This window comes from Trachinotus anak, unplaced genomic scaffold (genome assembly GCF_046630095.1).
Source record: "Trachinotus anak isolate AG129_WGS33_773 ecotype Australia unplaced genomic scaffold, CSIRO_AGI_Tana_v1 ptg000021l, whole genome shotgun sequence".
Taxonomy (NCBI): domain Eukaryota; kingdom Metazoa; phylum Chordata; class Actinopteri; order Carangiformes; family Carangidae; genus Trachinotus; species Trachinotus anak.
Genome location: NW_027273872.1, coordinates 18,409,049 through 18,532,448, shown reverse-complemented (window position 1 = coordinate 18,532,448; position 123,400 = coordinate 18,409,049). Strand labels below are relative to the sequence as shown.

Below are 123,400 nucleotides of genomic sequence, written 5' to 3'. Positions count from 1 at the left end.
CTTTTGAATGCATGAGCCATCTCTCACACTTAAACAACAAGAATAGGAGGGCTTTCGGTTATCTTCACAAACACACAAGAGCACTGACGTCCTGTTTCCTGCTGTCAGGTGAAAGGTCAGATAAACAGAGTGACAGTGGTGATACCTCCGGACCGCTCAATGTGCCTCAGGGGCATGCTGAAGCAGGAAGCTGCTGCCTCCTCTGCTGATTGGAAAAGTGGCACAATGAATTGCACCAGAGGGGGACCCATGATTTTTTTCCTGGCCACATCGGTATGGGTGCATAACAACTCACATATCCCACACTAGTCACTATCTTTAACTTATAGATGTAGGCTGTAATCAACTCAACCTCCTGAATTGAATACAGCCTCAATATTGAATATGAAGAGATTATGAGGAGAGCCTTTATGTTCAAATATTGTAGTTGGTGTTAATGTCCTCATTCTGTCTGTAAAAAGTAATTGTGCTGCTTCAAAAAGGGACATTTCATTATACATTCTATACATTTTTTATTGTAACGAGGTAAAAAAAAAAATTGTGGTAGGTAGCCGCAAGAAAGGCATTAAAAGTTAAAGCTGCACTAATCAATATTTTTATATTAAAAGGGGAAAAAACCACAAGGTTTACCATAAAAGCAGGTAGGTGGGTTCTAGTGGTGAACCCACAAAGAATAATGACCCAACTCTTCAGTTCCCCTCTACAGGGCACTTTAGCCTCTTTTAGCTAATTGTTTTGGATTTCTGTCCCACAACTTCAATGTTTTTGTTCATTCTCACCACTTTCAGTTGCTTGATTTTCAGCAGCAGGCAGCTGTTTCCAGTGGAAAAGCTCCAGTAAAACCCATCTGTCCTGCCCCAAACGGCAGATAACGTTAGCAACCGTCCCATGAACAAAGTGGAGCATTTAGCAGCTAAAGAGCCAGACATTTTCATCAGGAGCTGGTCGAGTGAGAGGAGAGAGAACCAACTTACAATAAATGCTTATATTTTTTTTTCTGTATCTGCTCAATTTTTTAGATAAGCAATTCTTTGATAATACATTCTCTAGATCAACTTCATAGTGTAAAATATCTCACTGTTGTGTTTCCTGCTTATTTTGCTGACTCCAAGTGGCCAGAAAACCAATTAAATCAGGTTTAAGTTTGTATAAGTTCTAGATAAATGATCAGACTCGAGCTCCAGGTACCATTTGCTTTGAGCTGGAAGGGTTCTCAGTCGTACTCAATGCATTAGCTTCATGGCTAACTAGTGGGTAAATAATATAGGTGTAAGCATACTGCTGCACTGCTCCTTCTTCTAACCAGGCAGACTGCCATAACCGTTGACTGATAGCGAGCATGACCTACAACTGATGAGAAATTTTGGCTGCCACATCAAAACAAAACAAAAAAGCCCTCTTGAAGAGAGACAGCTACTTCAAAGTAGTTTGGCACAGTGCATTGTAGTGCACGGGCCCGTGAGTGTGAACCTCTGCGAGAGAGTGCGTGGCCTGCATGCGTGCTCCACATCCTTCCTATGATAGTACCCGTGGATCTGTAATGTGTTTCCTGAGGATGGGCCGGATAGAGTGCTGGCACTTCAAGGACGGGTCCTTGAGTCCTCAGTTGTCTCTCAGGAGCCAGTAGGATTATAAACTCAAACCTTTTCATCTGACACAGCAGGGGTGATCATGCTATCCTGCATGGGGGCTATTGTTTGTTATTACTGTTGTCTAAATGCTTATGTGTGCAGTTTATTATTATATTGGCCACTCAAGTGTTTTCATACGTTTATGACATTATCTGTTTTATATTTATAATGAGATTCGGTAACTCCCAGGACGAAGCTTTGTTAGACTATCAGCACGATTTAGTGTGTTTATTTTCCTCTGAAGCCGAGGGCGCTGTGGGGCTGACACCAGGGGAACATTTTAATTACAACCATTCAATCACAACATTGTGTTTTAAGGTCAGAGAGGTGGATCGCCGTAAGGGATCTGGGGGGGGGGGACACATGCCCACAATAACATGAAATGATCCTGTGACTCCCTGTTATTCCACACACTCCTGACGTTAGGTTCACCGAGAATAACAGCACAGTCATATTGAGAAAAAATGTTTTTTCTCATACGCCTTATCAACAGCTGCTGTTTGATGGGTGGACGTGCTTTCAGCAGTTCTGAAGGCACAGTCAGACAACACTATCATCGCTGTTATGAATTTCCAAGTGGAGATACAGCACGTTATTGATTTCACAGCACACTCCTGGTGCTGGAAAGCAGAGTTGCCTTGAATGGATTATACTGGCCTGAATGGTTCTCCTGTGGCTCCAACACGGGTCTGATTGGAAGTCCAGTCAAAGCTGCAGGTACTTCAGACAGTTAACGAATGAAACACACACCTTTGCCCAGAACTTTGTCTATGTGCATGCGCATGTCCGTGCAATCACCCGAGTGCACCTTGTACCCTCTTTGACGTTTCATTTCTGAGTGTATATGGTACATGGGTTTTCAATTTTCAAAATCCTTCCCCTCTAAAATAAACAGGGCCGAGAGCAGCTCACCATGGGCATGTTGTGCTCTTAGTACATGATTTTCATTCACACTCTGAGGACTCCCTGAGGAGGATGGACACACACAGACAGACGTGGGGGCGGAGGGGGTGAACAGGTCTTGGAAAAAAAAACAGGAAAAACTTTGCACAGTTTAGTTTTATATTGGAGGCATCACTACATCTGACTCTTTGCAAGAATAATTACAGACTCTCAGAGAGCTTCTCCCAAGGCACCTCTGCTTAGCTTGTTGAACATCTAGAAGAATTTGTGTTCATAAGCACAAAAGATAACTTTTCTACCTCAAATTAATAGCAAACACTTGACCTGAACAGATCAAATTGCACTGACATTATGGTGTCAGAAGAGTTACAGACTAGACATATTACTTTGCAGACTAAAGAGCCAACTAAAGGTAATATTTTTCTGTTATTCCTCTAGAGCCTGTGTGTCTTTGCTGTTTATGTGGTATTTGTGTGCTTCCTAAGGTGACATGGCTTTATTCCTGCAGGCGCTTTTGAACATTTTCTGATGGTATTTTGTTTACCTGTGGAGCTATTTGGATGTCAGGAGGCATTTCAATGCCTTGAAATGCCCATGAAATGAAAATCAATATCAAACAATGTTGCACTGAAGCAACAAATGGAAATTTCACAGCTCTTATAAAGCATCATAAATTCTCACATTATTGAGTCTATTGTCCTTATTGCACTTTGTACTATTCTTTATTATCCTAATAGTCAAAAGTTTGAGAACATCCCCATTTTTCGAGTAGGTACTGAAATGTACAGCAATTGTATTTATTTCTACAATAGAAATCAAATATTGTTCAGAGAGTTCATCCCAACATTGTTGCAGAGGTTCCCACAAATGTGTTGAAGGTTGTTTTGTTTTCACCCTCCAGTTGTCCAGTTCATCCAAACCAGCTCCATGGGGTTTCAGTCTGGAGAGTGTGCTGATCGTCCATCATGTGAAACCACTGTCAAGTTATTTATTTGGGGTTTTAGGATGAACTCCTTTCCGACCATTTCTCACCATTCTGATGGCAGTGCACTGAACTCCTACAGTACAGTATTGTCCTGATGGTGCATCAGCAGGTGTAGAAACACAGCCTGTTCCAACACTGCCTTTGTACAGACAGTTTGTAAGCGATCAACAAAAGTTGGGCACCTGCAGGATTGTTTGCATCAACTTCATTAAGGCTTCATTTACTTCCATTACTGCAGGAAAGCTCTAAATGAACCAATTCCTTAATCCATGAAAAAGACTTGCTTTCTGCAGAAATGTACATGATTTTTCAGCTTTAGGTGACTAAAACTTTTTTTTTTTTTTTTTTCCAACATGGGCGTTTTACTGCTCACCTTTGTACCATGTGAAGTCATTGAGCTGCTGGAATTTAAATCAAAACTGAAAAAAAACAGTGTGTGTTCAAAAACTTCTGAGCAATGTGGCGCATGTATAACATGACTGCTATAGGTCTTTAACGCGGAGGATAAAACGAGTGGGATCTTGCAGGAAGGAAATTTGTCATGGATGTTAGAGAGACCCCCCCCCCCCTCCCATTACACTTACACAGACACACCCCGCACCCACCGACATGCACACCCCTCCGGTCCCGCTGCTGTTATGAACTGGATGGATGGGTGTGCATGTGCTCCAGTCACAAGCAAAGGAAAGGGAAATCATTGTAAATCCCATTCAGCGCCGTTTGCCTCGGTTTGACCAAAAAAAAAAAAAAAAAGACGTTTTTTTTTTCTCCCCCCTCTTTTCCTCCGCATTTCGACCCCGTCCTCCCTGTGTGCACAGCACAGACAGGCATCGATTGACCGAGATTCACCTGGGTTTCCCCCCCCCCCACCATCCGCGGACATTCATTCAAGCCACCTTTCCACTGTCTCCGCCGGAGTTAAAACTCAACATTTCTCTTTTATTTTTTTATTTTTTATTTTTAAAATCAGACACATTGCTCAAGCTTTCTGCACTTCTGGACCGGAGATCTGGAGATGAAGACAGACTTTACGTTTTTCTGTCGGACTTGGATTGGAATAGCATATGCCTCAGGTGAGGAGACTTTCACAGGGAGCCTGAAAGTTTTGAGCGCGCAGCTTTTTTATGAAGGGAGAGGTCGAGCTGACTGTTCGCACTGATTTGAAGTAAATCATTGATCCGGGGATGATTGAGCTTTTATTTTTTTAGGTTTTATTCGTGTTAAGATGAGAGCTTAGGGTGGATCCTGAACTTTGACTTTTCAGAATTTTACCTGCTTGTTTTCAAATAGTGTTTTCTCAGGATTGGGAGATTTCTTATGGAGTCACAGGAGTGCCATAACAACGATTTATGTGCTAAAAGAAACACAAACAGGAACAAATTAAAGAATAAACAAGGAGGCTAAGAACACAAATATGGTAATATAAAGAGACACTAAAAAAATACTAAAAAAAATGCCTTTAGCTATTGCTTTTGCTTGCTTTTTATTGCTTTTCCCTGTTGCTTCTGCTTTTTCCCTCTTGCTTTTGCTTTTTGGGGGCCAGGCAGTGAAACTGCGCAGGCACCCGTTGTGTTTCTACCTTTTCTTTTTCATCTTTTTCTTTTTTTTTTCTCTTCTGCCATAGGAGTCCAAGGCAGGCCCTTAAACCCTGTGGTAAAAAGTTATGAAATTTGGCACACTGGTTGGGAACAGTCCCGTGATGCTTTCCATCAAGTTTCATGTCTGTGCCTCAAGCACTCCAGCGCCACCAACAGGCCAAAGTTGGAGATGCTTTCACAAATGTAACTTTTTTTTCTTTTTTTTTAACCTCAAAAATGAGGTAGCATTGGTTGGTTCAAGTTGAGTTCAATGCACCAAATGAAGTCAATTTCTGCCACATTGCATTGTCTGCCATGTTGGATTTTATGCAAAGAGCTTTTTCGTTTCTCCTCGGACAAACTCCAATCTTCACTAAAATTGGTAGAGATCGTTTTCAGACCAAACCTCACAAAAGTTATCACATGGATTTTTTTTTATTTTTAAAAGCATTTGTCTGTCACAACCAAATGAAAATGGCAGCGAAGCTGACAAACGGATGTGAGTTCATATCTCAGCAATGCTTTTATATATGAAATTTAAAATGAATACATGAACTTTGGACCCATTGGTGCCATTTGACCTCTAGGTTGTGGTGCAATTAGAAAATTATAATTTGCCTTATGATTGTTTTTGTACTTGCCTTGAAATTCAAATTTTTGCGTCTGGTAATATCATAGAGGGACCTAAGGTTGAGACATGGCAACTTGTCAGGCCAACCTCATTAATGCGGGCGCCATTTTGGATTTTATCAAAAACTTTTTTTCACCACTCCTCGAACAAACTTTCCCCAATCTGTCTCCCTGTTGGTTTTGCTATTCCTTAAAGAGCCAAGCTGTCAATCCACTGGTTTAGGGCAGGTTTTCCTGCCAAGGTTTTTTTGCACTCATGAATGTAGCTTTAGCAGGTGTTTTGTGGCGCAGACATCAGAAAGTACACGTGGACTGCACATGCTCGGTGTGAATGCGCATTGCATGTGCATTAGCCCAACAAAGTCCGGTTCAAAAATTTCCTCCACATACAGAGCAAGTCTTAAAAGAACTTGTTGAACACCTCTTCCTCAGTCTGCTTCTGCCATTATGTTTCCCTACACAATTAAAAAAAAAACCACATTCACGCTACGCATTTGCAAGTCTGTGTCTACTGACTGTACTCCATCCAAAGTATTCATGTGTGCAGGAATCGACCACTCAGCCTGGGCAAGGAAAACCAAGCTTGGCCCTTCAAAGAATAGCAAAAGTAATTTTTATTTTATTTTTATTATATTTATTTTATTTTTATTTACACATTTTCTCATTTAGGCTACTTATTCTTTTATTTATAGCTGTTTATATTTCCATATTTATATTTCCTTTTTCAGATTTATTCTTTTTATGGCACTACTATGATTCCATAATTTATAAGTTATTTCAAAACTAATACATCACATTCAATCAAAATCGTGAAATCCATACACCTTAGCCTGTTTTAAATCTCCTCCGTTTGCAGTCACAATGAAAAATAAATTTTCATTAAATTTTTTAAAAGAGCAAAACCAAACCTGCATCACTCATAAATAATTGAAAGGTTGGGACTGAATTGATAACCCTGGGAGTCTGTATGGAAGTCTGCATGCAGACAGGCACTAGGGGGAGGCATGCTGTTGTTGTGTTTGTAAAAGAGGCAGCTGTTAATTGATAATGCTTAACTCAGGGGGAGTAAAAAACAAATGTTGCTATGTTGGTTTGAGTGACTTTACATTGCAGTGTTTGTAGGCCTATGTGGGTCAAAATTTTAGAGACAGAGTGGGAGGAACGCTGACTCATCTAGATCGGACACGTGATATGTGGAGAATGGAGGGGGGGGGGGTCATTTTATTTCTGCAAAGCAAGTGAAAGGTGAATGGATGCCACTCGCACCAAACACTTGTACAAACCAGCTTGTTTCAACAATTTCTGGGTTATTTTCAGTCTGACCTGCCTCCATAGATGCTTTTTAGTTTGGTTATGTGTCCAGAAAATTCACAACACAAATACAACTAATATGGCAAATTAAATGATTTAAAGCACGTTGTTTCCATTGCACTACTTTTATCATATACTTGAATGAAGGCCTCACTGATCGACTATATTATCTGGGAGTATGGCTGAGGTTGTTTGCAGTTTTGCTCAGTGACTGAATGTGTATGCTTGAGCTGTTCATCTCTGATTGGTGTTGAACAGCTGTTTGTAAAAAAAACGGGATACTTTTGAGACGAGCAGTCACCATATGGCGACCCAAATCATAACCGCGGGGTGGAGGGATGGCTCTCGCTCCTTTCATAAATATCACTGAGCTGTGCTGGGTGGGTCACATCATACATTTGGAGGAACAGATGAACTCTGTTTTTTTTTCGAGGAGTGAGGACTAATGGCATCACAAGATCCATTTCAGGGGAATCACTGCTCTCAGTAAACATTATTGAGCCTCTGTGATGATAGATTTTGTAATGTGCGACAAATGCTGTTGTGAAAACCAAGTCTGAGGTCTCTCCTCCTTTCACCTGGCCATATGTTCCTGTCAGGCTCTATCCAAACTTTTGCAGAACCCAAAACAAAGAGAAAACTCAGAAGAAATAAGAGTTTCTTTTTTACCCACAATGTGTATCTTGGAATTGTAAACCTCTGTCTGACAGTTCTGTAATAACACAAACCTGAGGCTACGTAAGGCTACGTGTGGTGTTTTCTGAGGAACCCCCACTTTTTCTCAGTTGATGCTGACAACATGAGGTGGACGCACAATATCATGGAGGCAGAGAGAACCATTAGCTTCATATCAGAGACGCACAATTTTCAATTACAGCCTCGCCGTATGTACCTGTGAGACCTGTGAGTGGCACATTAATGATGAGGGTGAAGAAAGAGGTGTGTGCGTGTGTGTGTGTAAGAGATAGAAAAACTGAAGCATGGGTGCTGCATTTCACCCTTTGTCTACATTCTGACGTTAATGATCTTTTGTTGAATAACTAGCAATAACTAGAATTTGAACAGTCTTGTTACATTAAATACTTCATCTCAGTCTCTGATTTGTATTCAACCTGAAGGGCTCCTGACCTCCCAAAACTTCTTTCAACAAAATATAAATGTGTGGCATTAAAATGACACTTCTGAGTTGGGGACTGATGCAAGAATGATGAGAGCACTGGCTTCCCATTATTATGGTCAGAGGAAAGATTGGAGGAGAGGAGCATTTATGGAGTTTCACAGTTTCACCCCGAGCCATTTTCTACCATCTTCCTGTCACGCTCGGTCTCTGGTTTGAATTATGGTGTTTCCAAAACATTTATTACACAGCTACAGAACTTCTGTCTTATTTAAGAAAAAAAGACATCTTGGTGCAGTTCACTGGTATCGGATACTGCTAACTTGAATTGTGAACCACTGATCTCCTCTTAATTTCAGTGTTTTTTGTTGCATCATAATTAGCTGTTAAAACATTTCAAGTCCAAGAGGCTACATATGAAAGCCGTGAATCTTTTTTTTTTTTTTAAAGCTGAGCTCGAGAGCAGTGATCTTTGGCTTACCCTAGGTCTTGGGTGCATAATGTTGATATTGCTTTTAGCAGAGTGTTTTCTGTACGCATACCTCTGCTTGATCAGATCATCCCAGAAATCTGACTCTCAATTTTTGGGTATTATTCTTGTCGTCCACTTATAGAGGTTGAGTTGTTTTAGCCAACAATAGCCCCCTATTCTCAGCGCTGATCTCAGGATTCAACCTCAGGACTCCAAGGAGCGGACCCTCCATGTCTGTCCTTGAGTATCTTGTTCTATCAGCTGGAGAGCAGCTCGGATGAGAGAGGAATGCTGCTGCTGTTGCTCCGTGTGGGAAGCGCTCTGCAGTAAAGTCCAAATAAATAGGGAGTCCGGTGCCTCACTCATCACTGGCATGGCGTAGTGAGGCCCCTTGGGCATTTCGATGTCTGGTCACTCACTTTCTCATCATGCTAAAGAAACATCACCCCAAATAGGGCGAGAGCTGAGAGATAAGCTCTTTTAACACCAGGAATCTGCAGCAGAAGCCAAATATGTGTCAAAGTTGGTGTTAGATACTTGATGAAAACCATCTGTGGTATTTTTGTTTTTAGATTTATGACCCCTCCATGTTTTCTGTGCCCAGCTTTTAGCGCTTGCCACATGGCTCTATAGATGGCAGTGTCAATCGGTTGGTTCACCTCTTGGGTCCATCCTGAAATATCTCACTAACTGCTGGATGGATTGCCATTAAATTTTATACATATGCTCATGATCCCAAGGGGTTTGACTCCACTACTTTCTGTGGTCCCTGAACTTTCCCTCTACATTTTAGGCTTTTAGTTAAATATCTTGATGGCTATCAGATAAATTGCGAATGGATGTTTTGCCATGAAATGAGGTACAGCCCTCAGGATGAATTATAATAACTTTGGTCACCTCGTTTTTACTCCAGCACTATAGTTAGGTCAACACTTGCACAATATGGTAGTTTATGACTGACTGACCTGAAAAACTAATGACATCCCCATTAGTCTCAACTGGACTGTGTTTGAGACCAATAAGCGAATGTTAGCATGCTAACATCATACCTGCTTAATGCCAGCATGTTAGTGTTGTTACCGTGAGGATGTTAGCATGCAGACACTAGCATTTAGCTGTGCCTACCTATAGCTGCTTGTTTGGCTGTGGACTATAGACAACCCTCTAGAGAGCCAGTGTTTAATGAGATATGAAAATCAACCCATTAGTAGACTTTTCAAACTTTCCTCAATTGTTAATTCCATCGCAGTTTTATCTTGTGTCATTGCTATGGTGTTAGCATGCTAACATCAGCATTTAGTTCAGACTCCAGGGGGTCGGGTTTTGCCAAAAAAAGAATTGGCTTGTGCGACCTGTTCAATCACATTGGTGGGCAAAAGTGTTTACAGCTGTTACAAACAACCACATTCATTAAAGAGAAGGGGTAATGCCATTTAAATATGAGGATAAAGATGTAGACAGTCTCTCCTGAAGGATATTCATAACATTGACTGGCACAGAAATAATTGTGTAAAGAAACCTTGGCTCCTTTCTCACCTTTGCACAGCTGGCCAATCGCGGTGTGAAATGGGTGTGTATGTCAGATTGTTGATTTTGGAAAGTTACAGAAATTGTCTCACACAACAACCCCCACCCATCCCGCCCTCCCATTCCCATTTCTGACGTTGTAAAAGCGTAGGGGGAGGGAGTTTTGGAAGCTGCTCGTCCATCAGACAAACAGCACTGATGAAGCACACTGGCAGCTTTAGTCTTGTTATAATGGCAGAGCTCTCTAAATGGTCCTCTCATTGCTCGACCCACTACCACAAAGGACAAGTAGGTGTTTGTACAATTATTGCCCCCTCATTCTGGCACACAGCAGCTTCTCAGTCCTTTCAGAATCAATAGGACTGTTGTCTTTCACTGTCAAAGTATGACTTGCCTATTAAAGACTGAGTTATGAAAGGGACTTTTTAAAGGTGTCCATTCACAATCATCCCTTCATGGTCATCTTCAGTGTCCTTACTGCGCAAATGAAATGTTAGGAACAGAACACTATCTTTTTGCTTCAACAATGCACAGTTTTCTTTTTCTTCTTTCTTAAAAAACTCTCCCACACTTGGAATAATTACCATGCAGAGAAGGTATAACCTATTGATTTCCTTTTTTCATTGCTGTCTCCGTCTTTTCCATTGAGTTCATGCGGACATGAGTTTCATATTGCGGTCAGCAGAGCACAAAGACAATCAGAAATTAATTTAAATTCCTCTCTCGTCTGAGTTTCACTCACTGAGTACTTGCACTGTGACTCTCTGAGTGTATTAACCCCCCTCATGAAGTGGTAAGAGTGTGCACAATTAAATATATGAGTGCTTTTACCTGCGAGATGAAATAAATTATGTATCGCTGCTGCTGTTAATTGAGACCAAAGATAATCATGAAGGACTGCTGCACAATTTTCTTTTCAGTTGACATCTTGGCGGCAACTACCGTTTCATTTGAGAGATAAGTGTATCACCAAATTAGAGTGTCCAGAATAATTAGTGGTTTTTAGTTCACTTCTACAAACACTTACCTTAGTTGACATGCCAATGCAAGGATAATTACATGAGGTCAGGCAGCTGTAACAGCCAGCCTAAGGACATTTATTGTAAGAAATGCTGTCAGACATTGGAGGGAAATTACATTTTGGCATCTCTTGCCTTTATTGGTTGATCATTCTACACACCCTGTGAAGGCAGAAACTGGATCCTGGACCATGGTGGCTCTTATGAGGATATTACAACACACCAAAGAGCCTGTGTTGCTTAGAAACAAGCATCAGTTAGAGCACTTATCTGATTAACAAGAACCGCCATCACTATTACACTCAAATTGCTGCTCAGTGTCAGCCAGCTGAGAGTTGAAAGTCCATGTTGGTCACTCATACCTCTTGCCTTGGCCATTGGAAGTTGGAAAGAGTCCAATGGCAAACCCTGAGGAAATTGCTAGCTTCTCTTCCTTTAGGCATTCAGCACCTTAATTGTTGACCCTGAACTCCATACTTTGACCTTGTTTTCTACAGCAGCTGCAGCAGTGATTTAGCTCACTGGGACGTCTGACATGGCAGCAGAGACTTGTTTATGGCCCAAATCTCCAGGAATTAGGTAACAAGCACAGTAATGGGGCTCCTCAAAGTTTGGCCTCTGAACAGTCGCAGCATGAGTTTTAGGAGAGTGCAAGTCATCACAGCAGGCCTGGATTGTGCTAATCTTTGGCTCTTGCTTGCACTCAAAAAGATGTTTTAGATGTTTCCCATCAGAAATGTCATCACCAGCAGCTAGGACAAAGCATTAAACAGAATATGTTCTGTTCCTTTCTCAGCAGGGGAAATAATTTCTCAATGATAAAAATGATGACATGCAAGAAATGGTTTGCCACAGAGGAAGCGCTTGAGTTGTCCGGTGTGCCTGTGAGGCAGGTACAGGAAGATTTAGTCAGGGACAGAGGTTTTAAAACATAGGAAGCAGGCCCAGATGGCTTGTTGCCGCATCCTTAATTTTGCACCCCTCCTCTGGCAGGATGTTGGAAAGGCCTAACTCCTTCACTAGTGGAGAGGACAGGGATGTCATCCTCCTCCATAGTAACAATGAAATCAAAGCTGGGCTGCCAGTCAGCCCGTCGCCTGGCTTTGGCCCGGCCTTGTCTCCAGATGACAGAGGAAGCGGAATTTATTTCTTTCAGAGAGAAAGAGGGGAGTATATTGTAGCCTGAGGCCGGCTGACTCCACATCCAGAGAGCAGGTCTGCTCCGTGGCCTGCCTGGCCTCCTGTCACTTGCCGGACATACGGGGTGCTTCTATTTCAGAGTGCTCTAGCCTTGGCCCTTTGCCAACTACTGTGTCACTGAAATAACTGCGTAGATGTACTGTCACCTACATATTTCTCTTCGACCTTAGAAACCTGCTGAAAAATGAGTAGTGCAGTTCCAGTCATTACATTTGCTGTTTCATTCAAGTCTGTTTAACCCTTGAGCGTCGGCTGAAAGGAAGTCAGGTGTATACAGTATATGGAACAATTCAATGGCTTCCCAGGTATTCCATCCATTCATACGGTATATAACCACACAACAACAGCAGAAGTACCTACTGTTATTACAATTCCTATTTCTGTGAAGACCTTCATATCTTTGAAGGACTCCCACGTCGCATCCTTTCTGCCAAACTGAGACTCTGAAAAAAGCTTTATTTGTTTACACAAGCCTCCTCTTTTCCTGTTCCTGTCACATGACTGATCAGAGACAAAACTACAGAGCAGTGAGGAAACACTTACGGCAACATCTCCTTCACTGTCCATGAAAAAGGGAAGTGGAAGAAGCGTGAACATGATAAAAACAACAGGAAATTTGCTCGCAATGAAAAACATTTTGCCGCTTTTCACACGAGCTTCAATGTGGACTGTGTCGTACCCACGGAGAGAGGAGCTCTCGTCTTCACGTGTACCTTCGATGCTCTCGACTCTCGCCTGCCTTCTATCTTTCTGCTTGTCAGAGAAGCTTTACATTTTTAACTGGCTTATGGGTGCCATATGGCAGCTACGCTTCTTCCCCCCTGTGTGTGTATGTGATTTATCTTTACGCACCAGGTGTCCTCCATAGGCCGGGTCGTCCAGTTCCAGTACTCTGACTGTGACAAAGCCACCAGTATGAGTCATGAAGAGAGCTTGGCAAAGGATGAGATGAGCCCACATATGCAGAAGCATTTAAATGGGTGAAATATCTACACCACAGTGTTTTCTCTCACTTAGTTCAGCAACTCTATATTTCATTTTACCATAACCCTTCACAAAACAAGCACACAATGCATTTGAATCGAAACTATCCTTGCCTTTGTAACTGCAGGGCTAGTGTATATTTTGTTGAAATTTTTCATTATTTCCATTTCACAGCATGAGAAAGATAAGGTGTACACACGTCTAGACACCAGTGGGGGCAGCAGAAGTGGATACAAGTGATTTGAGATGCACATTTGTTTGATTTATGTATTTCTACTGCAATTTTTAAAGAGTGGGCTGCAATATATTTTGCAGTTTTCCGTTTTATTACTTTGTAGGAGGTTTGCCTTATTTCGATAGGGTACAGCAAAGAATCAGACAGGAAATGTGAGGGCAGAGAAAGACTGGGTGACGTGCAGAAGATGTCCCTGGCTGGATTTGAGTTACAGTTACATAGAATGCTATTCGGTGTGCATATGATTTTGTAGTTTTAACGTGAAGCCTACGCGTGATAGGAAACCTGATGCAACTTCACTATGCATCTGCATATGTTTTGCAGGGCTGTCCAAAATAAAGCATCTCTCAGTGTTATTAATTCACATTTCCTGCATATTTCACAGGACTAAGTTGTTGCGAAATTCCTGCAGCAGATCTCTGCATCTCTTAGTATTTTGACCCCTGAAAAACCTAAGTACAGAGCTACTGAAGATGTTCCTCTGGCATGCTGTTTACCCATTTCAATTGACAAGTAGCCAATGGCACATCTTTCCCCTCTGTCAACCAGGTATGTGGGGCTGACACATCAAAGTGTAGCCTGATGCACATGCTGAGTGATCGGGCATAATTGTCCTTGAAAAATCCTGACTTCTGGCTCTTGGCTCACATATGTATATGTACATCTGACACTTCCATCACGAGAGAGGAATGCAGCACACAAAAGACACAAAGACCAGCTGTCTAATGCAGTGATCTTTATATGATCACATGGTTAGCATGTCTGAGAACACGACAAACCAAAGAGTTTTCACCCCTGAATGACTTTTTATCTACCCAAGCATTTATCATTTCCTCTCGTTTATTGCTGTTTTAAACAAATACCCGCCTGAAAAGTTGTTTTAGGCCACTCAAACCTGCATGTTTGCTTGGCACATCCAGCTGGAGCTGGTGCAGGATACACACACATGGCTCCCACAGTGAGAATGGGTTTTCACAACAACAGAGAAATCACATTTCTCAAGCACAATGTCAAGTTTTTACAAGGACATGTGCAGTGAGCTGTTTCCCTGAGACAAAACCATGTCAAAAAAGTCCCAGTGAAGAGTTCTTTTCTGAATCTTCAGTAATTGTTGAAGTCAGAGTTTAATTATTTGTGCAAATCTCCAGTGATGAGGGTCTCAGATATTGTGAGCGCAGTAAGCTGAATCACAAAGTTTTAGTAGGTTCATTGGAGTCATTGTCATTTCAAGTGCTTGTAATGAAGAAACTGGCTACAAGATTAATGCTTTACCGTCAGAGACTGTTGCAGCTTTTACGTGTCTGAAGGATGTTACACATCTAATTTTTTTGTGTTTATGCCCTGTGTAATAACATGATAACAAAGGAAGTAAATCAGCTTTGGAAATGCTTAGTTTTATTCTTTGTAGGTGAAAATGTGATTTAGCTTTTTGTTGGTGGAAGCTAATCACCCAAAGCTGCTGCTTATCTCTGCACCACCAGCTGGAATGCATGGGAAAAGAAGGGAACCAAGCTCAAATATTCTTTTGGCTCAGTGCCCCACGCTCACATTTGTACAAGGCAATCACCATCCATTGGATTTTTCAAGGCCTGGTAATCATTCTGAGCAAATGGATGTTGATCTGTCAGATGCTGCTGGCTACAGAAAATTATCTGCAAAACTTATTTGTTTTGGGTGTTTTATCAAATTTTCAACAAATCACATATATTTTACATTCCTAGTCATTTTGCATCCCATGCAGTTTTATACAGACTGTAGGTAAGTTTGAACCCAAGACTGAACTGAAACACTTAGTAGTGTTCTCATATCATTACTGCACCAGGCATTTTTGGGTTGAAGCTGCTGCCTTGTGTACAGATGGGTAACACAGTCTCCTTAAACCAGAGTTCGCAGCTGCAGCGCTGCTTACGCATTGTCCACCTAAATAACTGTCTGTGCTGACTCTCCTCCAGCTGAAACTGCTGTTCAGGAACAAAGCATGTACAATATATGGAGAATGTTAACCTTTTTTATTTAATGAGTAATAAGATAAAGTAGGTAACTGAGTGATATGAGTCATAACAATCTGTCATGAAACGCAGCATGAAAGGTCACGGCAGGAAAATGTGTTTATTATCAGGACAAGATATGTTATCAGTCATGAACTTGTATGAATTGACGTGTTTGGTTTTCTTTGGCATTCACTTCACATAGCTGTACATTGGAACAATGTGTGCTTTTAATTATATTTGACAGAATGCAAACAATTGCTAATGGGATTATATATTTTCTCAAATGTATGTCTTTATGTAGCTGACAGGCTGTCAGACCTCCATATCTGTTGTCTCACAGTTTGGAAACATGGTGTATATATTATATAGCACATCCATATGGAAGATATTGACATCTGGCACCAAACATTTTCATCATTGTGAAACACGGGGAAAGAAGCAGCAGCTCCTGGAGCGGCAAGGCCAAGGGTCACCTACAGTATCCAAGGCATAGAAATGCCCTCTTCCCACCTCTCATCAATCTGTTGTGTCCAAACAGCCGAGACCTCGGTGGCTGTTTTGGCCAGCAGCCATGTGTGCAACCCAGCACACATTAACTTACGACTTTGCACCACCTCCCTCAGCAGTTATCAGACAGCCACTTGAGATGACAAGTGATGTATAAGAGATCCAAAGTCTTGACAAATAATGTGGCACACATTAGCCTCAATCTCACCCTGGAAATAGACCGTGTCGGGAGTACTGAGCTGAGAGTACACCGGCATATTTGTTATGAATTGTATCAGTTTGAATGATCTACGAAATGTTCTGCTTGACTTCAAAGAGCTCTTAGCCTGGCTCCATGTGGGTGTAATGCCTTCTTTGCCCTCTGGTGTGAGACACTCTTGCTGCACTGTGATAGACATGTCAGTCAATCTTACTGTACATTGGAGCATTTCAAATAGCCAAAGGTAAAATCTTCCCTTTTATAGTAAATGTAACTCATCCAGGCCCCCCACACACCCACCCAAATACACCTCAACATCTTGATGTCTTGTCTCTCATGGTGTGCCAGTCAGTCGTGACATTTCAAAAAGATTTACAATTTGCCTTCTGTCTGTCAGTGTGTGCAATCTCTCAACAGATTGTGAGGGAAGCATCCATCACTGAGACTCAGCTACAGTTCAGCTTTAGCTCAGAGCTCATCACTCAGTCTGTACATCTGCCAGAGAGAAAAGTCATGTCGCCACACATCAGCTTGTGCACTGGATTCTGGATTATAGAACATTTTCCCTATTTTTCCTATATATATGTGTATGTGGGGCTATGTAGAACTGGTGTCCTTGTTAAAATCATAACTCAACTCAAATAATTCTGATGGCATAAGTTTAAATGGAGAAAGTCATTTCTGTGGTGGCGGTGGCGATTATTGCTTTCTGCCACGGTGTTTTATTCACTGGAGGGAGCCAAACTTCATCATTTTTATATTCGAAATGACAAAACAGGTCATTTGCCTTTGCCTTTAAAATGATCCATAGAAGTATTTTCTGATACTGTTCCCCCTTTTCCACAGGATGACATTATTTTTCAGTTCCTTTGAAAACTGTCCCATGAAGGTTTTCTGATCTGCCTCACATATGGTTAAGGTTTTGCTAAGTTTAATCAAGTACAACTACTTTGTTAAGGATAGGTAAAGGTTGTGGTCATGGTTAAAAGAACACAACATTGACTGTTGGCAGGGAACGGGATGCAAACAGTGGTCCCCAGGGTCAAAGTCTTTCACTTTGTATATCCAACCATCCACGCCGTCCCTCTGAAGACATTTAGGGGCCTTAAAGTCACATCGCTGAAACTTTTGCCTTCGTTATTGAAACAGCCACAGTGGTCACTTGGTCGTCAGGTCATCATGATGGCAACCTCTTTTAAATCAGTACTGATTTATTTCTCTGCTTGGGGCAATGCGACAAGCTGTAAACACAACACTGACATAAGCACCTTTTTGAGTCAAATACTCATTCATCTTTTAGCTCTGCTTTTGGTCTCAACTCCTGAAGAAATGACCGTAGCCGTTAAATGCTCCGCTGTGCTCACCAGCTTGTCGCTACCTTCGTCTGTTTGGTGCTACTGGAGAGTGAATTTATTAGAGCATTCAGCACTAATGACAGCAGTGAGAGTGAAGCGAAAAAGCTTTGTAGAGCTGAGGGCAACGTCAGAGTCACGTGATAATTCTCTGTGGGTTCATCGCTGTGAGCTGCCAATGTCATGGGGCGCGTTTAATCCATTGTTGAGCTCGGACTCAAGAGATTAACTAAATGCTCTCCTTCCTTAGCATGTGTGAAGGAAAACTGTTATTCCTAAAGTAGTAAAAATGTGGTCCTGACAGGGAAATAGCTCTTGGGGGTTGTTATTGGCCCCTGTGTGTTTCTCAGACACATCCCACTGTTTGGCTTCACAGCATTTCAGGTGTGAGGACAAAGCTGTGTTGTGTTGCGGTGGGGTGATGATGGGACTGAAGCTGGTGTTGCGTTCACATCTGAGCTGAGACAATATGTTGGGGAAACTTTGCTTGTGCTCTGGGGCAGAGTTAAGGATCTCTGAAAGTTTAGGGAAGGAATCCCCTGCTGTGAAGAGAGGATTCCTGCTGGGAAAGACTAAGGGACCGCCACCACTTCCCACTTAACAACAACACATTGTTTTGAATCAATATGGCAATAATAGCTGTCCTATTCCACATTCATCCAAGTGTTATTTTGTAGATAGAAACAGATGTTGCTTGATGGTTTTGTTGTCTCAACTGTAATCCACAGCAGAGATCATTTTGAGAAATATGATTATTTGCTCTGTGGCTGGAAGTTAAATGAGAATATTGATACCACTCTTAAGTCTGCACAGTAATTCTGAAGGTTCAGTCCGGAGCCAGTTAGCTTAGCTTAGCTTGGCATGAAGATTGGAGCTAACCTGGATCTATCTGCAGGTAACGAAATCTGCTTATTCCAGGAAGCCACTTTTTGTACCAATGCTAAGTACATTCTGTTTACCCCCAGACAGAGCCAGGCTAGCTGTCTCCCCCTATTTCCAGTCTTTTTGCTAAGCTAAGCTAACGTCCTGCTGATTGCAGCTTTATATTGAGCATTTGAATATTTCCCAAGATGTAAAATTATTCTGCTAAACTAAATAAAACACATTTGACAGTAAAAAAAATCATCAATGGTGGAAAGCTACTGGTAAAATATCTTTCTTAATCTTTATGAATTCTTTCTCATTAATGGTACAGTTTTATTGAAAACAAAACACTTTCAGTGATATAAATAACCAAATATCAAAAGTAAGCAAACGGGATTTCGATCAAAGGTAGGGTGAAGCAGGATGCGATGCAGCAGAAAAGTGGCCTTGAGTATTGTCATGCCACAGTGTAAAACAAAGGTCAGCTATATTCACCCTCATTTTTCATTGAAATCAAGTAGTTAGTTTCCTCTTTTTCCTTGGAGGGTGTTTAACGTCATTCTGGGTAATGTAGGAAATCTCCAACTGAAGTAGAAGGAAAAAAAACAGGTTGGAGGACAAATATAATTGAAGCCTTTTGATCTTGCCGTGTAAAAGTGTGTAATAATAATAACTGTATCTACTGTCACTTCACTGTACTCAAGACTGGCCACTCAGGGTTAAGGGTACCTTTTTGAGTTTCTGTCTGTTCGCAGTGTTGGAGAGAAACCCAGACTGATCAGTCCCCCTCCACTGGGACCAGCCTTTACTGTAAACATGATTAACAAAATATTTACATTAGAATAACTGCGCTCTATTGTGCTCCCTGGGCAGCAGGATGTGTTGGAGGAATGAGGTTTGTGTACAAGAATTGCAGCTGTCCACAGCTCTGGATTTTGATTGGCAGCAGGTCGTGACTGACTGTTATGAAATGGTTCTTGCTGCTTTCGGCGGCTGGTGCTGAAGTCTGTCTGTATAGCCAATTGTCTGTATTACACATGCTTGAAGATGTGTGAGTCGTGTAAAAATATGCATCTGATGCTCTGCTTTGCACATGCCACCTGACCCCAGACACTTTCCTTTGTTGGTGGAAGAGAGAGCGTATTCATTAATGGTATGAAAAGCACTGAATATTACTGCTCACTGCTCTGTTTGTCCTTGAATAGTTTTCCCTGCCTTATTAAACATGCAGTACATTAGATACTAGACACGTTGCTTTCAAATGATCATGATGATGGTTATCGTTTGCTTTAATAAATGCAAAGAAAGCCCCCCGAACCCTAATGCTAGTCCAAATGATATCCAGGTGGGGCATAAGTCATGGTGACACTTTTATATATATGATAGACTGTAGGTGGGGAGTCTGACTAAGCGCTAATAGCACCCTGAGGGGACTCGGGGAAGGTAATGACATTCTAGACCGGCTGTATTAACCAAGCAGAAGTCAATGTGAAGTAAATGCATTGGTAATGAATCAAGGGCCAATGGTGTTTGTGGCTATGTCAGAGGAGGAGGCAGGGATCTCAGAGCAACATCGCCTCATGAGTGGGCCATGATTTCTCTGTCTGGGTGTTCTCAGTGTGAGTACTTTACCGCAGATCGCCTTACAGCTTGTAAATGTAATGAACAACGTGCTATCTGAGCTGCCGTAGTGTTGGATTTCAGATTCCTGATGTGTTGACAGCCTGCCCAGCAGCTCTGTCAGATCCACTAGGTCCTGACTGACCCGTGTAACATGAATCTAATGCAGTTGCCGTGTTTGCTCCCTCAGGTCTGGTGATTGGCTTTTCTATGACTCCACCCATCCTTGACAGCTCCAGAGGCGACCTAGTGATTCCAGTCCACGAAACACTCACTATTACATGCAGGTACGTGTGTGTGTGTGTGTGTGTGTGTGTGTGTGTGTGTGTGTGTGTGTGTGTGTGTGCTGTTCTAGTGTGGGAGTGTGTACGTGCATGATGTGAAAAAAGTCAATATTGGTGGGCAGCAAAAACAAAAATCAGGCCTCTTTATCATTCGTTTGCAGTAAGTTGCAGTGGTGGCACAAAACTAAGTACATTTAACCAAGTAGTGAAGTACACATTTGAAATACTTGAGAACTTGAGTATTTTCATTTCATTTCACTTTATACTTCTACTACACAAGACATCAGAGAGAAATACATTTTTACTTCAGTATAATTATTTGACTGATATAGTTATTGGTTATATGCAAAACTTATAATGAGCTTGTAAAATTTGATGCACTGTTATATAGACTGAATTACCCAGCTGTATATAAAATAAGAGTTATTTTTAGTTCAAAAATCAAAACACTGTATGGGTGCAGTTTCTGAAATGTGAGAATTTGCTGCTTTTCTTTGTCTTAAGTTACAGTGGAAACAAATCAAGAACAAAACAAGCAGTTTGAAAATGTCACATTGGGCACTGGAAAATGATGATGGGCATTTCTCGATATTTTCTGACATTTTACAGACCAGTTAACTGATTGAAATTAATTTTCAGATCATTTGACAATAAAAATAATCATTAGTTGCAGCCCCATATGAAACAGTTAAAAATCAGTTAAAACATCCTCAAGCAACTACAAAAGAAAAGGCTGTTTAATGTTTAATGAACAAAAGCATAACACTAACAGGGGCCATTTTTTGGCATTGAGTACTTTTGATACTTCAAGTACTTTTAGGCACCAATAGCCAATACCCATTGTTCAACTTTCCCCCCCTGTAGCATTTCCAAGTGGTATTAATTTTGGCACTGGGGGAGCAAATATAAATTAGACCAAATCAAATATAAAGGAACATGGTAACTTTCACAACTGTTCATTTTAGAAAGGCTGCCGTCAGAAAATGTGCTCCTTAGATTATCAAATGGACAATGAATCAATCTTTGTTTCTGGGTGGCAGCAGTAGCGTTAGCAACATGGCTTTTACTGTCCAAAGCTGGAGACAACTGTAAGTATCCCAAATTAGAGACCCTGATCTCAGTGCTATGATAAAGACAGGTTTAATAAGTCGTCGGGACAACTGGGACAAATCCCGCTGGACAGTTTTTACCGTCTCTTCACCAGCCCTCTCTCCAGTCCCAGCAGATGTCTTATCTGCTGGGACTGGAGAGAGGGCTGGTAAAGAGACGGTAAAAACTGGGCTGAAACAAACATGGCTCTTTCCATAGAGTGAATGCCCGACCGAGGTTCACTCTTGTTTTTACCTCAGTTTCTGCCACTCTCTGTCTTCACCCTCTTTGCGTCCTCCAACTACGAACCTCTTTTTCTTTTGCTGAGTAGAGTTTCAACAGTGACGCTGGTTGTTCCAACATCCACCATTTCTTCTACCTGGAGAAAGCCACCAATGGCTACTGGGGAAAATAAAAGTCCTGTCCTCTTTTTGTTCAGGTTGCACAGTGACGCACTTCCTTTATGCTGTAAACTGAGCCTTTCTTTTTCCCGGGAGGTTTCTTACCTGGTGGCAGACAGAACTGCAAGGTGAAACCAATCTCAATGAAGATGGTGCAAAAAAAAAAAAAATACAGTCTATTGCCAATAGAAATAACATATTTAATGTAAGACTTTTACTTGTAATCGAGTATTTTCAAAGGGTGCTACTGTTATTTTACTACTTCCTTCATCAGTGATTCATTGTTATTAAAGAATTTCAGTCCAGTTTGCAAAGCATTTTTTCGCCTTGTGTTTCTGATGGAAAATAGTGAGTTTTAGCTATGAAGCCCAAAATTACAGGTTTTACTGAGAGGGCTTTAAAGTCTCTACAACATATGACACCCTTTATCCTTAGACGCTCAGTTTGAATAAAGAAAATCACACACGAAAACTCTGTTAACAAGAAAAAAAGTGGTGCTCTACATTTTCTAAAATAAAACGTCATGTCCTATAAGACGCACAGAGACTTTTTGTTCTAAAACAAAGCCAGCACTGATATAAACCAAGTTGATGTGAGATATGAATTAGCTCATAATAACTGCTCTTTATCCTTATGAAATCTCTGCTATGCTGTCCGCTGCCAAGCTGTCACTCCATTGACCATTTTGTCTGTGCAGCACAAAAAAAAATGCTGTCTTTGGAAAGCTGGTGATACTTTTGGACTTTTCCCAACATAGGTCTTGAATAATTGTTTGCATGTAAACCTCACATTTTTGCCAGTCCGGAGAATCTCGTGGGAGAGGGTGTCAGTTTCATTTTAGTCAATTTAGTCTTCATAATGTACAGTTTTTTACAGTCTAGACAGATAGATGCTTTTCACAGGGGCTGGAAAATAACCCACCAAATTCTTCCATTGCCCATTTCCAGTCCTCATATTTTGGCACTGCCTGCAAATGTTTGTACATGAACATTTGTACATAGTAGAGGCAGGTGGTGAAAGCATAGCTATCAGTTTTCAGACAGCCATTATGATCCCGCTCAGTCTCGCTCAAGATGCCTCCAGGTTAACATGCCCCCCCATAACTGAATTTATGTGACAAAGCACAAAGCGAACGGGGATGTGTGGATACACAGAGGAATTTATAGCATCACACACACACACACACACACACACACTGTGGTATCAACTTTTATATGAGTAATGCCTTTCATTTGATTTCTTTAAAAATAAACTTTAAATAGTTAAAAGCATAGGTTCACATTTTTCAAGTCTGTTTTAAAAAAAAATCTGGTATTATTTTAAGATGGGCTCGAAAAAATGTGAACCCATCCTTCCTAATATTACCTGTGGGTGATGATTTATTATCCTGACGCTCATACTAATGTCAAATCTGTTCCATGTCCTTTGACTGGATGTGTCCTCAGGGGACAACACACTCTGGCCTGGACCTGGCCTGATCAGACTGTGGTGGGACAGGAGCTAACCGACCGTCAGGCCCAGCTGTTGACCCCCAGGGCCCCCGGGCAGAGGGTCGCCTTAGTCAGCGAGTGTCCGGGGCAGCCGGGGAGGCCGTACTGCAAGAGGCTGATCCTGAGCAGGGCACGGGGCAAAGACACGGGCTACTATCACTGCTTTTATAAGGATGCCAAGGCCATCATTGACGGCACCACTGCCGTCAGCGTTTATGTCTTTGTCAGGGGTGAGCCACACTCTCACAAACCCACCCACACACACACAGACACACACACACACACACACACACACACACAGACACACACACACACATACATACACTAATGCTGACACAAACACACTTGAAAATGAAAAGTCACACTATTTAAACAACTCCTTCACCTCGCTGGCTCAGCGTGAAATATTCATTATGAAGGACTGCTTCAGTCTTTCTCTTATTTCATTTAAAAGTAATTGTCAGGGTCCAGTGCATATCAAATATAAAGAGGATATCATCAGTTTTGACAAAACATCTTACCTCCAGCTATGAGGTTTTTTTTCCATTCACAAGTCATTTTATGTTGTGGTGAGTCTGCAGTTTGTGGGGCCATTTCGCTGTCTGAACTTGTTCTGTATTTAGAGAGAGCATCTTTCATCTCCTGCCTGCTGCCCTGGTCTGCAGCTCTTTGGCTTGGCTATGTGGCCCCTTTAGTCTTTAGTTTCTCTTTTGCTTGGGAGGTTCACAAGAAAACCATAGCTGTCCTACTGCAACTGATCTCCTGTTTGAATATGACTTCAATATCAAAGCCACCCCTGCATTATTAGAACTGGAGGTTGTTGACTTTGCCTCAGTAACACCCTGGAAGCTGGCAAGATTAATGTTTCGGAAATTAGAGATGCAAAGCGTTTGATAAAGGTAGGAAAGAGCAGTTCATTCCCTTATCTAATTAGAGAAAGAATACGTTATTCATTTATGAAGATTGAAATATAGCATGAGCTGTCTTTTAGTCCTCCCTCTCATGAGGCTTGACATGTTATTTATGAAAGCCTCAAATCTGATCAGCTGCGCAATAAAATGGGTTTTGCTACAGATCTTTCCTCTCCTGGTTTCATCGTGTGTCATATATTAGGATTCAGAACTGTCACTCCTACTTTCTCTGTTTAGGCTGACTTTAGGGCTCTGAGCTTGGCCTGAAGGGCTGCCTCTTTACTTCTCCTTGCCTTGCTCCATGGGCTGTGGGAGAGAAATAGAAGGAGGAGGAGTGGATAGAGAGACAGATGATTGTCATGTAGGGGAGTCCTGCTGTCCAGTCCACTCATGTGAAACGCCTGTTTATCCCCTCTGACAAGGTGCCAAAACAGTTTCCACAGATCTAACCAGGGGGCTGATCAGAAGCAGATGAAATCACAGCCATAAATTAGACCCAGCATGTGGGGAGATGAGAGGGGACGCATGTGGGTTCAGTTAGACAGGCAGACATCGACCCTTTAACCCGCCTGTGCTGCACACAATCCTATAAACACACGGGAGTGTACAGTACGACCCAAATGCATGAATGTACTGTAAATGCGCTGGCATGCATGCACATGCACAGGCACATGCAAAATATACAAACACTTCCTCTGACACACATTTTCACCTACATTCTCATACACACACACTAAGGCTTATATCCCTCATGCTCTGCAAACTCCTCTTGCCCCGGGTGGGACATTTCCTCTTCCAAACCGATTGCGGTCTAATACCTACAGTGATTTATTGTGAAGAGCTTAAACTGTGGGGAGTTGTGTATTATTTCTTACCTGTCTGTATTTAGACCACCGCAGGGCAGAAATATTAGCCTCTCGATAGGACACTTTGTACCCCTCTCCACCCCTGTAGCAGCTTGAAGTATGAGAATAATAGGAGGCTTATCACGTCAAAAAAAGAAATAAGGAAAGAAGTGAGCAGTTTGTAGTCGTACAACATCTTTGCTGATGTACAAAATCCGCTGCCATTGACAGGAAGGCCTGAGAGATAAGCATTTTCATTATAGTGTGCGCTCATGCTTTGAGAATATAAGGTTTTGTAGTGATAACATTTGTAATGTAAATTGGTGACAGCTTCTGAGATGTTTCCTAAAGCCTTGTGCAACAGCAGCTGCAAGTCACAGACAATAAAAAGGGAAACATCAAGGTGTTAAAGGTGAAACACAGGAGAGATATTTTCCACTAACGGACATCTCAGGGTGAAATTGTCACACTATTTAGAGGAGGATTAAACCCCTGGGCTGTCTGTTTCTCAGCTGACATATAATAGCGGTTGTTAATGCTATTTACTGTGCAGGGACAGGGTGAGCTGTTGCATTTCATGATAATCATGATAAAGTCCACGTATGGTGTGTCTTTGGGGGTCATTATCGGGCTGTGAGATATCTGTCTGTCCGTTCATGAAGTTACCTCAGTAATAGCTGTCATTATCCCAGCTGCCATCAGCGTTGCCTTTTAACGGCTCTCTGTTTCCCTCTGCGTCCAGACCCTGAGCACCCTTTCCTCAGGAGAGGCAGCTCCAGCAAGGGCAATGGAAATGACCTGGAGACCATTTTAATCACGCGCTTCTCCACACACGTCACGATACCATGTCTAGTCACAGTGCCCGACCTGAACGTCACCCTCCATGCGGTTTGTACTCAAAACAGATTTCTCACTTCTCACTCGAAGCTGTCAAGCTTTAATTAAGGATTTTATCTCAAGCTATTACTGTGTGTGTGTGTGTGTGTTATTTCAGTATCCATCACCTCTGGAGCAGAGTGGGATGACATGGGACAACAAGAGAGGCTGGTCCATTCCCAGACAAATCATAGACAGTGCATCGATGCTCATCGGAGTTTTGTGTGTCGCCACACTGGGCGGCAAAGAGTACCAATCTGTCAACTACCTGCTCCACACCACAGGTGAAACACATCATTTCTGTGTTGACCCCAAAGGTTAAAAGGGTTCAGTCTCTAGAAACACAGGGGTACAGCAAACGCCCAGTACAAATATTTATTATAATAGATTCCAGGCTGTGTGAGAAATTAGATAGGAAATCACTTTACATCCTGCACTCCTCTGTTACACTTTAATGTTGGAGCTGCTAGTATTGAATGTTTTTAACCTACGTGTTTCGTGTCTGTTAGTTTACTTGTTTTAAGTCTGTTCCTATCTGTTTTTATCTGTTTTATATGCTGTGAGTATCGAACAGAATTTCTTTGTACAATGTACAATGGCAATAAAGTGTCTTATCGCTTATCTAAGGCGGTGCTAGGCTGTCTGCATTGTCCCCATAACTCACTGAGCTTTAATAGTGTCAATTTGAATAATTTTATTTCATTAAGTCAACTACTTCCTTTTTTATGTGTGGAAATGCTATTATGCTAGCAGACCTAAGGGAAAAGAAAGAAAAGAGAAGGCAGGGCGTAATTAAAATTTAAGAAACTAAGATGAAGGGGACAAGATTTTACGTCAAGGTTCCCGCTCACTGGGAGTGAACTCTGAGAGACCCGCAGGCTCTCTGCTATGTTGTGTGAGATCATTCACCTCTCACTTCAGAGAGCGAAAGGAAACTCATACCCACCGCTGGCCAAAAGTAACAGCAGCATCAGTCAGAGGAGAAACTGAGAACGAGCCTTCACTTATAACAGTAATGGAGCATTTGAACAATCAGGCAATCACAGTCTGCTGCACAGACATCACCAGCATATGTGTGTTTTGTTTTGTTTTTTTTGGGTTTTCTTTTTTCAACACCCCATGTCATTTCTAGTAACTGTAGAGAGAGGTGGCTTGAATCTCAGAGACCAGTGTCCAAAGCTTTCTTTGCCTTTTTTCTCTTATCTGTAATTGAGGCTTCACTGTACTCCATTTTAATTTCCTTCACCGATATATACCTTGGCGCATGAATGGAAACAGTGTGAACTTGTGACAGACAGCTTTTTTATAGTGGGATGACTCCTCTGGTCCAAAGGAAAGTCATTTCCTCTGGTCCGGCAAGGAAGGAAAAACTGCTGACAATGTCACCGTGACCTCTCTCACTGTCTCCCTCCCTCTGTCCCTCTGTTTCTCCCTCCCCTTTTTCTTTTTCCCGGACAGGAAGTCAGGTTTACGATGTCAAGCTGTTTCCTGAGGACCCAGTAGAGCTGATGGTGGGGGAGGCCCTCACCCTGAACTGCACAGCTTTGGTGGAGTTCAACGCTGGGGTGGACATTCAGTGGTCCTACCCTGGCAAACAGGTATGTAGCAACAGCAGTTAATCTGAATTTCAGAGGGTGTTTTATGATACTCACAGTCTGTTTACTCTCGCCAGACCAACAGTTTGGTGGACACTAAGCCCCATCGTGAAGCTCTGTCTCATGCCACAGAGGCTGTTAGCATCCTGACCATCCACAGTGTCAATGTCACGGACAGTGGGCCATACTTCTGCAACGTGACCAGTATGGACAGAACACACACCCAACAAACTCAAGTCATAGTTCATGGTAAGCACTAGCACTGAGCTGAATGCTAACATCAGGATGCTAAAATGGTTACAATGAAAAGGCTTACATGCTGATGTTAAGAAGGTATAATGTTTACCACATTCATCGGTTACGTTTAGCATTAGGTAATTAGCACTAAACACAAAGAACACCTTAGGATAATGGGAATGTCTCTAGTTTTGAAGGTATAAGAATATTGGACAATTTAAATTTTTACCTGATGGCAATAGATGGAAAGTGAAGTTATTACAATTCAATTCCTCAGTGGAACGTGAATTTCTGACCCAGATTTCATGGCAATTGATCCAACAGTTGGGACATTTCACTCCAAACCACATATGGGGTCAGGGGATCAGTAAAGTCAGCAGGATTCACCAACTTGGAACAGTGAACCTCTAAGCATGATTATTTGCCAATCCCATTTGTAGATGATAATTTGCTTGATAAGTTAAAACTTTGACCTGCTGGTGGCACTGGAGGAAAGGTCAGAAGATCACCAACGTCATTAAGATTTATCCTTTGGGAACCCTGGATATCTGCAATGAATTTCATGGCTATCCATCAAACAGTTGTTGAGATATTTCAGTCTGGACCAAAGTAGGTGACAGAATGCTATGCAGCTAGCACAGCTAAAAACACATTAAAGCAGGCCTATGTAACTTGCTGAAGAATTACGGCATACTTTTCAAATGCTAAAATTTTGTGTAACAATAGCACAGTGTTACAGTCAGCAGCCAAGTTAGTAACATCCTTTATAAAACAATATCAGCCATCAAACCTACTAATCCTCTGTGCATTGAATTCAACAATGGTGATTTTATTGCGTAAACTTTTGATTTGTATGAAGAAGAATGAGTCATTTCTCACTAAAAGAAAGATTTTGCATAGACTCACAGTCAAATGTTTTGAAATATCCACACAAACTGAAGTTACTGTACAGGTACAGCACAGGTTTGATCTGAAGAGTTTTTGTTGACATTTTGTGAACAAGTGAATGTCTCTCCTTCCAGATAGACCATTTATCAGCCTCGACTACAGAACTGGACCAGTGGTGGAGGTAACTGCTGGCCAGAAGTCATTCAAATTACAAGTGAATGTGTCTGCCTTCCCCACACCGGAAACACAGTGGTAAGACTCTCTTATGTATTCATTAAATCTAATGGGCAAATTTCCGAAAGCATAATTAAGCCTCACACAGCTGAGATGTGCAAATTAATTTAAGGGCAGGACACCTCAGCAAGAATGTAGTCTGTGCTGCAGTAACTGTGCTTTATGTGTGTGTTTGTGTGTTTGTGTGTGTGTGTGTGTGTCTTGTGTCCAGGTATAAAGATGGTAAGCTGATAAACCAGCGTCCAGAGTTCAAGATGAAAAGAATGAGGATGCACCTTAACCACGCTTTGGAGATTAGGGATGTTTGTCAGGAGGATTCTGGGAATTACACAGTGGCGCTGAAAAATAGTGCCGCTGCACTGGAGAGGAGGCTCAACATCACGCTTGTTGTCAACGGTAACTACACTGTTGGTCTAAATAATAACACCAGATGTTTTGTGATGTACAACAGTTGGCATTCCTGCTACAAAACTTAAAGAGAGGAAGATACAGTGCAGTGCATTTTAAGTTGTTTCAAACACAACAATGGAAGTATTATGGTAAGTGCTTGGCTTTAAACATAAAGGCATAATTAGGGTCTATCTGAAGTTCTGTTGTTGGTTTGAATCTGTGGGGAAAATTTTAATCTTTTTCTTTGCTGGAAAAAAGCTTAACTACTGCAAAAGCAGAAACACTGCATCAGTAAACCAAAGATGCACAAGTGGTTGATGGGGACAGACTGAGTAGCTGTGGGGCCTGCTCCAACTTCCTCTAATAGTGCAGATGGAACATCAGCGTATTGCTACCGCCCATATTTACAAATTACAGAGGGAGTGCAAAGATAGATTAGCTCATGAAGGTATCATGAATGATAAATCATAAATTAGTTTAAACACCAAGAGAATTTAAATGTCTCACAGCTGTGAATGGGAGTAAGAGGATGATTTTCTCCCTTTGACAAATGAGTCAAGGGTGTTGCCCTGTTCTGCCCAGTGAACATACTGGCTGTATGGATGGATTAAATGCCTCTCCTCTTCCCCAGTCCCCCCACAGATTCATGAGAAAGAAGTGGCAGACCCATCCAGTCCTTACCCCAGTGGCAGCAGCCAGACTCTAACATGCACCGCCTATGGTCTCCCAGCTCCTAACATCAGCTGGCAGTGGAGAGCCTGGGGCCCGTGTGTTCTCAACAGCACCCAAAGCAGACTGTAAGAAAACCTTCTCTCACATATACACACACTCACACACAGGACTGATATATCTTTGGAAACTCTGTGCAACCAGTGTGGGAGCAGATAAGGTTTGATCGAACAGGACAGAAAAAGCGAGAGGAGTGGGATGCAGTTAGTGAAGCGTTATGGGAGGACCAAATAACAAGAGGAGGTCAGTGTGAAATTACCCACTGGCTCAGAGCGAAGAAGAGAGGGAGGAGACAGTGAAGAAAGAGGTGGCGAAGAAAGCAAAGTGGAGGTGGATGAAAAGAGCAAAGATAAGGAGGGGGGTGGAGGAGAAGTAAACAGAGGAAAGAGAAGACGAAAGGAAAGTGCGTCTGTTCGATTTCCTCCCCCGCGCAGTGATAATGTGCCCGTTACTCTGCGGCTGATCCGCCATGGTTCAGCTCTCACACAGCAGTTTCGCTTTACAACATACACAGACAAACACATAATGTGTTCGTAGATGCTCACACATATGCAAGCACAGATTTACTTGCTCAGAAATGAACCTAAACCACCTATGTGTGTTTGAGCTCGTCTGTGTGCTACATAGCCTATCACACACATACATGCTTAATTGTACACATAAACTGACACACACACACAGTCACTTATTGCCAGGCATCGCCCTGGGCTTATTCTCACCTTCATCTTTGCTGAATCCCACAACATGATAAAACAGACTCTGTGGACAGTCATATACAGTAGATTTCAGTTACTTCCTCTTTGTTTAAGCCCCCGCTGTGTGGCTACGTCCACTGAAAACCCCTAATATTCACCTGCCTACTCAATCTTCCTCCAAGGCCTAATCTTTAAATTTATTGCTGTTTTCTTGACCTTTCCATGTGGGCGCACAAAAGGAGTGCAGACCTGAGGCGCCCACCCTGTGCTTATAGACAGTACAGACTGAAACACACAACAGTGGCAGGTTAGGCTCAACCTCAGCTCCCGCTGTCCAGTTCATGTTCTGTTTCGTGTACGTCCAATATGACATTTCATGGGCGCTAACTGTTGACCTTTTCTGGTGTATAAAAATTGAATTTCCTTTTTTAAATCTTATAGTCAAAAATATAGCGTAGGACTTAAAAATAAATTTGTCTCGGGTCACAGAAGTCTGCTGAGGTGTACTTGAGCAAGACCCTGAATTCAGCTGAGCTCTCTGCAAAGCTTGAAAAATTACCTTCCTAAGAGTGAAGATTCTCACACACGAGGACATTGTCTGTATTAGTCAGATTGCATGGAAATATATATATGTCACATGTGAGGACTTTTGTCCCATTTGGGGACAAAAGGAAGTCCCCACAAGATGTTGAGACTTATTTTTAATGAAATAGTTGGGAAATACACTATTTGCTTTTTTGCTAAGAGCTAGATGAGAAGAGCTCATATTTGTACACTAAACATGACGCTATATAGGTAGGAGACAGCTCGCTTAGCTGAGTATAAAGAGTGGAAGCTGGGGGAGCTAGTCTGGCTCCTTCCAAAGGGAAAAAAAAAAATCTCTAAACATCCAGCGTTCTTGAGAGTAAGCTAGTCAACGAGGAAAGAGGCCAAAAATATTTTTGGCATAAAAGCCCCCATAAAATGATAAGTTGTTTTTATGCTGTTGTTTTTATATGGATTAAACAAACGAGATATCTGTCTTAGTGATCTCTGGAGGTGCTGGTACGCAGATTGTGTTTCCTTTGGACAGAGCCTAGGCTAGCTTCTGATGTGCTAGGCTAATAGGCTACTGGCTGTAGCTTCATCTTTAGCCTGCAGACATGAGTTTATATCCCTACAGTATTGTCTAACACTGCCAAGGCTGGTTGAGATTTGTTTTTATTTGTTCAGTCTTTGTGTATAAAAAAGGTAGAAAGATAATTCTTACAAGTTCCTGTGGTATTCGTGTGGTATGACTGTACAGTAGGTAAAGCAGGTAAAGCAAATTCTGAGGTAACATATCACAGAAACTGTGGTGCTGTACCATAGATTTAGAACAAACTGCATTTTCTCAGGTAACTAACTCAGGTATGGTAGCACAGAGCCTGGGATGTGATCTTGTGATAAACGTCCCCAAATACCACACAGCAATTTACCATAAGCATGTGGTACACCTCAGAAAGTATGATACAATACCACCAAATGTATGGTACAGTACCGCAAATCATAAGGTACAGTTCTGTGGTAAGCATCCCAAAATACGACACAAGCCACCACAGGAATCTACCACAGGAGCATGTGGCAAAGCACCACAGGAACAGAGACTAGTACCACAGAAGTTATATGGTCTTTCCCACAGGAAGTTTTCTTATTGGTAAGAGTCTTCGTGAACGTGTATTTGGCACAACAGCACTAATGTCTACATGTAAACAAGCTCACAATTACAGTGCTAATATGTTGATGCTTAGTAGGTATAACGTTGTTCCCTGTCTGAGTTTAGCATGTTAATATGCTATCATTTGGTAACGAGTCCCAATCCAAAGTATTTTACAAATTAAAAGTTTGATCTGAGGAAATTTGGTGGGGGACAGATATGGAGCGACTGACAGACCTACACTACCATCCCACTGAGTCACAAGAGTCTGAAAACACGGCTTATATAAACATATCAGAGTTTGCATTAAAACATCTATTATGTCCAAAAATGTATACCCCTTTTCAAATCACCGACCTGCCTGCAGATAATAATAACTATAGCATCAAACGGTCAATAAGCTGATGTTTGTTAACAATGAAATACCCATTGTTAACAAACTTACTAAAAACAAGGTATTTTACTCACATAGTGCTCTTTAAATTAACAGTTTTATGTATGTGTAAATAAATTCGTATATTGATGAAGTATGCATACTGTTTGTAGATTATGAGTTAAATGAAATTGACCCTCAACATCTAAAATAGCTGAGCAGTGCCTTTAGGAGAAAATGCAGCACAACATTTCATTTCATGTTTCATTAGTTCTGGTAAGATGTTCACACTATGGATTTTCATAATAGCAACTGATACTGTAGTTTTTCCATTACTTGCCAGGACACTTAGCATAATTGCCTCGGCTTTAGGATACAAGCTGATGCTCGGATGTGAAATGCAATCCAGTGTGTGGAAAAGAAATTCTCATAAAACCTCAGGATGTCTGGTTTGATGGGCTTCTGACTTCTCCCCCACTGCCCACTCTCTGCTGTGCATGTCAATGAGGGGAGATGTCATGAATGTGTTTGTGTTTTTCTCCAGGGTCCGAAGAGACAGGAAGGGCCGGAGTGACAGGATCGCAGACTGTCAGAACTGGCAGGACATTAACTCGGAAAATGCAGTGAATGAAATTGAGGCTATTGAAACGTCTGACGAAGAGGTGGATGGACGACAAAAGGTTTATCGCAGCTGTTTAATTGTTACTGTTGCTCTTTGAGAAAGGTCTACCTGTTCCTATTCAAAAATCAGTAATATTATAAATGATTATGGGATTTGAATTTCTGTAAAAGAATGGCAGAATATGATTAGGACGTAACCCAGAAAAGACATTTACGTAAGTGGACTTATCTATGAACTGTGGTGTTTTTATGTAAGCGTCCCAAATTCTGAGCTCCATAACAAAATTTATCAATCAAGAGCCATTTCCACAGCAGAAATATTTAGAGCAGTCTTCCTCTGCAGACTTCCTGTAAAGACTGGTTATAAACACACCCAGACACACATGCAAGGGGGGCACATGTGCACATCCCCAAGCCTGTACATTTATAAACCACAACCATCAGAGGAAATGATCACACACGCAAACGTCCTGATGTTTTTTTCAGTCATACCTGAGTGAGTTTGCTTTTTGTTGGCCTGTCAGCACAAAATTGGGTTCGTGTCAGCTCAGAAAAAATGACATGACAGCGGATTGTACTTCCTCTGTAAAATATGCATGTTTTTCATCCAGATGAATTAAAAGTCTCATCCGTCTTCTCTCACCTCACAGAAAGTGAGCAGGCTTCAGATCCGAAATGCCAGTGTTTCTGTCATGTACAAGTGTTCTGCTGAAAACAAAGTTGGCAAAGATGAGCGGCTGATCTACTTCTATGTGACCAGTAAGTGTGTCGGGCTAGGCTGTATCCTGTGTTTCAGTAAGAACACACAGAATGGGTTTGCTCCCGCAAGGTCACCTCTAACGGTTTTATTTGCCCAGGGTTGAGATATCTGTCTGTGAGACTTCTGCCTACTTCCTGCCATTACAACGGAAGTGCATAGGCTTTAATATGTGGTGCTCACAGCATTGGAAAATCAGATTTACAAAATTCAGCAGCAACATTACTTTCTACCAAAGAACTTGAAGGGATTATTGAACAGGCCTCCTACAAGCCCGGGGGCAGAACCCCTAAGCACAAGCCTGTTTTGAGTGACTGTTATTAACATTTCTCAGTGGTAAGTCACAGGCTCAGTCAGAATTAAAGGAGTCCTGATCATGTTGTTCTTTCTCTTGATCCTTTAATATTGAGTATCAGAGTGTGAGCTTATGTTGAGTTTTATTGTACATTTAAGCCGACGTAGTGAAGTAATTTAAATGTTTGACAGCAGAATAGCCCTGTTCGAACAAACAGAAGTTTAGACTTAAGGTTAACATGTGAAATATCAGAAAAAAACACGTGAAACAACTGTGGCCAGCGCTGCAGGGAGGGAGCTGTGGTAGTCCGTCATTGGCTCATTATCCATCCATGCCAAAGAAATAGAAACTGTTCACAGTGAGGTTGGTCTGCAGGGTATCCAGGTACTGTTGAATTTTTTAAATGTCATTTTCCAATGCTGTGAGTACCACAAACAAAATCCACTACTATCAATTTTTAATCTTAAGCTGATCGTAGAAAACCAAAACTATCTATAGCTACCACTGGTAAAATATGTTCCCTTATATTGGGAGGGGATGAAGTAAGGGGGAGTGTAACCCAACCCGAGTCAACTCATATAACATATAATAACTATCTATAATATATCATATAATAACTTTCATTAATGTCCAGGGCACAAGCTCTGATTTGCAAGGTTACCTGATTGCTTCACCTGCCCCTGTCTATATCTTCAAAGCCATCCCTGAGGGCTTCAGTGTGGACGTCCAGCCCTCTGAGAAACCCCTGGAGCAGGAGAAAGTGTCCCTGTGCTGCAGCGCTGACAATTACACCTACGAGCAGCTGCAGTGGTACCGCCTGGACCCCAAGGCCCTGCAGGACGAGCAGGGCAAGCCCCAGGAGCTGGACTGCAGGAGCGTGCACCTCTATGCCAACGCGCTTGACGGCCAGCTCTCCTTCCAGGAGCACTCCAACAGCTGGGTCCTGGACTTCACCATCCCCTCCATACAGCTGCATGAGGAGGGGCATTATGTGTGTGAGGCTCAGAGCAGGCGCAGCGGGGAGAAACAGTGCCTGTTCAGATATGTCTCTGTCAAAGGTGAGAGATAAAAGAGGTGAAAGCTCCAGACACAGACATACACACATGGCCCGGCGTAGAGATTAGCTGCTCTCACCACAGCTAATTATAGAGAGAAGCTCAACCTCTGGCAGCAGAAACACACACACACAGGTCGCAGTAGGGCTGGTGCTGAGATGCTGTGGGCTTAAAAATAAATGCACTCACAATGAAGTGCCCACGCCGCCCGCTAACCCACATCAACACACACTGGAGAGAATACCTGGTGTTTGCACAGCATCAATATGTACTGATAGAAAACAGAGCTGAGGCGCTGCAGGGCTGAAACACATAAACAAATCCATTTTTCATTCATGTTGTGTGCTATAGCCTTGTATCAGTGCTTGGAGCATAGATGTACATCTAATAGGTTTTTTTTTTTTTTTTTTACTTTTTCTCTTTCTTCAATCCTGCAAGACCCTTCAGTAAATATCATGTTCATTTACAGTCCTCGTTGATTATCACTGTTCACAGCACCGCAGACAAGTCCTAGTGTCGATTTCCTTTTTCCTTCTCCTGCTCATTCTCTCCCTCTTTTGGGCCTCTCCCTCTCTCCGTAGCCCTGGAGGCGCCTCGGTACAAGCGCAGCCTCACCAACCAGACGGTGAATGTGACCGAGTCCCTGCGGATGGAGTGCGACGCGGAGGGCAGACCTCTGCCCCGCCTCTCCTGGTTCAAAGACAACCAGCCTCTCCACCAAATGTCAGGTGCGTGAACACACCTACGCAGGTGAGCCACACGTTTACACAACAGTGCAGCCGCCCACCTGCCAACCCAGCAGCCGCACACACACACACACACACACACACTCTCTCAGCAGCTTCTCATAAAGTTTAGCCCCTCTGGATTTTAATTTAGCTGAACTCGTATCCTGCCATGAGGTTCAGGTGAGTTCCCAGGGAAACTGCTGCACTCAGATTAAAGAGTGAGTGTTCAGTGAAACCATAAGCTTTGCTAATATTTACTCAGATACTGACAACTTTTGGCAGATGTTGTCATTTTTCTTTTTCTGTTGCACTTCCCATCATGATAAATGGCAGTCCTAGTAGAAACCAATATGGGTAGAAACAGACACACACAGATGCACAACCACCCACCAGCCCGCCCACACACGCATATTGTCGAACAAGCGTGTCAAACAGAACCAGTGACAAGAATTCATGTGTGGATGTTTTCGCTGCACATGTGCCCACACTCACACACACAAACACACCCCCGCATGCATAAAACCCCGCAGGCCGGTAGACGCAGCTCATTAGCTTTCGCAGCGTGTGTCTCTTCTTAACATCTGAAGGAGATGAGGGGATAGGAAAGGGTTGGGTTGAGGAGGTGGTGTGAGTGACAGCCGTTGCTCAGGGTTTAGTCACAGGGGCTGTCGGGACATGCGGCTCCAGGAGGCAGGAGGACTGGATTATAAATGAGCGAGGTCCAGAGGTGTGACAAGAAACGCAGAAGTGTTGTTGAAAATGTTGCTGACTTTATGATGTGAGAGGTAAAGAAGTCACAGCGCATTGTTTCACTGCCATTGAAATATGCATGTGTATGTGTATGTGTGTGTGTGTGTGTGTGTGTGTGTCACTAATCGTCACGTGTCACCTCCTCGCAGGGATCCAGCTGCAGGATTCAAACCGCACTTTGAGTATCCAGCGGGTGAGAGAGGAGGACGCCGGGCTTTACACCTGCAAAGCCTGCAACAAGCGTGGATGTGTTCACTCCTCAGCCGCCGTCAGGGTCATCGGTGAGACAGCCACACACACACACGCGCACACACAGACTGTTACATACATTCACTGAAACACCTGAATCTATTCACCGTTGACATTTACTTTGTCAAGTGCACTCAGGCCTGAAATCACAGTTGCCCTTGAGCTCACATCTTCACACACAAAGTGCACAGAAGGTCTGCGTGTTGAAGTAATTCACCCCTCACACTTTACACAGCTGCTGCAATTTTCTGTGCTTTTCTTACGTACAGCTCTCCAGACTAAAATCGAAGCCATTGACTGCTGGGACATTTCATATGCAGAGTGAATTATTTAATGGGTTTGCTGGAAATGGTTTCGTGATGAATGGCTGGGCTCAGTAAATGTCTTTTTGGCACATTGATGTAACCTAAAGATTAAATGTAAGGGGCTTGTGAGAAGGCTTGTCTCAATAGTTTGTGATACAGCACCTCCCACAGGTGGCGAAGAGTAATGGCACAAAAGAGAGATTACATAAGATGAGAGTGAAGGGATGGAAGGGTTTCTGATACTCACTGTTCAAAACATTCACATCTAAAAGCAACTGTCTTTCTTTGTTTCTTTTTTTTTCTGTCAAGGCTCAAGTGACAAGGCCAACGTAGAGATCGTAATCCTCATCGGGACTGGAGTCATCGCTGTTTTCTTCTGGGCCTTGCTCATCCTCATTTACTGCAATGTGAAACGGGTCAGAGGGCGCCACATTTCACTGTCTGTCTGTGTTTGTGTGAGAGACTGCCAGACGGTGACTGGGACACTTTAACCTTCTTGACACTCAACGTGTCTGTTGACATTTGAGCACAACCAGTTTGATCTCAGGGCGATTCTGTGATTTACTGCAGGGAGAGATCCTGATACCTCCTAGGAGGGAGCCCAGTTAGTCGCTGTTGCCAAGTGGCTCAAACAACAAGCACATCCATAATGAGACTCAATCTGATTTTTATTTCTCCTCATTTGTCATGTCACTCATTTATTAGAGCAGCACAATTGCTGGAGCAAAATCCACAGGGTGGTACTCTCATTAACAAATTCATTTAACGAGGACTTTTTTTCCCCTCTTTCTAACAGTGTCTCCTTCTTTCAGTTTTGTTCAAACACTTCCATCTATGTCATCACTTCTCTAGGGCAGCAGGTCTGTCACAAAAACTGTCCCAAAGGTGAAAAGCGTGTTGTTGACATGCCTCTGAGTAAAACCAGGTCGATGATCATGTACAGTCCACGGACGCCGGTCACCTAGGCAGCCAAATGAAAAATATCAAATAATCAACACTGAGTGAAAGCTTTGTACAAAACGTCCGCTGACTTTTCAGGAGATTAAAATGATTGCAGCTTGAATACGATTCATTTTTTTGAGTTGTCTGAGGTGATAAAACACAGAATACAGTTAAAAGCAGGAATTAAATTGCATTTTCTTGTGTGCTACAGGGTGCATATCTTTTCTGTGAGGAGTATTTTTGTGATGTGTTTCCATCATTTAGTAATTCAAGCTGTAATTTGCAGCCCTACCCCTCACCTTACACTTTCTCCGCTCTCTCTCTGTACCTCAGGTTAACCCAGCAGACATAAAGACAGGCTATCTGTCAATCATTATGGACCCAGGTGAGGTGCCTCTGGACGAGCAGTGTGAATACCTGCCCTACGACTCCTCGCAGTGGGAGATCCCCAGGGACAGACTCCGACTGGGTGAGCCACCGGGACGAGTGAAAGAAAAGAGTGGACGCTTTGGTGGATGTTGGAGGAGCACATGGGAGGGAGGAGGTGTATGTGAAGAAATATACAGGCAGGATGAGGGCGAATAGATGGATGAAACCGAATTACTTTTCCATTTCCAGAATCCGTAATGGCATGAGTTTGGATCGCAGCCAGCTGAGCAGAGTGCTGCCAAGTAAAGTGCTAATGTTAAATATGTGCTCATTCCCAGCACAGCTTTTTAAAAACACCCTGAGGAAAAGCATCTGTTCCACGAGGGCTACTTATGGGGACATGTTGTTTTTTGAAATGCTGCAATCCAGATTCTAATTCCTTGTCTGTATGGATGCCAGATGCATTTACATTTTGCAGCTATTCCCGACCACAGCCGACCACAAGCCTGCATAGATCAATGAGCATGAATGTTTTGTCATTTTTCTGTTCTCTCTCCCGACACAGGGAAGGTTTTAGGCCACGGTGCTTTTGGAAAAGTAATTGAGGCATCAATCTACGGCATCAGCAAGAGCAACAGTTTGGACACAGTCGCTGTCAAGATGCTGAAAGGTGAGATTCCTCTTTGAGTATAATGAGTGTTGTAGGAAGCCACTGTTCCACAGATTAAACAGCTCTGATATGTGCATATGCAGTCCTGTGTGTGCAACGTATGACTTGTTAGATGTACGTGTATAATAAACCAAATGTTTTTTGCATAATGTTGGGCGTGTGTTTCAGATGGCGCCACAGCCAGTGAGCACAAGGCCTTGATGTCAGAGCTAAAGATACTGATTCACATTGGTAACCATCTGAATGTAGTGAACCTGTTAGGAGCCTGCACCAAACCGAATGGTGAGTACACACATTTACATGGGCTACCATCTATGTGTGGCGTATTTTCATTATGTAATTGCAATAATTATTGTATTGTCTATGGCTCTGATATATAGCTGCAGAATTTCAGTGTGTCGACAAGAGATGGTTTTGTTTATGTTTATGTGGTTGTAATGCAGTTTCAGCTCCCATTCGTCTTCTTTGTCTCTGAAATATATGTTGTCAGGATTTATGAGGGTTTTGTTTTTTTTTGACATATTAAATTGAACTTTAAGTGGAATATTACTGCAGTATAACCTTGTTTGAACGGCGCTATTTGTTCTGTTGTTAATTCCTTTTTTATGAAGTGTTTACATCATTCTGTCTACCCCCTGCAGCTTTCACATCACTTTTTTTTTTTTAACAACAAACCAAATGAGAAAGTAAATATATCAATCTGACCTACAGAGCACATGTTTGAGGGGTGTACATCTGAAAATGTTTAGCCTGTTCACCCCAAACAAAATGAGCCTGGCAGATAATCTCTGGCAGGAAGTGCTTCAAGAATGCAGCCCCTAACTCTTTTGAATATGGCTTGAGAAAAAAAGGAGCTCTTATCACAAGGCAGAAATCATTTTAATGTTTTTCATCAAGTAAGAAAGTAATGTTAAGTGAAGTGACACATTTATAGCTGCTTTTATGCAGCGCTGTCATGATTTAAAAAAAAAAACAACATAGCTGACATTTAAGCTGTCTCTATCACCAGGTCCACTGATGGTGATAGTCGAATACTGCAAGTATGGGAACCTGTCCAACTTCCTACGAGCCAAGAGAGAGTTCTTCCTCCCATACAGGGTATCAAAACTGAAGCAGTTTCTACTCTTCTATATTTGTTTGTTCTGCTGTGATAATGCGACAGCAGCTGAATCTTCAGAAAGAAACTTGTTTTCTTTACTCAGCCACCATTTCTGTGTTTCCTTTATTGCACTCACAAACTCAGTAAAACTATAACACGTATCTTTTGTTTTCCTTTTGCATTGATTTTGGAGATGAGGCATTAAATTGTTTCTTCACATAGGACCGTTCTCCAAAAACTCAGAGCCAGGTGAGAAGGATGATCGAAGCGGGTCAAATGGACCAAAGGGCTCATCATTCACCTTCTCCATCGTCCTCCCGGCTCACCAGTCCTCAGAGTCCGTCATCCAATGCACCCAATCAGAATCCTGCTGTGGAGAAACGTGGGTCTCTTTTAATACACAAGAGTAAATGATTTAACTCATTGTCAAGTTACAAATGTGACTTAATTTCTCCTCCTTTTTCTTTCCATGGCCGCCCTTGTGTCCTGTTTTCCCTCTCTCCAGTGGAGGACTTGTGGAAAACGCCTCTGACAATAGAAGATCTAATTTGCTACAGTTTCCAGGTGGCTCGTGGGATGGACTTCCTGGCCTCCAGAAAGGTTAATTGTCAGCATTACAAAGGCAGTTTGAGAATGAGCTGTGGTGAATTGTCACCAGAGGTCCGCTTCAGAGGCAGTAGGTTGTAACCTGGATTATTCAGCTTTCAGTCAGTTGTGCTTGTTAATTAACCACATGACCATTTATGACTGGAGCTGAGCAGCAGCTCTGTACTGCACACTAATTCTAAGCAGCTTTAAGTATGTGGCATGTTCCCACATGAAAACTAAATTTAATTTATTCCAATCCCATTTTTCATGTGCTGTTAATGATCACTATTGTCCCATAATGCAGTGCAACAAGGAAATTCGGAAGTTACTCACAGCTGCAAAACATTAAAACAACCTTTAGTTCTCAGTGGCTTAAAAACATTTTGTGCTTTACCACAGTAAATGCATTATTTTCTGTTAAGCCTAAATGATAGTAGCGGAGCATTTAGCAGCTGAAGACCCAGACATTTCCTTTAGGAGTTGCTAGGTACCAAAAACAGAGCTAAAACAGAGGAGGAATATTGGACCTCCATTCACCATGTGGCCAAAAGCACAACTCCACATGAACGATAACGTTGCTCTGGAACTGGTGAATGTGTAGTTCACCACATCAACTTGAAAGATGATGATGTCAGTGTTGTGTTCACAGCTCCCGAATAAATCAAATTACATTTAAATTAACAATTAAATGAAAAAGTAAATAAAATTATATTGAAATTAAAAAGACAGACAGATAATCTACAGACTTTTCCCATGAAGCGCTGTGCAAATTGTTATCTCCAGTGTTATTGGATTACAGGCTACAGTCTATATTACGTATGAATCCACTGGTAATCGGATGAATGATGAAATTAAAATGGTGACAACAAAAGCAGTTACAACTGATCATGGATATGAAGGAACTGACCGGACGCTAAGCAGACTCTCTAGCACCATGGGCACGTTTACCTGACAGCTTTGTGCCTGGTGACACAGTCCAGTCCCATTCACAAACCGAGACTGAGCCTGAGACACACACACAGACGCAGACACAAACAGATTTTAAGTCAACAGATTATTAAAATAGCCTGTTTGCTATTCACTGTCTCCTGTAATTTAGAGAAAAAACAAGGTGGAGAAAATGCATACAAGCACAGCTTCAAAGGCACACACACCTGTCCGCAGTGTTATGATGTATGTGTGGTTGTGTGTGTATCCACAGTGTATCCACAGAGACCTGGCAGCCCGCAACATTCTCCTGTCAGAGAACAACATTGTGAAGATCTGTGACTTTGGCCTGGCCAGAGACATATACAAAGACCCAGACTACGTCAGGAAAGGCAATGTACGGCATCTTCACACTCACTACACTTTAGAGTTAAGCTCCTAGGTTTATTATCCATCACCATTTACTGTGGGGAAACTTTAAACTCCTTTTTTTTTGTTTTTTAAACCACCCACATACTGATTACCTTTAAAGATCAGCTGTCATTTCTGTTAATGTGACGTCTTGTAATATGTTTTTAATGTTCTCCCAGGCTCGTCTGCCTTTAAAGTGGATGGCTCCAGAGAGTATCTTTGACAAAGTGTACACCAGCCAGAGTGATGTGTGGTCTTTTGGAGTTCTTCTCTGGGAAATCTTTTCACTCGGTAAAGACAAGATCAAGGCACATTCATTTCATTTTTTATAGACAGTCATTTGTACAAAAATGAAAGGAAACAGAGTTTCAGCGCCGTCACTTCCAGAGGTGTGGAGTAGCTTTGGTTATAAGTTTCTATAAATCTCTGTTCCTGCCAAAAGCTAAAGCGAATTTATTCTTTGTGACCTTCTAGAAGAGTGAATCCTCATCAGTGTTCCCATTAATTAATGCCTCATCTTCCTTTTCTCCACCCTCAGGTGCGTCTCCGTACCCCGGGGTTCAGATTGACGAGGACTTCTGCAAACGATTGAAAGATGGCGTCAGGATGAGAGCACCGGAGACGGCCTCCCCTGAAATGTAAGCGTAAACCTTAATTTATTCTCTCTCTGAAACAAGAGTCTACTCTTGAATAGACGACGTAGGAGATGATATGGGATTGAATTTTCAGTTAAATTACTGAGTCAGGGATGTTGAAGACCTCAGCGTTGCCCATGTTGTGATGGTGCTGCCCTCTGCTGGTAGATATGGCATCATGCTGGCCTGCTGGCAGGGTGAACCCAAAGAGAGACCGACCTTCCCGGCACTGGTGCAAATCCTGGGAGACCTGCTGCAGGACAACAGTCTACCTGTAAGTTCACACTGCTGGAGAAACATTCATTATTACAAGTTATGTTTATGTTTTAGTTTTGTGAAGAGCTGTCAGTTCTCTATCTAAATCGTCTCCGCATTCCCGTAAGGATGGGAAGGACTACATCCCTCTGAATCACTCACAGAGCTCAGAGGACGATGGTTTCTCACAGGCCTCATCGCGGCCTCCGTCTGAAGAGGAGCTGAGACTGGCCTGCAACACTCTACCCACCAGGTACTAAAATATATTCACTCCTGTATTCCTTAAAGGCTCTGAAAACCTGCAGTGATTCTCGATCAGCTTCTTACCATGAGAAAATGGGCCTCACACTGTTTTCTGGATTTGGTTTTTTTTTTCCTATCGTGGGAAAAAGGAGATTTCATGTACTTACACACACCAATCAAGGTTTTAGCAATATTTGAATCTAAATGTGATGAAAGTTGGTGGATTGTTTGCGAGAAAAGAATCTCTCTGTTTCCTCTCCCATTGTTTCTAAAGGTCACACACTGTGGTATTGGAATTACATCATATTCCAGAAGTAATGTTACATTTTAAGATTATAAAGTCAGTAAAGATATTGTACTTTATACAAGGCCGCATGTTCCATCAAGAGCAAATTGTACGTTAAATTTCTTGCGGAATTTATACTGTAGGGTTCATGTTTATGAGCTGACATCATCTTTATTCACAACAAAATATGACTTAAATATAAAAAAAATCATATGCTGTTTCTCTCTTTGAATGCAACACATTGCCAGTGTTTTAGTCAAGTCTTGGCACTTGGACACCATCAGGACCCACTATCATGTATTAATGTGATCTTTTCTATACTTCCTGGCCAGATATTATAACTGCGTGCCCTTTGCCGGCTGTGTGTTTGTGGGACCCTCCAAAATATGCCAGCCCAGAGTGAAGACATTTGAAGAGTTGCCCCTGGAGATGCACCCACAGAAAGCTCCTCATGTAAGCTCCTTATCTTCCCATCAGTGGTTGGAAATGTGAACCGACTAAGTGACATTTTCTGAATGGCAGAGGACTCCGGGAATTTTCTCCCCAGATAATCACCAAAAATATTTGCTGCTGTCGGAGACAGACACAGCACACACAAAAAGTCAATGAATTCACATCATATGAAAATGTGTCTCTTCCCAGGATAACCAGACAGACAGCGGGATGGTTCTGGCCTCTGAAGAATTTGAGAGAATTGAGCACAAACACAGGGGTGGCATCTCAAAAAGGTTAATCTTACAAAAGCATCGACGCTTATTACTGTCTGAAACTGAAACTAACACTCAAGAGATATACGGCCTGTTATTTAGTGACAGTGTTTGTCATCTGGACTGCTATATACTTATTACTCACAGTGAAACTGTCAGGCTAACATCATAACATTAGTTTGAGAGTCAATATGAAAAAACAGTCATTCTCTCTTGCTTGGAAACATGTAGAGTGGAGTCACTCACAGCCTTTTGTGGAGCGAAACTACAGTAGATTTGCAAAGGAAATACGCATCAGTGGAGTCTCGATTTGTGCATGAATAAGGAGTGAGCAACAGTGTGAATCATTAAACCTAGGGTGTGTATTTATGTGTGTGAAGCAAGACTGCTATAAGTGAAGAAAAAGACATTTATCAAACAACTTACTCCAACTTAAAGGAAAGTATAGGAGGAACATTTATCACATTTTCTTTCAGACTGTGGATGTTATAACAAAAATGTGTCTGGATGTAACAGTTTACAACAAAGCAGCAGCTAAAACTGGCAAATTATCACCTATCATATCCTGAGCTGTACATGTTGATTTAGATAATTTTCTACCAATGATATCCTGCATCAATGAGCTGTTTATATGCGTGTGTCCCCAGTCGTGTAAGCAGCAGCAGCAGCACAGAGCCTCTGACAGCCTCCCATGGTTCCCTGGGTCGAAGCAGTGGCGCCAGCAGCTCCAGGCACCGTCCCAACTTCTTCAGCCAGCTGTCAGGACAGACCTTCTACAACAACGAGTACGGACACCTGTCCGAGGAGGGCTTCTGCGACTTCTTCTCCTCGCCAGATGCCCCCTGCCTGGCCTCCTCCAATGTGTAATCTTACCAAAGATGCAGCCCGAAAGAACAGAAGGGGTTTTAAAAAAAAAAAAAAAAAAAAAAAAAAAGTGGACAGCTCGGGTTGTGGAAGTTGTGTAGGTTTGGTAACATCCCAGTGCTGACATGTAACTAGTCATTTATAATGAAGATCGGGTTATAGATCCTTATGCCCAGAGTTGACCTCTACTCATCTCAATGTTCCTACTTTGTCCTCTCGGGCTGCTGCCTCAGCAAACACACTGAGCCATATGTGCCTGAAGTTCCTCTAACCAGCCACTGGGTGGCAGCATTATGACAAAAACAAACCCTAAGTATTTTCTAGTCATACATTTATATTTTTATCTTTTATATAGAGTATTCTTTGTACAAATTATGACTCATATGGGAAGAAATAAAGAAATTTATCTTCTCTGTCTTCTCTGTATGATTAATATGGATGTGGAGCTGGATCTGTCATTACTCTAGCTAGGTACAGGTTTTAAGTTCAAATCTGCATTTGTCATGCTGCGTCCACAGATTACAGGTCCACATGGACCTACAGCCACAACCTCTGTGATGAGCCATGAAATGGACCAATCAACGAAACAAGCATTTATAAGGAATAAGTGACGGAGGTAAACAGAGAGGTGTAGGCGAATAAAGGAGTGAGTCACACTAAGCACCTCTTATCAGAGCTGGACGTAAGCATGATGGCAGCAGTGACAGCTTAATGCCCTCTTACATGCTCACATCACAAATGACAACCTGCAGGGTGTTGACTGTGGCTGCCAGCTGAGGGAAATGAGCAGCGTCTTGAGTGCAAAGTCCACTTCATACAAACACAATTACAGCCGCTACAGCTTAGTTAGTGTTATGAAATCAGAGGTGCATGTGTTCCATTTTCCGTTTCTATGATAAGGGCACATGGATGAATTTAGGAAACTCTTGGTTTCAGGAAAAAAAAAAAAACAATTTGAAACTCAAAATAGGTTTAAATGAAAGGTTGAAACCAAAATAAAGGTTGGTAAAATGGCAGCCAGTTTATAGCAAGTTAAAGAAATAAAGTTTACAACAGTCAGTGTCTCTATGGTACCTTTACTTGAGGAACACATAGCATTACAGAGTAATTTGAGACACAACAGGAATAGATGACCTTTACAGTAGAAAGACCAGTTCTGGGGGTTTGTGATTATCAACCATCCTCAATGGTGAGACACTGTGGTAACAATAGTATAAAAAGAAAAATAATGACCACAGAGAAAAAACATCTTGGCCTACATGTTCTCTCCTTACAAAACCAAACCTCCTTTACAATTTACACCTTCATGGAATAACAATCAGTTAACAAAGTCAGGTACCATGTAAACAAAAAAACCCATTTATTTCTTAGCAAAAAGAAAACATTCACTATATTTTTTTTCAATCACTGGACTGGAATGGAAACAGTCAAATCTTGGACCTTTAAGAGTGTTGATGAAATATTTGGTATAAATGAAAGAAAGGTTAAACAATGATCCCTGTATTAAAAAAAAAACCCTAATCTACAAAGATACTGTAGTTGTAACATGCATGAAACAACCTGTGGAAATACTGGTTTAAGTGGGAACCACTGAAGCTATGAAATAATGAAGAGCTGATGGTAATCCTGTATTGTGGAACAGTAAACCCAAAGGCACACAGTTTGAATACTGGAGATAAAATGACAGATCAGATGAAAAAACGTATATAACATAATAGAAAATGTAGTGTTGTGGTACAGGTACGGGTTTATAGAAAAGAGCAACACCTCCTTCAAATAGTCAGTCCCTTTCGCAGCATTGGGGAAATAAACAGAGATATTCTGGTTGACAAACAGATTGATTGACATTTTGATTTCACCCCCCTTTTTTTAAATCAGTAAATCATTCAGCCATGATTTGAAAATTTCCTTTTGATTGAATACATGTTGAGTGCGCAGATTTGTGTGACATGGTGCTTGATCATATTTAAAATATGTGGATATCAGCACAAATCTCAGTTCTTTTTTTTTTTTTTTTTAACTTCATTCTAAAAATATCAGCTGTAGCCTTCAAAACCCCCATACTGATTGAACCCTGACACACAGTACTTAAGATTTCATCTCCACGGTAACAAAAAAGGTTCCCTCTCCTCTCCTCTCCTCTCCTGACACTGAAGATGCAGGAAGCAGACATGTGATAGTCAGCGTCCACACGTCAGCAGAGCAGATGGGAGCCTGAGAGGAGCTCCAGTAACTGAGATGCAGTAGTGGCGTGTAGCCTGGTAGTTAGATCGAGTGCCGGAGCCACTTCATTGGTCACGGTGATACAATCTCCACAAGGAAGTTGGTTCGAGCAGGACTGGATTTAGCTAACAGGCTAGCAACTTCGCACTTATAAATAAAATGTGCTGGGGGGAGGTGAGGAGCGGGCCTCATGACATCTTTCCTATCTGGATCTTCTTCCAGGCCTCTGAAGCGGTGAATATACAGGAGTCGATGATGCCTGCGACTGTGAACGTCCCTCCAACAATGGCACAGATCTACAGAAAATAAGTCATCCTGTCAGTCTTAGTGTTTCAAAGCCAAGATGTTTTCTTCTCTGGTTAAAAATGGCCCCATATCACCTGGGTTTAATCACATTTCACGATAACAGTACATTACATTGACACCTCAGTATGCGCTGGAGCCCAGTAAAGAACTCTGCTGCTGACTGCTTGACTCACAATCTTAAGCCATGACTCATAATCACACTATAAGCACAGTCATCTCCTACCCATGCCTGAAGTCATGATAAACCTAAACAACACATAAGACAATAAAAAACACTGTAGCTCATCAGCCAAGCAGCCATTATACTCCTGACTGCATCATCAGTCAGCAGGAAACTTTCCTGATGAGGTGGTACAGTTTTCGTAAGAATTCCTCAACCGACCGGGTCAGGTGGGGAGTGGATCACATAAAAGGAATTTAGGGGGTAAAATGAATCATTTTTTGTAAACAGGAAAATGTAAAAGAAACAAACCAAATGTGATGTTTTGAGTTAGTTTTAAGTATGTTTAGCTTTAGAGGTGCTGATTGGGAGACTTAGAAAGCTTGCAACAGAGCCAGGTAGCTGTGTTTACCCTGCTGTCCAGTCTGATCTAACTCTCAGAAAGAAAGCACAAAAGCGGATTTCCTAAACGGTTTTCTTCAAATGTAAGACTTCAAAAGACCTCTTATATGACCATTAAAAAAGAGAAACCTGAAATCATACGAGTAAATGTGAAATGTGAAAAACTAGACAAGCAGTCCCAGTTTAGGTCTGTAAGACATACTCTGTCCATTCTTGCTTAAAAAGAAAAGTTAAAGTTTACATTAAACCTATATTAACAGATTTCTAATGACATGGGAGCAACACCAGAAGCTGTGACTATTAAGTTGTTATAGCTAACATGTTAGCTAAAAGTTGCCTCTTTACACATTCAGCAAACACAGAGTAACATTAGCATTTACCTAAAGTTGTGTTTCTGGTCACCTGATGAACACAAGTAAGACATTAAATCTGCTTTTGGCTCAGTTTTTGGTTTCTACCCACTCCTGAGGGAAATATGTAGCTCTTAGGCTGCTAAATGTTCGCTATGTTCACGAGCTAACAGCTAACTCTGTCTTCTGTGTGGTGCCGGGCAGGTAGCGTACAGCAGGTATATCAGAGCCGTCTTGCAGAATTAACAGATCAGATGGCTAAGAGTGCATCAAAATCAAAAAATTGTAGCTGCAAAAGTCAAACAATGAGCTGAAAGAAGCTAAAACGCTCTGCAGAACTGAGGGGAGCTCAAAGGTCGATTTTTTACCACGTATAATGTTTACCATGTTCACCCTCTTAGTTTAATGCTAACATTTTGTTTCCAAGGTCACGAGTCATAGTATTAGACAAATTTTTAAACTGATGGTGGTTCTAGAGGAAAAATAGGATTCATCCTCTGAGCATCATGGTTATCTGCCAAATTTCAACCAACCGACCAACACTGCCGTCACTAGAAAGCCATCCCACTGGCTTTGCTCCAAATACATTAGAACAGCTTGGAAGTTGTGTTTAAAATGATCAATTTCACCGTTTCTAAGACCTTGGAAGGCCTTGAATTTAAATAAGTCAACATTCTTGTAAAACGTTTGACCACAGGTTTTCTGGCAAATCCCTGAAGTGAATTCACTCACTGTTGTGATGAAGCGGTAGAAGGGCTGTCTCCTCTCTGTGTACTTGACTGTGATTGGGCTGAGGTCGTATCTGAACCAGATGGCCGGGATGATCCTGCCCGTGTGGCTGTAAGCAACATATTCCTGTGTGGGATGGGAAAAAAAAGAGCTTGTTACAAATTTGAATGTGTTTGACTCTGCTCCTTGTGAGATTAATTTAATCAACACTGAGATAGTTAATCCCATTACGTTTAGAAATCAATTTAGAGCCATCTGTAATTGTATTCTTATCTCTAGCGGTGTTTATGATTCATTATGGAACTGGTTTCGAGTAAAAGTCATACAATGACTGTTCAACAAAAAATCTTGGCTGAATAAAATTCAGATGATGTAAGCGGGAGGAGGCTACAATGAGTTGTGAGCTATTGTTACGTGATGGGGTGACAGGCCTATCAGTCAGTTTTTATAAATCACATTTCTGCTAAATCAAACCTGCAATAAATTTAAAAGCACATTAATCATGGGAAAAAAGACGCGTCATGTCCAAGCACTGCGTGCCTCAGCTGGACCTTTATTTATGCTCCTGCCATGAGATTTTGGAATATTTTGCTCAGGCCCTCATCCTCCCCGCTTCACAGCTGACCTGCACTGTTATTACTTCAAACTCCAAAACCCAGCTGTCAGTCAACACAGTTCTAGGAAGTGTGTTTATGGTTTGTTGACATCTAGGGAGCTTTTCCAGTCACTAGGGGTGAGCTTTCACTTCCGGGTGAGTGCACAAGTTAACACGGCGATACATGCTCGGGCCATATGTTGGGATGGTCACGCTGCTTCCATGATGAGTGCAAAAACAACATGACATAGTGGTATGATCTAATAGGAAGGGTGGAAAGGAAAAGAGGGATAATAGCAAGGATACAGCACCTTGTTGGCTACTGTGTACTGGTAGGAGAACCTCTGTCTGCCTGATAGGTCTTCATACACTGTTGGAACAATCTTCAGTATGTAGTCATGTGAGGCCAGAGCTGCAAGGGAAACAAAGTAAATTCAATGACAAAGTGCGTTGTCCGCGTCCAAAAATGGATGTATTTTTCATCTTGACGCAACTGTCTGGAGCCCGTCTATCTGAGATGCAGTGTCAGCTGTTTGAATCAAGTTTCCACTGGGTTTGGATTCATTTACTGTCCACTAGGGGTCTCATTTCATTGCATCAGGCGAGTGGCCTTACATAAATGTCACACTGTGGTTATGATGAGTACATGTGCAGTGTGGATACGTACGATTAGATGACAGCCTGTCGGCCCCTCCCAACGCATTGAAGGCTCCCTGTACTTTTTGTACCTGTGTGACAAAAGAGAGGAAAGGAGATCTGTGTTTAGCCTTGATACTGCAGATCTTATCAAGTTTTCTAGGTGGTGTATTGTGTGTGTCCCTACCTGCAGCTTTTCCCCAAAGGCCAGCTTGTGGATGATGTGTGTCATGTCAGGGTTTTGGGGCTGTGCTGTAGCGCTGTGTGTCGAAACATGGAAGTTTCCTGGTACCTGAAGACAGACAGACACGCACACACAGCTAGGTAAGTTTGTGTCGGCAACAGCACAAGCGCCTGCAACACATTTATTTAACTAATGACTGAGGGTTGGAAGCTAAATGGTCCTTCCCTCCGGAAGACAAATCTACCCACTTTAACACGTTTCACACATTTCCATTTATTCCGCGAGCAAGAGTGTTAAATGTACAACTGCTGGGTTAATCATTTTAAATGCAATGGAAAGACTGACGCACAAATGGTGGTGGGACAAACAGGGCTTCACAGGGCCCAGACTATAATATGCTGTCAGGTGTAACTGAATCCCCGAGCTCTTCCATTTAGCATAACTTAATTTAGACTGGAGGAGGAAGCAGGTCTCAGACAGGGGATCGGCCTCTATGTTTAACTCAAGTGCAAGACAAATATACAAGACATAGTCAAAGAGCTGAGGTCCCATGAAAACTCTTATCTGAACCATCCTAATGTAATTACTGGACAGAAAAAAAAGCTGACTTTTGCCATTTTCTGAGGGGGATCAGCCACATAAAACAAGTCCTTCATCCAGTTTGTGGGGGGTCATTCTTCCTCTCCACTCCACTATGTGATGAGGCCTTACTTTGTTGATGGTGAACTCTCCCTCAAAGCGACAACCATCACCCTGGTTGAGAGGGACCTTCATGGAGTTGTCTATGTGACCGACCTCGTGCCGGCCCATCTCATCCTGGATGTCCAAACCAACCACTGACAAAACAAAGAGACAAAGGAGAAAATCAAAATAAATAATGAACAAGAAAGAATATGAACCAATATATTACACAGTTTCCAAATGCCGCTTCCAAACTTTTATTTTTTTTCGTGCTAAGAAAACACACAAACGGGAACTGCAACTGACAACCTTTTCATTATCGATTAATCTATTCTTTATTCTAAATTAACTGATCAGTTTTAGTGATTGGTTTAGTTCAGAAAATGTTAGAAAACACTAACAAATGTCTATGGCAGTTTCTCAGAGCCCAAAGTGATGTCCTCGGAATGCTTGTTTTATCCAATTAACACATAAAATCCAAAATTGATAAATGTTAATAATTTTGATCTTGGTCATTGAGTTAAAGTAAAATTAAGTTAAAAAAATAAAATAAAAATAAAATCATAAGTTCATCCAAGTTTATCATTACAGACAAAACAAGTTATGCGAAGACATCACCATCTTCAACTATTCATATTCATTAATCAAAGAAATTAATGAAAGATTTACTGATAATGAGAATAATCATGAGCTGCAGCTTTTTTTTTTTTCACATTCAATAACCAAACTGGCACATTTTATCATCAGAGAAAGAGAGGAATAAAGAGAGAGATTCTCAATGTCACAACAGTGTGGCCCACAAAGTAAACACACAAAGTCCAAACAGACCACCTCTCCTGCCTGTTGCCTTCTCCCTGTCTGTGTTTTTCCATCTAGACTCCCACACCCCCCCACCACCCCCTCCCCTGCAAGCCGACGTGCATTGGCACACTGGCAGTGGCCTATTTTCAGAGGCTGCCTGTGCTGTGTGTTGGCCAGCGGAGCAGAAAGGGATGTCTGCTGGATCCGTGCTAAAACCTCCACACGCCGTCTGTCTGACCTTTGACATTCAAGACAAATTTGACCCCCCCTGCCCCTCACTCACCCTTCTATCCACATCTCAAAATACAGTGCACAAATGTGGGTGAAGTCTGCCTGTGTGAGTGTGAGAGCTGGTTGTTTCTCCTTTTTAAGACATTTAGGACTGGAAGTGTGTTCATGTAAAGCGGGGGGGGGGGGGGGGGGGGGGGGGGGGGGGGTTATTATTATAAGGTTATTACACGCAGTTCTGCTTTTCCATGAAGTCACAAATCAAGACCTGGAAACCTGTAAAGGTCAGTGGAGGGAGACAGTGTTTAACTCTGGAGCAGCGGAGCAGAGAAACAGTAAAAAGAGATGGAAATGCCAGCTTTTCCATCATGAGAATGATTTCTCTCTGTAAGTAAATTTGTGATGGATGACAACCTGTTTGGAGGCCTGGAAAATAAACAAACAATATTAACTTGCAGGGGGAAGGCCTGAGGAACGTTTCTGCTCATTACATGCAGCTGCACTGTGGCTAGACCAACTAGTCTGGGCTGGTATTTAAGAGGGCCCCACATTTCTGACAAAAAAAAAAAAGTTTAAATTCTGCAAATAAACAAAACCACCATACATACAATCATCAAGAGCTTTAATTGGAAACGGCAGGGGACAGTCTTTGTTTAGGCATGCCATGAGTGAGCTTGTCTAAACACATGGCCAGCAGCTGTGTGTCTGCATGCCAGAGCCTCTCGCTGAAATCTGGACTTAATTTTTCACACAAGCATTTATTGGCTTTGCCATTTTTGGATATCGCTTGAACTGAATGAATGTGTGCGTTTTCCGTGCTGCCGGAGTCGCACCAGTGTGTGTACGCATGGATGTGGTGTATGAGTGCGTGTGTGTGTTTGTGATTTGTCATTGGGCATAGTTTCTGAGGGGAGTCATGAGGAGCAAATAACCGGTGACTGCTCTCCGTCCTGGCACGCTTCAACTGCCCTGCCTACCTCTCTGACATCCAAGTACAGTAGACGAGCCAACCAAGGCAACTTCGTGTCAAACTCACATCGCGGCTGTGTGGCAGCATGAGATCAAACAGAGGCGACACAGATCAGAGGTTTGGCTAAAGTCTAGTGTTATCTAGCAGCATGCCACAGTACAACAGGGTAAATAAACCATTGTGCAGTCCATTCTTTATCTAGGACATCATTTATCTTTTGCCAATATGCCGTGTTAAATGATAGGGCAGGGCAAGTATGACACTGTCTGATAAAGGGGAAAACAAACTGTAAAAAAGAGGCCATAAAGAGTGTGAAAAACATACAAACAGGAAGTGTAATGAAGAGACACTGAGAGTTATATATATGTATATATATATGTATATATGTATATACTCACAATCACAGTGTAAGTTTGGCAAACTGATGTTTAAACTCACATCTATCTTCCCACCACTGTCTTTATCAGGATCATCCACATACAGTTCATTTACTCTGTAATGGGCAGGAAAGAGAAAATGGTTAGATAAGCTGAAACTTTAAATGACAGGAAAAAAAGGTCTATTTGACTGTGAAAAAGACCATTTCCTCCACTGACGACATGTCGTTTTCAACACTTTTAACAGTCGAGGATTCATCTTTTGCCAAATTGCGAGTAAAAGAGGGTTTGTGTAGCTCTGTAAGTGTAATTTCCTTCCTGTCACACCCGTCCTAGGTCATCCCTTATTACACATTGCCAAAAGGCTGACGCATGCACGAAGCCAATTTCCTGCGAGAAAATTGACTCCACTCATTGGTTACAACACGGGCTGAGCAGAGTACATCATAATGAGGGCAATGACATTCATGATTAACTTCCTGTCTTGTATATTTCAGATGGCAGGTCCGGTGTCTGCATGGCAACAGAGGGGACTGTCTTATGATTAGTTTGTTTCAGCTACAGGATATTACAAGATAACGTGGCTCTTAGGAGGTTCGATGGTGTTGATACCTACATTTCAGTGGCTATGAATCCCGTCAGCTCAGAGAGGAACAGGAAAAGTATGAACACACAGCAGAGAATGGAAACTGTGGGCAAAGAGGAAGAAAGTTAGAATGAACACCTTGTTTAAACTTAAGTCACTGCTGAGTTGACGTACAACTCTTCAAGGAATGATGCAAATAAAATGAGCAGGACTCTTCCAGCCTTTAGGAATGGCTGACCTAAGCTATTGATATTAATGGAATCACAGCAGCCATAGAAATAATCCTGAAATAGCTGTTTTACTGGCAGTGTTAAGCCTGCCATTACGCAGGTTTTTAAAGATCCTCCTACACTAATTACACATTAAATACCAGCACAACAAGCAGCCATTACAGCATATCTGCTTTGAGAGGGGTGAGCTCACACTACACAAGTCCGAACAGCTCTTTTTGGGTTTCTTTAGACAAACTTCACACAATCACCCTGACCAAAAATGGCTCCAACAAAGAAGCTTTACAGTGAAGGTTTTAATGAACAGCTAGACAGGGACCAGATCAGGAATATTAACCTTAAACATTAAGTATTTTTATTCTATCTGAGCCAAAATAAAGTCTGAGCTTAAAAGGAGAAGCAGCCAGGCTGTCTGTTTCATTTCATGTGTCAAACTAATCAGCCAAAGGGTCATATAAAAACGTCATGTGTTTACTAAGATAAATATGGAAGGAGCTGCGCCACTGTGGTCTATCTGGTATGGCAAGAGTCTCAGGCAGAAAGCTCACAGTCAGCAGGTGAGGCATGTTTACGTGACAACCGTCTCCTAGAATCACACTGTCACATGACCTTGTGGTCGGCAGAGCGTCACAGCCAAACCTGTGGTTGGCAGAGGCTTTTACATAAGTTAATGTTTAACCCACAAACAATAGGCAGCGTCGCTATGACACACAGGTCACTAATTCAGGTTCATCTAAAGACGTGTACAGTAACTCTTTCTGAGCTTCAAAAGGTGCAATACTGGAAGAGGATTACTAAACATGAGTGTAATGGACTGCTGCTGATTTAAACTTCAATAGCTGTGCAATGGAAATACTGACAAGGCAAACGATTTACAGACTTCAGAGACTTCATAAGACTTCACATGAGTGTTTTGTTTTTTTATTTAAACTTTGGCTCACCCCTCCCAGTGCTCACATATGAGATAAAATAGGCTCAAAAGTTTTTTCATTCTAACAAAGAGGAAGCTTTTCTGAGAACTGTAACAGATAGGATTGGATACAATAATACCACGAATCAGTATGACACCCGAAACTAACCCTTCATTTCTGTAATCAGGCGTTCTATTTATTTTTGTTCTACCCAAAGCACATTTTTGCAAAGGCAGGACCAACAAATATTAGTAATATTACAAATCAGAGACAACAGATTGATATATTATGTCCAAAGGAGCTCCAGAAAAACTGCTGTGGCAAAAACAGAGCTGTCGTTCAAAGTAAATACCGTAAAAATTGAACCCATAGGAATGTGGCCCTAAAAAACTGAATAACAAAAGCAGTCAGGGTCAAATATTTGGCCTTGTGTGAAAAGACAGTCTGTTTCTGGTTGCCTCTGAGCCACACAAACCAAAATGTAAGTTCAGCTGCTGTGGGTGAAGCACTAACAGTAGTCTGATATCCAAATCAACCAAATGCCCTCACCCCTAGACAGAGGACGGAGACAGGAAGGGTGTCAACTCCATGCAGGAAGAACTTCCATCCATTTCCTCAAGGGTGGAAACAGTGTGTATATCTTTAGCAAATTTGCTCTCTTCCCTGTCATCCAGGAAGGTGTTTATAACCTGTATAAATTTCTTCACTATTCACTGACAGCGTTATTTATCCATTGTGTCATCAGTTTGGGGCTGACATTTAAGTCTATCTCGTGCTATTCAAAGAATAACCATGTTAGAAAATGATTGCGGAGCCAAAAATGTGTCATCAGGTCTTTTGTCTACTGAGTGAATAATCAATATTATCCCTGATTACACAATGACTTGTCAGTGACAAACTGGAAACACATGATCAGACAGGAAAACCATTCAGATCCCCACTGATGATTCCTCAGGTGCCTGTGGTGATGACAGAGCACGCTCATTAACATTCATACCATACTAGTTGTGCTAAAACAGGTACTGCCCATTGATGACGCTGTTGGGATGTACCTCTGCGCCGAGACAGGCAGGTACTTGAATTACAGCTGTCGTCTCCTCCCTTTCCTAAACCGTTCCTCGATACATCCGCCTCACTGAGTAGTGACTGGTCCTTCTCTCTGTTTACATTCTGATGAAAAGCATGCATGTAAAACTCAATAAATATGCTAGATAGCACCACTTAAGCATTACTAGAATTGCAAAGTAATTTGTTGTTGCCATATTAGAGCCGCAGGTATTGTTTTGATGAAACTCTTAACTTTGTTACTTTTGTTTTCGTTGTTTTCGTTTCACTTTGAAAAGAAAATACACAAAACACTCACAATAACAGAACATTAAAACAACATGCCGCTAGTACGACAATTTAAGGCTAAATTAGCTTGTGAAATTGCTGAAAAAAATTAGGTCATATTTGAAGGAATAGTTCATCTAGTTCATAGACATCTTTTGTACACACTTGTTTTCTTTCTTTGTCAGGGCTGGATGAGAAGATTGATGCTGAAAAACTGAATTATAAAAATGAAAAGCAGTGGCTTTAATATGAAGCTAGAGCCAGTAGCCAGTTAGCTAAGCTTAGTACAAATATTAGAAACAGCTAGACCACTAGCACCTGCAAATCTCACTAACACATAAAATCTTGTTCGTTTGATTTGATTTTGATTTCAGTCAGAAACACCGGCGGGTTAGTCAGTCTTTGCTAAGCTAAACCATCTACTGGTGGTAGTTTCAGATTTGATGCATTTGGCATAGAGTGCTCTTAATCTTTGCAGCTAACTTTCAGCAAGAAAGCAACCAACCAGATTTTAAGTTAGGGACAGAAGTGGAAATAGAACTTTATTCCGTGAAAAATACTCTTTATAGAAGCAACACTCAGGGATTCCAAATACATATGTGGTCAAAACACAACTCAAACTTGATTAGTCAACATATCAAAAGAAAAAAAAAAACATCCAAAAATAGAGCCTCATATTTTTGGCTTGTTGAAGGTGAAGAACTACTCACTGAAGGCTCCTGTGTATGTGGGCTGGGTGAGATCTTTTGGCACTTTCCTGTAGATATCGAATCTGAGGAAAGAAAAGGAGAGAAAAAAAAAAAGGGAGAGGAGGAGTGAGAAAAAAAAAAAGCAAATGTAAACACTACGTGCTGAGAAAAGAAGCACATTCTGTACCCATCAGGCTGTGCGATATTACAGAAGAGTGGTGGAATGTTAGCTGTGGACCAACGCCATTACACATAACAGGTCCAGACAGCCACAACACACACACACACACACACACACACACACACACACACACACACACACACACACACACACACACACACACACACACACACACACACACACACACACACACACACACACACACACACACACACAGTTACACCTCTTCCTTTGAATGTCCACTCTGTAATTCTGACCGGACCCCAACAAAGGTCTCTCACACAGCAAAACACAAAGCCAACATAAACACACACACACACACACACAGACACACCAATGAAAACAGACAGAGGAATATAAACACAACTGTAGTAACAACTTCAGATTATCAAATGATATGGTCTGATCTTCTTGGCAGTAAATGGAACAACACCAGCAGTGAAGGATTCATTCTGACAACACCAGGCTGTAGATTTATTCTCATGTAAATCTTCAGCTTCACATTTTTGTATCAACTTGGTTATTAAGAAAAATGGATTGTGTGTAAAACAGTGAATCAGGAGCAGAGGAGGATCATTACCACCTGACACATCCAACTCCCGTCTTGTGAAATACTGTTGTTGCCTATTTGGGGAGCTAAGAAGGGGGAAAAACTACTCAACACCAAAACTATTTAGGTTCATGAGTTCTTACGCATGTCCTTTTTGGGCAGTGAAACATTTTCGACCCCAAACTCCATCGCTGACTGTGTAAACCCCACCCACCCTCACTTCTCATCTCCCCTCTCTCTCTCTCTCTCTCTCCTTCCTCATCTCCTTCCAAAACACTCACATCTCTTCACATTTCTTGCACCTAGAGCTGCCAGAGCAATAATCACAGCTGATGCAATACAGGGTGGGGAGGGATGGGGGGCGGGGGGTAGGAGGGAGGGCTTCCTGTCCAGCTCCGACCCCGCTGCTCCTCTTGTTTCGCCTCAGTTCCTGTTCTCGCTCCTGTGTTTTTATCCACTGCACGGACCCCTGGATCCTAAACGCCTCAGCCAGCTTCCTTTCATCCCTTTCTTTCTCCCTCTGATCCACATCCATCTATAACTTCCTGCACCAATGTCCCATTAGTATTAGATCACTGTGTGTTAATAGCCGGCCTGGCTGGATATACAGGGCAGACAGCATAGACAGAGGGTTGGGAGGGGAGCTCAGGGTGGGGTCGCCTGTATCAGGATCAGAATAACTTCTACACTAACACACTTCCTGAATGTTAAACTTTACGTGCAGAGGCAGAGTCTCCTTCCTCACGTCCTCTCCGCCCAGCCACAGTGCTGACCTCCTGAAGAAAAACAGACAGGTGGAGCCCAGTGATGTACACCACTGCCGTGTGAAAACCTTGAAACTCTAGTTTTGCTGATTTCCGTCTTTTCTGAGTTCATTTTAAATGATGACACCCTCCCCACGTGGGTTCCCCTGTGAAGAGAAAGTGCACGACCCATGTTTTTTAGGAAACTTTGTCAACTTTCTTTGTTTAAACTCCAATCTGCATTTGTGGTGAAAGTGGTCAAGATAGAAACAAGAAGTGTATTTGTTGAAAAGTTGCCATGCGACGTGCCAAGAGATGTGATGTCTTTACACAGTGCCAGCTATAAGCTATAGACAGGTTGTAAGAAGCCGCTGATTATTACATATCTAAACATTCTCTGTAAAGTTCGAGCAACATCACAAAGACATGACATCACTGACTGCAGCCTGTTAGCCAGGTCAGAGACCAGGTTATAAATACTTACAGCGATCCTCATCTCGAGCTCTACAACTATTTTTTGTAGCTGTCACCGTTTCCCATTGCTAAGATCAGATGTGAGTGAGGAAACTAAACCTCACTCAAGCGGTCACTTGAGACCCGACATGGAATCTGATGCTACATGTGAGCTGTAAATAGTCTCAGATGGAAGTGCAGCAGACAGGCTGGATATATCTGAACACAAGGTCTGAGTTACACTCTAAGTTAAGGGTTGGAGAGGTGGACAAAATTAATAAAATGGCATCCCAGCACTATCTTGATACTGATATGACATATACTTAAATATTCAGAGTCATGTGATATGGCCCCAGCAGTCTAACACAAAATAAAAAGGCAGGTGCATCCACTATCTCACCAACACTTTGTTGCAGTTTAAACCTGGAGAGGATGTAAAAAACAGATGAATAAATACATAAAGTCATTAAAATCTAAGAGAATTACTACGGGTTTCATTTATGTTTGAGCTGAAATGTATTGATAAGGAAGCCTCTCATATTGTACACAACATTGAAATAATGTTGACATCTGTTATGTTAGTTGCATTACAAACATATGACTGTTATAAATATATAAAGGTGTGGATTACCTGTATTATTCCTAAGCATACTGTTATTAAAATATTTCATATAATAGACTGTCTTGTACATTTACACTAGCACAGTTTAGTCCCACTGAAACAATCAATAATCCAATTTTACTGCAATGAAGCATACTTTTATATCACACTCCTTGAAAATATATTTTTAACATATGAACACATGACATCTATATGCTTTTGTTTAATTTAAGTAAAACGTATTGAGCAATTTGGTAACGCAGCATTTAAAATATATCCTAACATGTTATTCAAAATGCATGAATTTAAACATACATTAATAAAACACAAAAGCTGCTATGGCAATAAAGACAACCTCTGTTCTGTGAAGAAACACATTCACTCAAGTGTATTCATTTAAAGCATCCTAATACATAATTTAAAATGTACTGATTTCATTTTTTTTCTTTTTTATTGTAAAGAGTTACATCATATTTTAAAGCACACTTTGCCAAAAGTGCAAAGCAGTATACTTAAATACACCAACAACACCTTTCAAACCCAGGTAGCCCTATTTTTAGGCAGCATGAGAACTCTGTTTCACATAATTTCCTCCAGTCAGAACACTTTGTATTCATGAATAATAATGATGGCTCTCGAGAGTTCACCTCTTGGTCTAACATTGACGTTTGTAATTTCCTGAATTACAGTCAAGCCATCCCCCTTCGTCACTTCACACTGCTCAGTCTTCTGTGCAAGGGCGCAGATGTTTTGTGATAAGTGAGGACATGGTGTACCAGTATCTCTCTGTTGACACCATGAAGTGAAAGCACAGGGTCGCTTTTGAGGGAAAGAGCCTTACTAAATTAACCATATCTCGCAAATGAGTCATAGTGAGTCAGTGCTTCATTCCTTTTATGTATTGCTCCGCATTAATAGACTCCTCAGAATTATCTTCACACATGTGACCATCTCACATAGGCAACTCGTGTTTTCCTGTGTAAGTATGTTTCCAATCGTGTCATCCGCTGGAGGCGTACGTCAGGTATCAACCAGCAAACAGTCACCTATCACTGTCAGGATTAAGACACAACATTTATTGACAAAACACTGTCAGCATCCGTACTGAAGCTCTAAGTCACCATGATCTAATCACCACAGGAACAAACACACTACCTCATCAGGTTGGCCCAAACAAAGCCCACATATGTCAATAAATGACATAATTCTGAGGGTCAATTAAACGTGGGGATAAAAGCCTCTCAGCCGTTCACTCATTCAGAAGAACTGGTGCTCAGTCATTCTGACAGAGGTTATGCTTATGATTAGAAACTGAAACACCATTCAAAAGCAACACAGTAAGCCAGTACATGCTGCTATAACAAATCACGGAGTTGTTGCCATTTTAGGTAAAAGGTCAAGAAACAAAGCATCTCAGTCAGAACATGGACATTGAGTCCAGTCGTTTTCAATTACACCATGAAACACGGAATGAAACTATAAAACAATTGAAAACAGTGCACAACAATTATAGAGTTGGCAGATTTCCGAGTGGAACAAAACATAAGTGAATTTTTGCTTGAAAAATGGCTAAAATGATAAATGATTTGTGAAGGTACAGGGAATGTTCTTTAAATTATAGTGAGAGTAAAAAAATAAAAAAAATACAATATTTGATTTTTTAAAGGAACTTTTTGTAAGTTTTGCTACGTAACCAACATTAGCAACGTCACGAGTTTAGCATCAAATTTCCTTCCTTTTCTCGCCAAGAGCTGTCTCCAGCAGTGCAAAGAAATGTCAGCGTTGACTCTTGTTTTACTTCTATTTCTATCACTTCTTTTCTTCCCCTGAAATTAGCATGCTAACCAGCTAGCCCTGGTCACTTTCCGATGCCAAGTCAGTGTGGCGTCCAGTCTGCCCTGAGGAAGTAGCTCAGAGGGCACATTATAACCTCTTGTCTTGTGCAACAGTGGCTGAAGCTCTTGGCCAGACTGGCAAGTAAACAGCTGTTAATGCTGATGTTGGCTATGAGGCAATAGCTAAACCAACAGCTAGCTTCTTTAAAGTAGGCTTAAACTTTGATTTTAGTTGTTGTCAGCTGTTTAAAAAAAAAAAAAAAAAAACATATTTAGCTAACACAGCACAGCATTCTGGGAATACATGCTACCCTGGTTTGTGGCGTAACATACGGTAAACTATATAGTTACAAATCTCATCCTGTTGACTAACCCACCGGTGTTTCTGACTGAACGAAACAACCAGTCAGTTGGTCAATCGAACTACTTCCAGCTGTTGCAACACAAGTTTTGTGAGATTTGTGAATCAAGTCAGTGAGGCAACTGAACAGGTCATGAACACTTGATAACCTCATGACATATTCCCTCTCAGACGACCCAAGAAATACTCCCGATACTGTATGTTGGTGGATTCCTTTGCTCATTGCAACACAGCTGTGGTCTCTAGGAAAGATGACAGCAACTGTTGTGAGTTTGAGAGACAGGCAGCTTGTGTCTGAGCTGAAGCTGCAACTGATGACCATTTTCATTATCACTTACCAAGACTAAGTCTACAAACTCTTATGATATTAACCATACAATGATATTAAGCGGAGAAAAGCAGCACATGTTCACATTTAAGAAGGGTACGCAAATGTTTGACATTTTTTTGATTTTCTGACTTAGAGGTGAATCTCTTATCAAAGATTCAATCACCTAATCAACAAATCGACTATTTGTTTCTGCACTAGTGTGATCAGACATCGTCAATACATCCATAGATATTGTCCTTATCACCAACCACTAATTATTACATAGGACATAAATCCTGTGCTTTAACTCATGAAAACTTTGAAAATTAAATTGAAATATAAAAATAAAATATAAGCATAATATTGAAAAAAAATAAATAAATACATGTATGAAAATTTTAATTTGTGAGCAAAAATAGTATAACTATAGTAGTGCTATGTTTGAGCTTCTCAAATGAGAGGATTTGCTGCTTTTCTTTGTCATATCATTGAAAACCGAATATCTTTGGGTTTTGGCAAAAAGAAACAAGGCATTTCAAGACGTCACCGTGGCCTCTGGGAAGTATTTGACTGCATACTAAAAAAAATGGCAGATACAAATAATAGTTTCTTGCTGATTTTTTTCTTTTTCTTTTTTTTTTTTTTTTACGTTGACAAGCTGAATACCTCACACTCTTATTTAAGGATTGAGTATCTTAATGTAGGATTTTGACAGACTACCAGTCAGTATCTGTCACTGCCCAATAGTATAAAGTGACCTCTGTGCAAACATCCTGACCTTTATTTTGATTAGGGTGTGCTCTGTTGACAGTTTCAACAGCCCTCTACAGTAGGTGTGACTATTAGCTCTGTGCTAATGAATTATATACAGATCATGTGACTGGCTCTGGAGGACCTGTGACCAGGTGTATTCCTGACTGCTCACTGCCTGTTTCTTATGGTGGCTAATGATCCTGAATGCTTTGACACATGTGTGTTTATTTAGGAGATTATTGATTTGTAAACAACACTAAATCCTTGTTTGTTTTTTTTTGCTTACTATACAATATAGCTATGACTCTGTCCACAATTGTTACTACACCCTGAAGTTACAAGTTTCACGTCTCACAAATATTAGAAAGGATGAGGAAATCTGCACATGCGCAGGCAGAAACCCAGACAAAACCTCAGTGAGCAAACCTGAGCATCACCCCATCAACAACTCTACACCCCCTGCGACAATGTGGCCCGTTCATGCCAAACGCTGAACGGCACCGCTCCGACCCCGACCCGCTCATTAGTAAGCGGTGCTCTTCCAGCCTGTTAATTCATCCAGAGCTCAGCGGCGGCCGAGCCCCGCCGCCGCGCCTCCACACCTGAACCCCAGTGACCGGAACCCCCGTACTCACCTCCTAACATCGAAAGGCATGATGTTTGCACGTTTGACAGGGAGGGGACAAGCGGACAAAGCTACAAACACCGGGCGGCCGTACAGCTCTCTTCAACGCTACCGGTTGTTCATCGGTACCGGGCTGACGTCAGCTTAGGACGCTTTGCAAAAGCCGATTGGCCGAGAGCTACTTCCTGTTCACTCTGATTCAACTTCCTCCGAGAACCGTGTCGGGGTTTTTTTTTTTTTTATAGCTTTTTGCAACTTATGTGGAGACAATGATCAGTTTTCATTTAAATTATTTAAAGAAAATTCAAAAATAGTGTTATAGTTCAACAATTTTGATTATATATTGTTACCTTGTGTATCTGTGCTTCTTTCTTTCTTTCTTTTTTTTTATGAATAAAAGTTGTGTATATTTTGTAACAATACTGACCAGTACTATGTTTTTCATTTTGTTTTGTTCTATCACCAACCACGCACAAACAAGCATGTCATGGTAACTCTTCACTTTATTTCACCCAGCATTTATAACCAGTACACAACATTTAATACATAGTTTATAATACACTATAATATATTTATGAATAGGCTATTTTAAGTGTTATTGCGTTATTGGTGTACAGTATTTCTTATCAATTAGGCCTATATTTTCTCTTATAAAGATATATTTAATAATGTTACGTTATTTGTTTTATGATATACGTTATTTATTATATGTTTATACACCAGCATCCACCCATAGGTGCCTGCTGGAGCTAATGATGCTGACAAATAGCTTATATGATATCTGGGTACAACTACATTGTAGTCTATTTTAAATCGTTCATTAAATGTTTATTTACTGCTTATTATTGCTACAAAGAGAAGAGAGACTGTGAACCAGATTTAACTAAGTAACTGTTTTGCAGTCCCTGGACAATTAATACATTGTATAGTGTACAAGGATACAGTATAGGCTATGCTTTTAATCAAAAACGTTTACATGTATTTATTTATTCATTTATCTATGGATAGAAAATGAGGGTGAGCACTATAGTGCACATTCTACGATAACTAACGTAACAGTATAACACATGATGTACTGGTTTGAGATAAACTTGATCTAGCATGAACAGATCAACTTTGAAGAGTGAGAACAGGTTAAACAGAAAATGACTTTATTTAAGAGGAGACTTTTTAGTTTTAGCATATACATCCATATCATATACTGATGTTAATTAGCCCAAACTTTCAAACTTTGGTCAGTGAGTAACTTCATGCTTATCAGGCTACTATGTGACAGCCTCAAACAGCAGGACATAATGAGAAATTTGCCTCGAAGACATTTTTATTAAAAAATTCCTGTGGTGACGTCAAATGCTCTTGGTGACCCCAAATGCATCAACTTCACTGTTTGGCTGACATTAAAAAGTCTTAGAATATTGTGAGAAAAGCCTGCAAATAATTAATCAATATGGATTAACCTACTTGTTACATGCAAAGGTCACAAAGAAAGAATTTGAAGCACTTGTAAACTTATGAATGAGATCAGAACAGTTGTTAAGTTCATTTTCAAGATATGTGGCTTCTGCCTTTCATCAGGCTCAACATTCAGTAAATGATAGGAAAGTAAATGTATTTTTTCAGCAGTACAAAATCTTTCACATTTTGAGTATCAGTTACAATCACTATGGTATCTGGTATTTCGGAGTGTATTATTGTCACAACCCAGAAACAGTGGCAGAAAAATTTATCTGTCATAGAAAATCCACAAACTCCATTACTTAAGATTTTTCCCATGGTGTTTTGGTCTCCCTACACTCATATATGCATGAAATGAAACATTTTTGGCTCATAAAATTTGACGGTCATTGATACTAGAGGACAGGAGAAGCCCTGTATTTTCCCACTGATGGCTCAGCTGTTGCCCCTAGTAACAATGACAGTAAACAGGCAGGGATGACAGCAAGTGACAGCGAGGCCAGACCACAGGAAATGCCTCTCATCCTCTGTTTCACTTCCCTCTCTGGATGAGAGCTACGGTTGGTTGTGGGCCATAATTATGGGAATCAGAAACAGAGCAACAACCCAGGCTCTATTTTCGGAGCTCAATTTGAACATTGTGTCATTCACAGTCCACAATAGAAACACTCACACGTTTGTATTCTTATTCTGGGAGGCCATTTGCACCAGTAAATGTCATCATGTAAAGAACAGGAGTTTTTGCGCAACTGAAATGCAAGTTTTGGATTCATACTTTTTTTTTTTTTTTTTTTTCTGGTTATCATGACCATGGAGAAAAATTTTTGGCCAGTTAAACTTTCTGTAACATGTTTGTGCAACGTTTTAGAAACCAATATGCCAGATACCAGTGGCAGGTGCTGTGAATAAATTGAGAAAAAAAAAAAAAGCGTAATTCAGGGCGAGAAGTGAAGTTTTCTGCTTCATGGCTATAAACAGTTGCTTCATCATTGTACTAGCTGCCTCTGTTCAATCCGTCATCGGGTGTCAAATTTCCTTCCCAACTTCAAGCACGTAAGACCATCATGACTTGGGGGAAGACGCATTTACAGCGAGTACAAAATGTTTGGGTACAGGCTGTTTTCAGAACCTGTTTGACCCCACTCCCCTGTGTAGTGTGTAACATTCTTGCTTTGTGGCATGTGCCTCACAGTTGACTCATCTCACAGGAGTGTGAGGTTAAACCGGCTGGAGAGTTTTTGCACTCTGTTGTGATTCTTTAAGTTTCTGTCTTTTGAGCTTCCCCTCCCCTCCCCCTCTTCCTTTCTCACATAACACATCCATCTCCCCTTTGCCTGAAGTAAAACGCTGGGTCAAAACAGAATGGAAGTGGATTCGCTGGGGCTGAAAGTCCTCACTCGTTCAGGTTACAGTAAAGTGAGAATTACGTCATGGCCTATATGTCAGCCTTATCTTTCAGAGCAGTAGTCTATAGAGCTTGAAACTTCCTACAGAAATTTACAGTGAAATATAATTGATGTTTAGGACAGTGTGATAACACAGACAATGTAACTAATTAAACGCTGCTAAGCTGAAAAGGGATTTTGAATGGCGGGCAATGCTACATTTTTTTAAGACAGTGGTTTCACAATAAAAGAACCCTGGCACGTTTCTGCTGTGTAGTTTCAAGACTCAAAGATCTAAACACGCCCTTCTGTCAGCAGGTGCCTGTTGTCTGTCAATAATGATCCTCCCGCTTCCTCCTTATGAGACAGGAGTGCTGTCCGCTCTGAGTCAGCAAACCACATCAGCAAATGAAAAGGGTTTCCCAGGGTGATCATGTTTGCTTTTTAAAATATAGACTAATTTTGGGAAGACCACCTCATCCATCTGTTTCAATTATGTCACAAACGAAACATGACTTAGAGGTCAAAAGATCTCCATCTGCTGTTGTCTTCCTGGTAGACCGGTGTTTTGTTTCTCAGCATGTGGAAATTTACTGGACTTCAGATTTCTATACAGTGATTAACTTTTATGGTTAGCCTTTGCTCTCGGCACATTGAACACTATGTACCTCTGACTAATAAAAACAAAGAATAAACTTTTATGGCACCTGTGGCAGATATTTACTTATTATCTTGTTATTTGTCAACTCTCAGTTGAAGAGGCAAAATTGAAACCTAATTAAACACTAACATCATGGAAAATTTGGCAAATTCCTTATTTGCTGACATACAGCGCTTTACACAAACAATTAAGAAAACATAAGACTAATTTTCATTCAGTATGATAAAAGTACAATGATGATGATTCTGTAAACCTTTATTTATCATCACAATATGGCTACATTTTGCCGAATTTAATGCCAAATACATAAATGACCACTTCAGCTAAACCAACTAATGTGCCGAATACAAAGAATAATTATTTGGTGAGCAAATGTCATGGCATTTGAAATGGAATTGTTATTAACCTAAAATTAAAAAACAAAAAACAAAAACACACTGAACCATCAAATTTGAGTATTTTAGTAACTTCAACTAGGAAGATTTGTGGTGACAGTTGTTTTGTAGTTTGCCACTCACATGGCTGAATGACTTTAAAATGACTAAGCTGGCAAAGAAATCTAAACAAAACAAAAAGAAACTGATTTTATTTCGACAGAGTGGAGTTCTGAGATCATCAAGGGTATGACTAAAGTGATGGCCTACTTTTTTTAGTCATCCTGGGCGCTACCCATTATGCTCTCATAACTGACGCTTTCTTTTTTTTACTGCTTTTTAAAAAAAAAACCTTTATATTTTTGTTTTAAGCGCTACAAGAGAGAATGAAAGAAAGAAAGAAAGAAAGAAAGAAAAAGAACAGCAAAAGTTGACCTGTTTCACTATCCACTGAAAGCCGGCCTGGCGGGGCGGGCACAATGACGTCCGCAGGGCTGGCAGGAGGCCGGGAGGGGCGGGCCCTGACGTCAGCCGCTTCTCATTCACAAGCATGGGGGGTATATAAAGGCTGCTCGAGGCGCCCGGAGTCAGAGGCTGCTCACTGTAAAGTTCACAATAGGCCACTAAACTTGCAAAGGAGGACCGCAACTACCGGATACACTCAAGAAGAGGAAAGGACCAGCTTCCGTAGTCTTAAAAGTTGTTTTTTGTTTTTTTTTCTCTCTAAACAAGCTAAACCGGAACAAAGGACTTGACTTCAAATATTACTTCTTTGTATCTTTGAGGGAGGGGGGAAAAAAAAAAAAAAAAACTTTTTTCACAAGAGTTCAAACTTTCCTGCCTTACACGCTTTATGTATTTGGATTTAATACTTCTATCCCGCCGTCCTACTATGGTCATAATGGAGGTCCCCACCATCGACTGTGCGTCCCTGCGTGCCTTGCTGGAGGGCGACGTCCCGGGCTGCCTGCTGCTGGACTGCCGCTCCTTCCTGTCCTTCAACTCGTCCCACATATCGGGCTCCACGAATGTGCGCTTCAGCACCATAGTGCGCAGGAGAGCCAGGGGGGGGCTAGGACTTGAGCACATCGTCCCCAACGAGGACACCAGGAATCGGCTGCTGACCGGGGAGTACCAGTCCGTGGTGCTGCTCGACGACCGCAGTTTGGACTTAAGCCAGGCGAAAAAAGACGGGACACTGATGCTTGCTGTTTCTGCCCTGTGTCGCGACCCCTGTGGAGCCAGTGTTTTTATCCTTAAAGGTAAGGGGAAAAAAAAAGAGATTTGCTGTGTAAAAGAGCCCCACACAATAGTTTTACTGTATCCTAACAACGGCACAACAAATGCGGATTACAGCTGTCACCATACCAGCTGGTGCTGGGGGTAAACAATGTTCCAAAATAGCCCCCCGAGCAGTTGTCACCTTTTGGAGGCCGTTATATAAATGTGGATGTGTCTCTGTGCCGTCCTGTGATCTGACCTTGCTGTATTTTTTTTTTTTTTTTTTTTTTTTCCCCTTTTTTAGGCGGATTTGACACATTTTCCACAGAGTATCCAGAGATGTGCACCAAGCCCTCACCTCCACAAGGGCTCAGTTTGCCCCTGAGCTCCAGCCATCCTGGGAGTGCAGACCCAAGCTGTAGTCCATGCAACACTCCCTTATATGATCAGGTTTGTGTCTATTTATTTCCTATGTCAATAGACACACAACACACAAGACACTTTTTTCACTTCCTGGTGGTCTGCCGTGGAGCTTCTGTTGACTGACTGGGTTGTTTTTGCTTTCCTCTGTCTAGGGGGGTCCTGTGGAGATCTTGCCTTTCCTGTACCTTGGCAGTGCTTACCATGCCTCCAGAAAAGACATGCTTGACATGCTGGGGATCACTGCTTTAATCAACGTCTCTGCCAACTGCCCCAACCACTTTGAGGACTCCTTCCTCTACAAGAGCATCCCTGTTGAGGATAACCACAAGGCCGATATCAGCTCCTGGTTCAACGAGGCGATCGAGTTTATCGGTGAGTACATCCACTGCTTTTACACCTTTCACAATCAGTCAACTGCCAAATGTGAGCGCCTATCACAGCTGTTACCTCCTGAGCCCGTTGATGGCAAGCAACACAAACACCCAACCCCCCTCTTCCTTCACTTCACTCTTTGATTCCCGGATTTAAATTTTAAAAAGTTCCCTCCAAAACCGACCAGCTGGCTCGGCACAGGCTCCTCACTCCGCTACAATAGTGGTTACATCATCGCCACCTCTCAGGCGGAGAAAAAGGGATGCCCCCCTTTTTAAATGAATCGAGAGGCAGTGGCCTCAAACTAGTTTTGTAGTGTGTAGGGTGGCTGGGCTTGAATAGCTCCCTCCATGCCACTCTTTGTTCTGACTGAACAAAAGGCAATTTCTCCTCACTCACTGTCGGCCTTCCTCCCAGATCAATACCCCCAGCAGGGGTCTGTTCCCCTCTTTTGTCCCTTCAGACTGCCTCCTTTGGGAATAACCCCCACAAGCTCACACCCTGCACCCCTGTTAACTGTGTTCCTGTGTCTTAATGAGGGCTGTTGAATTTAAATAGCAACTGAAAGTGTTGCGAAGACTTCTGTGTTTGTGGTTTCCTGTGACAGGCAGCGTTGTAACCTTGAGTCTAGATATCGTCACCTCAGAGGTGTTTATGATGCACTAATCTTGATTTCTCTTCTCTCTTCTCTCCCTTAGACTCAGTGAGGAATAAAGGAGGCCGCGTTTTTGTGCACTGTCAAGCAGGCATCTCCCGCTCCGCCACCATCTGCCTTGCCTACCTCATGCGGACCAACCGCGTGAAGTTGGACGAGGCCTTTGAGTTTGTCAAACAGCGTCGCAGCATCATCTCCCCCAACTTCAGCTTCATGGGTCAGCTCCTCCAGTTTGAGTCCCAGGTCCTGGCCTCGTCCACGTGCTCCTCAGAGGCAGGCAGTCCAGCTATCGGCAACAGCAGCACGGTCTTCAATTTCCCTGTCTCCATCCCTGTGCACACCTCAGCTGGTCAGCTGTCATTCCTCCACAGTCCCATCACCACCTCTCCCAGCTGCTGAGGAAAGTGTTGGCAACACAGACTTTGTTTGGACTTGAACTGCACCTCAGCAGTGACTCTCCAATGAGCCACTGCACAAAGCACAGTCCCGATTATGATCCATTTTATGGTGATACTGGTATCACTAGACAGAATGGGAGCTGTTGTTCGGGGTCAGTACATTTGACTCTGCTGGCCAAATCTCTGTAGGTCAGCCTCATCATTTCAAGGGGAGATTGATAACTACCAGTGGGCAGTATTGATGTTTAACCTCCTAAATGTGAAAGTTATCCACAGTGTACAATCCCACATGACTTGGGAAATGGCTGAAGATAGTTGAGGTTATTCCTTCAGAGGAAATTAGAAGTATCTGCATATTCCTTATTCAAAAGACTTTTTTTTATGAAGGCAACTGCTTTTGATAATCACAATCATTTAAATTAAACAAAATGGAGAGGGCTAACAGTTTCAGCTCAGGAATGTTAACATATCCTCTCAAAAGTCCACTTTGCTGTCTGTACTGGTTGAAGAAAGCAGTATTAACCTGTTTTGCAAAATGGCATGGAAGTTAATCCTTCATTTGACGAACAATGAATGTATACCCCTCTTTTCATGTAGATGTGACAGAAATCTTCATGTTCAGTTTGAGAGTTGAGTGGGGTTGCCAATTCAAACGCAAACACCTGCCTTTCAAGACATCATGAAACCTTGACGATCCTGACACATTGGGGAAACCAACCACAAAATACCTCATGTTTCTGTACTGTGTACTGCGGCGCTGAGGCGGACAGAACCCCAAAAAACTACTAAAATGGGGCCACGTAGTCTTCAGTGACTGCATTCTGACATATTTATTTAACTAAAGTAATATATTTCTTTATCATATCTATTTTTGCATATGTTTGTTTAAATGTTGTTTTTATACCATTGAATAAATCTCATTAGAATTTTTTATACTCAGTTGGAGATCTGCTCATTTTTTCATCTCATATTATTTATCTGTTTAATCAGTAACTAGCTGCAACTATTTAATTTGTTGATTTATTTATTTTTTTCCACTTTCTCATTGCTTAACGAGAAAGCGGCAAGGAAAAATGTCAAGCACAGTTTCCCAAAGCCAGAAGACATACTCAGATTGCTTGTCCAACTAACAGTCCAAAACACGAATATTAAATTATGTATTATAGAAGGTAAAGAAAAACTGGCAAGTACACACAATTTGAAAGGAAGCTGTGAAAGCTGAAGCATGTTTGCTTAAAATATGCATTTATTTATCTTGATGCCTGTAAAGAAAAAAAAAAGAGAGACATTTGATCTTCTGGCATGTCAGAAACATCTTTGCACCCATCCTTCCCCTTTTTGCCCCGTGCGATGGAATCCTATCATATATCTGCATAAGGACTGTGCCCACATAAGAAGCATGATGTCATTGCGTCGGCCATTGTTCAGACCACACTCCCTCTCTATGAACCCATCTGAGGCCAGGGCAACAGCAGGAGGCCTAAAGAATCAGCTAAGGAGCCCTCCCTCTGTGGCCACAATAGGAGCAGCTGCAAGGCGTTTGGGAAAAGTGTGACAACTAAAGAGCTTTCAGGGCTCAGTCAAGCACCAGCCTTGTGTCCCCTGCCTCACGCGCCAATGGGGAGGTGGGACAGAGACGGCCATGAAAAGGAAAGGAATATGTTTGGGTTGCAAATTAGCCAAAACATTGGCTGTGACCCTCGATGGAGTGTGAGAAAAAAGAGAGGAAAAAAAAAAAACATCCTCTAGAGGTCTAGAGGTGATGATGATGATGATATCCCAAGGCCTTCATTACAAAGAGCAAAGATTTAGGGGGAGAACAATTTCACTGGTTTCTACAAATGACAAAACGAATCCTTTTTCTGACATCCACCTCGTAACTGACAACAATACAAATGTTTGTCTTTGAAAGAAAACCTCACTAGTGATGATGCCTCTGTGATGAAAGGCTCATTCATTACCTCACCAGCTTCCTCAGAGAAGCTGTGGTTTTGGTGACATATGTGCAAGCCCCCCACCCTGCCAGCCCACCCGCCCTTTGTGTCTTTAGATTTCCTGTTGTCAGGAGGGAGGTTGGCAGGAGTGTGTGTTCGTGTCTGTATGTGTGTGAAAGTCGTTAGGCATCTTTTATAATCTGATGAGGGTGCTTTTGGGGGGTAGGGTGGGGGGGCTCAGTCAATTGCCAGGTCTGGGACATTAAGGCATTGTGATTTTAAGCGTGTGTGTGTGAAACGATCTGAATATGGTGTGAGACAATCTCAAGAAGCCCTCAAAGCGAGGCTCACTCCTGAAACAAGGCTGTGTTTGTAATCTTGACTGATTTGTTGAAAGAGCAAAGTTGAAACTTAGGTCTGACTGTTTTTCACCCCTGTCTTATCATATCCTCACATTTTCTGTCCTGTATCTATGAGACAGTATTAACCATAACGTCATTTGCCAGTTTCACTATGTTGTCAATTGGCCGCTCCATTTAGCAGCTAAGCTCTGACTCAACTTCAAAGACATTTTAATTAACACGGTCCTAAAGAAACAAAGATTGTATAACGTGTCAGACACTGCTGCCATGACAGGAAGAGACACAATCCCATCCCTCCCTTTTACATCATCTGGTCTGGATCAAATCTGTGGCAGCTTTTGGTCTTCTGTTCCATGACCCCCTTCACACCAGTTATGTGTAACAGACCGACTTCTTTAATGAATGACAATGGCCTATTTACATTGAATTCTGTCACACATACAGAATAATCTACTAGGTTAAAAAACCCTTTTCCTATTCTGACCTATATTTGCCAAGATTGTTATATATATATAGCATGCATTTGGATATTACTCCCTGTAATGCAAAAGATTTGCTCGTAGCCTACCACTGAACTCTCCCTTCCAGCTTAATGCACCCTTCAACGCTCTATTTAACTGTCATAGCAGTGCCACAACACTTGATCAGTGTATTGGGAATCATTGGGCAATTTTGTACATCAATTACCTAAGAGGATTTTTGTTACACTGTGTAATCCACTTTTGTTGTAGAGTGGTAACAATTGTGGCCAGAGGGTTTACAGTTTGCTCCACAGATGGATTTGCTTGATCACAAAGCACACATTTGTCCAGCATTACTGAAAAGGAAAACAATAGTGTTTTTTTTTTCACCCAGGTCCATATTGTTTTCATATCATCAAACAGGAACATGTGGTGGTTACATAATAGAATATAAAACAGGCAGACAAATCACTGGTCGTGTGATGGTCCTGTGATTTTTAAGTATCCTCAGGAAAGGGTTTGCTTCATGTTAGTCATAAAAACCTGATGAGTCGATTGTCGGTCAGTATATCAAGACTCATTGCAGTAGGTTTCTTCTGAGTTTCTGTGTCTGCATTCAATTCGCAATGAAAATTGGTTCATTCGAATATCCAGGGAGGGAAGTTGTTTTTCTAATCAATTTCATAGCTCAGGAATGCACCACACCAGCTGTCTTTTCAAGTCGCTCTGACGAAAACAATACCGCGCATCAAGTCACCGTCGATGAGGAGCATAATTTAACCCAACTTCCTGTGGGAATGTGACTGGTCTGATTACTGGGGGTTGCTGAGTAATTACTTCTCACACTTCATCGTACCTTGAAAATGGATTAAGTCTCTCTCTCTCTCTCTCACACACACACACACACACATCCTTCCTGACACACAGACACAATATCCTGGGTGAGAAGATTTAGTCCACACATTGATGTCATGGCAGAATACTCACCTGCAGTAATTCTGTAAGAGGATTATGACTGTGATGGGAAGGACTCTGTCGCAGCCTGTGTTTGAAGCATTATAGTGGCTTGTTCTAACCCTTGCATGAACAGAGTGCACCAAGCACACACACTCTGTTTGTGCCAGATGCCAAATCTGATGTGGGCATTGTCATAAACAGAGTCAGAGCCTATTCTTCTTCTGTCACCGTTGATAAAGAAAAAGCACCTCTACCAAACCTTCAGTATTCATGACATTCCAGAGCTGGGCTCCAACAGAAACCCTGCAAAAGAGGCCAGACAAGCTGCTGTTGCGTGACAGGAGCCGAGATAAGGTCAGATCTGTGACATGATAGGTAAAGACTTGTACAGCCCGAGGAATGTCAGGACATTACGTATGGCTGCAGTGAAGTGGCTTTTCCTTGCCAGCAGGGCTCCCCTTCCTTTAACAACCCTGTCTGGAATGTCAGACAATGGTGGAAGAGAAACTGCACTGGCTCTAAAGGTGTACATTGCTGGTGGACCAGTCATATCATCCAGGCCATCTCTACAGATGTTTTATGACGTTAATCTCTCATTATGTTCATGTTAGTTCCACCTGTCTAGATAAGAGAGTTCTGCTATACCTGGGTGTACGTGTGGGGCATTAATTCTCTAATTCACTGTGCTGTAAAGTTAAAAAAAAAAAAGGAAAAAAAAGGCTGATATGCAGAAGTAGCAACTTCTGCATATTGGCGTCATAATCATAAAAAGCTCAGATATTTGAATGATAGCCAGGAGGGACGCATCTCTCAATCCCCCTAGAGCCTCACTCACTCTACTGACTCTGAACAGAGCCTGTATTTTTCCACTCGCTGGAGGTAAGGGGTTGTGTTCACAAGCAGAAGTGAGATCCTGTGTGGAGTATTCAAGGAATGTCTGGCATCCTGTCTTCTACCCTGACTGCACTCAGGGCAGATGATGTCACACCCAAAGACCATATATACGAGCAGAAACAAATCACAAAGCTGCAGGCAGATGTGTTTGGCTGCTAAAATGTATAACATCTTGTATATATTTCTTTTATTACACAGAAAGTTGAGGTTACTAATATATTAGTTTGACTTCCATGAGGATATCTTTGCAGAACAATTCAGCAAGCAGGACAAATGTATCTGGGTTGTGTCAGTGAACCACAACCTGAAAATGTCATAGACTGCTATCACAAAACCAAAGCGTTACCATGGTGTGGTCAAAGGCGGAAGGCCAAGGCAGAAACTACAAGTCTCTGATGCAGGTTCATAGTGATGAAAACAACAAACAAGTTGAAGAATCTTCCCCATTTGGTGCTAAAGTAATGCACTAATATTAGTAGCATCATGCATAAATAAATCTTTTGTGGGCCAGGGGCAAAAGCAAGCATGGGACATCCTGACTCTAAACACTGACCCTCTTCTGTTTGTATGGATACAAAGGCTGGCTTACAAGCTGCAGCAGACCCCACATGACTGAGAAATGACGCTGCTCATATGGCCTGACCGGTGGTGCTTGCAACATTACAGCAGCTCTTTATGAACAAAAAGACTGACTGCTATAGTGAAGGGAGCTGACACAAGATTTATCAAATGCTTTTGTCACATAATAAAAGAAAGGATGTTTGTTGATAAGCTGTTGAGCTAAATGTGTCCGTCTTCATCAAGGAATGTGATCTGCCTCTGGTATTGGTGACAACTAAGCTCTGGTGCATAGCACACCACAAGCTGCAGCTGTCCCAGATCAACGTGTTTGTGACGTATGAGAATCGTCAGTAGCATATTTCCTGAGGTCACAAATCTGTATTTCACATGTTCCCATACACTGATGCCTTGCATTTATAGTTGTATTTTTAAGGTTTAACTACTATTTGTTAGCTGCTTGTTATGTAATCAGCCTTTATCTTCTTTATACTTTTACTTCAGATGTTCGATACATCATGTTCTTATGTGAAAATACAGACCATTATATTTCTTTTGTTCAGTTTTGACTTTAACTTGTCAAATCAAAGTGTACCAGTCAAATCATTCATCGACCAGTGTTACTCCTGTCTGTTTTATGACCATTTTTAACTACTAGTTAAGGTTAGCTGTAGTGACAAAAGAGAAGATCTCTTTAAAATATGTATGATTTATGAAATGTAAATCTGTTTAAATCTACAGAGCTTAGTAAGTGCGGGGAACTGCAGTTGCAGACTGGAGTCTTAGGAATTAACCTATGACGGCAGGCTCAGGTCAATGGATCAAATGTGTGTTGAACACTCATTCAGTAGAGCGCATCGCATATGGACAGACCCTCTGACAGGATTCCTCACTCTGAGCCACGTCTCTCTCCAAGTTCACTGGGTGTGAGCGCCATCTTATGGAAGACTTTGTGTGTTACCAATAAAATAAATATGTTCCGTAAAGAGAGTGAATAGAAAATACAGTCTGCACAAAAGTTCTCATTAACATTTAGAAAGATTCAGGCTGTTTCACCCAGGCAGTCACAAAACAGCGCAGTTTGATTACACAATCAATTTTTTATATTGACTTCATCGCCCAGTGACCAGAAACGTCAGTGACTCATGACTTTGTTGAAGCTTAAGAGGTTGTGAAATGTTCAGTGTTGGCGTAGCAAAACCAACAACCTGTAGTCAAACACAGACAGAGTGGGACAAGGGAATGTTACATGGTCTTTCTGCTAATAGTGTGTTTCCATATCAGCTATTTGAATTTAAACTAAAATAGCCCGGGCTCAACAGATGAAAACTGCTGTGCTGAGCTGGATAGATAAAGAAACAGAATCGACTGCTATTGGTCAGAATTCATTGATTCTGATTCAAACCGATGGCTTTTGACCACAACTGTTAATGAATAACACTGCTGATGGTGCAGCTTTTTTAAAGGGAAATGTGACCACATGAGCAATCTTTGACACACAAGAAAAGAAGTTAATGATCAACTACAACATTGATGTTTACTTATTTTTTTTTATTTTTAACTTAACTAAAATTCAGCTGCAAATGCTGAACATTAAAGTCTTACAATTAGATTAAAGGTTTTAGTGTGATGAGTAATAGACAGTTTTCATATGTTAGAGCAGAAAAAGCACAGATGTTGTTCATAACATTGATAATGGCTGCATTCCTTGCAGACATATCAGCTGGAGGGCCAAACTATTGTGGCTTCACACTCGTGGCTCAGTGGGACACTGGAACAGAGTCATTATATTCATTATTTACAAGTCAAAATGCCAGAAAACACACTTTTTAATCTTGATGAACCTGTTTTGGGGATATTTGCAGTCTGCTGTCTGACCCCTTTAAAACAACAGGCCTGTTTCACAGCAGACAAAGCCCAGGTGTTACTAATAGCGTTCATTCATGCTCTGTATTCAAGTCTGTGACAGTGTGACAATGAGCCAGTATATGCACAACACTGGCGGAGAGTAATGCAACACATCTTTGCTATTTTATACTTTACACCCTGCTCCATTTTCAGAGTGAAATATTCTATTTACTACATTTATTTGAGAGCCATAGTTACAGGTAAGCTGCAAAATAGTTTATTATTTCATTATTCATTCATATTTTAATTCATTATTATGAGTATAGTCTTACTTTTGCTACTTTAAAACCGTTTTGCTATCAATACTCATGCACTTTTATTCAAGTATTTTGAAGGCAGAGTAATAGAGGTATTGCCACTTTAACCGGACTAAAGCATCTGAGAAATTCTGAGGACTCTGAAACGTTTTCATCCATATTTACTCTCATTATTTACTTAGTTGGTAACAGAAATAGGAAACCCAATGAACTCGAGTTTTATCAAAGGAGCGTTTGATTAATCTTTTTGTTTCACTTTTAGCGTCCTTTTTTTTTTTTTTTTTTTTTTTTTGCCAGACCTTAGGAGCAAATAAGGATATTTTCCCTCTCCATAACAAGAGTGCTGCTGTGTCCTCCGCTCGGGGGCAGGAACGCCCACCTCACCTTTTTTAGAAACTGCGGTGTGGCCTGAAACTACAGTCACCTGTCTCTCCCCCCACTGTCATGTGTATATTTAACGGTCTGCGGTGTGCACAAACCACACACACACACACACACACACACACTCACACAAACACACAAACACACACACACACCACCGTCTTCCCCATGTGCCAACGTCCTTCCCTCTCAGGTTGAATTTTATTGGACAGAATAAAGCGATAACAACAGCCACGTGCTCATGTTTACACATCTTCAAATTTCAGGCGGGAGTTTGTCTAAGTCGGTACCAGAGAGGCTCCAGAGTAGGCTGCCTCAGTGAACTTGGTCAGACTCCTCAGTTTACTTCTTCAGTGGAAGCGTTTTTCTATGGGCAAAAACATGGGTAATAATCAGTCGTCAAACCTGTGCTCCTCTTTTAGTTTTTGCATTTTGCCTCTTTCCAGCAAAGAAAAGACACTTAGCAGCAGCAGTGAGGGTAAGTCCTTATTTCTGCTAGTTTCTTACAACTGCTGTTTCCTCAGTGTCCTGACTGCCTACTGCTTGAATTAAAGCTAATTTCAAAATAATAGCGATAGACTGGTCCAAGGATACATCGAGCTAATATACCCTGAGGCTATCGAGCTATCAGGGGGATACTGATAGCAAAACCTAATTTACTGTATGAAATTAGATAACAAATAACATTATTATTGGTCAATGGTCAGTAATTGCTCTAAGCTCACTATTGAATGTTAGTAGGCTACTATATTGCCCATTACAATGTTATTTTACTGACCTTTGTCAGATTCCTTCCCAGGACAAAAATATGATGCTAAAGGATAAACTAATAAGCTACTGGGCCTAAGCTATAACCTTTGCGGACAGATACAGATTTATATCTTTGTTGTGAGACCCAGCCTCCATCTGTTTGATGATGAGTTGTCGTTGTTGATGTCTTCCACATAAAGTACAGGGTCAAATTTGCTGTCACTCTCTCCATATACAATATTCAGTATATAGGCTAGTGAAATTGCATTTCTTCAGTGCCGCAGTTTACACAGTAAGAACAAATACAATAATAACAACAAGTAAAACAAAATAGGTAAAGTGCAGGTAGTATTAAGTTGAACACAGTCAAATGAGGGAACAGTGCCATCACACTTGTAAAAATGTAAGTGATAACAACCGGTATTACACTTTACACTTGATTCAGCTGTTGAGACCCATTTTATCGCACAAATATCTGCTCCTGAACCAGTTTCTGTTAAGTCATACCACATCTTATATTAATTAAACTTTGTTATTTGTTGTTTCAGACAGACAGGAAATGCCTGTCGCTCATTTGCTGCCGCACTGAGCCCCGTGTGGCTGAGAGAGGTTCACAGAGGCCTCTGGTGATGTCATAGCTTTCCCATGCTCCTGCGGGGTTATGAGGGAAAAAAATGACAAAATGGTTGTGAAAATAGAAAAGGGAAGTCACTGGACATGAACCAATGTAATCTAGAAGAAAAGAAGAAAAAAAGAAAATCTCTCAAACCTTTGGACACTTACTTACATCTATTCATTTGTACACCTGGACTTTTACATGATTGTCCTTGTCCATTAATGGGTTATGCTATTTATTTTCTGTAAACAACTGAATCCATCAATTTAGAAATCAAACAAGAGTGTATTACATTAAAACAAAACAACACATTTATTATGGTACATTATAACTTCTCAAGGGAAAAACCTTTTTCAGACCTTGGATCTATGAGGATTCAGAGTGTTGTTCAAAGGCACTTCAGTAGTTTAAAACAGGATAATTGCTTGATGCCTTGATTAGTCTTATATAATCTCCATTTGTATTGATAGTGTTAGATTCTTTCTCACTAAATCTTTCAAAAGTATGATGACTGACTCACTGGAAGTCATTCCTTTCATACATACCAACAGGCATCACTAGGTGGAGCCACTATATTACACTGACATCACAAAGCGTGGGAGGGCCAATAGAGAGCTCAGCACTTCATGATCTGACTTTGGCAAATGGGAGGATGAGTTCATTGGGTTATTGTTGCCAAGCTAAGATAGATCTTCCATCATTTGTTCTCCCTGTATTAGGTCACGGCATAAAACGGTAAACATTGTTTCTATTTAAACATCCATTGTCCAAATGTAAACTCACATTCTGTGAAGCAACGGTGTATGTTTACTCTGTGTTTCAGTGGAAGTGGTTGCTTATGTCTTGCTGCCTAAAGCAACAGGTGTGGTTGTGTAATGCCCAAGGTCTGTTCATATACGCTATTAGAAGCTACAGCAGGGTCTGTTTTTGAAGAGCATCGGTGCTTCGTATATACTGTATGTCAGAGCTCTTTATCAGGCTGGCACTCGCTCCTTCAGCCATGATGTCAGCAGAAGATCCGATACCATCAGATAGACTGACTGTTTTAAAGGAGGATGAGAGAGCAGAGTTGTCCAAGGGAAAACCGGAGTGTAGAATTTCAGGTCTGGCTTGTTCTGTTACACAAGGATTCATCATCAAGACTGCGTCATCTGTTGTTTTCATATTACATCTCTGTTTAGTTTGTCCCATGTTGCATGAAGTATCTGTAATGTACATCTGAATGTGTGGGAAGTGAAATGAGGATGTGTGAGAGAGAGAGAGAGAGAGAGAGTACGACCTTGGCCACTTCTCTCATATGTGATGAGGCCCTTGGGTGGCATAAGGGGAGGCAGTTAAACATTCAGCACTGTCTTAATTATTCAAGACTGCCGGACTGCGTGCATGTAAGTGTGTGTAAGTGCGCGAGTGTTTGTCTTTGTGTGTCTGTGACAAAGACACAGCAAGAGAGAGAAAGACAAGAGAGTAGGAAAATGAGACACAATCATTTTACCAGTAATATTCACTGGACATAGATATGATCTATTAATTATCTTTACAAAAGTAGAGCCTGTAAGTGTCAAAGCAGTTGCCATATTTTTTAATGCTGCTTTAAATTTCATGAACAGGTCATGGCATTTGTTCTGCCTTTCTTCTTGTTGCAGCTGAGGATAATTTTGTATGTAGATCTATAGATGATGATGATGATGATGATGATTATTGTCATCATTATGGTGACTTCTTAAAATATCTTGTTTTATCCAACCAAAACCCCAAACCCAAAGGTTTTCAGTTTAAAAAAAGCAGAGAAAAACAGCACATACTCACATTTCAAGAAGCTGGAATCAGCAAATGTTTTGCATTTTTAATTGATAAATGATTTAAAAGATGAGTCCATCATAACTATTTTTGCCAATTAATTTTCTAAGTGTGTCAGCCCAAATTATTATTAGTCCCGACTTTGTTTTCCCAAACCAGCCTTATTTTCATTATGGCTTATAATGGAGTGCGAGCAAATCACTCTCCATCTTCGATGAACTGTGGAGAATAGCGGCTCAGAGTCACTCATCCGAGCCAACCTGAACTGTGTGCAGCTTAAAGGCTGGCAGTAGACCCCAGGTCTTCCTTTTCACAATCTCAGCTTCCTCCTCTGAAGTTACACTTCAGTAATGTTTCCTCTCAGTTTTGCCCCTTGTCTTGTCTCCCTACTTCCAAACAGGGGAGAGTTCGGGCGTCCCTAAAACTGTGAGCCGGATGTTGCCTATAAAACTTGAATTATATGTGTGGAAGCACCTGAAAATGCTATTATAGAGACAGAGGAACAATTGCTGACGAAGGCATCCTATAAGTGTGAGCCAGATTCACTGTCATATAACTTGTTTTTGAAAGTCTTGGGCTCAGTCTGTAATATCCCACTGATTCAAACAGAAAAAAGGAAGAACAAGCTGTACTCAAAGTGATAATGGACCTGCTGCATTTTTGCCCCTGTATTTGCTTCTTGTTGTTAGGTCCTCTGAGATATTACATACACTTTAGGAAAGGAAGTTCTCATATTTACAAGTTCCAGAAATAGCCTCGTCACCCAGCACTGTCAGTATATCAGTGTCCTGTCCGAAGCGGGGGCCCCACAGAAGTTTCCCACACGTGTCACAGGCCAATGCCATGACAAGAGAATGAGAGAGAGGGGGAAGTGGGCCAGGGTATGGGAAGGAGGGAAGATTAGCTGTAAGGAGAGGGAAAAATAATGGATATGATACAGACTCATGTTAGAAGGAGAGAGGACAAAGGTTGGATGGTGTTTGACCTGATGGCAGCAGAGGGACGTGGAGAGCGGGAAAAGTGGACCAGATGGGCGGAAGCACTCAGTGGTGTAGAAGTGTTAAAGGTGAACCAAGTGTCTGTGAAACTGACCCTGATGTTTCCCCCCTTCAAATCAAACGCAAAGGGTTATGTAACGGGGTGTTTATGGCGCCCACAGCTTTGGGCCTAGTTGTTTACCTGTTTGAACATATTGGCTGCATACTGTACATTGTAATGTCTCAGAGTGTCCCGGACATGAGATCAGCTTACCATTCCCATTGGCTCATGTCCCTCCATGACAGTTGTCTTTGATGTCTGGTATGCAGTCCGTCTATGAAGTGAGCCTCCAGATAGTGGGCAGTGTCCAATCCAACACATTCCAAGTTCACTAGATTTCAGTGGCGCTGGAAGTAACTGTTGCATTCATATACTGGCAACCCTCCTTATCTAGAGTCTAAGATTAAAGAAAAGCACAAAGTTGAGTATTTTGTTGGCTATATCACGAACCACTGTTGCTCTGAATATTTTTTATTCAAACACGTAAGTTTACTCTGAATGAACCAGACAGCATTGTCTGATTTGGCACTCAAGTTCATCAACCTAATCAATCATCTGTCTCATATTGCCATTAAAAAAAACAACAACAACAATTTAGTGATTCTCAAAAATTTTATTTTCGGTCCCTTTGCTTTTAAGTAAGAAAATACAAAATTATATTTATTTTGGGTGTTGGACTGAAACTGGGTCGGCCAAAACAAGCTGATCTGAATCTCAGGAAAACAGAGGGAGCCTCGTTATTTGCCTCTGATCTGTCTCTGTTGCTGCAAGTCAGTTGTGATGAAGAACTGCTTTTCCATGTGCATAGTTTATTTTCCGTATTTATTGTCCGGGGATGTGATGATCACATGGGAGCTAATTTTTTGCTAATTTTCTGCTTCTGCTTTCTAATTTTCTGAATATTTCCTTTATTTGAACAGTAGTGGCAGTAATACTCATAGATCAATAAGAAGAGAAGCGTCTTTGTGAACTATTAGTATTTGACCTGAATCCTTCAGACAGAGAAATGCATGATCTTGTTTCGAACGACTCCTCCCACGGATGTGTTATCCCATATATCTCACTCTTATGCTGACAGAATTTGTGACAGTGATCTGTGATCCTGAAGTAATACTTAAGGTAGCAGGGAAGAAGGAAGCCTGGATGTGCTCAGTGAAGGGCATCTGTCCAGAACAGCAGAAGAGTCAGTACACACCTCAGCTTCAAGTCGCTCCATGGGAGCTGGGCTTGGATGGCAGCTGTTTCCCTGGAGACCTGGACTAACAGCTCTCTAATTACCTGCGCCCACCCAAGCCGGCAGCAAGGCAGGGAGCATGCCTCAGCTCCAGACCCTTAGCACAGAAACAACAAACATCTCTTTGATTTAATATTGCCACTTTGTTCTGAAAGAGTCGGTGGAAGAGAGATGCATAAAGGCAAAAGGGCAGAAGCCGAGGACATGGAAACTGGAAAGGAAACGACACAGGCTCTCTGGATACAATGTTGGCGTGACTGTAGAGCTAGGATGACAGGTAAAATGCTGAAAATTAAGTGCTGAAATGGGTCTTTCAGTGAAAGCAGAACTGACTCTTCTTTCAGGGTGATGGACCTTGGACTTGCAACAAAGACTAGCAAGCACTGAACATGTGAGTGACATTATGTCAGCTAATGAGACTCCAGCGTGGCTTCCCCGTTCAAGTCAGAGGGCATGATTGTTGGCATGAAATGAGGCAACACACTACAGCCGAAGCAAAAAGAGCTGCAGGCCTTGAAATTGCCCTTGACACAAAAAAGAACAGCACATTATTACTGGACTCCTGGACTGGCACACTGCTGCTAGTGGCTTGAATGTCTTTAATGACAGTTGACATGAGTGACTCATGTACCCAGAGCTCTGGAAGTAGAGGCTCAACTTATGTCCCCCAGTGTCAATTATGTGTCCTTCATAGTGATGCGCAGTCCACAGGAGAACAAAAATTGCTTTGTGTACAGCCTCTGTTTTAGTTTACTTTAGTTTAAGAAGTTAATTTGCTTTTGATCTGAGGCTCTGTGTTTGGAGGTGAGCCATGGGGAGAGTACAGAAACTTTGATGATATCATGTAACTAATAAGGATCTATCATCAGCCATATGATAAAAACAAAGGGACGTGCAGTGTTTTGATAACGTTTAACACTTGTGCCAATAAATTCTGCACGGACAGGAGCAACTTCCGTGACCTCTGATTCCTGCAGATTGGCACTCTGTTTCCAGTCTTATTTTTCTGCCTTCTATGGAAAATCTGAACCTAGACAGCATGTGTCACTCATAACCTCTAGAGAGGGCCAGAGAAAGGGCAGCTGGTAGAAAAACATTTGACAGAAAAGCTAGAGCAGTAGTTGCACTAGGTTACCGCACTGTTTCAACTGCAGGGGAATGAATGGAAGGAGAGGAGTTTTGGAAGGAAATATGCTATTATGTAATGTTGTACCTGAAGCTCTCTATCCCTACATGCCCTTTCCTTTGAGACTGAGAGACAAAACGATCACACACTAATGGTCAGCATATAATGCGACAGCTGCTGGCTGTTGTTCTTGAACTTCTTTCACTTCGTGGAAACATTTTTTGAACCATGATTTTGTCCAAGCCTGTTGTTGAGAGTGGGCTTAGATGTATTTCAGTGACTGCACAGTGTAATAATAGCCAAGGCATTTTGTGTCATAACCCCAGGGCCCTCAGTGGGTCATTCAGCCCTTTGCAGTCAAGATTTACATCATGGGGGCGCTGGCAGTGTGTGAACATTTTGTGACTTCTAGAAATAGGAAATGTAGGAAATATTTAGATCTGTTAATATTTGATTTTTGGAACAGTACCAAATGAAAGTGTGTTACGTCATGTTTCTAATTTTCAGCTATTGTTATTGTTTGTTACAGTTATGCTGTTATGTAATTTTTAGTTTACAGAGGAAATACTTTGCAAAAATCATTGTGTATGTTGGGTGATTGTTTATTGCTTCTTAATCGCCCCTGAGTGTATTAAAAAAATGTTCACACTATAATACAGTTCACATTACAGTACAAGACTGAAAACCCAGTTCCACTTCCCTGGGACATTAACTTTAATAAACTGCTGTCTTAGCTGTATTGAGAAATTATATTACATGGTCAACACATGAAAGGGGAGCAACATAAAGAAATGGACTAAATGGTAAAATGGTTCTAGCTGGAAAGCCCCAAACTGGGCTGCTCAGCACTTCCTTAAAACCACTTGCATCTCTCTAATGAGATTTTGGATTCTTTTCTACCGAGTATTTGAGAGTGAAGCAATTTAGAGGTTAGAATTTGGGAGCTTGAAGGCAAATTCTGACAAGCCCTAAGTTGCTTGGGAAGCGATTTCCTTTTGTACCGTGTCATAAATTGTAATGATGTTAACGGGCTTAATTGGGATCTTCTTAACTATAGGTTTGCTGTTTAATACACACCGCAAGAATTCACTGCTTTCACCCCATATGCCTGATAGGATTCATGTGAATATGGCACAAGACGTTTTATAACTGCAGTGTAGCAGTGAAACGCTGTGAGTCAATCACATCCATCCCGCCTGCATAATATTATCCCACAAAAACACATTTGTGCTCTTATACCCACACCAACATAAAACGCCATCCATATTTACATACCCACTCTTCTTTATTTACTGTTATATACCTCTCATCTTCACAAGGCTCACTTTTAGTTTTATCCGTGTTTGAAGGGCGATTAAAAATATATGGCTTTACCTTGTAAATTTTAATGCCAGATCAGAGTGCCTATTTCTGGAGTGCGCCCTGACAGACGGTGTCGCGCGAGCCTGCTGCTGTTTGTGTGGAGTCATGTTAAAGATGACAAAGACCTTGACATGGACACCAGTTAGGACTTTCCTGTTCCTCTTTGCTGAGATACTGGACACCAGTCAGAGCGGTGATTAGTCCTCTGACAATTGAATGACTCTTTCCACTACATCAAACATGCTACTGTTGAGTCACTGTTTAAAAAGATGAAAGAAAAAGGAACAAATGAAGAATTACTGTGTGGAACAATGTTTGTCCTTTTGAATCACAGTTATGAAGACCAATTTCCACAACTCATAAAATAAGACATTATGGATCCTGTATTAGGTAATACCTTCATTTTGTCTTAAGATGCACTTGTGTCTGAAGCCACTATGCAAAAGGCGAGAAGAACTTTGCTGTGTTGTTCTGGGCCAAGAGTATTTCCTGCATCTCCTTCGGTGGTGCATCCGCTCCTCATCCCAGAGAACACTAAGACAATAGAACAGATGGAGGAAGAACACTGTCCGTGCATCTGGTTTAATGCATTGAAAGGCCATTTTTAGCACGTCTCCCACTGACAGAGAGGCCTAAAACAACATTTTAGTGGAGCTGTGCCACTGTTTCATGTTCCACTATCGCAAACCGAAGATGTAGTTCTTTATGGAACAACAGTGCAATATTGATTTATTGAAACTTTAATATACTTTAAAATGCTCTATAACAGTAGTAAATACATTTTACATTGACTGAATGCCACCCACTATCTTCCTCAATTGTGTTAGAGGGGCAGGGGTCATTTAATGTCAGAGGCTGACATGTTATGTAATGTCATGATTTTTGGAAAATGGAAATGGAAAATGAATCAGGAAATTCCCCATATCTCAGTCAATATCTCTGTCCATTATCATTATCATTATTAACATTACTATGGACATGTGCCATGTGGACACAATGTCCTCTCTTCAACGGCAGCTGGGGAATTTTGTCTCGTGTTGTCTACTTATCTGGCCCCCCATGTTTCCTGTCATTTTGGCCAATAACTCGTAAACCATGAAGGCTTAAATCAAGTCAGCAAGACTCCATAGTGCAGTGGCCCACTGCAACTTTCCCTAGATGCATGACAGTTCATTTTTGACACTAGAAACAGTATTTTGCGAAAACATTTAACAGTGCCTCACTGTCAGAGTCCCTTAGCAGAGTTTCCTCCGTTCTGATGAAGATACTGAGCTATTAAAAAACCGAGCTATTTCCATGACACCTGACCAAATTCCAAAGACCAGGAGTGTCAAAAAACAGAAAGTTGCTTATTTCTCATATAAAGTATTACAGCAGGATAACATGTTGAGAAATGTTCAGAGGTAGAATATCTATGGAGATATTGTGCAAAAGTGAATCAAGTGAAATAATAAGTGAGCTTGAACCTGACTAAAAGCTGCTTGAAGCTATAGTGTGAATTTTAAACTAATTGAAGTGGTAGAATGGTTTGAAAAGCTTTTTGCAGGAGGATTATTTCTTAGGTCTAAAATTAGCATTTTTCTGCTTGCTGTTGTCAACATTAAATTAAGAACAAGTAATTATTTTAATTGTTTTCTGAAAACAACCCAAACCCCTTAAAAAAAACCCCAACGTCACTTAATTGCGGAGTGAACATGAGTGAAAAGTTATACACCCGATTGTCAAATAACTGCTTCACAGTGCAGTGTTCCTTCCAGCACCAGTGCTTTGTTTTCCCAATTTACACCATTTGCTGGTGATTCATTTCTTAGTGGTGTTTTTCATTTACTGAAATCTGAAATTGCAGATGTGAAACCAAGCATGCATTCACTTTGTCTGCTAAAGACTGCCACAGCATTCAGTCTCATGATGTGAGGATTTTGGAAACTAGAACAATCTGTGAGGGCACTCAACTCCCCCTCAAATGCCTCCAATTAAAGTCAAATGCTCCACTGTTGGTTTGGTTTGATAAAGAAAAAAACCTTTTCAACTCACTATGCTTCATCATCTTTGTGAGGGACTTTTTACTAATACAATGGTTTTGGCAATAGTTGAACTCTTACTGCATTTTTGAAAAGCAGGTGCTTGACTCCAGTGGCCTGTTAAGACAGGAGTACATATTGAAAACAGATGTGAAAGGGCTGTAGTAGAAAACAGCGCTTAAACAAAAAGAGGTGACCAGAAAAACATTGGTGTATGAATGTGGCTCATTGTGCAGGCCCATGTGTGTTTGATGGAGATGGTTGTGTTCACAATGAAGGTGGGTATGACTCACTTCATCCATTAGATCAGTGACTGGGGTTTGGATAGGAGCCCTCCCCTGATACTGAGACCACCACATTCAAACCCTCCCAAACAGCCATCTGCTCAGCATTTCTACACCGCCTTTGAATCTTTAAAGAGAATTAAAATACTGCTAATGTAACACTTTGCTGTCCAAGGACCAGTCACTGCGCCGCTCTGCATGGCAGTAGTCACACTGCTGTGGGCCAACTTTCCTTGAGCGAACGAGGCATGTCTGTCCTCTTTCTCTGGAAATAACTCCTTTTGCTGTAGGGGCTCTCGTGAGATCGCTGCATCACAGACGCTTGATACCCAAAAGGGGGACAGTATACATTATGGTTCGTGCTAGAGCAAAGAATTCCCATTTGCATCCAATTAAATAAAAATAGATACAGTTTTCTTACAGTGTGTTGTACTGTATGTCCTTCACCTAGTTTTGTCTGTGTAAATCACGACTCTGGACCAGTTATTTTCATCACACACAGCCTGTTCAAGGCGGGAATGTTTCGCCCTTATTCTGCCTCGCTGTTCTGTATTAAAGGTACGGTTCTGCCTTTAAACCCCCGGTGGAGGCAGTAACAGAGCCAGATAAATGTCTGTGTAAAAAGGATGGTTGGCAATGGCGGGACAGGAGGCAGATGTTGTGTTACACGACACACCTCTGATTATTGAACACCAGCATACAGTCTAAAATCACACTCTGGAGCGGCACTGTCAGCTTGGTATAGGTTAGCGTAAACAAGCAAAAGCCGGCAAATAAGGCGTTGTCTTAATGGCAATATAGCGGGATCTCTGTTTAAACGGGGCTACTGACTAATCACAGCGAAATCTTAAGTGTTTGCCAGGATGTGTGGCTCACTACTGCAGCACGAAAGGGAAAAACCTAGACTGAAATTATACCAAAACTTCTGCCTGTAAATGAGCGGTCAGACCACGGAATAATGCTCTTTCTCTGTTGGTCTCCAGACCAGCTTCAAAAGAATCAGACTGATGTGTTAACAGCATCCAGGGGTCAGGGCTGAGGGTGATGCTGAGTTGTAATTTAGGCTGTGGCTGAGTATGAAGAAGGCTGCAGCCGTGCTCTCTAAACTGACCTGATGCGCTTTGTCCACAGACTATCTGAAAGTACTTAGTAAGACCTCAGAGAGTATCAGAGAGTTATATATGCATATACAGTGCGTGAGCTTTAGTATATTTTTTGTTGATCGCTCTTGAAAATCCCCACAATGAGGCAGTAATCTTCTAATTTTCCAAAGTAATCTTGATATTTTGGCTATATGTAGGCTTATTGACCTTTTGCCAGGAGTTAGATAAGAAAATTGATACCACTGATAAGTCAGTGTTGTTAATATTTCAAGCTTGAAACAGGGGGAAACAACTATCTTACTTGTCTAATCTGCATGAGAACAAAGTGGAAAAATGACGTGTTGTGGTGGACTGTTTCTTGGTCGGGGGCAGTGACTTTCTAGAGTCTTGTCGTAACACAAACCAAAACTACAACTTCTTGTTTTTGAACTTTTGTATAGCTTAAACACACAGTATGTAACCGCTGGCACTATGGGTCTCTCAATCAAAATGAAAACAAAAGATGGCGCTGGGTGACGTCAGGAAATAGTGTGGGATCACAGGAGTTGTTGTCTTCACCATTATTGCCGTAAACTTCTCCCGGGCTGCATTCCTTCAGTGTCGGCCGTTCAGGAGGTTTCAACTGGGAGCCAAATTATCCGCATAACAAATGGACCACAAAATTAAAACCTTGACAACGCTCTTCAGCGGACACAGGGTGTCACAGAATGGCTCAAAGCTGAGACCATTTACCTTTGTTTCTTTGATAACTTATGAAACAGACCTTTGGACAGTCTGTTTCCCCCTTTTTCCAGTCTTCATGCCAAGCTAACTGCTTAGCTCATGCTAAACTAAGCTAACTGGCTTAATTTAGCATGAGCTTAGCATGAGCTAAGCTAAGCCAGCTGCACATTTACCAAACTGAACGTCCGATTGATCTTCACATCTGACACTTGGCAAGAAAGCAAATAAGTATTTTTCAAAAATGTCACACTGTTCCTTTGACACTTCTCTGTGTTGTTGAATATTTCTGTAGACATCCAACAGTGTCCTAAATGATTGTGCTGAAAATAATCCTACAGTACAGTTCCTTGCCTTTGGAATACAATCAGCAGCCCAGCAATCATTATGCTTTCATTAGCACCCCATAGTCTGCGCTCAGGCAGCAAAGCAAGCATCAGGGGAAGCAGCACTTGTTACTGCTGCTCTGCTGTGTTTACAGGGAAGGCTTGATTGCAGACTCCATCGCAGCCTCATATTCACTTCCTGTGTTAATCCCCTTTGCCATGGCAGCTCTTTCTTTCGGAGGGAATGGCGAGGGCGTGGGGGGAATTTCACTTCTGCTTCGCTTCACCCCAAACACCATTCACCCAAGGCTCACATAAGGAGCCACCATATCCTGCTAAAACAAACAGCACTGAGGGGGTAGAAACAAATGCTTTTGTCTCTGAGTTATATTTAGTCCCGCTCTGCCTTCACCCAAACGCCATCTCTCACGAGACTTATTTGCCCTGATATTGAATTAGATCATATATGACTCTGTTGGTGGCTGCGGAAGCCCAGAAGCACTTTTCCTGTGTTTGATATGGATCATAACAGCATTGTAAACATGCAGTCATGAGCCAGAGAATAATCCACTAGTTATGTCATGTGTTTTCCAATTAGTCACTATCTGAACATCACATTGACTTCAAGGAGGAATAACTAGCACACATCTACGTTTCCATGCTTTCTCTTCTCTTAACCAGCAGGCTTTGTTCAGAATATTGGACACACAGCCGCTGTAACGCTTCAGGTCTCTCTAATTCTCCACTATGGGATATACGCCGTCCCGGCACTCCCTACTCTAATGGTCTCAGTCCGACGAGCCCTGCAGGCCATGACTCCTCAGAGAGCGGTGTGGTCCCGAAGACAGGAAACAGCTTGAGAGAAGCCCAGCAGTCAAGGCTATGGGAGGGCAGAGGATAGGGTGGGAAAAAGGGGGATTTCCTCATATGTCGCTTTGGACTTTTATCAAATGTGTGAATACGTGATTTATTTAGAGTTAATCACCTCCCTGTGATGGGTCTGTATCCCTTTAGGGATCTGTGATTTAAAAATCTGTCTACATGGAAGGATCAATAGCCTTGGAAATCTCTTGACTCCTTACTGAGATCAGTTTAATCCCTTTAGGATGATACTCAAAAGTGAAAGATCTGTCAAACAGTCTCAGTCAATGATCTTTTAATCATTATAGTGTTATCACAGTTTGCACCATGCCGTCTGCATGATCCTCTATATGCGAATGTACTTGACAGACTTCCTTCCTTTCGATTACACATTCCCCTCAAGCTTGATGTTTTGTCCTATAGGCTACACACTCATTAGGCTTCATCATAGGCTTTGAGTGAATTATTAAATGAATTATTCAGAGGCTCTGTGATGTCTTTAAGGGGGGGGGGAGGGGTTCTCTGCTTACTGTGTCTTTAAAGTCGTGCAGAGGGGAGCCTTTACTAAAGAAAGGAGGGGGCTGCTGTGCGCCAGTTGGAGGTGTCTGCCTGTCGCAGCGGCTCGGGGTTGACACTAAGAAGAGCGCGTCCATGCTTCAGCGGGCAGAAACAGCGCGATTTGAAAGCACTGATACTCAGACTGACCGGGTTGCAGGCAGATACTCGTCAGATCATCGGATCGAGGACACATGGATGGACAGAGAAACATTGCAATCGGAATCAGCTTGTCAGCCGGTGCGAGGAATTGCTGGATATAATGGGGAACACGACACCTAAACCTTTAATAGGTGAGACTTGTGTTTTCATTTATCATTCGCGGAGGGGGGGGGGGGGGCTTGTAACGCATGCACACATAGCGGGGGTCGTGTGAACCAGCCGGGTGGCAGGGGTGGACACACATGGCTCGTCCTGATTCCTCCAGGCTGCCTGTGTTCGCCCTGCGCACAGACGCGCTCCCCATCACGGGGGAGCCGAGCGTGATTCCCAGAGAGCGAGTCCAAGCCAGCGCTCCGGCAAATCCACCTTTCACCTATCATTTATGGAGTCCGAATCAATGATGCAGCCTTATATAGAAAAGACATGTTGATGATCAGCCTAAAGCATGCAAGGAGACATCATCGTTTTCAAGAAGGCTTTTTTTTTTTTTTTTTTTTTTTTTTTTTTGGTAACTATTAAATCAGAGATTCAATTCCTCAGTAAACCGATCAGCTTGATCTGTGAGAATTCACGTCGAATATATTTAGCATTGAAACCTTTAGGTCCATTGCATCTCTGGTTGTAACAGACAAATGACCAATTTCCAAATTTACTTGAAATCAAAGTGTTCTCTGCATCTAATGGCTCCTAGGTTTCTGCTTTTTGAGTCACCATACTGTGGATTGCTTGCTGCCACCTTCTTGCCTGTTTTGTGTCATTAGCAGAAACATAGTCTTTATTCTCCCTTTGTGAAACTGCCTTATATTATAGACAGGGGCAATTTTTGCCTCTTGTGTGTCATATATAAAGCATTATTGAATTCATAGATGGATATAGCACTAAACATAAATGACCACACTGTGAGTATATATAACTATACTGTCTGGTAATGTTCTTCAGTGATGCCAAGTGTGAAAGCTGTCTTATGCAAATGACAACTTCAAGTGATTGCCAGGGAATTATTCCTGTATGTGACTTGATTTTTACATAAAGCTGTCATTATGAGCTCTTAGAATATCACTCTCCGAACCACTCTGTCATGACACCTAAAGCGTATTACTGGATAATCAGTTCCCCATATCACTTTGATTTAATGTCTGTCACACTCCCACGCCCCCAACAGACCCACTCATCGTCTAAATGATGTGGTTGCTTCCACCAGAGCCAGCTGACACAGGCTTTGGACTGAGAACAGTTAGTCACAGAGGAGCAGGAGCAGCTTGGGTCCTATTGCTTGCACTGTATGGTTTCAATTAACATGGAATTAATAGAATATCTGTGTTTTATGGGTCTGTAGAAAAAAATGTGCACAATATCTCAGAGAGGAGGTTTTTATAGTTCATTTCTCATGGCACAGAGTTATTTTGCAGTTCTAGTTGTGACAAAGAAGTCCTTATACCAGCTGTAAAAAGAGTTTCAAGTGATGTCTTTGAGGTGTTTTTACCAGCACATTCACTTTCACAATTTCTAGAAACAAAGATGTAACTAGACAGACAGTGAAACTCCCTTAAGACACATGAAGGTTCATGTCCTGTGCAGTGAATGAGTTACAGTATGATGCTTACATACAGCCTGGGGATATGAAAGAATAAGGAGTCTGATCATATTGTAGATAACTCTGACGAGTGCACATAATCAGTTTTACATTTCAAAATGCTGCCCTCGGTACAGCTGTACGTCTTGTGCAGTCTTATGATTTTTCCTTGATTAAGAACAAGACAGGGAGACACTGCTCCTATTACCCAAATGTTTCTTTCCCAGAAATTGAATAACATGGGTTTTAGCAGAAATACACTGTGAAATTAGCCTTTGACGGTAGCAGCTTCAAACCTCAGCTGAGCTATACATGATAACCACATTTCTGATCAGCTGCCTGAACTAGTCTGTTTCTTCACGGTCCTATCTACAGGGACCATCAGGTATTACTGACGCTGCTTTGGAGTACACCTAACAGTACACTAAAAAGGTTTGCCTACAAGTCTAACATCAACCGTTATCTCATGATTAGGAAGAAAAGGGAGTCTCAGTAGTCATTCATCACTGACATTAACCCAGTCCCAGTTTGTACCTGTTACAACTAACATTATATTTGATCACGCTTTCTAAAAGACTATTTTAACCATCTGATATTCCCTCAGCTGTGCAATAAAAAAGATTTTTTAAAATCTATTTCTCAAGTTTTAACTATGTTTCCTATCTGAGAAACATAGTTTTCATAGAGTTTTCTCCTAAGCAAAGAGTTCAGTATTCATCGAAACACTTTGTGCATATGCGTATCCAATTAATCAAAATATAATCGAAATTGCAATATGGCCAAACGCAATAACCAAACTACCAAAACTCTGAGGCGCTGCAATTTTTTTGATAAAGGTAAAATGTATGACAACGTTGTTGTGCATTATTAGCACCATAACCGTCGTGGTGCTACAGTGATGCCCCGGACTACAAATCATATTCTCCACATGTAAGGAAACATGCTTGTTTGGTACAAGCGCAACAAAAAAAATAATCAAATTCTTTTAAATGAAAATCAAATGCAAAGACACCTCCATTCCAACTGAAATTGTGACTTATATCACAATCGCAATATCTGACAAAATAATTGCAATACGATTTTTTTCTTTCGTATCAGTCAGCCCTATGACCCACCCATAAAGAAACCAGTCCAAATACAATGAAAATAGCTGATTTATTAAATGACCATCTGCATTTTTCAGATAAGTGGGTGTTTCTTCTTTATTTTAAGCATGTGACTCAAAAATAATTGTTATTTATATGAGAAGCACAAACTGGGGCTAACATTAACAAGGCTGCAAGCTGTCCCTCGCTTCATGATCTATTGTGCTATGCCTTTCATCTAATAATGGCAAGTGTCTATATCAGGCCTCACCATCGCTCCTCTGACTGCAGACTCCCAGTACATCACTCTGTCAGAGAGATAGTTGAGCCTGTAGGATAACCCTCAACATGTTTTCCTCCATACACTTTACCCAAAGTACGTTTTACTCCCTCAAAGCCAAATTCTCCGAGCGGAAAGGAAAGAGGCACATCATTTGAGATGTTACAGATGTTCTTGCTGCTGCTTCATAGTTTAGAATATAATCAGTGATAATGTCTAATTTAGGAAATGTACTGTGGAACATTTCACTGAGTTATTGTCTTTACAGCAGATCACAGTGAATTTTAAACAGAAATGTAATGACTCTGTGGCCCTGGAGGGGAGTAGAAACACAGCCTCCCTTTGAATGTTGGATTTCTGCCAGCCTATACCATAAACACTCATCCACAGCTTTAGTTTTATTTAATATTCAACCCGAACAATCCAAGTCTCTTTTAAGCTGACGTTCAATGTGTCTCGTTTGTTTTCTGATCCTTGTTAATTCATTTTGTGGCGCTCATCAAGAAATTCTTTCCTCAAGTAGGACATTAACTCCGGTGAAGATTAAGCCTTTTATTTGGGTATTTCTTTACTGACTAGGCACTGCGTGATTCACCCTCCACTTCTGAAGATAACTGTGGGGGGATGAAAAGGGCTATTCAGGGTTTGTTTATGCTGTAGGCCAAGGGTGTGTGTAGCCCATAAATAAGAGGAAGACTTATCGCGTCTGATGTCGACTTTCTGATGTTTTTTCTTTTTTTTTGTTTTTTTATGTATCTCTCTCCTGTGATGCTGCTAATATTAGTTTTGCTCAAATGTTTCTCAGTGATATATACATCTTGGTTTTGTCTTTATATACCTTGTTTCTTTTCTGTGATATTAATCTCACATATGGATGTGGTAAAAGACCTGATTTGAGGCATTCCTTTTTATACTGTAAATGTGGCTTACATGCTAAAAGAGACTACTGAATGTACTCGTTGAGAAGAGCAGAGAGGCTTCATAGTGTCAGTGTGGGAAAGGAAGTGTGTGAGACTGTGGGCTCCTTCACATAACTGGCCTCTGCCCTCTAAACCAACTGCCATGCCCCACATGCAAACGAGTTATTGTGTGTGGATATGTGTGCCTCTTTTTCCAACAGCTGGCGTCACTAATGTTACTATTTTGACCTTGTCTGAGTCACACAAAAGCAGACCAGCCGTTCACATACCATGATGGCCACTACTTTAGTTGATCAGGTTGAATCATTGATGGATTTCTCTTCTCTCACTGTGCTCCTGATGTTTTTTTTGCACCCACAGATGCGACTCTGCAACCCCGCCCGGTGGCCAGCAGGCAGTACTACACCCTGCCTAACAATGGGGCAGGTGTGGAGAGAAGAACGTCTGCCCCTCCGGTCAGCATCAATGTGGAGTCACCCCGCTTTCACCCCCACGCCAAAGGCAAGAATATCAGACTGGATGGGCAGCTTCGCCGAGCCACTCGTAAGAACAGCTTCTGCAATGGCATCACGTTCAGCCACCGGCCTGTGCACCTCTATGAGAAGGTTTGTTTTCCTCTCTTTTTTTTTTACTCTATTTTTAAGCGCTAGAGATTTAAAGACTGTAAGTGTGTTTATTTGATTGCTGTTCCTCCAGATGCGTCTTCGTTTGACTGGTGTGCACACTGGCTGGAGTGGAGCTCTACGCTTTGGTTTCACCAGTCTGGACCCCAGCGAACTGGTCGCTACCGACATCCCCAAGTACGCTTGCCCAGACCTGGTGACGCGGCCCGGCTACTGGGCCAAAGCTCTGCCTGAGAGACTGGCCTTGAAGGACAACGTGTTGTCATTCTGGGCTGATCGCCATGGAAGAGTTTTCTACAGCATCAATGAGGGAGAGCCCATCCTCTTCCACTGTGGGCTCAGCATTGGCTGTCCACTCTGGGCCATCATAGATATCTACGGCATCACTCAGGAGGTCACGCTGCTCGGTAAGCATTTCATATTACTACTTCATACTTTTTGTTTTTGCCATGACTGCAGCTGCGACAGGCAAGATGTAGCTGATTCATATACAAAAGGGAAGTGAGAGCAACATATTTCACTGACTCCTCTTAAATTTTTACACAATACATCATTACTAATCACATGTATCCGCTGAAGTATGGTGTTACGGATATTATTTGACTGGAATCAACTCTGTCAGCTAGAAGGCCATGTATTTTGACCATGGCTTTGACAACCCTGAAAGTTTTTTTTATAGTGTCCACACATTCACAGCTAATTTAAGCAGCTTCCTGTGAGTTCACAGAGCAGCTGTGCCACGACGCTGTGCAGCAGCACAGGCCAATATAGTGGGAGTAGGTAGAGCTGCCTGTGGCGGCTCTATGATCCATGTGACAAAACTAGTCTGTGTTTAATAGATGTCATCCAGTCAATTCCTCCTGCACCTCTCACTCCTAATCTGTCTCCCTGCTTCTCCTTTAACGCTCTCTTACTACCACTTTCCCGCGCTTTGTCCCTTTCTCCCTCTACGCCTCCTTTATTTCCATCACCCTCTCCCCTGCGGTTCCCTCTCGTACTCACTGGGTGTGTTTATCTTCAGTCTGACAGGAGCAATGGCCATGTTTGGTCAAGACACAGATCCCAGGAGCTTTGGTGAGGGGCCAGTGTGCGCAATTGCTCCAGCAGGACTACTAGTGTCAGACTTGTTTATATCAGCCTCTCATACACAGAGAAATTCAGCTCTACTATGAACTCTGTGTATGAATGTGTCTGTGTATGAAATTAGAGAACTCATGTTAGCGAAGAAAGGAAATGAAATGGGGAGGTAAATAAACTGGTGAATGTCAAATAAACTGCTTGCCAACACAGCTTATTTGTACTCAAACTCTCCACAACAAACATCTCAACATGATCGCCATGTGATGGGCTCTCAGCGTTAGAAACTTGTTCTTAATTGTTGATTGGTTGCTAGGAATGTGTATCAACTTGTTTTATCCAGCACCTTGACAGTGACCAGTGGGAAATATGTTTAATTTTGTTTTTATCTTGCTGTCACAATGGGAAAAGTACAAAATAGCAATATGGTAATGGGCAAGCAGTAAATACATTTGTAACAAAGAATGAAAATTATTTCATGAATTCTCTCTCTCGCTCTCTCTCTCTCTCTCTCTCTCTCTCTCTCTCTCTCTCTCTTTGTATCATGGAAACCTCACAAACTTGTTTGCACATCAGAAACAACCTACGTACCAGCTCCTTTTTTATGTTCTAGACCTGCAATGATAAGTCAATTGAAAATTAATTGGCAACTAATTTAATAAATAACCGATTGTTCAATCATTTTTCAAGCAAAGAATTTCAACAATGTCAGTGCCTCTGGTTCTTATGATGAATATTTGCTCATTTTCTTTGTCTTCTCCGTAAGTAAACTGAATGTCTTTGGGTTTAATACTTTGAACAAAACTTTTGAAGATGTCACCCTGAGCTTTAAGACATTGTAACAGACACTTTCACTATGTCCATGCTTTACAGGCATTTTTTAAAGGCAATTGATTTATTAATCAAGAAAATAATCAGTAATGAAATGAAATCATTGGTTGGGCCTTTTTTTTTAAAAAAAAAAAAGCACATAGAGCAAAAACAAACAAAAAAAGGCAGCAGCAACATGTGCAGATGGAATCTCAGAGCATGTTGCTTTTCCTCCAACATCATAGGAGAAAAAAAAAAAGAGAAAGGGGCCAAAAGAAGGGAAGTGACCTGAGCTTTCTTGGGACAGATCTATTACAGTATGTCTGAGTCACGTACTTGTTTGTCCATTTTCTCCAACACAGAAAGCACGTTTGCTGAGAGTGTGGGATCCAGCTGCCTAAGTGCGGCCCGTCTGAGCGCCTATCTGCCTCAGAGTAGCCACGACTCAGCCAATTACAACAACAATCAGCTGGAGAACAACCAGACCGCTGCTGCCAAGATGGCCAACCTCCAGCTCAATAACTACACTCAGCTTATCCCCTGCTGCTCCTCCACCTCTTCCTCTTCCACACCTTCCTCATCTGCTTCCACTGGATTCAGCGCCCCCAGAGTGGTCCGCGGTCTTCCTTCCCCACTGGACAATAACTTGCACTTTCACCTTGTCCGTGGCTCTGATATAATACTCTCTGCAGACCGGTCAGCCGCCTGCATCCACTTTCTGGACAGCAGTCGGACTCTGGTGTTCAGTGACCGGCCGTTGCACGTGGGTGAGACTTTGTACGTGGAAGTAGGCCACCTGGGCCTGCCCTACTTTGGGGCACTGTTGTTTGGTTTAACATCTTGTGACCCAGCTAGTCTACACGCCGGGGACCTGCCAGCAGACCCTGAGGTTCTCCTGGACCGTAAAGAGTATTGGGTGGTGCACCGGGACTTTCCCATGCCTTGCTCTGGAGACGTGCTCAGCTTCAGTCTCCTGCCCAATGGAGAGGTGCACCATGGGGTGAACGGAGTGGGACGTGGCAGGCTGCTCTGCGTGGATTCCTCTCAGGTCCTGTGGGCCTTTTTCACCCTGCATGGGGCTGTCAACAGACTCAGGATACTGGGTAAGATGAGTGTATTCACAGCAGCCAAAATGATGCACACACAGAGGTGGTATCATAAACCAAAACTGATCCATTCTGTTTGAATGTAAATTCCTAAAATAACAATTCCTACAATTTGAAACTGTTGTAATTCAATGAGACTGTTTTGCTGAACACTAGCAACTCGAGGCCACATCAGAGTATAACACACCCATTTCTCTGGCCTAACTGTCAGTGGTTGCGCTGCATTGTGGGTAATGTGGGCACCAGGTTGTGTAATCTTCTATTTAGATGTCCACCAGAAAGCAGGTACTTCCCAAAATGTTGAACTTTTACTTTAAGACAAACATGATAAAGGCCCAAAAAGGACACACAGACTATTCTTGAGCTTAGGCAGCCCCTACAATTTATTTTTTCCCAGACTAAAGGAATGCAGTTGAGTAGTTTATGTCTGCATGTGCCTGTGCAGCTTTGAGCTGTGACCTATCTGTCCTACTCCCACTACTCCCACATAAACTCCCATCAGCACAGATCCCATTCTCACTGGTTTCTGATCCAACAATATTATCCTCAAACGGAAACAGCTCAAAGGAAATCACCCCATGAAACTTCAAGAAATACAAATATCTAATCTGACTGGTTAAGGCCAGTCAGTGCAACACCTTGCATTCAAACAATTCAAGGACACACTATTTTGAAATGATAGTTCAATATACTCATTTTCTGAATGCCACCATTAAAGGCTCTGCATGAGTCCAATTATCTGTGATTTGTTGATGTGTGTTTATCTTTGTGACACAGGAACACTGCAGTCCAGTCCTCCCTCCTCATCCCCCAGCACTTCCCAGAGCAGCAGTCCAGATGACAGTGACTCAGATCTGGCGTTCAGTGTCAACAGATCTTCCTCTGCCTCTGAGTCCTCTCTGGGTACGTTACCAAATGTTGACAGCATGCCTTATGCTACAGTTTATATAGAAACCCTCATGGGGTCCCAGTAGGAAGGCTCTTGTGTCAATCCCGTTGGGCTGTACAGTATGTGACGCTACAGGAGTCATGGGAAAGGTGTTTTGTCTCACTTTTGTAGCAACAACAGATCTCCTGATTTACGTTAGATTTTGATTCTGTTAGAGATATTCCTCCATGACCTGGTACATTCTAGAGCTGCAACAATTAATCAGTTAATTAATTTGTCAGTCAAACTAATCTGCGACTATTTGGTAATCAATGAGTTGTTTGGGTAATTGCTTGTGGAAAAAAAACAAAAATTTTCTTGTAACGTTATAGTAAATCATACATTTCTGGGTTTTGGACTGTGAGTTGGACAAAACAGGACATGTGATGACATCACTTTGGGCTCAAGGAAATAGTGATGGGTATTTGTATCATCTGTTTTCTGATATTATACAGACCAAACCATTAAGTGATAAAATAATAAGTGGATTAAGTGATTGTGAAAGTAACTATTTGTTGCAGCCATAGTACATAATTCTTTTTTATGTCACAATAATTTATCAAAGATTTCAGATTCAGATTTAAAAAGCTTATAAACTGATAAAACCACAGTCACACGAAAACCACGAACAAAGAAAGACAGAGAATAAAAAGTGTGTAAAAGTAACACTATTGCAGCTCGGAACCTGGCACACTCTTCCCACAACAACAAGAGTTATCTGTGCACATACTTCAGTGTCTGCTGCGTTTTAAGACCCACATTTCTTTTCTTTCTTTTCATCTAGTGACCGCTCCCAGCTCCCCTCTCAGTCCTCCTATCTCTCCCAGGCTCACTGCCTCAGAACTGCCCTCTGCTGGAAAAAGTGGAGAATGCACCATTTGCTTTGACCAAGAGGTGGACACCGTTATCTACACCTGTGGACACATGTGTCTTTGCAACGACTGTGGGCTGAAGCTAAAGAGACAGATCAATGCGTGCTGCCCAATATGCCGGAGGCCTATCAAAGATGTCATCAAAACATATCGGCCATGATGGTGCAGAGGTTTAAACAGGTGCTGTGACTTCCAACGCAGGATGCCACCTGTTTCCCATTCTCAGGCTTTGTTGGACAGGATCTTGACCCTAACCAGAGATTAGCCACACCAGGACATAATTGTGCCTATATATCCATTTTGTATGGGTAAATCATATCTGGAGATAGACCGGGCTCTTCATACGCAGAACTGTGACAAAGCTCAACATAATACATAGACTGCATACATGAGCTCCTATATTTTGGTTAAGGAAAAAGAGATGAATCATGCGCTCCTATTTTGTATTTTCCATGTGACGAGTCGTATGTCACAGGTATTTGCTGAGCAGAAAAGCCTGCTGTGAATATTTTGTCTTTACCCCCTATTGTCCTAGATTTATGTGTGCTTCAGCAGAATATGCGGACCGTAGTCTATGACTTCTAGTGCCTTAGATTTTTGTCACATCGTGTGTCCAAGTAATTATGCTAACAATCTTAGCCATATTTCAATGTACAGTACTGAAAGCTTGTGGTGATAGGGCACACAGATACAGAATTTATGCAATAAAGGCTGTAATAGTAAGTGGAAAGATGTAACTGTATGTAAGTGTGTTCAGTGGCGTGTTTTAAGATAAGTATGTTTGGAAAAGTTTGGTTGGAAAGTATAAAGTGAAGAATCTGGTTTTGCACATTGAGAGATGAATAAAAGTGGATGATTAAGTGTGATTAAATGCCTCTAATAATAAGACTGATACAACTTTCAACTCTGAAGGTTCACTTTAGAAAATCACTTTTATTTAGCCTTTAAAGATCCCTTTGCTTTTTCACCTGAGTGACAGATGTGCTCTGATCTCTTAATAATGAGCAATCACACTTCAGACTGAAGGGTAATACATTAAAAGATACTACTACCAACAATTATTGGGAATACATTTAAAAAACTGAATTAAAACATGTACCATGCCTTGATTTAAGATTGAAGTCAAACTTAATTTTTATGCCCATATCCTCATTGGAAAATTGAACTAATCCAGTGTGTATCAGAACGTTTGATGCAGTGCTCAACCTCAAGAGAACAGCAGGAAAGAGAACATAGAGGTTTGGAGTAGGATTAGGGGTGATGGGTCAAGGTTCCTTAGGTTCCTTAAGGTTCCCTTAGAGAGCTGAAGGAAGCATCTCCATATAGATTTCTTCTTTATTTCCCCCTTAATCCAATTTTCTAGATTCTAGATATCCCCATCAGTTCATTCCTCTCATTTTGCTCTTTCTTGTCATCCAGAGCCTGCTCCTGAGAGACTCCATGCAACAGGACTTTTCCTCATGCCAATAGAGCCTCTCTTTGTCCAAGTTGTTTTCAGCCTGGAAAAGTGCAGTTTTGACCTGAGAGGTTTTCCCAACCTCTCTGCTTAGTCATGTCTCAGCCTCCTTTTTCTCTGTTGCAGCTTTGACAGCTTCCTCTATTTTTCATGAGACCCAACACTTAAGCCTACATGGATGAGAAGTCCTTAAAGTTCAGAGTTCAGAAAAAAAATCCATGACAACTAGATTCCATCGACTAATAAATAGAAAGGTCCAGAACAACTACTAAATGGACTAGAGTGAGACGGTTTTAACGGCTATAGAATATTTTTTTAGGAGCTATTTTCCTAAAAGACTTTTCTTATTTGTTTGGGTTTGAAGAAAAGTGTAAGTCATGGAAATTTGTGTGATTTTGTAGCATAATGAAATATATATTATAGAAAATTGCATACATGTATAGTTAGGTGACTTGGCATAGTTTTTTGAAGCAGATATTTTGTTTTGTGATAACAGGGAAATTTTGTTAACGATGGCTTAGTTCCATCAAGTGTCCCAGTTAAGTCATGGCACTGACCCAGGACAAGGACTCCGGAGCTACATAATCTAATTGCAACGTGGTCACTTTTAATTTTCATTACAATCATTACATGTGTTTTTACTGCTCTGACATCCCGAAATGCCTGTCAAGTACAAGGTTTATTTTAGTGACAGGGCAGGGTGTGAGGAGAGGATCCCTGAAGATTGCATTTTTGATTTCTTTCAACATTCTAGCAATGAGCTAGGAAAATCCTTAAAAGGTTATTTTTGTGAAACCTTCAGAGAACCTTCCGGTAATGTTCTCCGAGGAGTCTCTAAAAGTTGTTATGTAAAAGCTCCTGAGAACCTTCCAGGAATGTTAGGTAAACATTAGACCTTTAGCGCACCCCTCAGGCAACGTTCAAGAACATTCCCCAGGACCAAAAATCTTTTGCTGGGAGTTGTACTTTTATGGACATTTCAATTTTTAATATAAAGCAAAGTGAATGAGGCAAAACTCAACAGTCATGTTTGTGATTTTGGGGTGGTATCTACAGTATGTGTGCACATCAGGTGACTAAACACATAAACTGTGTCCTTTGCACTCTGTGTCCTGTGTCCTTTGGATTAATCTTGGTGCTGAAATGTGGAAAAAAACCTGCTGTTCAGACTTTGTCAGAGGAAGCCTGTTTAACCTATATATATATATTTTATAGAGTGGCTTTGAGTCTCCCTTTTATTTAGCATGTGATCTGTCTGGGCAATGTGAGAGCATGTGACAGCGGGTGTCTCATGCCAAAAGCATTTTGGCTTTTAGTGTGACAAATATACACAGGGATGCCAACACATTTGGTATCTGTGTACAGCTACGGGAGGCCCTGAGGGGAAAACATGTCGTCTTTCACATAAAGTAAACTACACACGAACAGTTCTCACAGCTGCATTATGATTGCTGTCAATGGATTTTCAGAAAAAGTTTGGGCACCTCTGTTGTAATCATGAAGTAAGGTAAGGTAAGGTAAGGTAAGGTAAGGTAAGGTAAGGTAAGGTAAGGTAAGGTAAAGTAAGGTAAGGTAAGGTAAGGTAAGGTAAAGGGAGGTAAGGTCTTTTTGTCACACAAGTTGACTCATGCAACCACTTATCACACAGCCACAGAGTCTGTGCGAACTGAAACATCACAGTCAATTTGAGACTCATTCATACTGAGTGGCAAGATGCACATTTTCCTTGAAATAAACATGATTAAGCAGCGTGTTGTGTCAACAGTGTAATTTGAATTTCATAATCTGAGGAAGTGACTGCATCCTAATGAGAACTGCAGATAGCCATGCACAGTTAATAAGGTTGATGTACCACAACGAAAAAGTTAACAAAATAAAGTCTGGTTTTTGGAAATGGCACAGTGTCAGGTTAACGACAGAAGTCAAGCTTTTTATAGAAAAAATAAAGTTCAAATTAAATATATCCTCAAATAGTAAAATGACCCAACCACAGCTCACATCTTAAAGGAGCTTCGTTTTAAGAATTTTATGATCCAATAAACAACTCCTTTGAAGAAAACTTGTACAGACAGTAAGTGAATCACATTTTATTTAGCCTTTATTTTCTACTACTCTTGATCTGGCAATAAGGAGGCATCAGGCTTAGTAAAGTGCAGCCTCTGTTCAGGATATTGAATTTCCTCTTCCATTAGCAGAGTCCCTTCCTGATAGAGATCTCTATCCTTTCACTGTAGAATGAAAGAGACTTCTGTATATTATAATATGTGCTGACGTTTGCTACTGAACACACATTTCAAACCACAACTCAAAGTGTGGTTTAATTTTCAAAAACGTGTAATGATAGCTCATGCTTTGAACAGACTTGCTACAAATGTCTTCATGGTTCTTGTACTGTTCGCTTTCAACGTAGTATTTTTGAGATATTTACCAAAACAAACAGTGTTTACTTTTTAGAAATAGGAGACAGCACATGTTCATTAAAAACGTGGCTCCACCATCAGTCCCACATACACGGTTGATGTGGTGGCTATGTCTTGCTGTCACATTATGTCTTACCTCAACACCAGCAGAGGAGTCAGAGCCTAAAACCTAAAGCCTGTCTTATTTATCTGTTGTGTTTTGCTAAATCAAAAAATGTTAAATGCCATACATGTAGAGACAAATGGGTGTCCGGAGTAACACAACTCACCAGTGAAGTAGATCAGACCCAGAGCCAAACTGAGTCGAGGTGCCCTACACATTGTACCTTAGTGTAACTTTTTGTGAGGCTGAAAACATGCTTTGCAGCTACCTGGCTATATTTTTTCTGATAGAGCTCCTCCTTATACTGTAGTTGAGTTATCCAAAATTTAAGCCATACAGTGTCTCTTTCCCTCCCTGGGACTTGGGGGACAATAATATACTGACAGGGTGGTAGTTAAATATTGTAAATATTGTAATTCCTGATTTGAATTGTAAAAATTGGCAGAATCCTGGTGCAGTTTACTCTCTGTATCTCTGGAACATGTGTAGTAAGGACAGGTATTATAACCAGTAAAAGCTCCCTTGTAGAAATTTGCACCATTATATGACATCAGTGCACTGTGAGTTTCAGTGCAGCTGAATTTGAAAGCGTCTGTGTGTGACCCAGGTGGTATTACTGAAAAAGACACTACATAACAGAAGTGCCCGACTCTACCAACCCAGGCTAGCTTACAACCCACCAATGTGTTAAGTGTTAGACCACACCAGGAATCAAGCCTGTGCTGTAAAGGTGGAAACTGCAAATCACTGATCGGATTCACTTGAAGATTCATATTCACTGCATTTTCCAAGCAAAATGAATGCGGTCATTCGCTGCTCTAAGCTACTGATTCATTCAGTGGTGATGATTCAGTTCACTCAGTTCAGTTTGAAGACTCTGTGTTCAAGATACAGTATGCACTCAACACTCTACCATGCTGCTCTATTAGTTTTGTGGATCACAACTGGATATGAGTGTTGCCTACTTTCATTTTGTATTTTGTTGTTGTTCTGAAAGTCCAATATTGACTCTACTATTAGGAGTCTTTACTTTGTCGTGTATGTTTGATTATGATCAGAGGCAGGTCTGTCTCGACATGCCATTTGGTGCAGGGCAAGTAGTGTTAAGTGGGTTTATCTAGTAAAGGCTTGTTAAGGACCACTTCACATTATATTGAGTGTTTTTTTTTCCAATAAATACTAAATAATAATATAAAATGTCCAAAATGAATGTGATATAATTTATAACTACATGGTCAGGAGTGGGACAGACAGAGCTGGGTTACTCTGCTGAGTCTCAGCTGATCACTCTTCACTCCGTCCCCTCCAGTGACCTGTGATCGCCTTGTGCCTGTCAGCCCATGTCCACACTCATGCTAAATCTTTGTCTCTCCACACTGAAAGAGGCGCTAGTTTCTTAAAAATGAAGCTTTTCATAAATGCTCTCCGTGTTGGATAAATACAAACAAACCGCCCGGAAAAAACTGAGCTTTTAGAAACTTCTGATTGTATCCTGCTCAGATACAATCAGAGGGTTTTATGGCGGTTTAGCAGGAAGCTTTTATCTGGATAACCCTCTGTCGTCCACACCCAAAAAAGACCAGAGGGTATGGCACATTTTGCCTGTGAAATACAAACATGACTGTACCTCCAGCACTGGTGGACGATAAGCCAACAAATAAACCAAAGATCAGTTCCACCATCGGCTCTTGACGGCCGTTTCTTCATTTGCCACATCATAATGAAGCCAGTGATGCCAGGCTCACACCCCAGCCTTCATTATCAACAAGAAAGCTTCCTAATGAGACATTACACCACCTTGCTTTATAAGTGTTTGAAACAGCTTCATTAACTAAAATTCTGACTGTATTGTGATCACAACAAAAGTTCTTAAACTGTGAATGAATGGGTTTTGGTTGGGATGCCCTGCAGCCTTTTTTAAGCCGTGAGGCCAAACCAGGGAAAACCAAACAAAGTGAAAAGCTCTCATGAAACTGAACAAATCTTTTTCTAACGTTATTATCTAAAAGTTTACATGTAAAATTCAAAAGTCAAAACAAAGAGATCTTAGCTGACTCTAATAAAAATAATGATAATGATAATAAAACATTTGTTGTATCCAAGATGTCAAGGATTTCAGAGTGAGACTACCAAACTCCCCTGACATCATTACTCTCAGCTCCAGCTGGCTCAATTAAAACATAGTTTTTTTTAGAAATGATGGAATTGTTTATTTAACTCCTTCAAAGTGTTTTATAGCCGCCGACAGTATTTGAGAGCCTGTGGTTTATGATATCAGACGTGCTGCCTGACAAACTGTAGACCTTTATATAACACCACTAATGCACAATTTATGATATTATTTTCTTAGTTGTAAAATATTAACAACTTGCTCTTGTGCATGCTTTTCACTGTTTGCAAGAGTCTCTGCTGGACACACGAAGGCGCCATTTCTATGCACATGCGACGCTCAGAAAGAAGTTAATAATGGCTGGTGTTGTAAAGCCTAAAATAAAAACAAGGTGCACTATGTTTGCTACGACTCCCCGCAGCTCCACGTTCAGTCGGATCTCAGGGCCGTTATTTGATAAGAGTGGTGCAGAGGGGCAGGTCAGGACGCAAAGATTGCGGACTATTAATAGTTTTGAAACAGCTCAAAAATCTTAGATCTGGCTGATTTTTGACCTCAAATACCTGCCTGCAGATAGAATTGGACACAAGTGTAGTTTTTATTATTATTATCCCCAAAAGCCAGCACGGGGCTCTCCGTTGCCCTGTGTGTGAGCTTCGCATCCTCGCATTTCCATTACGCACAGGAGAGCGCTCACATGCCTTCTGGACGAGCTCTCCTGGCAGTATGGAAGAGCCTTGGTGACTCATGAGGACCATGAGAAGCACACGGAGGACGGCGCTGAAACACGGGCTCCTGCTCTCTTTATCATCTTTTTTTAAAAATTTTTTTATCATGAACTTCTTCAATTTCTCTGCATGCGTAAAGTACATTAATTCTATATGTCACGGTTCGCGTCCTGCAACTGCTGCTCCAAAGGCGGTGGAGTGTGGCTTCGTCCCCTGAAGAAGTTCCAAGACTCCCTCCAGTGAAGCCCTTTTGAATTTTTGGTGTATTAATATTTATTATTATTCTTATTCTTGATAATATTTTCATGTAAACACTGGAGTACACCCAGCTTAGCCGCTGCACCCTGAGGGGAGATGGATTTAGCGGTGAAGGATGTGAACGGGTCGAACTGTTTGTCCCGGAATGAGAGCGACAGCGGACTAAGCGCCTCTTCCAGTGGAGTGTCCACTGCGCTGGCCAGCGTGCTGATCTTCACCATCGTGGTTGACATCCTGGGCAATGTCCTCGTCATCCTGTCCGTGTACAGGAACAAAAAGCTCAGGAATGCAGGTGGGAGATAAAGAAGAGATAAAGTGCTGATTTTGAAAAGTTTGTTTTTGGCGATGTCAGTAAATGATGGGGGGGGGGGGGGGGGGGGGCAGCTGTAATGGTCAATATATGTGAATGTGTGTCTGCAGATACACAAAACACAGCTGGGGAAGTTATTATTATTGTTATCATTTTGTTTGATCCTAATTTTTGTGAAAGAATTTCAGAAAAAAGGAAACTGAAACAACTGGCTCCTTATTTATTCAACATCTGTCCAACACCAAAAGGCAGAAATATTTGCTTCACTGATCTACAGTTTGTGGAGTGTCCTGCTTTCCCCTCTTCATTCATAACTACAATTATGTAATATAACGTGTGACCCCTGCGTTTGGTACTCAGGCTGCTATCTGAGGTCAGCCTCCAGTCCCAGTGTGGGGGAGCTTCCACAGTCTTGCCTGTCCGTCTTCATATCTCTTCATAAATAATAACACCCTCTTCCCTCCATCTGGATCATCCTTGGTTTCTCCCCCCAGATAAATAACATCCCTCCTTCTATCAGGACCTGTAGTGAGCCATGAGCTGCCAAGGTGAGAGGAGCTGTTGTGTAGCTGGGGGTGTCAAACACAACCTTATATTTTGTTGTATTACATTTGATGTGTCTTGACAGCGGTGTGAAGGTCAAGAAGATATTTATTACAGTCACTTTAAAGCCATTTTTCTTTCTTGGCAAATATGCCATTATCATTCAGTTGTCCCCTTTCCTCTCTAGACTTTAACTGTGTCAAATGGTCACAAAGTACATTTTTGTAATTTCCAGTGCTTTTCGCTATTTTGGAAATTAGTCCATGAAATGTTTTCTGAAGTCTGAGCTCATGAACTCATAAGGGGTTGTATGAAATTTATTTGGGAAGCTGTTGATTAGTTGCTGATGTAAAGCAGCTGACTCTCCTACCCACAATATCAATTTCATGAAAAAGACATACATGGATCATTTTAGTTATTAGTGATTAAATGTGTCCCTCCAAACAGCATGTCCATCTATAAATTGTTTTTATTTGTAAGTTCTGATGTTTTGTTAGCATCTGCTGTGAAAATGATTCCATGAATATATCAAAATCAGTTTATGTAACATTTCAAAGAGGGAATATGACAGTATTCCTCTTACAAATGAAAAAGCTGAAAAGTTGAAATGACAAGCAGAGCACATACCTCTGCCAAGGCCGAACAATCCGACACGTCTGTCATAACTCAGAGATCTGAACACCATAAATCTGTCTATTTCACATCAAGATTCATACATTACTTCCTAAGAAGTTGACAAAAGTGTTGATAAATATCTCGCAGTGTTTAGTAAAGTGAAAAATTCCATTGGATCTGTCTGTTTAAGCGCATTGGCAACAAAATGTAACAGATTCTCGCCTGGTGCGTCCCCCATCTCTCCAAATTTGGTTCAAATCAGTTTGGTACTTTCCGCATAATCCTGCTGACAAACAAACAAACAGACAGGAGTGAACAGGTAACCTCCTGGTGGATGTAATAAAATGCCCCCGTTCTGTGCTGTTACAGCCTCATTTGTTCTGGTGCGACCAGCAGCTTGTGCTGGCTACTTTTAGAAAATGTTAGCAAACTAGAAACGCTACCTGAGTCAGTGCAGTCAATGTTTAGCTCCTCTCTACTTGTTCCTCTGTTACATATGTCACACGTGTCAAAAGTAAAACAGGCAGTAAACACACTGTGGTGCAAAGTTACATAATCTAACTTTGAGGGTTAAAATGCCTCTTTTATTTATTAATACTTGTCTGAGTTGCACCAATTTTAAGCTGTTATATCATTTTTGGACAGGGAGGATGTTGAGTCCAGCAGAAGGTCCAAAGAAAATACGTTTTCCCGCAAGGTTCAGCTCCCCCTCCCACCATAATAACTTTCATACAGTCCCTAAACAAATGCATATGCAAACCTGCAGCTCTGGGGTTAAAAGTAAAGTCAGGAAAGCCCTCTGCTGAGGCAAAGGACTAAACTCAGAGATCACAACATGATGCTAATGAGAACATGCGGAATTAGGCAGCGGGATTAGGTCAGCGAGTGTTTGGAATAATGAGCTTTTAATTACAAATTCAAATACATTACATAACACATCCACTGTGCTCCTGTGTACACCAGCCAAAAGCAGTTTGGCGAGAAGTTTAGACGCCTGAAGAATAATTTGATTATCTGGTTTGCAAAAATGACAGTTGACTGGTCTCAAACAAAAGGCTGGGGGTAAATGGCCTGTTCAAAAGTCTTCCTCACGCTGGTGGACTATGAACACTGCACTGATTGCAGAGCTCATGTCGCTGTTCTCCTGTTCTAATTGGACTTTCTGGCAAATCCAGTCACACAAGGGTCCTCACCAGGGTTGTGTCCATCCTCGACTACAAGTTTGGAAGCTCTCGTTCAATCTCATGTTTTCATTTTGTGTCCTTCAGGCACTGAAATGTTGCTGCTGTTGGCCCATCAACAATCTCCTCTCTGTTCTTAACAAGCTATTTATAGGTTTGGCTCACTTTGTATGAATGTTTAATTGTATAGAGTTTCCCAAAAGGAGAGCATGAAGAGCACTGAACAGCTGTGGAAAACCTGCCTGCCATAAAAATCAGTTTCTGTGATGGATGGGCGTTTTGTGACGGGGTGATAGGATAATCGCATTACAACTGTTGTAGAATAATACAACAACATCATCTAAGTCTACAAAAGGTATGATTTATGACTTACAGTTGGTAAAGACTAATCTAGACATATATTTCTGCAGAATCCAGTGTGCCAGACAGACCGCTGAAAACAAAATCCCATCTCCTCTGTCCATTAGACTCTATTCTAACTGCTGGTTTGCTACCTCACTCACAGCAGCAGGACCTTTCCGCTCTGCTTCACTTCAACACACTCGCCTTGCACGCTGCCTCACATATCCCCCTGCTACTCACCCAAAAAACAAAAAAAACAAAAACACATGCATGTGTGCACATTTGGAAGACGCTGGTGCATCTGAGTGACAACACATTTCTACCCTTATATCTTCATATATTTCGGGGCGAATTGAAGAACCATATGTTCCATTTGCACAGGTTTGCAGGTTCTGTCAAGTGTGCAAATGTAATAGGATCTATCCAGCAAATCTTCAAAGGGTAGAGCGTGGCACTACAGGACTGCCAATGGGGTGTTAAAACTAGAGTTTTCCACTGGGGGTTAACCCTACTAAAAATACACTAGCAAAATGCACTCATGAGAGAGAGAGAGAGAGAGAGAGAGAGAGAGAGAGAGAGAGAGAGAGAAGGGGGCAGAAAAAGAATAGAATGAAGGGGAACAGATGGAAGAAAGAATGAAATAATGAGCCTATGCATGCATGCATGTGTGTGTGTGTGTGTGTGTGTGTGTGTTTGTGTGTCTCTGTGTGTGTGTGTGTGTGTGTGTGTGTGTGTGTGTATGTGTGTGTGTGCACGCCGTGGGTCACAGGGGTGTGTAAGCTTGAGGATGGGCGTGAATTTTGTTAAATCATGCATTGAATCCAGTCACTCTTCAGTCATGAATAAAAACCTAGAAACTGGAGTGTCCAGAGGGGGGTTAATTGAGTCAGTGGACTTAGTGAGTCAAACCAGAAGCCAATTTAAATTGACAGCGCAGATCCACGGGGAATATCACTTAGCACACTACATTAAACATGTCTTCTTTTCCTGACAACAAAATAGTGGATGACATTTAGTCTGCTCATGCGAGAGGTGTGGAGATAGGACATTATCAGATTAGGATTATCTGAATAAACCGCACCTAGATAAAGTGAACCTAACCCCATGTGTATGTTTACTTCTGCTCTTTCCCTCCACTGTTGGAGGCTGTTTTGTTCATAATTCACCATCATTTGTCTGTTTCTGGGATTGCAGCGACCGATTGAAATGCTCTTGCACCAGACGCTGCTTGTGTCCTGATGGTCTGATTTCTCTCAGGGCCAGTGAGTCTTATTTTCTCAGACATTGGCGGCCTGATTGGTAGATGGTCTTTGATGATGACTATGATGTTTTTGGCCGGGCTCATGCAGGCTGCATCACCAAAAGGCAGCTCCTGTCAGTTTAATGTGAAACTTCTTAGAAAAAAATTCTCTGGCCCCTTGAACACGAGTTCATGAAGTAGTCACTACTAATTCATCAGTGCTAATGCCCTTGCCGAAAGGTTACTCTTGCTTATTTATGATAACATGACTGACTCAGTCGAATGTAATCTAATTTGGGATATGCACTTGTAGTAAGCCTCGCGCCTTAGACATTCAGCCGGATTCAAGCGATGCCAGCCCTCCTACACATTTTCATGAATTCATCTTTCCTTCAAAGGTGTATAAATATAGCCGGGTGAATCAAAGCGTAACTATATCACGTTTCCAGTATGAGTGGTGGGATACAGATGGTGGATTTGACAGAGGAACATAAGCCCTTGAGATTCACATGTGCACACAGCAATGCAAGTTGTCAGATTGAAAACTGACTCGGCCGGCAGGCTTTTGTTTTGTCTTTCGGTTTGTTTATCTCTTGCACTTGATTATGTACCTATTCCTGCTCAACCATGTCTACTCTCTTATTTCCAAAATTGTTCTTTTTACTATTCAAAACTATTTAGCTGGAATGAAGCAAATGTGCCATAAATATGCCTACATGTTATACAGAGCCTATTTTAATTCATATGCAGGCTGATATTGTGTGAGGGAGGATGTGAGGCAGTTTCTGTCTGACATATTTTTGAATATGCTGCATCCTGGTGTGTGCCGGATGATTCCGGTGACAAATATCCTGTTTCACTGACGCAGAGCTGAATATTTCTCTGCTGTACGAGTTTTCATTCATGTTTCATCTACTGAAAAATGCTGTATATGGCAGACAAAGAAGAAGCGATATGCTTGGAGGAATTCAGTGGGTGGTCGCTCAGCTCTCGAGAGGAAACTTTAAAGCAAGAATCAGTTCATTTGATGCAACGCTTCACTTGGATGACAGTTTTGTGAGAGAAAACCGAAAGATCACATAATTACTGAGACAATGGTGTCACAGAAGATAAAGGCGTGTCAGCTGTCCCTGACGGCCTGTAACCAATCAGCGTCCAGGTTAAACTCTATTCAACTCACACTCGATAAAAATAGCTCCCAAAGATGTCGGCGGGCACGACTCTATTCTGGCATCCAGGCGTGAGAGTGTCTTTGTTTTGCACTAAAACAACAATCAGTGCCGTGAGTTTGGACGTGATCAGCATCAGGCCGGCCAAGTTGGTTAATTGAACGGTGAGAGGAAGTGGATGGACCAGTGTCTTAATAATGAATCCCAGCAAAACAAAGACTGTCATCTGGCTGCTTCACAGCAATCCTCTCAGCAGCGTTTTAGCGCTTACCTCATCCTCTCGATGATAAGGGGGAGACAGGGTTCAGCCAGAGAAAACTGTAAGGCTGGAGCATGCCCTGTCCAGCCAGCGCACATGATAACACTGAGCCGCATGATGTCAGCGAGGAATCAAATCTCTGCGCAATGACAAATGCACACAGTGAGTACTGTGAGCATCCCAAATGCAATCTGACAGATTTGCCCACTGAGCTGACTCGAGGATGAGGGACAAATGCTTTTACTTTTCATCTCAGCAGGCTTGAGAGATGCGGCTCATACCGTTTTAGTAACTTGAAATAAATCGGCTCTTTGTGAATACCTGTGCCAGGTCTCCGGAAAAATGCGAGCCTAACGTCCTCTAAAATGAAAAGAAAATATCAGGAAAGACTTTGTTATTTTCTTTACCACATTAAATGTATCAAGTTAGGCAAGTGGACTAAAATAAGACTGGTTGCTGAACATACTGTAGCTGTGTGGTCCCTGGGGTGCAGGGATTATAACAAGGCTTTGAACGCTGAGGATTGATGGCCAACATGTGTTTTAAATCCACTCCCATCATATCTGCCAATCAACGCTGTTGTTTCAGCTGTTGTCTGAGCAAGTGAGAGCCTCTTGCCTTCACATCTCAACTTCAGAAGGTAGTTTATGTTATAATTACCCTGGAATCACCCCAATGTCTGACACAAAATGTTGTTAAAATGAGGCACATTATATATAATCCTTTACAGATTATTTACATTCATGTTCTAACCAGTGTGAATCTGGCTGTAAGGTGGTAAAGACGAGCAGTGCGGCGTCATTAAGATTTTCTTTATGCAGCTTTGATCAGCTGGATGCTGCTCTCCACTGTGTGTTTTTGCTAAAAAGCTAGGTAAACTTAAATGGCAGCAAACTCTGCAAACCTCTACTCCTAAAATGTGTGGCTCTCACACACAATGGACCCTTTATTGCGCAACGTCTTCCCAAAACTTATGTGACGCTCATGCTTGTTTTGCGAAACACCAGCTCAGCTGCATTAAGGCTCCAGTGTATGTTCTTCTTATCTGACACAGCATTAGAATTTGATTTATTGTTTTATTCTCCCCCACCCAGAACAGCTGCACTGTAACAATATCAGACGTCATTTTCAATGATTCATGTCTTCTGAGGAGATCCAGTGTCACACTAGCATCAGCTTAGACCTCCGGAGGACAGGAACTTGTTTGAATGTAATCAGACGTTAAAATTTCTCATGTCTTGGTTTTTATGTACTCTGTGTAACTGTGTAACTCTGTGTTCAGCTGTCTGATGCCAGGGGCTAAGAAGCTCTAAAACAAGATCTGCTTGATATGACATTTTATTGCAATCCACTGACCAAAAGAAAAAAAACACTGTTGTTATCACAAGTCTGTTGTATCCTCGATTAAGTTGTTGGTGTATGTTTAAAAAGACACTGCAGCCTACAGCCACGCTGCTGCTCTCTGAGGCTGCAGTTAAGCACAGAGGACATCATGAGAAACTATCCAATTCTTGTCACTGTATTTCACTCAAAACCATACATGTGAACCTCATGGTGGCACTAAAGGAAAAGTCAGAGGATCACCAAAGTCAGTGGGACTCATCATCTGGGCTCCTTGGATGTCTGTACCAAATTTGATGGTAATCCATCCAGTAGTTGTTGAGATATTTCAGTCTGGACCGAAGTGGTGGATTGACACCATAAGTAAAAACGTTGTTGTTTTTAAAAACAATTCCCATGAGAAGAAAAGGGGTTGTGACACAGAGAGCTGTGACAATAAAACATTTGCCTGGATCCAGATTAGTGCAGTGGAGAGTACATGGTAAAAGCCTCACCAAAATGAGCCCAGTGAAGGGGCAGAGGACGCAGTGAAGTTGCTCTTTTATGATCATACCTCCAGTGACCCAGTTTATTTTAAGAAATTTAACCTGGGGCGGGAGTGCTGTATGCTTTAATTATACACCAGTCTGGGACACGTTTTGTCTGTTGTCTAAACCCCTTCTGTTTCTCCAGGCAACATCTTCGTGGTGAGTTTGTCTGTAGCAGACCTGGTGGTGGCATTGTACCCGTACCCGCTGGTCCTGACAGCCATCTTCCACAATGACTGGACCATGGGTGACCTGCACTGCCAGGCCAGCGGCTTCATCATGGGCCTCAGCGTCATCGGCTCCATCTTCAACATCACGGCGATCGCCATCAACCGCTACTGCTACATCTGCCACAGCCTCCACTACGACCGTCTGTACAGCCTGAGGAACACCTGCTGCTACCTGGGCCTCACCTGGCTGCTCACTGCCCTCGCCACAGTGCCCAACTTCTTCGTCGGCTCGCTACAGTACGACCCTCGCATCTACTCCTGCACCTTCGCCCAGACAGTCAGCTCGTACTACACCATCTCTGTGGTGATCATTCACTTTCTGATCCCCCTGCTGGTGGTGTCTTACTGCTACATGAGGATATGGGTGCTGGTGATTCAAGTGAAACATCGGGTCAAACCAGAGCAAAGGACCAAACTGAAACCCAGCGATGTGAGGAACTTCCTGACTATGTTTATGGTGTTCGTGTTGTTCGCAGTGTGCTGGGCTCCACTAAACCTCATAGGCCTGGCCGTAGCTATAAACCCTGTGAAAGTTGCACCCAACATACCCGAGTGGCTCTTTGTCACGAGCTATTTTATGGCGTATTTCAACAGCTGCCTCAACGCCATCATATACGGACTTCTAAACCAAAACTTCCGCAAAGAATACAAGACGATCCTCCTTGCTCTTTGCGTCCCACGTTTGCTCCTCATGGAGACCTCCAGGTGTGCCACAGAGGGACTGAAGAGTAAGCCCTCACCGGCTGCGACAAACAATAATGTAGCAGAGATAAATGTGTAAACATCTGCTTAAGATTAAGTGTCTCTGGAGCCTCAGTGTGGCCGCGTGCCATGATTTACCAAGTGCCTTTTCACGAGATGTTTTCACGAGATGTGTATCATGTAAAGAGAGAAGCATGTTTGGAGAGGACACCGCTGCCACACGTATTCCTTTCAGCCATGTCGAACACCACTGTTCCCTCATGTTGAGAGGAGAACCGCCACTTGTATCACCAGTGCATTGTGGTCCGAACTGATGAACAAGCAAGAAAAAAAAAAAAAAGTCCAAATAACTAGTCAGTATTTACAATGGAGGGGAGTCAGCCGGGGGACTTCTCTGTCTAAAATCTTTCAAACAGATTAGTCAGCTCTTACTGTAAAGCCTATTTTTGGATGAGAGACTTCACTTTAAAAGCCACTTCCCAGCATGTGTACATCACATGCACTGCCTGTTTGCTCAGTTTGATCATGAGTAACATAGAGAAACATAGAGAAAATAAAATTAATGTGTTTTCTATCACCACCGTTTCATTGTGGTTTTAAGTGTAATATTAATAATGGGAAAGCCTAAAGGTTTGTTTTTCCCTTTTGTGAAATCCTTAATCTAATTTTAGATTCATACTGAAGCCTTTTATTCAGCTCTCAGTCTGATTATCCAAGGATTAAGGGCTATTATATTATAGCTATATATTAAAGCTATATGTTAAAACTGGGCTGGATGCCAGTTAAAACTGGGCTGGATGCCAATTAGGAAACGCATTTAGCTGCAGTCTTGTGGAGTTTGAATCCCATATTTGATTCTCACTGTGTATGAATATGTCATGCCCCTTCTTACTGGGAGTGTAGTCTGTATTAATTGACCGTTATGCTCTTTCCCCCTCAGGCTTGTCTTCTGAGCAATGATGTCCTCATAAAACACACTGGGAGATTGTGGGAGCTTTCGCTCTGGTCTCAGTTTGAGAAACTTGAAACCAGAGCAAAAGCTACGATTTCAGAACTGGCTTTGTGTGCTCATGGAAAACAGCATGCCTTACGTTTCAGACAATTCTTCTGCTCAATTTTTAACTGTTACTCAATTTTTAACAACTACATGTATCAAATCGGTCTCAAAAGTTCAAGTCACGGGACCTCCCCTCTCCGACCTAGGATGATTTAGGGAATCTGAGAAATTATGAAAAGCGGAAGAGCAGATGACAAAACACAAAGGTAGCTTTCTTGTTTATTAAATGCCCGGGGGACATGATACACATCAGGAGCCAGAGATGTAATTTTGTGATGGCGTGAGTGTGCATGCGCATGTCACCCTAGCTGAAATGAGCTCTGACAGCCTCCCAGCGTAACTTCCACCCAGCAAGCAAACTCTGAGCGGTTCATCTCACACGGAGGCTCCAAGATGTCAATGTGACACATTCTTGATATGATGCACTGTTGCTGGAATATTAAATACCCTTCACATTCCCAATGTCTAATTCAAATGATTTATAAATATTCCCGGTATATTCCAGATCTACTTTCAGATCAATTTTCCCACTTCCATATTCAGCTGTGCTTTGCCGGAGCTAGGCCCGGATAGGCTGCCCGATGTCTGGCTAAATTAAAAGCTCAGTGGATGATTACAGATCCAGGGATAGGAACCTGAATCCATGATGGATCTCGGATCAGCACAGGGAGAATCAAGCTCTCTTGCAGAGTGAGGGGCCATCTATTTGCAGAGCTATGAAATGCCACAAAACTGTTCAGCTCAGCTTGCAGTCTTACAAGTCGGTGTCTTTTATATGAAAGAAAGAAGAAGCCCACATGCCAGTGCAAGGTCAGCCACAGATGAGTGGCTAAAGGGGCTTTAGGGAAGATGACAGTGTCGGCTCTACAACACCAAAGAGTCAAAGACTAATGGCAGGGTCATCCTTCTTCTTCTCCCCCCTCACACCTTCTACTCTTCGTTCTCTTCTTTTCTTGCTCTCCATACTTGTATATATTTATCCTGCTCTCTCCTAGGGCATCTAAGGTGTAGCTTGACATTTTGAAAGATATGCCTCTTCTGCTTTCTTGCCAAGCGTAAGATGAGACGATCGATACCACTGCCATATCTGTCTGTTAAGTATGAAGCTGCAGTTGGGAGACAGTTGTCTTGAAAAAAGAAACAATAGCAGAGAAGCCACCAGCATCACTGACAAAACAAATAGTCGTGATACCAAGAAATAGTCCAGCACACAACCCTTGAGAACCACTTACGCTTTGGTTTTTGTAATTTGTGGTAATGGTGAGCTTTAGCAGCAGCGGGAGATGAGCTGTTCACACCTGCTTATGATCAAAACAAAATCCTACCATTGTTAGAAAACTCATGTATTCCAAGATATATATATATAAATATATATATGTTTGTATATCTATAATGGGCATTTTTATGCTAAACATACAGAATTTTTAAAAAAAGCAAAACTCATATCACTCAATACATAAATCAAAGGTACAATCCAGAGAGTCAAGGATGAATAGTTGAAATGACTGGTCTATCCACCCACACTGCCTGTCATTTTGCCTGTGATTTAATATGAAGGGCGATAGCTTGTGGAGACATTTTTCTTACGGTTATGTTCAAGGACAGCATGATCTATCCATGCTACCCTGCCCTATAAGACCCATCATAACTCATGACTTCATTTTTGCCAATTCCATGTACGTATGTGGTCCTGTCTCACTGTGAGTTACGTTATCTGTCCAATAAGTGTTTTCTCTGGTTTTTCTCAGTCTGCTTCATTTGCTTTTGCTTTAGCTGCTACATCATAAATCTCTATGTATTGTCATATAGGGATATGTCAGAATGGGATATCATTAATTATATGGTTTTATTGTCAGATACAAGGCATCCTTGTTTTATTTTTGGGGAGTATATCTAAGAGATATGCAGTGCTCCTCTGCAGCATCCACTTAAAGTCAGTGAGTATTTATTGCCAAACTGGACAAAGCACAAGGGGAGTAAGGCGTGGCCCGTTAAACTGGAGGCTGTCTGAGGACATGATACTCCACTCCCTCCACAGCCATGTTTTTACTTGCTTATTTTCTTCTCCTCCTCAGTGGTATGTGAGCAGGAGAGGCCTCGAAGAAACAAATTCTCATTTGTGGGAAATAAAGATTATTTCCACAACAGCAGAACCCTGCCACAAACGCGATTAACACAAAATGGATGCGCAATGAGACATTATATGGCCTAACGCTAGCATGACATGACGGTTTTCCGCCCGCTGGATGAAGCCAAACGTAACACCCCTCTTTGCACAGAGGAATTTCTACAGCTCTTGCACATCACTGCATTTTACAGCAGTGGGGTCTCACTGTGGGCTTACTGCCACAATAGCAAGTCTCCTAATGGATTTGTGCATCAGGTTTAGCACTGCCTGTGTTCTCATGCATATGATGTGTTCCTACATGTCCCACTGGGCTCTGGGTCACAACACTACCAGGAGGTTTTAGGTGTCTTGGGTCCAGGGAAGCCAACGAGAGCAGGAAATAGGGATGATGGTGATTATTTGCGTCAGATTTCTTGACTTTATTTTTAGACTGAATCGTATACAACAGAGGGGATTATGGATGCATCTGTAAATGTTTAATTATTGTACTTCACAAAATGTTCCCATGCTCCTTGTTTGTTGACAATAACCTCTAGCATGTGATGGTACCAGTATTGGAAAAAGTACTTAGATCTTTGATTTACAGTAAGTGAAATCAATACAACAACCACATTCCTTTGAAGGAAAAGGCCTGCAGGCACAATCTTACTCAGGAAGAAGTATTGTAGGCTAAATATACTTCAAGTATTTGCCCTGCAGAAAAACGGCTCATAACATAATTATTATCATTAGTTATATTATTATATTATATTATTAGATTGATAACACCAATGAAACCATGTTTACAGCTAGTTTTAACTGCTTTATTTACAGTTCAGCTGTCCACTGGCTGTCAAACTAGGAGTCAGGCCCCCTCCACATGGTCACAAGATAAATCTGAGGCATCATGAGATGATTAATGGAAAATCAGGAAAGAAGGAAGAAAGAAATGTTCTGCTGCACACATTTGCCTTCATTTTTTTCCTCTAAACTTTAAACTGCTTTTTGTGAACTGATGGAGCATTTCAGCTCTTTGGGCCTGGAACATATTCACTTTCTGCAGAGAGTTCGATGAGAAGATTTGATTCCACTCACATGCAGCTAAATGTAAAGCTATCCACAACACCCGGGTAACTTAGCTTAGCATAAAGTAAACTGTAAACAGGGGAAAACAGCTAGCCTGGTGCAATCATGTTTTGCTTCCCAGCACCCTTAAAGCTCAATAATGAACACATTTTCCTTTAAAATGCAGAATATTTTATAAGCTTATCATATATTTGTGAGTGTAAAATAAAAGTAAATCCTAAATTTGAATAACTCTAGTTGCTAAGTAAATGTACTGGTGTAAATAGCACAATATTTGCATCTGAAATGTTGTAATGAAATGTTGAAACGTAGAAGCATGTAGAACATGAAGACCGGTAGCCTACTTGGTTACTTTCCACTTGTGCAAGAGGAAACTACCAGCTCACAGTCTTGCTGACATAATGCTGATAACAGGCTCCTCACCACTGGCAGCAGTTGTAAATTCAATGAAGGACAAAGCTAAGAATAGCATGGAACTATTTTTAAAGCTTTTTTATTTTCTCTCTTACACTTCAAATGGAAACTTCATTTACAGTAACAGTCCCCATTACGACACCTTGAATACTCTCTGAAGGACACTGTGTTGCTTGGTCAAAACAACAGGTGTGGTGTGCGGGGTGCCTCGTGTTTGATGTAGAGCGCTGGTGACACGTGGAATGCAAAAGGCATAGCTAGGGGAGTCCAGACAGAAGGAGCCGTGGGAAATCTTCGAGAAGGTCAGAGGTCAAGATCCATGAGGAAGGACAACCTAGTATTGAACTTGCAGCCGAAGACCCCTTGACCAGATATACACGCTGCTATTCCATTGAGAACATGGCTTTTGTCAATCTTCTATTTTTGAACCACTTGTTTTATTAAAATTCATAATCCCACCATAACGGGGTGAACATGTGCAGCCAGCGACTGCCCCAGCTCCGCTGAGGTTTATGGTCTATTCCCAATGCTCACTGCAATAAACCATCTAATTAATTTTGAATTTTGCATCTGTTTCCAGAGAAAATAAAATTCCTGTGCATTGGGAGGATGTAGATTTGATCTGGAATAATTGCTGATGACCTGGTTGTGGAAAGAGGTCATTATTTATTTTGTAATTATTGCTAATGCAAATGATTGACTTGAGATATTTTAAGGAAAACTACTTATGGGATAGTGAGGTTTTAGAACCACCATATACAGTATAACATGTTGGATGTTAGTCAGTGACACACTTTTTCTCATTTAAACTGATGAAAAATATTACTGATTCACAAGACATTTTAAAATGCAGCACGTTCCTTAAAATCCACATCTGATTGTTTGCATTTGGAAAAATTGTCCACCTGATTATATTGTTTGTA

General features: G+C 41.6%; 5 protein-coding genes and 1 long non-coding RNA gene across 8 annotated transcripts; 5 read left to right on the top strand and 1 right to left on the bottom strand.

Moving 5' to 3' along the window:
- The first annotated feature begins 4,338 nt into the window (after positions 1 to 4,338).
- flt4 (fms related receptor tyrosine kinase 4) lies at positions 4,339 to 46,003 on the top strand. The gene is made up of 30 exons (XM_071457036.1): positions 4,339 to 4,592; positions 20,315 to 20,411; positions 23,344 to 23,618; positions 25,887 to 26,032; positions 26,139 to 26,304; positions 27,479 to 27,618; positions 27,693 to 27,864; positions 28,875 to 28,992; positions 29,186 to 29,370; positions 29,996 to 30,161; positions 33,381 to 33,516; positions 34,108 to 34,216; positions 35,208 to 35,567; positions 36,146 to 36,292; positions 37,192 to 37,323; positions 37,906 to 38,012; positions 38,872 to 39,007; positions 39,473 to 39,577; positions 39,746 to 39,859; positions 40,587 to 40,675; positions 40,899 to 41,058; positions 41,182 to 41,276; positions 42,466 to 42,588; positions 42,782 to 42,893; positions 43,141 to 43,240; positions 43,406 to 43,511; positions 43,621 to 43,745; positions 44,354 to 44,474; positions 44,664 to 44,749; positions 45,376 to 46,003. The coding sequence occupies exons 1-30, from the start codon at positions 4,535 to 4,537 to the stop codon at positions 45,593 to 45,595; spliced, it is 4,206 nt and encodes a 1,401-aa protein (XP_071313137.1). The 5' UTR covers positions 4,339 to 4,534; the 3' UTR covers positions 45,596 to 46,003.
- A 645-nt stretch (positions 46,004 to 46,648) lies between these two features.
- On the bottom strand, positions 46,649 to 64,553 carry ergic1 (endoplasmic reticulum-golgi intermediate compartment 1). Of its 2 annotated transcripts, XM_071457037.1 has the most exons (11): positions 64,405 to 64,544; positions 58,004 to 58,065; positions 57,014 to 57,131; positions 54,851 to 54,923; positions 54,256 to 54,350; positions 51,889 to 52,013; positions 51,181 to 51,285; positions 51,025 to 51,085; positions 50,669 to 50,769; positions 49,766 to 49,888; positions 47,591 to 48,111 (listed from the first exon to the last, which is right to left on the bottom strand). In XM_071457037.1, exons 1-11 carry the CDS (start codon positions 64,412 to 64,414, stop codon positions 48,004 to 48,006), a joined length of 981 nt encoding a protein of 326 aa, XP_071313138.1. In that variant the 5' UTR covers positions 64,415 to 64,544; the 3' UTR covers positions 47,591 to 48,003. The 2 variants fall into 2 exon arrangements, with proteins under 2 accessions (XP_071313139.1, XP_071313138.1); XM_071457038.1 differs by lacking the exon at positions 57,014 to 57,131 and having other exon boundaries at positions 46,649 to 48,111; positions 64,405 to 64,553.
- A 4,305-nt stretch (positions 64,554 to 68,858) lies between these two features.
- dusp1 (dual specificity phosphatase 1) lies at positions 68,859 to 72,277 on the top strand. Its single transcript, XM_071457701.1, has 4 exons — positions 68,859 to 69,531; positions 69,795 to 69,940; positions 70,066 to 70,285; positions 70,984 to 72,277. Exons 1-4 carry the CDS (start codon positions 69,123 to 69,125, stop codon positions 71,337 to 71,339), a joined length of 1,131 nt encoding a protein of 376 aa, XP_071313802.1. The 5' UTR covers positions 68,859 to 69,122; the 3' UTR covers positions 71,340 to 72,277.
- Positions 72,278 to 79,292: 7,015 nt separating this feature from the next.
- On the top strand, positions 79,293 to 103,150 carry neurl1b (neuralized E3 ubiquitin protein ligase 1B). Of its 2 annotated transcripts, none has more exons than XM_071457901.1 (6): positions 79,293 to 79,528; positions 97,224 to 97,468; positions 97,560 to 97,893; positions 99,736 to 100,476; positions 101,257 to 101,382; positions 102,192 to 103,150. In XM_071457901.1, exons 1-6 carry the CDS (start codon positions 79,420 to 79,422, stop codon positions 102,437 to 102,439), a joined length of 1,803 nt encoding a protein of 600 aa, XP_071314002.1. In that variant the 5' UTR covers positions 79,293 to 79,419; the 3' UTR covers positions 102,440 to 103,150. The 2 variants fall into 2 exon arrangements, with proteins under 2 accessions (XP_071314002.1, XP_071314003.1); XM_071457902.1 differs by lacking the exon at positions 79,293 to 79,528 and adding an exon at positions 92,867 to 93,136.
- Positions 103,151 to 105,112: 1,962 nt separating this feature from the next.
- LOC139605987 (uncharacterized) lies at positions 105,113 to 105,486 on the top strand. The gene is made up of 2 exons (XR_011684519.1): positions 105,113 to 105,257; positions 105,338 to 105,486. It is a non-coding gene; the product is annotated as an uncharacterized lncRNA (long non-coding RNA).
- Positions 105,487 to 109,069: 3,583 nt separating this feature from the next.
- mtnr1c (melatonin receptor 1C) lies at positions 109,070 to 118,153 on the top strand. The gene is made up of 2 exons (XM_071458355.1): positions 109,070 to 109,646; positions 117,027 to 118,153. The coding sequence occupies exons 1-2, from the start codon at positions 109,451 to 109,453 to the stop codon at positions 117,890 to 117,892; spliced, it is 1,062 nt and encodes a 353-aa protein (XP_071314456.1). The 5' UTR covers positions 109,070 to 109,450; the 3' UTR covers positions 117,893 to 118,153.
- Positions 118,154 to 123,400: the final 5,247 nt, after the last annotated feature.

Excerpts from the sequence above, each read along its gene's own strand:
- mtnr1c (XM_071458355.1), top strand. The coding sequence starts at position 109,451 with ATGGATTTAGCGGTGAAGGATGTGAACGGGTCGAACTGTTTGTCCCGG. Across the intron at positions 109,647-117,026 it reads CAAAAAGCTCAGGAATGCAG|GCAACATCTTCGTGGTGAGT; the intron begins GTGGGAGATAAA and ends CTGTTTCTCCAG.
- flt4 (XM_071457036.1), top strand. The coding sequence starts at position 4,535 with ATGAAGACAGACTTTACGTTTTTCTGTCGGACTTGGATTGGAATAGCA. Across the intron at positions 4,593-20,314 it reads TGGAATAGCATATGCCTCAG|GTCTGGTGATTGGCTTTTCT; the intron begins GTGAGGAGACTT and ends TTGCTCCCTCAG. Across the intron at positions 33,517-34,107 it reads AGGTGGATGGACGACAAAAG|AAAGTGAGCAGGCTTCAGAT; the intron begins GTTTATCGCAGC and ends CTCACCTCACAG.
- dusp1 (XM_071457701.1), top strand. The coding sequence starts at position 69,123 with ATGTATTTGGATTTAATACTTCTATCCCGCCGTCCTACTATGGTCATA. Across the intron at positions 69,532-69,794 it reads CAGTGTTTTTATCCTTAAAG|GCGGATTTGACACATTTTCC; the intron begins GTAAGGGGAAAA and ends CCCCTTTTTTAG. Across the intron at positions 69,941-70,065 it reads ACACTCCCTTATATGATCAG|GGGGGTCCTGTGGAGATCTT; the intron begins GTTTGTGTCTAT and ends TCCTCTGTCTAG.
- neurl1b (XM_071457901.1), top strand. The coding sequence starts at position 79,420 with ATGGGCAAAAACATGGGTAATAATCAGTCGTCAAACCTGTGCTCCTCT. Across the intron at positions 97,894-99,735 it reads TCAGGAGGTCACGCTGCTCG|AAAGCACGTTTGCTGAGAGT; the intron begins GTAAGCATTTCA and ends TCTCCAACACAG. Across the intron at positions 101,383-102,191 it reads TGCCTCTGAGTCCTCTCTGG|TGACCGCTCCCAGCTCCCCT; the intron begins GTACGTTACCAA and ends CTTTTCATCTAG.
- ergic1 (XM_071457037.1), bottom strand. Across the intron at positions 51,086-51,180 it reads CCTTTGGGGAAAAGCTGCAG|GTACAAAAAGTACAGGGAGC; the intron begins GTAGGGACACAC and ends TTTGTCACACAG. Across the intron at positions 50,770-51,024 it reads CGACAGGCTGTCATCTAATC|CTCTGGCCTCACATGACTAC; the intron begins GTACGTATCCAC and ends TTTCCCTTGCAG.